Below are 144179 nucleotides of genomic sequence, written 5' to 3'. Positions count from 1 at the left end.
GCAATGAGGTAGCTGTATGACTAAGATAAGAGACACAAGTGTGCAGCACAAACACCTGGCCCATCTAGGAGTGGTACTGCAGCAGTAGACAGGATGGCAGATTTAAAAAAAAAATTGGCCCCAAACGGCACATCATGCAAAGAAGAAAAACAGGTGCTATGAGGTAGCTGTATGACTAAGCTAAGCGACACAAGTATGCGGCACAAACATCTGGCCCACCTAGGAGTGGTACTGCAGGGGCAGACAGAATGGCAGATTTAAAAAATAGGCCCCAAACAGCACATCATGCAAAGAAGTAAAAGAGGTGCAGTGAGGTAGCTATATGACTAAGATAAGAGACAAGTGTGCAGCACAAACACCCGGCCCATCTAGGAGTGGTACTGCGGTGGCAGACAGGATGGCAAATTTAAAAAATAGGACCCAAACAGCACATCATGCAAAGAAGAAAAAGAAGTGCAATGAGGTAGCTGTATGACTAACCTAAGCAACACAAGTGTGCGGCACAAACACCTGGCCTATCTAGGAGTGGTACTGCAGTGGCAGACAGGATGGCACTTAAAAAACTAGGCCCCAAACAGCACATCATGCAAAGAAGTTAAAGAGGTGCAACGAGGTAGCTGTATGACTAAGCTAAACAACACAAGTGTGCAGCACAAACACCTGGCCTATCTAGGAGTGGTACTGCAGTGGCAGGCAAGATGGCAGATTTAAAAAATAGGCCCCAAACAGCACATCATGCAAAGAAGTAAAAAAGGTGCAATGAGGTTGTTGTATGACTAACCTAAGAAACACAAGTGTGCGGCACAAACACCAGGCACATGTAGGAGTGGCACTGCAGTTGCAGACAGGATGGCACTTAAAAAACTAGGACCCAAACAGCACATCATGCAAAGAAGAAAAAGAGGTGCAATAAGGTAGCTGTATGACTAAGCTAAGTGACACAAGTATGCAGCACAAACACCTGGCCCATCTAGGGGTGGTACTACATTGGCATTCAGGATGGCAGATTTAAAAAATAGGCCCCAAACAGCACATCATGCAAAGAAGTAAAAAAGATGCAATGAGGTAGCTGTATGACTAACCTAAGAAACACAAGTGTGCGGCACAAACACCAGGCACATGTAGGAGTGGCACTGCAGTTGCAGACAGGACGGCACTTAAAAAACTAGGCACCAAACAGCACATCATGCAAAGAAGAAAAAGAGGTGCAATGAGGTAGCTGTATGACTAAGCTAAGCAACACAAGTGTGCAGCACAAACACCTTGTCCATCTAGAAGTGGCACTGCAGTTGCAGACAGGATGGCACTTAAAAAAACTAGGCCCCAAACAGCACATCATGCAAAGAAGAAAAACAGGTGCTATGAGGTAGCTGTATGACTAAGCTAAGCGACACAAGTATGCAGCACAAACACCTGTCCCACCTAGGAGTGGTACTGCAGAGGCAGACAGGATGGCAGATTTAAAAAATAGGCCCCAAACAGCACATCTGGCAAAGAAGAAAAATAGGTGCAATGAGGTAGCTGTATGACTAAGCTGAGCGACACAAGTATGCAGCACAAACACCTGGCCCATCTAGGAGTGGTACTGCATTGGCAGACAGGATGGCAGATTTAAAAAATAGGCCCCAAACAGCACATCATGCAAAGAAGTAAAAAATGTGCAATGAGGTAGCTGTATGACTAACCTAAGCAACACAAGTATGCGACACAAACAACAGGTCCATGTAGGAGTGGCACTGCTGTTGCAGACAGGATGGCACTTAAAAAAACTAGGCCCCAAACAGCACATCATGCAAAGAAGAAAAAGAGGTGCAATGAGGTAGCTGTATGACTGAGCTAAGAAACACAAGTGTGCAGCACAAACACCTGGCCCATCTAGGTGTGGCACTGCAGTTGCAGACCTGATGGCACTTAAAAAAACTAGGCCCCAAACAGCACATTATGCAAAGATGTAAAATAGGTGCAATGAGTTAGCTGTATGACTAAGATAAGAGACACAAGTGTGCAGCACAAACACCTGGCCCATCTAGGAGTGGTACTGTAGTGGCCGGCAGGATGGCAGATTTGAAAAAAAAAAAAACAGGCCCCAAACAGCACATCATGCAGAGAAGAAAAAGGAGGTGCAATGAGTTAGCTGTATGACTAAGATAAGAGACACAAGTGTGCAGCACAAACACCTGGCCCATCTAGGTGTGGCACTGCAGTTGCAGACCTGATGGCACTTAAAAAAACTAGGCCCCAAACAGCACATTATGCAAAGATGTAAAATAGGTGCAATGAGTTAGCTGTATGACTAAGCTAGGCAACACAAGTGTGCGGCACAAACACCTGGCCCACCTAGGAGTGGTACTGCAGAGGCAGACAGGATGGCAGATTTAAAAAAATAGGCCCCAAACAGCACATCATGCAAAGAAGTAAAAAGGTGCAATGAGGTGGCTGTATGACAAACCTAAGTGACACAAGTGTGCGGCACAAACACCAGGCCCACGTAGGAGTGGCACTGCTGTTGCAGAGAGGATGGCACTTAAAAAAACTAGGCCCCAAACAGCACATCATGCAAAGAAGTAAAATAGGTGCAATGAGGTAGCTGTATGACTAAGCTAAACAACACAAGTGTGCAGCACAAACACCTGGCCTATCTAGGAGTGGCACTGCTGTTGCAGATAGGATGGCACTTAAAAAAAAACTAGGCCCAAAACAGCACATCATGCAAAGAAGTAAAAGAGGTGCAATGAGGTAGCTGTATGACTAAGCTAAGAGACACAAGTGTGCAGCACAAACAGCTGGCCCATCTATGAGTGGTACTGCAGAGGCAGACAGGATGGCAGATTTAAAAATAGGCCCCAAACAGCACATCATGCAAAGAAGTAAAAGAGGTGCAATGAGGTAGCTGTATGACTAAGATAAGCAACACAAGTGTGCAGCACAAACACCTGGCCCATGTAGGAGTGGCACTGCAGTTGCAGACAGGACAGCACTTAAAAAACTAGGCCCCAAAAAGCACATCATGCAAAGAAGAAAAAGAGGTGCAATGAGGTAGCTGTATGACTAAGCTAAGAGACACAAGTGTGCAGCACAAACACCTGGCCTATCTAGGAGTGGTACTGCAGTGGCAGGCAGGATGGCAGATTTAAAAAATAGGCCCCAAACAGCACATCATGCAAAGTAGAAAAAGAGGTCCATAGAGGTAGCTGTATGACTAAGCTAAGCAACACAAGTATGCGGCACAAACACCTGGCCCATCTAGGAGTGATACTGCAGTGGCAGACAGGATGGCAGATTTGAAAAAAATAGGCCGCAAACAGCACATCATGCAAAGAAGTAAAAAATGTGCAATAACGTAGCTGTATGACTAACCTAAGAAACACAAGTGTGTGGCACAAACACCAGGCCAATGTAGTAGTGGCACTGCAGTTGCAAACAGGATGGCACTTAAAAAAACTAGGCCCCAACAGCACTTCATGAAAAGAAGTAAAAGAGGTGCAATGAGGTAGCTGTATGACTAAGCTAAGCAACACAAGTGTGCAGCACAAACACCTGATCCATCTAGACGTGATACTGCAGTGGCAGACAGGATGGCAGATTAAAAAAATAGGCCCCAAACAGCACATCATGCAAAGAAGTAAAAAGGTGCAATGAGGTGGCTGTATGACTAACCTAAGCGACACAAGTGTGCGGCACAAACACCAGGCCCACGTAGGAGTGGCACTGCTGTTGCAGAGAGGATGGCACTTAAAAAAACTAGGCCCCAAACAGCACAACATGCAAAGAAGTAAAAGAGGTGCAATGAGGTAGCTGTATGACTAAGCTAAACAACACAAGTGTGCAGCACAAACACCTGGCCTATCTAGGAGTGGTACTGCGGTGGCAGGCAGGATGGCAGATTTAAAAAATAGGCACCAAACAGCACATCATTCAAAGAAGAAAAAGAGGTGCAATGAGGTAGCTGTACGACTAAGCTAAGCGACAAGTTTGCGGCACAAACACCTGGCCCATCTAGGAGTGGTACTGCATTGGCAGACAGGATGGCAGATTTAAAAAATAGGCCGCAAACAGCACATCATGCAAAGAAGTAAAAAAGGTGCAATGAGGTAGCTGTATGACTAACCTAAGAAAGACAAGTGTGCGGCACAAACACCAGGCACATGTAGGAGTGGCACTGCAGTTGCAGACAGGATGGCACTTAAAAAAATAGGCCCCAAACAGCACATCATGCAAATAAGAAAAAGAGGTGCAATGAGGTAGCTGTATGACTAAGTTAAGAGACAAGTGTTCAGCACAAACACCTGGCCCATCTAGATGTGGCACTGCAGTTGCAAACAGGATGGCACTTAAAAACACTAGGCCCCAAACAGCACTTCATGCAAAGAAGTAAAAGAGGTGCAATGAGGTAGCTGTATGACTAAGATAAGCAACACAAGTGTGCAGCACAAACACCTGGCCTATCTAGGAGTGGTACTGCAGTGGCAGGCAGGATGGCAGATTTAAAAAATAGGCCCCAAACAGCACATCATGCAAAGTAGAAAAAGAGGTCCAATGAGGTAGCTGTATGACTAAGCTAAGCAACACAAGTATGCGGCACAAACACCTGGCCCATCTAGGAGTGATACTGCAGTGGCAGACAGGATGGCAGATTTGAAAAAAATAGGCCGCAAACAGCACATCATGCAAAGTAAAAAATGTGCAATGAGGTAGCTGTATGACTAACCTAAGAAACACAAGTGTGTGGCACAAACACCAGGCCCATGTAGTAGTGGCACTGCAGTTGCAAACAGGATGGCACTTAAAAAAACTAGGCCCCAACAGCACTTCATGAAAAGAAGTAAAAGAGGTGCAATGAGGTAGCTGTATGACTAAGCTAAGCAACACAAGTGTGCAGCACAAACACCTGATCCATCTAGGCGTGATACTGCAGTGGCAGACAGGATGGCAGATTAAAAAAATAGGCCCCAAACAGCACATCATGTAAAGAAGTAAAAAGGTGCAATGAGGTGGCTGTATGACTAACCTAAGCGACACAAGTGTGCGGCACAAACACCAGGCCCACGTAGGAGTGGCACTGCTGTTGCAGACAGGATGGCATTTAAAAAAACTAGGCCCCAAACAGCACATCATGCAAAGAAGTAAAAGAGGTGCAATGAGGTAGCTGTATGACTAAGCTGAGCGACACAAGTATGCAGCACAAACACCTGGCCCATCTAGGAGTGGTACTGCATTGGCAGACAGGATGGCAGATTTAAAAAATAGGCCCCAAACAGCACATCATGCAAAGAAGTAAAAAATGTGCAATGAGGTAGCTGTATGACTAACCTAAGCAACACAAGTATGCGACACAAACAACAGGTCCATGTAGGAGTGGCACTGCTGTTGCAGACAGGATGGCACTTAAAAAAACTAGGCCCCAAACAGCACATCATGCAAAGAAGAAAAAGAGGTGCAATGAGGTAGCTGTATGACTGAGCTAAGAAACACAAGTGTGCAGCACAAACACCTGGCCCATCTAGGTGTGGCACTGCAGTTGCAGACCTGATGGCACTTAAAAAAACTAGGCCCCAAACAGCACATTATGCAAAGATGTAAAATAGGTGCAATGAGTTAGCTGTATGACTAAGATAAGAGACACAAGTGTGCAGCACAAACACCTGGCCCATCTAGGAGTGGTACTGTAGTGGCCGGCAGGATGGCAGATTTGAAAAAAAAAAAAACAGGCCCCAAACAGCACATCATGCAGAGAAGAAAAAGGAGGTGCAATGAGTTAGCTGTATGACTAAGATAAGAGACACAAGTGTGCAGCACAAACACCTGGCCCATCTAGGTGTGGCACTGCAGTTGCAGACCTGATGGCACTTAAAAAAACTAGGCCCCAAACAGCACATTATGCAAAGATGTAAAATAGGTGCAATGAGTTAGCTGTATGACTAAGCTAGGCAACACAAGTGTGCGGCACAAACACCTGGCCCACCTAGGAGTGGTACTGCAGAGGCAGACAGGATGGCAGATTTAAAAAAATAGGCCCCAAACAGCACATCATGCAAAGAAGTAAAAAGGTGCAATGAGGTGGCTGTATGACAAACCTAAGTGACACAAGTGTGCGGCACAAACACCAGGCCCACGTAGGAGTGGCACTGCTGTTGCAGAGAGGATGGCACTTAAAAAAACTAGGCCCCAAACAGCACATCATGCAAAGAAGTAAAATAGGTGCAATGAGGTAGCTGTATGACTAAGCTAAACAACACAAGTGTGCAGCACAAACACCTGGCCTATCTAGGAGTGGCACTGCTGTTGCAAATAGGATGGCACTTAAAAAAAACTAGGCCCAAAACAGCACATCATGCAAAGAAGTAAAAGAGGTGCAATGAGGTAGCTGTATGACTAAGCTAAGAGACACAAGTGTGCAGCACAAACAGCTGGCCCATCTATGAGTGGTACTGCAGAGGCAGACAGGATGGCAGATTTAAAAATAGGCCCCAAACAGCACATCATGCAAAGAAGTAAAAGAGGTGCAATGAGGTAGCTGTATGACTAAGATAAGCAACACAAGTGTGCAGCACAAACACCTGGCCCATGTAGGAGTGGCACTGCAGTTGCAGACAGGACAGCACTTAAAAAACTAGGCCCCAAAAAGCACATCATGCAAAGAAGAAAAAGAGGTGCAATGAGGTAGCTGTATGACTAAGCTAAGAGACACAAGTGTGCAGCACAAACACCTGGCCTATCTAGGAGTGGTACTGCAGTGGCAGGCAGGATGGCAGATTTAAAAAATAGGCCCCAAACAGCACATCATGCAAAGTAGAAAAAGAGGTCCATAGAGGTAGCTGTATGACTAAGCTAAGCAACACAAGTATGCGGCACAAACACCTGGCCCATCTAGGAGTGATACTGCAGTGGCAGACAGGATGGCAGATTTGAAAAAAATAGGCCGCAAACAGCACATCATGCAAAGAAGTAAAAAATGTGCAATAACGTAGCTGTATGACTAACCTAAGAAACACAAGTGTGTGGCACAAACACCAGGCCAATGTAGTAGTGGCACTGCAGTTGCAAACAGGATGGCACTTAAAAAAACTAGGCCCCAACAGCACTTCATGAAAAGAAGTAAAAGAGGTGCAATGAGGTAGCTGTATGACTAAGCTAAGCAACACAAGTGTGCAGCACAAACACCTGATCCATCTAGACGTGATACTGCAGTGGCAGACAGGATGGCAGATTAAAAAAATAGGCCCCAAACAGCACATCATGCAAAGAAGTAAAAAGGTGCAATGAGGTGGCTGTATGACTAACCTAAGCGACACAAGTGTGCGGCACAAACACCAGGCCCACGTAGGAGTGGCACTGCTGTTGCAGAGAGGATGGCACTTAAAAAAACTAGGCCCCAAACAGCACAACATGCAAAGAAGTAAAAGAGGTGCAATGAGGTAGCTGTATGACTAAGCTAAACAACACAAGTGTGCAGCACAAACACCTGGCCTATCTAGGAGTGGTACTGCGGTGGCAGGCAGGATGGCAGATTTAAAAAATAGGCACCAAACAGCACATCATTCAAAGAAGAAAAAGAGGTGCAATGAGGTAGCTGTACGACTAAGCTAAGCGACAAGTTTGCGGCACAAACACCTGGCCCATCTAGGAGTGGTACTGCATTGGCAGACAGGATGGCAGATTTAAAAAATAGGCCGCAAACAGCACATCATGCAAAGAAGTAAAAAAGGTGCAATGAGGTAGCTGTATGACTAACCTAAGAAAGACAAGTGTGCGGCACAAACACCAGGCACATGTAGGAGTGGCACTGCAGTTGCAGACAGGATGGCACTTAAAAAAATAGGCCCCAAACAGCACATCATGCAAATAAGAAAAAGAGGTGCAATGAGGTAGCTGTATGACTAAGTTAAGAGACAAGTGTTCAGCACAAACACCTGGCCCATCTAGATGTGGCACTGCAGTTGCAAACAGGATGGCACTTAAAAACACTAGGCCCCAAACAGCACTTCATGCAAAGAAGTAAAAGAGGTGCAATGAGGTAGCTGTATGACTAAGATAAGCAACACAAGTGTGCAGCACAAACACCTGGCCTATCTAGGAGTGGTACTGCAGTGGCAGGCAGGATGGCAGATTTAAAAAATAGGCCCCAAACAGCACATCATGCAAAGTAGAAAAAGAGGTCCAATGAGGTAGCTGTATGACTAAGCTAAGCAACACAAGTATGCGGCACAAACACCTGGCCCATCTAGGAGTGATACTGCAGTGGCAGACAGGATGGCAGATTTGAAAAAAATAGGCCGCAAACAGCACATCATGCAAAGTAAAAAATGTGCAATGAGGTAGCTGTATGACTAACCTAAGAAACACAAGTGTGTGGCACAAACACCAGGCCCATGTAGTAGTGGCACTGCAGTTGCAAACAGGATGGCACTTAAAAAAACTAGGCCCCAACAGCACTTCATGAAAAGAAGTAAAAGAGGTGCAATGAGGTAGCTGTATGACTAAGCTAAGCAACACAAGTGTGCAGCACAAACACCTGATCCATCTAGGCGTGATACTGCAGTGGCAGACAGGATGGCAGATTAAAAAAATAGGCCCCAAACAGCACATCATGTAAAGAAGTAAAAAGGTGCAATGAGGTGGCTGTATGACTAACCTAAGCGACACAAGTGTGCGGCACAAACACCAGGCCCACGTAGGAGTGGCACTGCTGTTGCAGACAGGATGGCATTTAAAAAAACTAGGCCCCAAACAGCACATCATGCAAAGAAGTAAAAGAGGTGCAATGAGGTAGCTGTATGACTAAGCTAAACAACACAAGTGTGCAGCACAAACACCTGGCCTATCTAGGAGTGGTTCTGCAGTGGCAGGCAGGATGGCAAATTTAAAAAAATAGGCACCAAACCGCACATCATTCAAAGAAGAAAAAGAGGTGCAATGAGGTAGCTGTACGACTAAGCTAAGCGACAAGTTTGCGGCACAAACACCAGGCCCACCTAGGAGTGGTACTGCAGAGGCAGACAGGATGGCAGATTTAAAAAATAGGCCGCAAACAGCACATCATGCAAAGAAGTAAAAAAGGTGCAATGAGGTAGCTGTATGACTAACCTAAGAAACACAAGTGTGTGGCACAAACACCAGGCCCATGTAGTAGTGGCACTGCAGTTGCAAACAGGATGGCACTTAAAAAAACTAGGCCCCAAACAGCACTTCATGCAAAGAAGTAAAATAGGTGCAATGAGGTAGCTGTATGACTAAGCTAAGCAACACAAGTGTGCAGCACAAACACCTGGCCCATGTAGGAGTGGCACTGCAGTTGCAGACAGGACAGCACTTAAAAAACTAGGCCCCAAAAAGCACATCATGCAAAGAAGAAAAAGAGGTGCAATGAGGTAGCTGTATGACTAAGCTAAGCAACAAAAGTGTGCGGCACAAACACCAGGCCCATCTAGGAGTGGCACTGCTGTTGCAGATAGGATGGCACTTAAAAAAAACTAGGCCCCAAATAGCACATCATGCAAAGTAGTAAAAGAGGTGCAATGAGGTAGCTGTATGACTAAGCTAAGAGACACAAGTGTGCAGCACAAACACCTGGCCTATCTAGGAGTGGTACTGCAGTGGCAGGCAGGATGGCAGATTTTAAAAATAGGCTCCAAACAGCACATCATGCAAAGTAGAAAAAGAGGTCCAGTGAGGTAGCTGTATGACTAAGCTAAGCGACACAAGTATGCGGCACAAACACCTGGCCCATCTAGGAGTGGTACTGCAGTGGCAGACAGGATGGCAGATTTGAAAAAAATAGGCCGCAAACAGCACATCATGCAAAGAAGTAAAAAAGGTGCAATGAGGTAGCTGTATGACTAACCTAAGAAACACAAGTGTGTGGCACAAACACCAGGCCCATGTAGTAATGGCACTGCAGTTGCAAACAGGATGGCACTTAAAAAAACTAGGCCCCAAAAAGCACATCATGCAAAGAAGAAAAAGAGGTGCAATGAGGTAGCTGTATGACTAAGCTAAGAGACACAAGTGTGCGTCAAACACCTGGCCCATCTAGGAGTGGCACTGCAGTTGCAGACAGGATGGCACTTAAAAAAACTAGGCCCCAAACGGCACATCATGCAAAGAAGAAAAACAGGTGCTATGAGGTAGCTGTATGACTAAGCTAAGCGACACAAGTCTGCGGCACAAACACCAGGCCCACCTAGGAGTGGTACTGCAGAGGCAGACAGAATGGCAGATTTAAAAAATAGGCCCCAAACAGCACATCATGCAAAGAAGTAAAAGAGGTGCAGTGAGGTAGCTATATGACTAAGATAAGAGACAAGTGTGCAGCACAAACACCCGGCCCATCTAGGAGTGGTACTGCAGTGGCAGGCAGGATGGCAGATTTAAAAAAATAGGCCCCAAACAGCACATCATGCAAAGAAGAAAAAGAGGTGCAATGAGGTAGCTGTATGACTAAGCTAAGCGACACAAGTGTGCAGCACAAACACCTGGCCCATCTAGGAGTGGTACTGCAGTGGCAGACAGGATGGCAGATTAGAAAAGATAGGCCCCAAACAGCACATCATGCAAAGAAGAAAAAAAAGTTGCAATGAGGTAGCTGTATGACTAACCTAAGAAACACAAGTGTGCGTCACAAACACCAGGCACATGTAGGAGTGGCACTGCAGTTGCACACAGGATGGCACTTAAAAAAATAGGCCCCAAACAGCACATCATGCAAAGAAGAAAAAGAGGTGCAATGGGGTAGCTGTATGACTAAGTTAAGAGACAAGTGTTCAGCACACACACCTGGCCCATCTAGGAGTGGCACTGCAGTTGCAGACAGGATGGCACTTAAAAAAAACTAGTCCCCAAACAGCACTTCATGCAAAGAAGTAAAAGAGGTGCAATGAGGTAGCTGTATGACTAAGATAAGCAACACAAGTGTGCAGCACAAACACCTGGCCTATCTAGGAGTGGTACTGCAGTGGCAGGCAGGATGGCAGATTTAAAAAAATAGGCCCCAAACAGCACATCATGCAAAGTAGAAAAAGAGGTGCAATGAGGTAGCTGTATGACTAAGCTAAGCAACACAAGTATGCGGCACAAACACCTGGCCCTTCTAGGAGTGATACTGCAGTGGCAGACAGGATGGCAGATTTGAAAAAAATAGGCCGAAAACAGCACATCATGCAAAGAAGTAAAAAATGTGCAATGAGGTAGCTGTATGACTAACCTAAGAAACACAAGTGTGTGGCACAAACACCAGGCCCATGTAGTAGTGGCACTGCAGTTGCAAACAGGATGGGACTTAAAAAAACTAGGCCCCAACAGCACTTCATGAAAAGAAGTAAAAGAGGTGCAATGAGGTAGCTGTATGACTAAGCTAAGCAACACAAGTGTGCAGCACAAACACCTGGCCCATGTAGGAGTGGCACTGCAGTTGCAGACAGGATGGCACTTAAAAAAACTAGGCCCCAAACTGCACATTATGCAAAGACGTAAAAGAGATGCAATGAGGTAGCTGTATGACTAAGATAAGAGACACAAGTGTGCATCACAAACACCTGGCCCATCTAGGAGTGGTACTGCAGCAGTAGACAGGATGGCAGATTTAAAAAAAAATTGGCCCCAAACGGCACATCATGCAAAGAAGAAAAACAGGTGCTATGAGGTAGCTGTATGACTAAGCTAAGCGACACAAGTATGCGGCACAAACATCTGGCCCACCTAGGAGTGGTACTGCAGGGGCAGACAGAATGGCAGATTTAAAAAATAGGCCCCAAACAGCACATCATGCAAAGAAGTAAAAGAGGTGCAGTGAGGTAGCTATATGACTAAGATAAGAGACAAGTGTGCAGCACAAACACCCGGCCCATCTAGGAGTGGTACTGCGGTGGCAGACAGGATGGCAAATTTAAAAAATAGGACCCAAACAGCACATCATGCAAAGAAGAAAAAGAAGTGCAATGAGGTAGCTGTATGACTAACCTAAGCAACACAAGTGTGCGGCACAAACACCTGGCCTATCTAGGAGTGGTACTGCAGTGGCAGACAGGATGGCACTTAAAAAACTAGGCCCCAAACAGCACATCATGCAAAGAAGTTAAAGAGGTGCAATGAGGTAGCTGTATGACTAAGCTAAACAACACAAGTGTGCAGCACAAACACCTGGCCTATCTAGGAGTGGTACTGCAGTGGCAGGCAGGATGGCAGATTTAAAAAATAGGCACCAAACAGCACATCATTCAAAGAAGAAAAAGAGGTGCAATGAGGTAGCTGTATGACCAAGCTAAGCGACAAGTTTGCGGCACAAACACCTGGCCCATCTAGGAGTGGTACTGCATTGGCAGACAGGATGGCAGATTTAAAAAATAGGCCGCAAACAGCACATCATGCAAAGAAGTAAAAAAGGTGCAATGAGGTAGCTGTATGACTAACCTAAGAAACACAAGTGTGTGGCACAAACACCAGGCCCATGTAGTAATGGCACTGCAGTTGCAAACAGGATGGCACTTAAAAAAACTAGGCCCCAAAAAGCACATCATGCAAAGAAGAAAAAGAGGTGCAATGAGGTAGCTGTATGACTAAGCTAAGAGACACAAGTGTGCGTCAAACACCTGGCCCATCTAGGAGTGGCACTGCAGTTGCAGACAGGATGGCACTTAAAAAAACTAGGCCCCAAACAGCACATCATGCAAAGAAGTAAAAGAGGTGCAATGAGGTAGCTGTATGACTAAGATAAGAGACACAAGTGTGCAGCACAAACACCTGGACCATCTAGGAGTGGTACTGCAGTAGTAGACAGGATGGCAGATTTAAAAAAAAAATTGGCCCCAAACGGCACATCATGCAAAGAAGAAAAACAGGTGCTATGAGGTAGCTGTATGACTAAGCTAAGCGACACAAGTCTGCGGCACAAACACCTGGCCCACCTAGGAGTGGTACTGCAGAGGCAGACAGAATGGCAGATTTAAAAAATAGGCCCCAAACAGCACATCATGCAAAGAAGTAAAAGAGGTGCAGTGAGGTAGCTATATGACTAAGATAAGAGACAAGTGTGCAGCACTAACACCCAGCCCATCTAGGAGTGGTACTGCAGTGGCAGGCAGGATGGCGGATTTAAAAAAAATAGGCCCCAAACAGCACATCATGCAAAGAAGAAAAAGAGGTGCAATGAGGTAGCTGTATGACTAAGCTAAGCGACACAAGTGTGCAGCACAAACACCTGGCCCATCTAGGAGTGGTACTGCAGTGGCAGACAGGATGGCAGATTAGAAAAGATAGGCCCCAAACAGCACATCATGCAAAGAAGAAAAAAAAGTTGCAATGAGGTAGCTGTATGACTAACCTAAGAAACACAAGTGTGCGTCACAAACACCAGGCACATGTAGGAGTGGCACTGCAGTTGCAGACAGGATGGCACTTAAAAAAATAGGCCCCAAACAGCACATCATGCAAAGAAGAAAAAGAGGTGCAATGGGGTAGCTGTATGACTAAGTTAAGAGACAAGTGTTCAGCACAAACACCTGGCCCATCTAGGAGTGGCACTGCAGTTGCAGACAGGATGGCACTTAAAAAAACTAGTCCCCAAACAGCACATCATGCAAAGAAGTAATAGAGGTGCAATAAGGTAACTGTATGACTAAGCTTAGCGACACAATTGTGCAGCACAAACACCTGGCCCATCTTGGAGTGGTACTGCAGAGGCAGACAGGATGGCAGATTTAAAAAATAGGCACCAAGCAGCACATTATGCAAAGAAGGAAAGGAGGTGCAATGAGGTAGCTGTATGACTAAGCTAAGCGACAAGTTTGTGGCACAAACACCTGGCCCATCTAGGAGTGGTACTGCATTGGCAGACAGGATGGCAGATTTAAAAAATAGGCCGCAAACAGCACATCATGCAAAGAAGTAAAAAAGGTGCAATGGGGTAGCTGTATGACTAACCTAAGAAACACAAGTGTGTGGCACAAACACCAGGCCCATGTAGTAGTGGCACTGCAGTTGCAAACAGGATGGCACTTAAAAAAACTAGGCCCCAAACAGCACTTCATGCAAAGAAGTAAAAGAGGTGCAATGAGGTAGCTGTATGACTAAGATAAGCAACACAAGTGTGCAGCACAAACACCTGGCCTATCTAGGAGTGGTACTGCAGTGGCAGGCAGGATGGCAGATTTAAAAAAATAGGCCCCAAACAGCACATCATGCAAAGTAGAAAAAGAGGTGCAATGAGGTAGCTGTATGACTAAGCTAAGCAACACAAGTGTGCAGCACAAACACATGGCCCATGTAGGAGTGGCACTGCAGTTGCAGACAGGATGGCACTTAAAAAAACTAGGCCCCAAACTGCACATTATGCAAAGACGTAAAAGAGGTGCAATGAGGTAGCTGTATGACTAAGATAAGAGACACAAGTGTGCAGCACAAACACCTGGCCTATCTAGGAGTGGTACTGCAGTGGCAGGCAGGATGGCAGATTTAAGAAATAGGCCCCAAACAGCACATCATGCAAAGAAGAAAAAGAGGTCCATAGAGGTAGCTGTATGACTAAGCTAAGCGACACAAGTATGCGGCACAAACATCTGGCCCACCTAGGAGTGGTACTGCAGGGGCAGACAGAATGGCAGATTTAAAAAATAGGCCCCAAACAGCACATCATGCAAAGAAGTAAAAGAGGTGCAGTGAGGTAGCTATATGACTAAGATAAGAGACAAGTGTGCAGCACAAACACCCGGCCCATCTAGGAGTGGTACTGCGGTGGCAGACAGGATGGCAAATTTAAAAAATAGGACCCAAACAGCACATCATGCAAAGAAGAAAAAGAAGTGCAATGAGGTAGCTGTATGACTAAGCTAAGCAACACAAGTGTGCGGCACAAACACCTGGCCTATCTAGGAGTGGTACTGCAGTGGCAGACAGGATGGCACTTAAAAAACTAGGCCCCAAACAGCACATCATGCAAAGAAGTTAAAGAGGTGCAACGAGGTAGCTGTATGACTAAGCTAAACAACACAAGTGTGCAGCACAAACACCTGGCCTATCTAGGAGTGGTACTGCAGTGGCAGGCAAGATGGAAAATTTAAAAAATAGGACCCAAACAGCACATCATGCAAAGAAGAAAAAGAAGTGCAATGAGGTAGCTGTATGACTAACCTAAGCAACACAAGTGTGCGGCACAAACACCTGGCCTATCTAGGAGTGATACTGCAGTGGCAGACAGGATGGCACTTAAAAAACTAGGCCCCAAACAGCACATCATGCAAAGAAGTTAAAGAGGTGCAATGAGGTAGCTGTATGACTAAGCTAAACAACACAAGTGTGCAGCACAAACACCTGGCCTATCTAGGAGTGGTACTGCAGTGGCAGGCAGGATGGCAGATTTAAAAAATAGGCACCAAACAGCACATCATTCAAAGAAGAAAAAGAGGTGCAATGAGGTAGCTGTATGACTAAGCTAAGCGACAAGTTTGCGGCACAAACACCCGGCCCATCTAGGAGTGGTACTGCATTGGCAGACAGGATGGCAGATTTAAAAAAATAGGCCGCAAACAGCACATCATGCAAAGAAGTAAAAAAGGTGCAATGAGGTAGCTGTATGACTAAGCTAAGCAACAAAAGTGTGCGGCACAAACACCAGGCCCATCTAGGAGTGGCACTGCTGTTGCAGATAGGATGGCACTTAAAAAAAACTAGGCCCAAAACAGCACATCATGCAAAGAAGTAAAAGAGGTGCAATGAGGTAGCTGTATGACTAAGCTAAGAGACACAAGTGTGCAGCACAAACACCTGGCCTATCTAGGAGTGGTACTGCAGTGGCAGGCAGGATGGCATATTTAAAAAATAGGCCCCAAACAGCACATCATGCAAAGTTGAAAAAGAGGTGCAATGAGGTAGCTGTATGACTAAGCTAAGAGACACAAGTGTGCGGCACAAACACCTGGCCCATCTAGGAGTGGTACTGCAGTGGCAGACAGGATGGCAGATTTGAAAAAAATAGGCCGCAAACAGCACATCATGCAAAGAAGTAAAAAAGGTGCAATGAGGTAGCTGTATGACTAAGCTAAGAGACAGAAGTGTGCAGCACAAACACCTGGCCTATCTAGGAGTGGTACTGCAGTGGCAGGCAGGATGGCAGATTTAAAAAATAGGCCCCAAACAGCACATCATGCAAAGTTGAAAAAGAGGTGCAATGAGGTAGCTGTATGACTAAGCTAAGAGACACAAGTGTGCAGCACAAACAGCTGGCCCATCTATGAGTGGTACTGCAGAGGCAGACAGGATGGCAGATTTAAAAATAGGCCCCAAACAGCACATCATGCAAAGTAGAAAAAGAGGTGCAATAAGGTAGCTGTATGACTAAGCTAAGCGACACAAGTATGCGGCACAAACACCTGGCCCATCTAGGAGTGGTACTGCAATGGCAGACAGGATGGCAGATTTGAAAAAAATAGGCCGCAAACAGCACATCATGCAAAGAAGTAAAAGAGGTGCAATGAGGTAGCTGTATGACTAAGATAAGCAACACAAGTGTGCAGCACAAACACCTGGCCCATGTAGGAGTGGCACTGCAGTTGCAGACAGGACAGCACTTAAAAAACTAGGCCCCAAAAAGCACATCATGCAAAGAAGAAAAAGAGGTGCAATGAGGTAGCTGTATGACTAAGCTAAGAGACACAAGTGTGCAGCACAAACACCTGGCCTATCTAGGAGTGGTACTGCAGTGGCAGGCAGGATGGCAGATTTGAAAAAAATAGGCCGCAAACAGCACATCATGCAAAGAAGTAAAAAATGTGCAATAAGGTAGCTGTATGACTAACCTAAGAAACACAAGTGTGTGGCACAAACACCAGGCCAATGTAGTAGTGGCACTGCAGTTGCAAACAGGATGGCACTTAAAAAAACTAGGCCCCAACAGCACTTCATGAAAAGAAGTAAAAGAGGTGCAATGAGGTAGCTGTATGACTAAGCTAAGCAACACAAGTGTGCAGTACAAACACCTGATCCATCTAGACGTGATACTGCAGTGGCAGACAGGATGGCAGATTAAAAAAATAGGCCCCAAACAGCACATCATGCAAAGAAGTAAAAGAGGTGCAATGAGGTAGCTGTATGACTAAGCTAAACAACACAAGTGTGCAGCACAAACACCTGGCCTATCTAGGAGTGGTACTGCAGTGGCAGGCAGGGTGGCAGATTTAAAAAAATAGGCACCAAACCGCACATCATTCAAAGTAGAAAAAGAGGTGCAATGAGGTAGCTGTTCGACTAAGCTAAGCGACAAGTTTGCGGCACAAACACCTGGCCCATCTAGGAGTGGTACTGCATTGGCAGACAGGATGGCAGATTTAAAAAATAGGCCGCAAACAGCACATCATGCAAAGAAGTAAAAAAGGTGCAATGAGGTAGCTGTATGACTAACCTAAGAAACACAAGTGTGCGGCACAAACACCAGGCACATGTAGGAGTGGCACTGCAGTTGCAGACAGGATGGCACTTAAAAAAATAGGCCCCAAACAGCACATCATGCAAATAAGAAAAAGAGGTGCAATGAGGTAGCTGTATGACTAAGTTAAGAGACAAGTGTTCAGCACAAACACCTGGCCCATCTAGATGTGGCACTGCAGTTGCAGACAGGATGGCACTTAAAAAAACTAGTCCCCAAAAAGCACATTATGCAAAGAAGTAATAGAGGTGCAATGAGGTAACTGTATGACTAAGCTTAGCGACACAATTGTGCAGCACAAACACCTGGCCCATCTTGGAGTGATACTGCAGAGGCAGACAGGATGGCACTTAAAAAAACTAGTCCCCAAACAGCACATCATGCAAAGAAGTAAAAGAGGTGCAATGAGGTAGCTGTATGACTAAGATAAGAGACACAAGTGTGCAGCACAAACACCTGGACCATCTAGGAGTGGAACTGCAGTAGTAGACAGGATGGCAGATTTAAAAAAAAAATTGGCCCCAAACGGCACATCATGCAAAGAAGAAAAACAGGTGCTATGAGGTAGCTGTATGACTAAGCTAAGCGACACAAGTCTGCGGCACAAACACCTGGCCCACCTAGGAGTGGTACTGCAGAGGCAGACAGAATGGCAGATTTAAAAAATAGGCCCCAAACAGCACATCATGCAAAGAAGTAAAAGAGGTGCAGTGAGGTAGGTATATGACTAAGATAAAAGACAAGTGTGCAGCACAAACACCCGGCCCATCTAGGAGTGGTACTGCAGTGGCAGGCAGGATGGCAGATTTAAAAAAATAGGCCCCAAACAGCACATCATGCAAAGAAGAAAAAGAGGTGCAATGAGGTAGCTGTATGACTAAGCTAAGCTAAGCGACACAAGTGTGCAGCACAAACACCTGGCCCATCTAGGAGTGGTACAACAGTGGCAGACAGGATGGCAGATTAGAAAAGATAGGCCCCAAACAGCACATCATGCAAAGAAGAAAAAAAAGTTGCAATGAGGTAGCTGTATGACTAACCTAAGAAACACAAGTGTGCGTCACAAACACCAGGCAAATGTAGGAGTGGCACTGCAGTTGCAGACAGGATGGAACTTAAAAAAACTAGTCCCCAAACAGCACATCATGCAAAGAAGTAATAGAGGTGCAATGAGGTAACTGTATGACTAAGCTTAGCGACACAATTGTGCAGCACAAACACCTGGCCCATCTTGGAGTGGTACTGCATTGGCAGACAGGATGGCAGATTTAAAAAATAGGCCGCAAACAGCACATCATGCAAAGAAGTAAAAAAGGTGCAATGGGGTAGCTGTATGACTAACCTAAGAAACACAAGTGTGTGGCACAAACACCAGGCCCATGTAGTAGTGGCACTGCAGTTGCAAACAGGATGGCACTTAAAAAATCTAGGCCCCAAACAGCACTTCATGCAAAGAAGTAAAAGAGGTGCAATGAGGTAGCTGTATGACTAAGATAAGCAACACAAGTGTGCAGCACAAACACCTGGCCTATCTAGGAGTGGTACTGCAGTGGCAGGCAGGATGGCAGATTTTAAAAAATAGGCCCCAAACAGCACATCATGCAAAGTAGAAAAAGAGGTGCAATGAGGTAGCTGTATGACTAAGCTAAGCAACACAAGTATGCGGCACAAACACCTGGCCCTTCTAGGAGTGATACTGCAGTGGCAGACAGGATGGCAGATTTGAAAAAAATAGGCCGAAAACAGCACATCATGCAAAGAAGTAAAAAATGTGCAATGAGGTAGCTGTATGACTAACCTAAGAAACACAAGTGTGTGGCACAAACACCAGGCCCATGTAGTAGTGGCACAGCAGTTGCAAACAGGATGGCACTTAAAAAAACTAGGCCCCAACAGCACTTCATGAAAAGAAGTAAAAGAGGTGCAATGAGGTAGCTGTATGACTAAGCTAAGCAACACAAGTGTGCAGCACAAACACCTGGCCCATGTAGGAGTGGCACTGCAGTTGCAGACAGGATGGCACTTAAAAAAACTAGGCCCCAAACTGCACATTATGCAAAGACGTAAAAGAGGTGCAATGAGGTAGCTGTATGACTAAGATAAGAGACACAAGTGTGCAGCACAAACACCTGGCCCATCTAGGAGTGGTACTGCAGCAGTAGACAGGATGGCAGATTTAAAAAAAAATTGGCCCCAAACGGCACATCATGCAAAGAAGAAAAACAGGTGCTATGAGGTAGCTGTATGACTAAGCTAAGCGACACAAGTATGCGGCAAAAACATCTGGCCCACCTAGGAGTGGTACTGCAGGGGCAGACAGGATGGAAAATTTAAAAAATAGGACCCAAACAGCACATCATGCAAAGAAGAAAAAGAAGTGCAATGAGGTAGCTGTATGACTAACCTAAGCAACACAAGTGTGCGGCACAAACACCTGGCCTATCTAGGAGTGGTACTACAGTGGCAGACAGGATGGCACTTAAAAAAACTAGGCCCCAAACAGCACATCATGCAAAGAAGTTAAAGAGGTGCAATGAGGTAGCTGTATGACTAAGCTAAACAACACAAGTGTGCAGCACAAACACCTGGCCTATCTAGGAGTGGTACTGCAGTGGCAAACAAGATGGCAGATTTAAAAAATAGGCCCCAAACAGCACATCATGCAAAGAAGTAAAAAAGGTGCAATGAGGTAGCTGTATGACTAACCTAAGAAACACAAGTGTGCGGCACAAACACCAGGCACATGTAGGAGTGGCACTGCAGTTGCAGACAGGATGGCACTTAAAAAACTAGGACCCAAACAGCACATCATGCAAAGAAGAAAAAGAGGTGCAATAAGGTAGCTGTATGACTAAGCTAAGTGACACAAGTATGCAGCACAAACACCTGGCCCATCTAGGGGTGGTACTACATTGGCATTCAGGATGGCAGATTTAAAAAATAGGCCCCAAACAGCACATCATGCAAAGAAGTAAAAAAGGTGCAATGAGGTAGCTGTATGACTAACCTAAGAAACACAAGTGTGCGGCACAAACACCAGGCACATGTAGGAGTGGCACTGCAGTTGCAGACAGGATGGCACTTCAAAAACTAGGCCCCAAACAGCACATCATTCAAAGAAGAAAAAGAGGTGCAATGAGGTGGCTCTTATGACTAAGCTAAGAGACACAAGTGTGCAGCACAAACACCTGGCCCATCTAGGAGTGGTACTGCAGTGGCATACAGGATGGCAGATTTAAAAACTAGGCCCCAAACAGCATATCATGCAAAGAAATAAAAGAGGTGCAATGAGGTAGATGTATGACTGAGCTAAGCAACACAAGTGTGCAGCACAAACACCTGGCCCATGTAGGAGTGGCACTGCAGTTGCAGACAGGACGGCACTTAAAAAACTAGGCCCCAAAAAGTACATCATGCAAAGAAGAAAAACAGGTGCTATGAGGTAGCTGTATGACTAAGCTAAGCGACACAAGTATGCGGCACAAACACCTGTCCCACCTAGGAGTGGTACTGCAGAGGCAGACAGGATGGCAGATTTAAAAAATAGGCCCCAAACAGCACATCTGGCAAAGAAGAAAAATAGGTGCAATGAGGTAGCTGTATGACTAAGCTGAGCGACACAAGTATGCAGCACAAACACCTGGCCCATCTAGGAGTGGTACTGCATTGGCAGACAGGATGGCAGATTTAAAAAATAGGCCCCAAACAGCACATCATGCAAAGAAGTAAAAAATGTGCAATGAGGTAGCTGTATGACTAACCTAAGCAACACAAGTATGCGACACAAACAACAGGTCCATGTAGGAGTGGCACTGCTGTTGCAGACAGGATGGCACTTAAAAAAACTAGGCCCCAAACAGCACATCATGCAAAGAAGAAAAAGAGGTGCAATGAGGTAGCTGTATGACTGAGCTAAGAAACACAAGTGTGCAGCACAAACACCTGGCCCATCTAGGTGTGGCACTGCAGTTGCAGACCTGACGGCACTTAAAAAAACTAGGCCCCAAACAGCACATTATGCAAAGATGTAAAATAGGTGCAATGAGTTAGCTGTATGACTAAGATAAGAGACACAAGTGTGCAGCACAAACACCTGGCCCATCTAGGAGTGGTACTGTAGTGGCCGGCAGGATGGCAGATTTGAAAAAAAAAACAGGCCCCAAACAGCACATCATGCAGAGAAGAAAAAGGAGGTGCAATGAGTTAGCTGTATGACTAAGATTAGAGACACAAGTGTGCAGCACAAACACCTGGCCCATCTAGGTGTGGCACTGCAGTTGCAGACCTGATGGCACTTAAAAAAACTAGGCCCCAAACAGCACATTATGCAAAGATGTAAAATAGGTGCAATGAGTTAGCTGTATGACTAAGCTAGGCAACACAAGTGTGCGGCACAAACACCTGGCCCACCTAGGAGTGGTACTGCAGAGGCAGACAGGATGGCAGATTTAAAAAATAGGCCCCAAACAGCACATCATGCAAAGAAGTAAAAAGGTGCAATGAGGTGGCTGTATGACAAACCTAAGCGACACAAGTGTGCGGCACAAACACCAGGCCCACGTAGGAGTGGCACTGCTGTTGCAGAGAGGATGGCACTTAAAAAAACTAGGCCCCAAAAAGCACATCATGCAAAGAAGTAAAATAGGTGCAATGAGGTAGCTGTATGACTAAGCTAAGCGACAAGTTTGCGGCACAAACACCCGGCCCATCTAGGAGTGGTACTGCATTGGCAGACAGGATGGCAGATTTAAAAAATAGGCCGCAAACAGCACATCATGCAAAGAAGTAAAAAAGGTGCAATGAGGTAGCTGTATGACTAAGCTAAGAGACAGAAGTGTGCAGCACAAACACCTGGCCTATCTAGGAGTGGTACTGCAGTGGCAGGCAGGATGGCAGATTTAAAAAATAGGCCCCAAACAGTACATCATGCAAAGTTGAAAAAGAGGTGCAATGAGGTAGCTGTATGACTAAGGAAAGAGACACAAGTGTGCAGCACAAACAGCTGGCCCATCTATGAGTGGTACTGCAGAGGCAGACAGGATGGCAGATTTAAGAATAGGCCCCAAACAGCACATCATGCAAAGTAGAAAAAGAGGTGCAATGAGGTAGCTGTATGACTAAGCTAAGCGACACAAGTATGCGGCACAAACACCTGGCCCATCTAGGAGTGGTACTGCAATGGCAGACAGGATGGCAGATTTGAAAAAAATAGGCCGCAAACAGCACATCATGCAAAGAAGTAAAAAAGGTGCAATGAGGTAGCTGTATGACTAACCTAAGAAACACAAGTGTGCAGCACAAACACCAGGCCCATGTAGTAGTGGCACTGCAGTTGCAAACAGGATGGCACTTAAAAAAACTAGGCCCCAACAGCACTTCATGCAAAGAAGTAAAAGAGGTGCAATGAGGTAGCTGTATGACTAAGCTAAGAGACACAACTGTGCAGCACAAACACCTGGCCCATGTAGGAGTGGCACTGCAGTTGCAGACAGGATGGCACTTAAAAAAACTAGGCCCCAAACTGCACATTATGCAAAGACATAAAAGAGGTGCAATGAGGTAGCTGTATGACTAAGATAAGAGACACAAGTGTGCAGCACAAACACCTGGCCCATCTAGGAGTGGTACTGTCGCAGTAGACAGGATGGCAGATTTAAAAAATAGGCCCTAAACAGCACATCATGCAAAGTAAAAAATGTGCAATGAGGTAGCTGTATGACTAACCTAAGCAACACAAGTGTGCGACACAAACAACAGGCCCATGTAAGAGTGGCACTGCTGTTGCAGACAGGATGGCACTTAAAAAAAACTAGGCCCCAACAGCACTTCATGCAAAGAAGTAAAAGAGGTGCAATGAGGTAGATGAATGACTGAGCTAAGCAACACAAGTGTGCAGCACAAACACCTGGCCCATGTAGGAGTGGCACTGCAGTTGCAGACAGGACGGCACTTAAAAAACTAGGCCCCAAAAAGCACATCATGCAAAGAAGAAAAAGAGGTGCAATGAGGTAGCTGTATGACTAAGCTAAGCAACACAAGTGTGCAGCACAAACACCTGTCCCACCTAGGAGTGGTACTGGAGAGGCAGACAGGATGGCAGATTTAAAAAAATAGGCCCCAAACAGCACATCATGCAAAGAAGAAAAATACGTGCAATGAGGTAGCTGTATGACTAAGCTGAGCGACACAAGTATGCAGCACAAACACCTGGCCCATCTAGGAGTGGTACTGCATTGGCAGACAGGATGGCAGATTTAAAAAATAGGCCCTAAACAGCACATCATGCAAAGAAGTAAAAAATGTGCAATGAGGTAGCTGTATGACTAACCTAAGCAAAACAAGTGTGCGACACAAACAACAGGCCCATGTAAGAGTGGCACTGCTGTTGCAGACAGGATGGCACTTAAAAAAACTAGGCCCCAAACAGCACATTATGCAAAGATGTAAAATAGGTGCAATGAGTTAGCTGTATGACTAAGATAAGAGACACAAGTGTGCAGAACAAACACCTGGCCCATCTAGGAGTGGTACTGCAGTGGCAGGCAGGATGGCAGATTTGAAAAAAAAGGCCCCAAACAGCATATCATGCAGAGAAGAAAAAGGAGGTGCAATGAGGTAGCTGTTTGACTAAGCTATGCAACACAAGTGTGTGGCATAAACACCTGGCCCACCTAGGAGTGGTACTGCAGAGGCAGACAGGATGGCATATTTAAAAAATAGGCCCCAAACAGCACATCATGCAAATAAGTAAAAGAGGTGCAGTAAGGTAGCTGTATGACTAAGCTAAGAGACACAAGTGTGCAGAACAAACAGCTGGCCCATCTATGAGTGGTACTGCAGAGGCAGACAGGATGGCAGATTTAAAAAATAGGCCCCAAGCAGCACATCATGCAAAGATGAAAAATAGGTGCAATGAGGTAGCTGTATGACTAAGTTAAGCAACAAAGTGTGCGGCACAAACACCAGGCCCATCTAGGAGTGGCACTGCTGTTGCAGATAGGATGGCACTTAAAAAAAACTAGGCCCAAAACAGCACATCATGCAAAGAAGTAAAAGAGGTGCAATGAGGTAGCTGTATGACAAAGCTAAGAGACACAAGTGTGCAGCACAAACACCTGGCCTATCTAGGAGTGGTACTGCAGTGGCAGGCAGGATGGCAGATTTAAAAAAATAGGCCCCAAACAGCACATCATGCAAAGTAGAAAAAGAGGTCCAATGAGGTAGCTGTATGACTAAGCTGAGAGACACAAGTGTGCAGCACAAACACCTGGCCTATCTAGGAGTGGTACTGCAGTGGCAGGCAGGATGGCAGATTTAAAAAATAGGCCCCAAACAGCACATCATGCAAAGTAGAAAAAGAGGTGCAATGAGGTAGCTGTATGACTAAGCTAAGAGACACAAGTGTGCAGCACAAACAGCTGGCCCATCTATGAGTGGTACTGCAGAGGCAGACAGGATGGCAGATTTAAAAATAGGCCCCAAACAGCACATCATGCAAAGTAGAAAAAGAGGTGCAATGAGGTAGCTGAATGACTAAGCTAAGCGACACAAGTATGCGGCACAAACACCTGGCCCATCTAGAAGTGGTACTGCAGTGGCAGACAGGATGGCAGATTTGAAAAAAATAGGCCGCAAACAGCACATCATGCAAAGAAGTAAAAAAGGTGCAATGAGGTAGCTGTATGACTAAGCTAAGAGACACAAGTGTGCAGCACAAACACCTGGCCCATGTAGGAGTGGCACTGCAGTTGCAGACAGGATGGCACTTAAAAAAACTAGGCCCCAAACTGCACATTATGCAAAGACGTAAAAGAGGTGCAATGAGGTAGCTGTATGACTAAGATAAGAGACACAAGTGTGCAGCACAAACACCTGGCCCATTTAGGAGTGGTACTGCAGCAGTAGACAGGATGGCAGATTTTAAAAAAAATTGGCCCCAAACGGCACATTATGCAAAGAAGAAAAATAGGTGCAATAAGGTAGCTGTATGACTAAGCTGAGCAACACAAGTATGCAGCACAAACACCTGGCCCATCTAGGAGTGGTACTGCATTGGCAGACAGGATGGCAGATTTAAAAAATAGGCCCTAAACAGCACATCATGCAAATAAGTAAAAAATGTGCAATGAGGTAGCTGTATGACTAACCTAAGCAACACAAGTGTGCGACACAAACAACAGGCCCGTGTAAGAGTGGCACTGCTGTTGCAGACAGGATGGCACTTAAAAAAACTAGGCCCCAAACAGCACATTATGCAAAGATGTAAAATAGGTGCAATGAGTTAGCTGTATGACTAAGATAAGAGACACAAGTGTGCAGCACAAACACCTGGCCCTTCTAGTAGTGGTACTGCAGTGGCAGGCAGGATGGCAGATTTGAAAAAAAAGGCCCCAAACAGCATATCATGCAGAGAAGAAAAAGGAGGTGCAATGAGGTAGCTGTTTGACTAAGCTATGCAACACAAGTGTGCGGCACAAACACCTGGCCCACCTAGGAATGGTGCTGCAGAGGCAGACAGGATGGCAGATTTAAAAAATAGGCCCCAAACAGCACATCATGCAAAGAAGTAAAAAGGTGCAATGAGGTGGCTGTATGACAAACCTAAGCGACACAAGTGTGCGGCACAAACACCAGGCCCACGTAGGAGTGGCACTGCTGTTGCAGAGAGGATGGCACTTAAAAAAACTAGACCTCAAACAGCACATCATGCAAAGAAGTAAAATAGGTGCAATGAGTTAGCTGTATTACTAAGATAAGATACACAAGTGTGCAGCACAAACACCTGGCCCATCTAGGAGTGGTACTGCAGTGGCAGGCAGGATGGCAGATTTGAAAAAAAACAGGCCCCAAACAGCACATCATGCAGAGAAGAAAAAGGAGGTGCAATGAGGTAGCTGTTTGACTAAGCTAGGCAACACAAGTGTGCGGCACAAACACCTGGCCCACCTAGGAGTGGTACTGCAGTGGCAGGCAGGATGGCAGATTTGAAAAAAACAGGCCCCAAACAGCACATCATGCAGAGAAGAAAAAGGAGGTGCAATGAGGTAGCTGTTTGACTAAGCTAGGCAACACAAGTGTGCAGCACAAACACCTGATCCATATAGACGTGATACTGCAGTGGCAGACAGGATGGCAGATTAAAAAATAGGCCCCAAACAGCACATCATGCAAAGAAGTAAAAAGGTGCAATGAGGTGGCTGTATGACTAACCTAAGCGACACAAGTGTGCGGCACAAACACCAGGCCCACGTAGGAGTGGCACTGCTGTTGCAGAGAGGATGGCACTTAAAAAAACTAGGCCCCCAAACAGCACATCATGCAAAGAAGTAATAGAGGTGCAATGAGGTAACTGTATGACTAAGCTTAGCGACACAATTGTGCAGCACAAACACCTGGCCCATCTTGGAGTGGTACTGCAGAGGCAGACAGGATGGCAGATTTAAAAAATAGGCACCAAGCAGCACATCATGCAAAGAAGGAAAGGAGGTGCAATGAGGTAGCTGTATGACTAAGCTAAGCGACAAGTTTGTGGCACAAACACCTGGCCCATCTAGGAGTGGTACTGCATTGGCAGACAGGATGGCAGATTTAAAAAATAGGCCGCAAACAGCACATCATGCAAAGAAGTAAAAAAGGTGCAATGGGGTAGCTGTATGACTAACCTAAGAAACACAAGTGTGTGGCACAAACACCAGGCCCATGTAGGAGTGGCACTGCAGTTGCAAACAGGATGGCACTTAAAAAAACTAGGCCCCAAAAAGCACATCATGCAAAGAAGAAAAAGAGGTGCAATGAGGTAGCTGTATGACTAAGCTAAGAGACACAAGTGTGCAGCACAAACACCTGGCCTATCTAGGAGTGGTACTGCAGTGGCAGGCAGGATGGCAGATTTAAAAAAATAGGCCCCAAACAGCACATCATGCAAAGTAGAAAAAGAGTTCCAATGAGGTAGCTGTATGACTAAGCTAAGCAACACAAGTATGCGGCACAAACACCTGGCCCATCTAGGAGTGATACTGCAGTGGCAGACAGGATGGCAGATTTGAAAAAAATAGGCCGCAAACAGCACATCATGCAAAGAAGTAAAAAATGTGCAATGAGGTAGCTGTATGACTAACCTAAGAAACACAAGTGTGTGGCACAAACACCAGGCCCATGTAGTAGTGGCACTGCAGTTGCAAACAGGATGGCACTTAAAAAAACTAGGCCCCAACAGCACTTCATGAAAAGAAGTAAAAGAGGTGCAATGAGGTAGCTGTATGACTAAGCTAAGCAACACAAGTGTGCAGCACAAACACCTGATCCATCTAGGCGTGATACTGCAGTGGCAGACAGGATGGCAGATTAAAAAAATAGGCCCCAAACAGCACATCATGTAAAGAAGTAAAAAGGTGCAATGAGGTGGCTGTATGACTAACCTAAGCGACACAAGTGTGCGGCACAAACACCAGGCCCACGTAGGAGTGGCACTGCTGTTGCAGACAGGATGGCATTTAAAAAAACTAGGCCCATGACAGCACATCATGCAAAGAAGTAAAAGAGGTGCAATGAGGTAGCTGTATGACTAAGCTAAACAACACTAGTGTGCAGCACAAACACCTGGCCTATCTAGGAGTAGTACTGCAGTGGCAGGCAGGATGGCAGATTTAAAAAATAGGCACCAAACAGCACATCATTCAAAGAAGAAAAAGAGGTGCAATGAGGTAGCTGTACGACTAAGCTAAGCGACAAGTTTGCGGCACAAACACCTGGCCCATCTAGGAGTGGTACTGCATTGGCAGACAGGATGGTAGATTTAAAAAATAGGCCGCAAACAGCACATCATGCAAAGAAGTAAAAAAGGTGCAATGAGGTAGCTGTATGACTAACCTAAGAAACACAAGTGTGTGGCACAAACACCAGGCCCATGTAGTAGTGGCACTGCAGTTGCAGACAGGACAGCACTTAAAAAACTAGGCCCCAAAAAGCACATCATGCAAAGAAGAAAAAGAGGTGCAATGAGGTAGCTGTATGACTAAGCTAAGCAACAAAAGTGTGCGGCACAAACACCAGGCCCATCTAGGAGTGGCACTGCTGTTGCAGATAGGATGGCACTTAAAAAAAACTAGGCCCCAAATAGCACATCATGCAAAGAAGTAAAAGAGGTGCAATGAGGTAGCTGTATGACTAAGATAAGAGACACAAGTGTGCAGCACAAACACCTGGCCTATCTAGGAGTGGTACTGCAGTGGCAGGCAGGATGGCAGATTTAAAAAATAGGCCCCAAACAGCACATCATGCAAAGAAGTAAAAGAGGTGCAGTGAGGTAGGTATATGACTAACCTAAGAAACACAAGTGTGCGGCACAAACACAAGGCCCATGTAGGAGTGGCACTGCAGTTGCAAACAGGATGGCACTTAAAAAAACTAGGCCCCAAAAAGCACATCATGCAAAGAAGAAAAAGAGGTGCAATGAGGTAGCTGTATGACTAAGCTAAGAGACACAAGTGTGCGTCAAACACCTGGCCCATCTAGGAGTGGCACTGCAGTTGCAGACAGGATGGCACTTAAAAAAACTAGGCCCCAAACAGCACATTATGCAAAGATGTAAATTAGGTGCAATGAGTTAGCTGTATGACTAAGATAAGAGACACAAGTGTGCAGCACAAACACCTGGACCATCTAGGAGTGGTACTGCAGTGGCAGACAGGATGGCAGATTAGAAAAGATAGGCCCCAAACAGCACATCATGCAAAGAAGAAAAAAAGTTGCAATGAGGTAGCTGTATGACTAACCTAAGAAACACAAGTGTGCGTCACAAACACCAGGCACATGTAGGAGTGGCACTGCAGTTGCAAACAGGATGGCACTTAAAAAAACTAGGCCCCAAACAGCACATCATGCAAAGAAGAAAAAGAGGTGCAATGAGGTAGCTGTATGACTAAGTTAAGAGACAAGTGTTCAGCACAAACACCTGGCCCATCTAGGAGTGGCACTGCAGTTGCAGACAGGATGGCACTTAAAAAAACTAGTCCCCAAACAGCACATCATGCAAAGAAGTAATAGAGGTGCAATGAGGTAACTGTATGACTAAGCTTAGCGACACAATTGTGCAGCACAAACACCTGGCCCATCTTGGAGTGGTACTGCAGAGGCAGACAGGATGGCAGATTTAAAAAATAGGCACCAAGCAGCACATTATGCAAAGAAGGAAAGGAGGTGCAATGAGGTAGCTGTATGACTAAGCTAAGCGACAAGTTTGTGGCACAAACACCTGGCCCATCTAGGAGTGGTACTGCATTGGCAGACAGGATGGCAGATTTAAAAAATAGGCCGCAAACAGCACATCATGCAAAGTAGAAAAAGAGGTGCAATGAGGTAGCTGTATGACTAAGCTAAGAGACACAAGTGTGCAGCACAAACAGCTGACCCATCTATGAGTGGTACTGCAGAGGCAGACAGGATGGCAGATTTAAAAATAGGCCCCAAACAGCACATCATGCAAAGTAGAAAAAGAGGTGCAATGAGGTAGCTGTATGACTAAGCTAAGCGACACAAGTCTGCGGCACAAACACCTGGCCCACCTAGGAGTGGTACTGCAGAGGCAGACAGAATGGCAGATTTAAAAAATAGGCACCAAACAGCACATCATGCAAAGAAGTAAAAGAGGTGCAGTGAGGTAGCTATATGACTAAGATAAGAGACAAGTGTGCAGCACAAACACCCGGCCCATCTAGGAGTGGTACTGCAGTGGCAGGCAGGATGGCAGATTTAAAAAAAATAGGCCCCAAACAGCACATCATGCAAAGAAGAAAAAGAGGTGCAATGAGGTAGCTGTATGACTAAGCTAAGCGACACAAGTCTGCGGCACAAACACCTGGCCCACCTAGGAGTGGTACTGCAGAGGCAGACAGAATGGCAGATTTAAAAAATAGGCCCCAAACAGCACATCATGCAAAGAAGTAAAAGAGGTGCAGTGAAGTAGCTATATGACTAAGATAAGAGACAAGTGTGCAGCACAAACACCTGGCCCATCTAGGAGTGGTACTGCAGTGGCAGGCAGGATGGCAGATTTGAAAAAAAAGGCCCCAAACAGCATATCATGCAGAGAAGAAAAAGGAGGTGCAATGAGGTAGCTGTTTGACTAAGCTATGCAACACAAGTGTGCGGCATAAACACCTGGCCCACCTAGGAGTGGTACTGCAGAGGCAGACAGGATGGCAGATTTAAAAAATAGGCCCCAAACAGCACATCATACAAATAAGTAAAAGAGGTGCAGTAAGGTAGCTGTATGACTAAGCTAAGAGACACAAGTGTACAGCACAAACAGCTGGCCCATCTATGAGTGGTACTGCAGAGGCAGACAGGATGGCAGATTTAAAAAATAGGCCCCAAGCAGCACATCATGCAAAGATGAAAAATAGGTGCAATGAAGTAGCTGTATGACTAAGTTAAGCAACAAAGTGTGCGGCACAAACACCAGGCCCATCTAGGAGTGGCACTGCTGTTGCAGATAGGATGGCACTTAAAAAACTAGGCCCAAAACAGCACATCATGCAAAGAAGTAAAAGAGGTGCAATGAGGTAGCTGTATGACTAAGCTAAGAGACACAAGTGTGCAGCACAAACACCTGGCCTATCTAGGAGTGGTACTGCAGTGGCAGGCAGGATGGCAGATTTAAAAAATAGGCCCCAAACAGCACATCATGCAAAGTAGAAAAAGAGGTCCAATGAGGTAGCTGTATGACTAAGCTGAGAGACACAAGTGTGCAGCACAAACACCTGGCCTATCTAGGAGTGGTACTGCAGTGGCAGGCAGGATGGTAGATTTAAAAAATAGGCCCCAAACAGCACATCATGCAAAGTAGAAAAAGAGGTGCAATGAGGTAGCTGTATGACTAAGCTAAGAGACACAAGTGTGCAGCACAAATAGCTGGCCCATCTATGAGTGGTACTGCAGTGGCAGACAGGATGGCAGATTTAAAAATAGGCCCCAAACGGCACATTATGCAAAGAAGAAAAATAGGTGCAATGAGGTAGCTGTATGACTAAGCTGAGCAACACAAGTATGCAGCACAAACACCTGGCCCATCTAGGAGTGGTACTGCATTGGCAGACAGGATGGCAGATTTAAAAAATAGGCCCTAAACAGCACATCATGCAAAGAAGTAAAAAATGTGCAATGAGGTAGCTGTATGACTAACCTAAGCAAAACAAGTGTGCGACACAAACAACAGGCCCGTGTAAGAGTGGCACTGCTGTTGCAGACAGGATGGCACTTAAAAAAACTAGGCCCCAAACAGCACATTATGCAAAGATGTAAAATAGGTGCAATGAGTTAGCTGTATGACTAAGATAAGAGACACAAGTGTGCAGCACAAACACCTGGCCCATCTAGGAGTGGTACTGCAGTGGCAGGCAGGATGGCAGATTTGAAAAAAAAAACAGGCCCCAAACAGCACATCATGCAGAGAAGAAAAAGGAGGTGCAATGAGGTAGCTGTTTGACTAAGCTAGGCAACACAAGTGTGCGGCACAAATACCTGGCCCACCTAGGAGTGGTACTGCAGTGGCAGGCAGGATGGCAGATTTAAAAAAAACAGGCCCCAAACAGCACATCATGCAGAGAAGAAAAAGGAGGTGCAATGAGGTAGCTGTTTGACTAAGCTAGGCAACACAAGTGTGCAGCACAAACACCTGATCCATATAGACGTGATACTGCAGTGGCAGACAGGATGGCAGATTAAAAAATAGGCCCCAAACAGCACATCATGCAAAGAAGTAAAAAGGTGCAATGAGGTGGCTGTATGACTAACCTAAGCGACACAAGTGTGCGGCACAAACACCAGGCCCACGTAGGAGTGGCACTGCTGTTGCAGAGAGGATGGCACTTAAAAAAAACTAGGCCCCCAAACAGCACATCATGCAAAGAAGTAATAGAGGTGCAATGAGGTAACTGTATGACTAAGCTTAGCGACACAATTGTGCAGCACAAACACCTGGCCCATCTTGGAGTGGTACTGCAGAGGCAGACAGGATGGCAGATTTAAAAAACAGGCACCAAGCAGCACATCATGCAAAGAAGGAAAGGAGGTGCAATGAGGTAGCTGTATGACTAAGCTAAGCGACAAGTGTGTGGCACAAACACCAGGCCCATGTAGGAGTGGCACTGCATTGGCAGACAGGATGGCAGATTTAAAAAACTAGGCCCCAAAAAGCACATCATGCAAAGAAGAAAAAGAGGTGCAATGAGGTAGCTGTATGACTAAGCTAAGAGACACAAGTGTGCAGCACAAACACCTGGCCTATCTAGGAGTGGTACTGCAGTGGCAGGCAGGATGGCAGATTTAAAAAAATAGGCCCCAAACAGCACATCATGCAAAGTAGAAAAAGAGGTCCAATGAGGTAGCTGTATGACTAAGCTAAGCAACACAAGTATGCGGCACAAACACCTGGCCCATCTAGGAGTGATACTGCAGTGGCAGACAGGATGGCAGATTTGAAAAAAAATAGGCCGCAAACAGCACATCATGCAAAGAAGTAAAAAAGGTGCAATGAGGTAGCTGTATGACTAACCTAAGAAACACAAGTGTGTGGCACAAACACCAGGCCCATGTAGTAGTGGCACTGCTGTTGCAGACAGGATGGCATTTAAAAAAACTAGGCCCATGACAGCACATCATGCAAAGAAGTAAAAGAGGTGCAATGAGGTAGCTGTATGACTAAGCTAAACAACACTAGTGTGCAGCACAAACACCTGGCCTATCTAGGAGTAGTACTGCAGTGGCAGGCAGGATGGCAGATTTAAAAAATAGGCACCAAACAGCACATCATTCAAAGAAGAAAAAGAGGTGCAATGAGGTAGCTGTACGACTAAGCTAAGCGACAAGTTTGCGGCACAAACACCTGGCCCATCTATGAGTGGTACTGCATTGGCAGACAGGATGGTAGATTTAAAAAATAGGCTGCAAACAGCACATCATGCAAAGAAGTAAAAAAGGTGCAATGAGGTAGCTGTATGACTAACCTAAGAAACACAAGTGTGTGGCACAAACACCAGGCCCATGTAGTAGTGGCACTGCAGTTGCAGACAGGACAGCACTTAAAAAACTAGGCCCCAAAAAGCACATCATGCAAAGAAGAAAAAGAGGTGCAATGAGGTAGCTGTATGACTAAGCTAAGCAACAAAAGTGTGCGGCACAAACACCAGGCCCATCTAGGAGTGGCACTGCTGTTGCAGATAGGATGGCACTTAAAAAAAACTAGGCCCCAAATAGCACATCATGCAAAGAAGTAAAAGAGGTGCAATGAGGTAGCTGTATGACTAAGATAAGAGACACAAGTGTGCAGCACAAACACCTGGCCTATCTAGGAGTGGTACTGCAGTGGCAGGCAGGATGGCAGATTTAAAAAAAAGGCCCCAAACAGCACATCATGCAAAGTAGAAAAAGAGGTCCAATGAGGTAGCTGTATGACTAACCTAAGAAACACAAGTGTGTGGCACAAACACCAGGCCCATGTAGTAGTGGCACTGCAGTTGCAAACAGGATGGCACTTATAAAAACTAGGCCCCAAAAAGCACATCATGCAAAGAAGAAAAAGAGGTGCAATGAGGTAGCTGTATGACTAAGCTAAGAGACACAAGTGTGCGTCAAACACCTGGCCCATCTAGGAGTGGCACTGCAGTTGCAGACAGGATGGCAGATTTAAAAAAAAAATTGGCCCAAAATGGCACATCATGCAAAGAAGAAAAACAGGTGCTATGAGGTAGCTGTATGACTAAGCTAAGCGACACAAGTCTGCGGCACAAACACCTGGCCCACCTAGGAGTGGTACTGCAGAGGCAGACAGAATGGCAGATTTAAAAAATAGGCCCCAAACAGCACATCATGCAAAGAAGTAAAAGAGGTGCAGTGAGGTAGCTATATGACTAAGATAAGAGACAAGTGTGCAGCACAAACACCCGGCCCATCTAGGAGTGGTACTGCAGTGGCAGGCAGGATGGCAGATTTAAAAAAATAGGCCCCAAACAGCACATCATGCAAAGAAGAAAAAGAGGTGCAATGAGGTAGCTGTATGACAAAGCTAAGCGACACAAGTGTGCAGCACAAACACCTGGCCCATCTAGGAGTGGTACTGCAGTGGCAGACAGGATGGCAGATTAGAAAAGATAGGCCCCAAACAGCACATCATGCAAAGAAGAAAAAAAGTTGCAATGAGGTAGCTGTATGACTAACCTAAGAAACACAAGTGTGCGTCACAAACACCAGGCACATGTAGGAGTGGCACTGCAGTTGCAGACAGGATGGCACTTAAAAAAATAGGCCCCAAACAGCACATCATGCAAAGAAGAAAAAGAGGTGCAATGAGGTAGCTGTATGACTAAGTTAAGAGACAAGTGTTCAGCACAAACACCTGGCCCATCTAGGAGTGGCACTGCAGTTGCAGACAGGATGGCACTTAAAAAAACTAGTCCCCAAACAGCACATCATGCAAAGAAGTAATAGAGGTGCAATGAGGTAACTGTATGACTAAGCTTAGCGACACAATTGTGCAGCACAAACACCTGGCCCATCTTGGAGTGGTACTGCAGAGGCAGACAGGATGGCAGATTTAAAAAATAGGCACCAAGCAGCACATTATGCAAAGAAGGAAAGGAGGTGCAATGAGGTAGCTGTATGACTAACCTAAGAAACACAAGTGTGTGGCACAAACACCAGGCCCATGTAGTAGTGGCACTGCAGTTGCAAACAGGATGGCACTTAAAAAAACTAGGCCCCAACAGCACTTCATGAAAAGAAGTAAAAGAGGTGCAATGAGGTAGCTGTATGACTAAGCTAAGCAACACAAGTGTGCAGCACAAACACCTGGCCCATGTAGGAGTGGCACTGCAGTTGCAGACAGGATGGCACTTAAAAAAACTAGGCCCCAAACTGCACACTATGCAAAGATGTAAAAGAGGTGCAATGAGGTAGCTGTATGACTAAGATTAGAGACACAAGTGTGCAGCACAAACACCTGGCCCATCTAGGAGTGGTACTGCAGCAGTAGACAGGATGGCAGATTTAGAAAAAAATTGGCCCCAAACGGCACATCATGCAAAGAAGAAAAACAGGTGCTATGAGGTAGCTGTATGACTAAGCTAAGCGACAAGTATGCGGCACAAACATCTGGCCCACCTAGGAGTGGTACTGCAGGGGCAGACAGAATGGCAGATTTAAAAAATAGGCCCCAAACAGCACATCATGCAAAGAAGTAAAAGAGGTGCAGTGAGGTAGCTATATGACTAAGTAAAGCGACACAAGTGTGCAGCACAAACACCTGGCCTATCTAGGAGTGGTACTGCAGTGGCAGACAGGATGGCACTTAAAAAACTAGGCCCCAAACAGCACATCATGCAAAGAAGTTAAAGAGGTGCAACGAGGTAGCTGTATGACTAAGCTAAACAACACAAGTGTGCAGCACAAACACCTGGCCTATCTAGGAGTGATACTGCAGTGGCAGGCAAGATGGCAGATTTAAAAAATAGGCCCCAAACAGCACATCATGCAAAGAAGTAAAAAAGGTGCAATAAGGTAGCTGTATGACTAAGCTAAGTGACACAAGTATGCAGCACAAACACCTGGCCCATCTAGGGGTGGTACTACATTGGCATTCAGGATGGCAGATTTAAAAAATAGGCCCCAAACAGCACATCATGCAAAGAAGTAAAAAAGGTGCAATGAGGTAGCTGTATGACTAACCTAAGAAACACAAGTGTGCGGCACAAACACCAGGCACATGTAGGAGTGGCACTGCAGTTGCAAACAGGATGGCACTTAAAAAACTAGGCCCCAAACAGCACATCATTCAAAGAAGAAAAAGAGGTGCAATGAGGTGGCTCTTATGACTAAGCTAAGAGACACAAGTGTGCAGCACAAACACCTGGCCCATCTAGGAGTGGTATTGCAGTGGCATACAGGATGGCATATTTAAAAACTAGGCCCCAAACAGCATATCATGCAAAGAAATAAAAGAGGTGCAATGAGGTAGATGTATGACTGAGCTAAGCAACACAAGTGTGCAGCACAAACACCTGGCCCATGTAGGAGTGGCACTGCAGTTGCAGACAGGACGGCACTTAAAAAACTAGGCCCAAAAAGCACATCATGCAAAGAAATAAAATAGGTGCAATGAGGTAGCTGTATGACTAAGCTGAGCGACACAAGTATGCAGCACAAACACCTGGCCCATCTAGGAGTGGTACTGCATTGGCAGACAGGATGGCAGATTTAAAAAATAGGCCCCAAACAGCACATCATGCAAAGAAGTAAAAAATGTGCAATGAGGTAGCTGTATGACTAACCTAAGCAACACAAGTATGCGACACAAACAACAGGTCCATGTAGGAGTGGCACTGCTGTTGCAGACAGGATGGCACTTAAAAAAACTAGGCCCCAAACAGCACATCATGCAAAGAAGTAAAATAGGTGCAATGAGGTAGCTGTATGACTAAGCTAAACAACACAAGTATGCAGCACAAACACCTGGCCTATCTAGGAGTGGTACTGCAGTGGCAGGCAGGATGGCAGATTTAAAAAATAGGCACCAAACAGCACATCATTCAAAGAAGAAAAAGAGGTGCAATGAGGTAGCTGTATGACTAAGCTGAGCGACAAGTTAGCGGCACAAACACCCGGCCCATCTAGGAGTGGTACTGCATTGGCAGGCAGGATGGCATATTTAAAAACTAGGCCCCAAACAGCATATCATGCAAAGAAATAAAAGAGGTGCAATGAGGTAGATGTATGACTGAGCTAAGCAACACAAGTGTGCAGCACAAACACCTGGCCTATCTAGGAGTGGTACTGCAGTGGCAGGCAGGATGGCAGATTTACAAAAATAGGCCCCAAACAGCACATCATGCAAAGTAGAAAAAGAGGTCCAATGAGGTAGCTGTATGACTAAGCTAAGCGACACAAGTATGCGGCACAAACACCTGGCCCATCTAGGAGTGGTACTGCAGTGGCAGACAGGATGGCAGATTTGAAAAAAATAGGCCGCAAACAGCACATCATGCAAAGAAGTAAAAAAGGTGCAATGAGGTAGCTGTATGACTAAGCTAAGAGACAGAAGTGTGCAGCACAAACACCTGGCCTATCTAGGAGTGGTACTGCAGTGGCAGGCAGGATGGCAGATTTAAAAAAATAGGCCCCAAACAGCACATCATGCAAAGTAGAAAAAGAGGTGCAATGAGGTAGCTGTATGACTAACCTAAGAAGCACAAGTGTGCGGCACAAACACCAGGCCCATGTAGTAGTGGCACTGCAGTTGCAAACAGGATGGCACTTAAAAAAACTAGGCCCCAACAGCACTTCATGCAAAGAAGTAAAAGAGGTGCAATGAGGTAGATGAATGACTGAGCTAAGCAACACAAGTGTGCAGCACAAACACCTGGCCCATGTAGGAGTGGCACTGCAGTTGCAGACAGGACGGCACTTAAAAAACTAGGCCCCAAAAAGCACATCATGCAAAGAAGAAAAAGAGGTGCAATGAGGTAGCTGTATGACTAAGCTAAGCAACACAAGTGTGCAGCACAAACACCTGTCCCACCTAGGAGTGGTACTGCAGAGGCAGACAGGATGGCAGATTTAAAAAATAGGCCCCAAACAGCACATCATGCAAAGATGAAAAATAGGTGCAATGAGGTAGCTGTATGACTAAGCTGAGCGACACAAGTATGCAGCACAAACACCTGGCCCATCTAGGAGTGGTGCTGCATTGGCAGACAGGATGGCAGATTTAAAAAAATAGGCCCTAAACAGCACATCATGCAAAGAAGTAAAAAATGTGCAATGAGGTAGCTGTATGACTAAGCTAAACAACACTAGTGTGCAGCACAAACACCTGGCCTATCTAGGAGTAGTACTGCAGTGGCAGGCAGGATGGCAGATTTAAAAAATAGGCACCAAACAGCACATCATTCAAAGAAGAAAAAGAGGTGCAATGAGGTAGCTGTACGACTAAGCTAAGCGACAAGTTTGCGGCACAAACACCTGGCCCATCTAGGAGTGGTACTGCATTGGCAGACAGGATGGTAGATTTAAAAAATAGGCCGCAAACAGCACATCATGCAAAGAAGTAAAAAAGGTGCAATGAGGTAGCTGTATGACTAACCTAAGAAACACAAGTGTGTGGCACAAACACCAGGCCCATGTAGTAGTGGCACTGCAGTTGCAAACAGGATGGCACTTAAAAAAAACTAGGCCCCAAACAGCACTTCATGCAAAGAAGTAAAAGAGGTGCAATGAGGTAGCTGTATGACTAAGCTAAGCAACACAAGTGTGCAGCACAAACACCAGGCCCATCTAGGAGTGGCACTGCTGTTGCAGATAGGATGGCACTTAAAAAAACTAGGCCCCAAATAGCACATCATGCAAAGAAGTAAAAGAGGTGCAATGAGGTAGCTGTATGACTAAGATAAGAGACACAAGTGTGCAGCACAAACACCTGGCCTATCTAGGAGTGGTACTGCAGTGGCAGGCAGGATGGCAGATTTAAAAAATAGGCCCCAAACAGCACATCATGCAAAGTAGAAAAAGAGGTCCAATGAGGTAGCTGTATGACTAACCTAAGAAACACAAGTGTGTGGCACAAACACCAGGCCCATGTAGTAGTGGCACTGCAGTTGCAAACAGGATGGCACTTAAAAAAACTAGGCCCCAAAAAGCACATCATGCAAAGAAGTAAAAGAGGTGCAATGAGGTAGCTGTATGACTAAGCTAAGAGACACAAGTGTGCAGCACAAACACCTGGACCATCTAGGAGTGGTACTGCAGTAGTAGACATGATGGCAGATTTAAAAAAAAAATTGGCCCCAAACGGCACATCATGCAAAGAAGAAAAACAGGTGCTATGAGGTAGCTGTATGACTAAGTTAAGCGACACAAGTCTGCGGCACAAACACCTGGCCCACCTAGGAGTGGTACTGCAGAGGCAGACAGAATGGCAGATTTAAAAAACTAGGCCCCAAACAGCACATCATGCAAAGAAGTAAAAGAGGTGCAGTGAGGTAGCTATATGACTAAGATAAGAGACAAGTGTGCAGCACAAACACCCGGCCCATCTAGGAGTGGTACTGCAGTGGCAGGCAGGATGGCAGATTTAAAAAAAATAGGCCCCAAACAGCACATCATGCAAAGAAGAAAAAGAGGTGCAATGAGGTAGCTGTATGACTAACCTAAGAAACACAAGTGTGCGTCACAAACACCAGGCACATGTAGGAGTGGCACTGCAGTTGCAGACAGGATGGCACTTAAAAAAATAGGCCCCAAACAGCACATCATGCAAAGAAGAAAAAGAGGTGCAATGAGGTAGCTGTATGACTAAGTTAAGAGACAAGTGTTCAGCACAAACACCTGGCCCATCTAGGAGTGGCACTGCAGTTGCAGACAGGATGGCACTTAAAAAAACTAGTCCCCAAACAGCACATCATGCAAAGAAGTAATAGAGGTGCAATGAGGTAACTGTATGACTAAGCTTAGCGACACAATTGTGCAGCACAAACACCTGGCCCATCTTGGAGTGGTACTGCAGAGGCAGACAGGATGGCAGATTTAAAAAATAGGCACCAAGCAGCACATTATGCAAAGAAGGAAAGGAGGTGCAATGAGGTAGCTGTATGACTAAGCTAAGCGACAAGTTTGTGGCACAAACACCTGGCCCATCTAGGAGTGGTACTGCATTGGCAGACAGGATGGCAGATTTAAAAAATAGGCCGCAAACAGCACATCATGCAAAGAAGTAAAAAAGGTGCAATGGGGTAGCTGTATGACTAACCTAAGAAACACAAGTGTGTGGCACAAACACCAGGCCCATGTAGTAGTGGCACTGCAGTTGCAAACAGGATGGCACTTAAAAAAACTAGGCCCCAAACATCACTTCATGCAAAGAAGTAAAAGAGGTGCAATGAGGTAGCTGTATGACTAAGATAAGCAACACAAGTGTGCAGCACAAACACCTCGCCTATCTAGGAGTGGTACTGCAGTGGCAGGCAGGATGGCAGATTTAAAAAAATAGGCCCCAAACAGCACATCATGCAAAGTAGAAAAAGAGGTGCAATGAGGTAGCTGTATGACTAAGCTAAGCAACACAAGTGTGCAGCACAAACACCTGGCCCATGTAGGAGTGGCACTGCAGTTGCAAACAGGATGGCACTTAAAAAAACTAGGCCCCAAACATCACTTCATGCAAAGAAGTAAAATAGGTGCAATGAGGTAGCTGTATGACTAAGATTAGAGACACAAGTGTGCAGCACAAACACCTGGCCCATCTAGGAGTGGTACTGCAGTGGCAGGCAGGATGGCAGATTTAAAAAAAAATAGGCCCCAAACTGCACACTATGCAAAGACGTAAAAGAGGTGCAATGAGGTAGCTGTATGACTAAGATAAGCAACACAAGTGTGCAGCACAAACACCTGGCCTATCTAGGAGTGGTACTGCAGTGGCAGGCAGGATGGCAGATTTAAAAAAAATAGGCCCCAAACAGCACATCATGCAAAGTAGAAAAAGAGGTGCAATGAGGTAGCTGTATGACTAAGCTAAGCAACACAAGTATGCGGCACAAACACCTGGCCCTTCTAGGAGTGATACTGCAGTGGCAGACAGGATGGCAGATTTAAAAAAAATAGGCCGAAAACAGCACATCATGCAAAGAAGTAAAAAATGTGCAATGAGGTAGCTGTATGACTAACCTAAGAAACACAAGTGTGTGGCACAAACACCAGGCCCATGTAGTAGTGGCACTGCAGTTGCAAACAGGATGGCACTTACAAAAACTAGGCCCCAAACTGCACACTATGCAAAGATGTAAAAGAGGTGCAATGAGGTAGCTGTATGACTAAGATTAGAGACACAAGTGTGCAGCACAAACACCTGGCCCATCTAGGAGTGGTACTGCAGCAGTAGACAGGATGGCAGATTTAGAAAAAAATTGTCCCCAAACGGCACATCATGCAAAGAAGAAAAACAGGTGCTATGAGGTAGCTGTATGACTAAGCTAAGCGACACAAGTATGCGGCACAAACATCTGGCCCACCTAGGAGTGGTACTGCAGGGGCAGACAGAATGGCAGATTTAAAAAATAGGCCCCAAACAGCACATCATGCAAAGAAGTAAAAGAGGTGCAGTGAGGTAGCTATATGACTAAGATAAGAGACAAGTGTGCAGCACAAACACCCGGCCCATCTAGGAGTGGTACTGCAGTGGCAGGCAGGATGGCAGATTTAAAAAATAGGCCCCAAACAGCACATCATGCAAAGAAGTAAAAGAGAAGCAATGAGGTAGCTGTATGACTAAGTAAAGCGACACAAGTGTGCAGCACAAACACCTGGCCCATCGAGGAGTGGTACTGCGGTGGCAGACAGGATGGCAAATTTAAAAAATAGGACCCAAACAGCACATCATGCAAAGAAGAAAAAGAAGTGCAATGAGGTAGCTGTATGACTAACCTAAGCAACACTAGTGTGCGGCACAAACACCTGGCCTATCTAGGAGTGGTACTGCAGTGGCAGACAGGATGGCACTTAAAAAACTAGGCCCCAAACAGCACATCATGCAAAGAAGTTAAAGAGGTGCAACGAGGTAGCTGTATGACTAAGCTAAACCACACAAGTGTGCAGCACAAACACCTGGCCTATCTAGGAGTGGTACTGCAGTGGCAGGCAAGATGGCAGATTTAAAAAATAGGCCCCAAACAGCACATCATGCAAAGAAGTAAAAAAAGGTGCAATGAGGTAGCTGTATGACTAACCTAAGAAACACAAGTGTGCGGCACAAACACCAGGCACATGTAGGAGTGGCACTGCAGTTGCAGACAGGATGGCACTTAAAAAACTAGGACCCAAACAGCACATCATGCAAAGATGAAAAATAGGTGCAATGAGGTAGCTGTATGACTAAGCTAAGAGACACAAGTGTGCAGCACAAACACCTGGCCCATCTAGGAGTGGTACTGCAGTGGCATACAGGATGGCAGATTTAAAAACTAGGCCCCAAACAGCATATCATGCAAAGAAATAAAAGAGGTGCAATGAGGTAGATGTATGACTGAGCTAAGCAACACAAGTGTGCAGCACAAACACCTTGTCCATCTAGAAGTTGCACTGCAGTTGCAGACAGGATGGCACTTAAAAAGAACTAGGCCCCAAACAGCACATCATGCAAAGAAGAAAAACAGGTGCTATGAGGTAGCTGTATGACTAAGCTAAGCGACACAAGTATGCGGCACAAACACCTGTCCCACCTAGGAGTGGTACTGCAGAGGCAGACAGGATGGCAGATTTAAAAAATAGGCCCCAAACAGCACATCTGGCAAAGAAGAAAAATAGGTGCAATGAGGTAGCTGTATGACTAAGCTGAGCGACACAAGTATGCAGCACAAACACCTGGCCCATCTAGGAGTGGTACTGCATTGGCAGACAGGATGGCAGATTTAAAAAATAGGCCCCAAACAGCACATCATGCAAAGAAGTAAAAAATGTGCAATGAGGTAGCTGTATGACTAACCTAAGCAACACAAGTATGCGACACAAACAGGTCCATGTAGGAGTGGCACTGCTGTTGCAGACAGGATGGCACTTAAAAAAACTAGGCCCCAAACAGCACATCATGCAAAAAAGAAAAAGAGGTGTAATGAGGTAGCTGTATGACTAAGCTAAGAGACACAAGTGTGCAGCACAAACACCTGGCCTATCTAGGAGTGGTACTGCAGTGGCAGGCAGGATGGCAGATTTAAAAAATAGGCCCCAAACAGCACATCATGCAAAGTAGAAAAAGAGGTCCAATGAGGTAGCTGTATGACTAAGCTAAGCGACACAAGTATGCGGCACAAACACCTGGCCCATCTAAGAGTGGTACTGCAGTGGCAGACAGGATGGCAGATTTGAAAAAAATAGGCCGCAAACAGCACATCATGCAAAGAAGTAAAAAAGTGCAATGAGGTAGCTGTATGACTAAGCTAAGAGACAGAAGTGTGCAGCACAAACACCTGGCCTATCTAGGAGTGGTACTGCAGTGGCAGGCAGGATGGCAGATTTAAAAAATAGGCCCCAAACAGCACATCATGCAAAGTTGAAAAAGAGATGCAATGAGGTAGCTGTATGACTAAGCTAAGCGACACAAGTATGCGGCACAAACAGCTGGCCCATCTAGGAGTGGTACTGCAATGGCAGACAGGATGGCAGATTTGAAAAAAATAGGCCGCAAACAGCACATCATGCAAAGAAATAAAAAAGGTGCAATGAGGTAGCTGTATGACTAACCTAAGAAACACAAGTGTGCGGCACAAACACCAGGCCCATGTAGTAGTGGCACTGCAGTTGCAAACAGGATGGCACTTAAAAAAACTAGGCCCCAACAGCACTTCATGCAAAGAAGTAAAAGAGGTGCAATGAGGTAGATGAATGACTGAGCTAAGCAACACAAGTGTGCAGCACAAACACCTGGCCCATGTAGGAGTGGCACTGCAGTTGCAGACAGGACGGCACTTAAAAAACTAGGCCCCAAAAAGCACATCATGCAAAGAAGAAAAAGAGGTGCAATGAGGTAGCTGTATGACTAAGCTAAGCAACACAAGTGTGCAGCACAAACACCTGTCCCACCTAGGAGTGGTACTGCAGAGGCAGACAGGATGGCAGATTTAAAAAATAGGCCCCAAACAGCACATCATGCAAAGATGAAAAATAGGTGCAATGAGGTAGCTGTATGACTAAGCTGAGCGACACAAGTATGCAGCACAAACACCTGGCCCATCTAGGAGTGGTACTGCATTGGCAGACAGGATGGCAGATTTAAAAAATAGGCCCTAAACAGCACATCATGCAAAGAAGTAAAAAATGTGCAATGAGGTAGCTGTATGACTAACCTAAGCAAAACAAGTGTGCGACACAAACAACAGGCCCATGTAAGAGTGGCACTGCTGTTGCAGACAGGATGGCACTTAAAAAAACTAGGCCCCAAACAGCACATTATGCAAAGATGTAAAATAGGTGCAATGAGTTAGCTGTATGACTAAGATAAGAGACACAAGTGTGCAGCACAAACACCTGGCCCATCTAGGAGTGGTACTGCAGTGGCAGGCAGGATGGCAGATTTGAAAAAAAAGGCCCCAAACAGCATATCATGCAGAGAAGAAAAAGGAGGTGCAATGAGGTAGCTGTTTGACTAAGCTATGCAACACAAGTGTGCGGCACAAACACCTGGCCCACCTAGGAGTGGTACTGCAGAGGCAGACAGGATGACAGATTTAAAAAATAGGCCCCAAACAGCACATCATGCAAAGATGAAAAATAGGTGCAATGAGGTAGCTGTATGACTAAGCTAAGAGACACAAGTGTGCAGCACAAACAGCTGGCCCATCTATGAGTGGTACTGCAGAGGCAAACAGGATGGCAGATTTAAAAAATAGGCCCCAAGCAGCACATCATGCAAAGACGAAAAAGAGGTGCAATGAGGTAGCTGTATGACTAAGCTAAGCAACAAAGTGTGCGGCACAAACACCAGGCCCATCTAGGAGTGGCACTGCTGTTGCAGATAGGATGGCACTTAAAAAAAACTAGGCCCAAAACAGCACATCATGCAAAGAAGTAAAAGAGGTGCAATGAGGTAGCTGTATGACTAAGCTAAGAGACACAAGTGTGCAGCACAAACACCTGGCCTATCTAGGATTGGTACTGCAGTGGCAGGCAGGATGGCAGATTTAAAAAATAGGCCCCAAACAGCACATCATGCAAAGTAGAAAAAGAGGTCCAATGAGGTAGCTGTATGACTAAGCTAAGAGACACAAGTGTGCAGCACAAACACCTGGCCTATCTAGGAGTGGTACTGCAGTGGCAGGCAGGATGGCAGATTTAAAAAATAGGCCCCAAACAGCACATCATGCAAAGTAGAAAAAGAGGTGCAATGAGGTAGCTGAATGACTAAGCTAAGCGACACAAGTATGCGGCACAAACACCTGGCCCATCTAGAAGTGGTACTGCAGTGGCAGACAGGATGGCAGATTTGAAAAAAATAGGCCGCAAACAGCACATCATGCAAAGAAGTAAAAAAGGTGCAATGAGGTAGCTGTATGACTAAGCTAAGAGACACAAGTGTGCAGCACAAACACCTGGCCCATGTAGGAGTGGCACTGCAGTTGCAGACAGGTAAAATATTTACCATCAGACAAAAAGAAAGTGAAGTGGCAGCAGACTATTTCCACAAAGCAATAGCAGAAATGGCTAATTACACTGGGATTGAGAATATAAAAAACTAGGTGAATCACAGGGAGGTGGCTGTCTCTGTGTTAATGGATGGACTCAGTGAGGCATTGAAAGTCAGGGTACAGACTTCTCTGCCAATTGGAGAGGGGTAACTTTAGATGCCCTTAGGGAATCTGCAGTGGAACATGACAAAAACATTCTTAGATGGAAGGAGGCATAGAGGGAGAGGTTGATGGTGGTGAGTATACAAGCACTCGAAGGGATGACCAACCAAGCGAAACCCCTGACATTTGAAGAAAACAGGAGAAGTCAATGAAATGTTATATTTGCCAGATTGAGGGACATTTTGCTAAACAGTGTAGGAACACAGGGACACATAGTAAGTATCGACACCCTAGACAAGAACACGAGCCACGTTATCAGACACATAGATGGGATCAAGGAACATATAGGAGGGATTATGAGCCACACAGGGGGAAAACACAAAGGTACCCACTAAAAGAAGGACTGGCAGGCCTCCGAAACTTCACAGCTAGCTTCCCCACACATAATAGCTCCCAATGCTATGCGGGGAGGCCAACATCCACAATAAGGGTCAGGTCACACCTGTAGTCTGCAGCCAGTAAGATTTATCACTAGCCTTAGTGACGAACCTGAGGTCATGGAAAATTTAGCTGGCAGGGGGTGGCCAGATCTGTATTAACCTCTTCAAAAGGAATAATGACCACGGACAAAACTATTTCGGCAATGGGAGTAATGGGAAAAGTGCAGCAGTATCCTTTGACTAGACCTGCAGAGGTTACTATAGGGCCCTTGCATACCAAACATTCATTGTTGGCTTCAGGGACCCCGACAAACCTACTTGGCAGAGACTTATTATGTAAGATGCGGTGTGTTATATATTGTACCCCTGAGGGTGTGTTTTTAGATATACCTGAAAGCCATGCACAGGAAGTACAAGATATGTTAGACACCCCTTAAAGGCTAATGTTGCACTCTACCATGTCACGATCCGGGTATCTGGACGCCATTTCTTACCCATCAGATGCCTCCTAAGGCTGGCTCAGCGCTCCAGGACCGGATCCCATCTGTTATCCTAATGTTCACATTCCTGCATCCTCTCCTGTCTCTCTGAGACGCTGTCACAGTAACGCCTTATTACATCTGGCATGGCGTCTCCCGCGGCCTCCGCCGCCGTCCCTGAGCTTCTGCATGCAGAGTGTCAGAGTGGCGATTACGTCAGCCGCGGCCTCCGCTGTGTCCGCGTGGTTGGTTGTGCACTTGTCAGCCTGGCGTCTCCTGTCTCCAGTGGCCGGCGCCGCCATTACTGTTTTCATTACCACATGGATTACAAACCAAACTTCCCTCCAAGTGTCTGCATGGGCGCAGCCATCTTGGATTCTGTCAGCTGATCATTTCCTCCAATCTGTTGTCAGTATTGTTAATCTGCATAATTGCCTAGCCAATCCCTTCCTTGCTGCAGGTATAAATACACTGTGCCTGAGCAAGGAAGGCGTCAGTGCTTTGGTTGTCAAACCTAGTTCCTGTTTGTCTCCTGTGATTGTCTTCCAGGTTCCAGCTCCTGTCTCAAGACTTCCACCATAGAGACCCGCACCAGCATTCCACCTGCGGTGTAGCCTGACTCTCCGATCCATTTTGGATTCATCTGTTTCCAGCTACAACTTTACCTGCTTCCAGCAGAGTACAGCTTCTCTTAAAGGGCCGGTGTCCTTTCTACAGTTTACCACTCTCCACCGGTATTATAATTTCACCGCTCTCAAACTCCTAACTTCAGCTCATATTTCATCGCTCCCAAGTTCATTTATTATTTAACTGGTTCCAGCCAGTATCCACTCCATGCCAACAACAGTCTGGTTCCAGCCAGTATCCACAGCAGCCGTTTTATCTTCAGCAGCCCAGCTTTTCCTGGAACACCAGCTGGTACAATCCTGGGTTATCTCCATTGCTACAGTCGGGCCTGGTAAGGACATTCCATCTAGAGGATTATAAGAACTATCTCACACTACCAGTGCCCTGTGGCTCCTGCCACCCTGTAGTTCCCAGGAACTGTATTTATTCTTTGCTGACTTTTATGTTTCTTTTACTGCTACTGTGATGCATGGAGTTTGTCATAAATAAACATCATTGACTTTTATTCAAGTTGTCGTGGTCACGCCTTCGGGCGGTTCTTCTTCATGTTACTTACATGTCCAGGGGTCTGATACAACCTCCCAGGTTCCGGTACATCTCAGCCCCTACAACTGAGGCTGCCTCCCGTCAGCTCAGGCCCTCAGTTGTGACAGTAAGCACTGACCTAATGAATCCAGCCGGAGACCAGGATCAAGCGGCCAGGCCGATGCAAGAACTGGCAGCCCGACTAGAACATCAGGAGGCTGCACAGGGCCACATCATCCGCTGTCTCCAGGATTTCTCTACTCGGCTGGATGGGATTCAGACAACTCTCCGTGGATCAGGCGCGTCTGGTGCGTCAACCACAGTGACTCCAGCTATAACCCCACCCACCTTACCCATTTCTGCTCCACGTCTTCATCTTCCAACGCCAGCAAAATTTGACGGATCTCCAAGATTCTGCAGGGGATTTCTCAACCAGTGTGAGATTCAGTTTGAGCTACAACCTGGCAATTTTCCCAGTGACCGTACAAAAATTGCCTACATTATTTCTCTTCTCAGTGGCTCAGCCCTTGATTGGGCATCACCGTTATGGGAGAGGTCCGACACCCTGCTATCTTCCTACACTGCCTTCGTGTCAACATTCAGGCGCATCTTCGACGAGCCAGGCCGGGTAACCTCAGCTTCATCCGAGATTCTCCGTTTACGCCAGGGGTCACGTACTGTAGGACAATATCTGATACAGTTCCAGATCCTGGCATCCGAACTGGCATGGAACGACGAGGCCCTGTATGCTGCATTCTGGCATGGCTTATCTGAGCGTATTAAAGATGAGTTAGCTACCAGAGACTTACCCTCTAAGTTAGATGAGCTAATCTCACTCTGCACGAAAGTTGATTTACGTTTCAGAGAGAGAGCAACTGAGCGTGGAAGATCATCTGCTCCAAAATCTTCTGCTCCTCCTCCTCGCCAACTGTCACCAACTAAAGATGAGCCCATGCAAATTGGCCGTTCCCGTTTAACTCCTGCTGAGCGCCGAAGTTGTCTCTCCGAGTCTCTCTGTCTTTATTGTGCAGCTCCGTCTCACACCATTAATGCCTGTCCCAAACGTCCGGGAAACTCCAAATCCTAGCTCGCCAAGGAGAGGGCCGGCTAGGAGTAATGATCTCCTCTCCATCTCCTCAAGATTGTAATCTCCCAGTCTCGCTTCAAGTTGCTCAACGTTATCGGAACGTCATTGCCCTCCTTGATTCCGGAGCAGCTGGGAACTTTATTACCGAAGCCTATGTTAAACGGTGGTCCCTACCCACCGAGAGACTTCCTTCGTCCATTTCTTTAACTGCCGTGGATGGCAGCAAAATTTTTGATGCAGTTATTTCTTTAAGGACTCTACCAGTTCGTCTGAGAGTGGGAGTTCTTCATTCCGAACTTATTTCTTTTTTAGTGATTCCAAGAGCCACACATCCTGTGGTCCTGGGCCTTCCATGGCTCCGTCTTCACAATCCTACAATTGATTGGACGACTACGCAAATCCTGGCATGGGGTTCCTCCTGTGCTGAGACATGTTTGTTTAAAGTATTGCCTGTCTGTTCTTCCTCCCCCAGGTCGTCTGATGTTCCACCTCCTCCATATCAAGATTTCACGGATGTGTTCAGTAAAGCTTCTGCTGATATCCTTCCTCCTCATAGAGAATGGGACTGCCCGATTGATCTCGTTCCAGGGAAGGTTCCACCTCGAGGCCGAACTTATCCGTTGTCTCTGCCTGAGACGCATTCTATGGAGGAATACATTAAAGAGAACCTAGCAAAGGGGTTCATTCGACCTTCTTCTTCCCCAGCCGGCGCAGGCTTCTTTTTTGTAAAAAAGAAAGATGGTGGTCTGCGGCCGTGCATCGACTACAGAGGTTTGAACGACATTACCATCAAGAACCGTTATCCTTTACCCCTGATTACTGAGCTCTTTGACAGAGTTAGCGGAGCTACCATCTTTACAAAGCTGGACTTGAGAGGTGCATACAATCTCATCCGGATCCGTGAGGGTGACGAGTGGAAGACCGCCTTTAACACCCGTGACGGACATTATGAGTACCTCGTCATGCCCTTCGGATTGAGCAATGCTCCAGCTGTCTTCCAGCATTTTGTCAATGAGATCTTCAGAGACATTCTATACCGTCATGTCGTGGTCTATCTAGACGATATCCTCATTTTTGCCAACGATTTAGAGGAACATCGTTTTTGGGTTAAAAAGGTTCTGTCCCGTCTCCGTGTCAATCATCTCTATTGCAAATTAGAGAAATGTGTCTTTGAAGTCAAGTCCATTCCGTTTCTAGGGTACATTGTGTCCGGTTCCGGACTAGAGATGGATCCTGAGAAACTACAAGCAATCCAAAATTGGCCGATACCCTTAACCCTCAAAGGGGTCCAGAGGTTCTTGGGGTTCGTCAACTATTACCGAAAGTTTATACGAGACTTTTCCACCATTGTGGCGCCTATTACTGCTTTCACTAAGAAGGGTGCTAACCCGTCCAAGTGGTCTGAAGAAGCCATGCAAGCATTTCATCTTTTAAAACAAAGGTTCATCTCTGCGCCTGTTCTGAAACAGCCTGACATCGACTCTCCTTTCATCTTAGAGGTGGATGCCTCCTCCGTTGGAGTAGGAGCGGTGTTATCTCAGAGGGCTAAAGATGGCCATTTACACCCTTGCAGTTTCTTCTCCCGGAAGTTCTCCCCAGCTGAGCGCAACTATGCCATTGGCGACCAGGAGTTGCTAGCCATCAAGCTCGCTCTAGAAGAGTGGAGGTATCTGTTGGAGGGAGCTTCTCATTCAATCACCATACTTACAGACCACAAGAACCTTTTATATCTGAAAGGCGCACAATGTCTCAACCCTCGTCAGGCCAGATGGGCACTTTTCTTTTCCAGGTTCGACTTTAAACTCCAGTTCTGTCCGGGCTCTCAGAATCGCAAGGCCGATGCCCTTTCCCGCTCATGGGAGCAAGAAAATGAGTCAGAGTCTTCAGACAAGCATCCTATTATAAATCCGTTGGCATTCTCCACGGTAGGGATGGACTCTACGCCCCCATCAGGGAAAAGTTTTGTGAAACCGGTGCTAAGGAAGAAGCTCATGCATTGGGCCCATGCTTCCCGTTTTGCCGGACATACAGGTATCCGAAAAACCCTGGAGTTTATCTCTAGGTCCTATTGGTGGCCAACTCTGAAAAAGGACGTCTTGGAGTTTATTGCATCTTGCCCAAAGTGTGCTCAACATAAGGTATCCCGCCAGTCGCCTGCGGGGCAACTGGTTCCACTATCTGTTCCCCGTCGACCTTGGACCCATTTGTCGATGGATTTTATTACAGATTTACCCATGTGCAACAAGTTCAATACCATCTGGGTGGTAGTTGACCGGTTCACCAAGATGGCACACTTCATTCCTCTCACCGGTCTTCCGTCAGCTTCCAAGTTGGCTCAAGTATTCATACAAGAGATCTTCCGACTCCACGGTCTTCCTGAAGAAATCTCAGATCGAGGAGTTCAATTCACAGCCAAATTCTGGCGAAGTTTATGTCAAGTCCTCCAAGTCAAGCTAAAGTTTTCCACGGCTTACCATCCTCAGACCAATGGTCAAACCGAGAGGGTGAATCAGGACTTGGAGGCCTTCCTCCGCATCTATGTGTCCTCCTCTCAAGATGACTGGGTTCAATTACTTCCCTGGGCCGAGTTCTGTCATAACAACCAGTATCATTCTTCATCTGCTTCAACACCATTCTTCACTAACTTTGGATTCCACCCTAAAGTCCCTGAGTTCCAACCGCTTCCAGCAACTTCTGTTCCCGCAGTGGATATCACCTTGCATCAGTTTGCCAATATCTGGAAGAGCGTACGATCAGCTCTGCTCAAGGCATCGTTCAGGTACAAGAAGTTTGCGGATAAGAAGCGTCGAGCAGTTCCTGCTCTCAAGGTGGGTGATCGGGTATGGTTATCCACGAAGAATTTGAGGTTAAGAGTTCCCAGTATGAAGTTTGCACCTCGCTATATCGGTCCTTTCAAGATTGAACAAGTCATCAATTCTGTTGCTTACAGACTCCAGTTGCCTCCCTTCTTAAAAATACCCAGGACATTCCATGTTTCCCTGTTGAAACCGCTGATCTTGAATCGGTTTCATTCCTCACTTCCTCCAACTCCGAAAGTCCAAACTCAACGAGGCGTTGAGTATGAAGTGGCCAAGATCCTGGACTCACGTCACCGTTACGGTCAACTACAGTATCTTATTGACTGGAAGGGTTACGGCCCTGAGGAACGTTCATGGACCAATGCTTCTGATGTCCATGCTCCTGCCTTGGTCCGGAGATTCCATTCCAAGTTTCCTCAAAAGCCAAAGAAGTGTCCTGGGGCCACTCCTAAAGGGGGGGGTGCTGTCACGATCCGGGTATCTGGACGCCATTTCTTACCCATCAGATGCCTCCTAAGGCTGGCTCAGCGCTCCAGGACCGGATCCCATCTGTTATCCTAATGTTCACATTCCTGCATCCTCTCCTGTCTCTCTGAGACGCTGTCACAGTAACGCCTTATTACATCTGGCATGGCGTCTCCCGCGGCCTCCGCCGCCGTCCCTGAGCTTCTGCATGCAGAGTGTCAGAGTGGCGATTACGTCAGCCGCGGCCTCCGCTGTGTCCGCGTGGTTGGATGTGCACTTGTCAGCCTGGCGTCTCCTGTCTCCAGTGGCCGGCGCCGCCATTACTGTTTTCATTACCACATGGATTACAAACCAAACTTCCCTCCAAGTGTCTGCATGGGCGCAGCCATCTTGGATTCTGTCAGCTGATCATTTCCTCCAATCTGTTGTCAGTATTGTTAATCTGCATAATTGCCTAGCCAATCCCTTCCTTGCTGCAGGTATAAATACACTGTGCCTGAGCAAGGAAGGCGTCAGTGCTTTGGTTGTCAAACCTAGTTCGTGTTTGTCTCTCTCCTGTGATTGTCTTCCAGGTTCCAGCTCCTGTCTCAAGACTTCCACCATAGAGACCCGCACCAGCATTCCACCTGCGGTGTAGCCTGACTCTCCGATCCATTTTGGATTCATCTGTTTCCAGCTACAACTTTACCTGCTTCCAGCAGAGTACAGCTTCTCTTAAAGGGCCGGTGTCCTTTCTACAGTTTACCACTCTCCACCGGTATTATAATTTCACCGCTCTCAAACTCCTAACTTCAGCTCATATTTCATCGCTCCCAAGTTCATTTATTATTTAACTGGTTCCAGCCAGTATCCACTCCGTGCCAACAACAGTCTGGTTCCAGCCAGTATCCACAGCAGCCGTTTTATCTTCAGCAGCCCAGCTTTTCCTGGAACACCAGCTGGTACAATCCTGGGTTATCTCCATTGCTACAGTCGGGCCTGGTAAGGACATTCCATCTAGAGGATTATAAGAACTATCTCACACTACCAGTGCCCTGTGGCTCCTGCCACCCTGTAGTTCCCAGGAACTGTATTTATTCTTTGCTGACTTTTATGTTTCTTTTACTGCTACTGTGATGCATGGAGTTTGTCATAAATAAACATCATTGACTTTTATTCAAGTTGTCGTGGTCACGCCTTCGGGCGGTTCTTCTTCATGTTACTTACATGTCCAGGGGTCTGATACAACCTCCCAGGTTCCGGTACATCTCAGCCCCTACAACTGAGGCTGCCTCCCGTCAGCTCAGGCCCTCAGTTGTGACATACCATTCTAGACACATGTCCATCGCAGGTAGAGAAATGATAATCGCAAATACTGGGTTCCCTATGGACTAAAGATGGATAGGTCACTGGATTGATAGCAAATGTAGCCACAGTAGTTGTGCAAGTAAAAGATGGCAGGATAGCTCCAAAAATCCCCCAGTACCCTCTGAAGCCAGAGGTGGAATTAGGGTATACCCTGTCAAAGAACGGCTGCTACAGCAGTGCATCCAGGTCAGGACGTAGAATCCCATCTTCCCTGTGAAAGAGTTGGAGAAGCGGCTACAGGCTAGAGCAGGATTTAAGGGGGATAAACAAAAGAGCCAATTCCCCATAGTGCCCAATCCAGCTGTCATTCTCAATTGACCTCTGCTCAGCTTTCTTTTCTGTTCCTCTTCAACCCGACAGCCAGTACCTCTTTGTTTTAGCTTACAGGTGAGTACAGTACACCTGTACCCGTCTCCTCCGAGGTTTAATTGACAGCCCAAGTATTTTCTCCCAGGCCCTACATGACTGTTTACAATCCTTTCAGCCTGAGAATGAGTCGGTGCTGGTACAATATGTTGATGACTTGTTATGCACTGATTCATTTGAGTCATCCCGGGCAAACACTAAACAGCTTCTGTTTCACCTTTCCCAGACAGGACACAAGGTTTCTAAGGATAAATTACAGTTGTGCCGGACAGGGGTCAGATATTTGGGACACTGCTTGACACAAGGACTAAGACACCTGACTACAGACAGGATCCAGGCCATCCGTGACATAACTCTGCCGCAGACTCAGCAACATATTCGCACATTCCTAGGAATGTGTGGATATTGTCGGAATTGGATTCCGGGTTTCTCTATTTTGGCACTACCACTACAAGAAATGGTCTCTTCAAATAAACCAGAACGGGTTTCTCATACTGAGGAGTTCAAACTGGTGTTTGAGAGACTGAAAGAGTGCTTGTCAAAAGCATCAGCATTGGGGATGCCATATTATGAGAAACCTTTGGAATTATATGGAACCGAAAGTGCTGAGAGCGCGGCAGGGGTCCTAACACAAAAATATGGTGATGCCAGCAGACTGGTAGCCTACTACAGTGCACAGTTGGACACTGTAGCACGGTCTCTCCACACTTGCCTATGAAGTGTTGCTGCAATAGCTTTGTTGGTAAGAGTGAAGACATAGTGCTAGGGCATGACCTGACAATCCATACACCTCATGCAGTGTCAGCCTTGCTAAACTCCGCCCAAACCAGACATGTCTCATCCACTCGGTTTACAAAATGGGAACGGTCACTGAAAGCCCCGTAAACATCACCATAAAAAGGTGTAGCACACTAAATCCTGCAACTTATTTGCCAAGTGTGCTTTGCCATGCACAAAGGGTGGAGGATGAGAATGATGGTGAAGGAGGATTTAGTACAGACACTAATACGCATGACTGTATGGAATACTTGAACCAGACTTTCACTGCAAGACCTGACATCACTGACAACCAATTAGAAGACGTAGACCTTCCCTTTTACACGGACGGTAGTTGTCACAGGCAGATGGACTCGGGAGACCTGTGCACCGGATACGCAGTTGTAGATGACAAAGGTATTATAGAACCTGAACCCCTTGGTCCACCTCACTCAGCACTAGTCGCTGAGCTGGTAGCACTGACCACAGCATGTGAGTTGGCAAAGGGTAAGTCAGCTAATATATACACGGACTCTAGATATGCTTTCGGAGTAGTGTATGATTTTGGGGCCCTGTGGCGCATCAAAAATTTCATGATGGCAGCTGGCACACCTGTGGCGCATGCGTCACACATCAAAAGACTGCTGATAGCCATACAGGAACCTGACAGAGTGGCTGTTATCAAGTGTAAAGCACACACTTACAACCAAGACCAAATTTCACTTGGTAACATCCGGGCAGACGAAGCTGCTAAATCGTCAGAGAGCACCACTACACAAAGTACCACCACACAACTGATGACATTCAATACAGTAAATACACAACAGTTAATTGAAATGAAAGATGTGTTCCCTACAGGAGAAGGCGGTCTGGAAGGCGAAGGGATATGTTCAGGAGTCCTCAGGACTCTGGAGAAATGGACAAGGTAAGCCAGTGGCCCCAAGGGCGTATCTCCCAAGCCTAGCTGAAGCGGCACATGATCTGACTCATCTGGGCAAGGAAGGTATGTGCAAATTGGTAAGAGCTTACTGGAGTGCACCAGGGTTCTCTTCTCAGGCAAGCAAGAAAGCAATGACATGTCTTACTTGCTTGAGGAAGAATATTGGTAAGGCAATACCAATGGAGCCATCCCATATCCCTCCTACAGACGGACCTTTCCAGGTAATACAAATCGATTTTATACAGCTACCATCCTGTAGGAATTTGAAGTATGTATTGGTGTGCACTGATGTTTTCTCAAACTGGGTAGAGACATTTCCTGCCGCCACAAATACTGCTGTGTTTACCGCAAAGAAAATTGTGCAGGAATTTGTGTGTAGATATGGTATTCTTAAAATTATTGAGAGTGATAGGGGTACCCATTTTACAGGTGAAGTGCAAACTTATGGGTATTAATAGCAAACTTCATACTCCCTACTGACCACAGGCCAGTGCGAAGGTGGAGAGAATGAACAGCACTATTAAAAACAAGCTGAGCAAAGTGATGGCTGAAACTGGACTGTTGTGGCCGGAGGCGCTGCCACTAGTGTTGTAGCATCAGAACCACTCCCAGGTCACCGCTTAACCTATCACCCTTTGAAATTCTTTTTGGATGACAGCCCCACGTAATAATAGATCCCCAGGATGATTTGAAATGCAATAACGAGATGACTGTGCAATACTTGGTTAGGATGATTCAGCAATTGAGAAACCAGCAAAGGAATTTGAAACTGGCGATTCCTGACCTACCAAACAGTAACGGTCATGAAATTGAACCTGGGGACTATGTGATGATTCAACATTTTCTACGTTCAGGTTGCCTAATAGACAGGTGAGTAGGACCGTATCAAGTTTTTTTGACCAGTACAACATCACTGAAGGTTGCCGAAAAAGACACTTGGGTCCACTCATCCCACTGCAAGATGGTCGCTAACCCGGAGAAAGCTCGGGAGAAAGAGAAATATGAAGAAAACCTGATATCACTGGAGAATCTGTTCTGGGAAAGCTGAAAGGCAGAACTGTTGAACTGTACCAGAGTGTGGTGAAAAACAAAATCAAGGACTGTTACCTTATTTTTTTCCTCTCCAACACCCCCCTTCTCTTAATTTTTTTTCTTCTTCCCTTCCTCTCCTCGAAAATGGATCTTCATCAAAAGACTGTTATCCCTATTCCGGATTTTGATTGTGACTCTATTTTTGATCAGGACAATGTGTTTTTGTAAGGGCCCCCGAGAAGTTGAGCAAGGATCTGGAATGGGTTCTGATGAAGGAGATGAATTTGTAGGCTCCCAGGATCAGTGCATCACTTTGGTCAAAGCTGGTATAAGAAAGAGATCTGGTAGTCATGGAGTTCGGAGACAATGTGAGGGGTTGTTGTCTGATGAATACTGCATAAGTAAGTACTGTGACCCCATAGTCGAAGATGAGTGCATCCAGATGTATTTCAAACAATAATATTGATATTGATGGACATCCCTAGAGTGACTATCACTCACTAGTGGGTACGGTCTTAAACCAAATAGAATGCTGGGTGTGCTCACAAGTAACTCAAGGACAGAGTAAATCGGGAGTAGTGCCATACCCATTAACAGTAAATGAAGTACTCGACTTGCATGGGGGGAGATCGGTGGACATAAAATACAATATATCTAGACACCCTAGCCTAAAGCTCCACCAGTATCACATAGACAGATCCCTACTTTTTTTCAACTAAACCAATTTCCGGAAACCAGGAAATTGGGAAGTGACATGGAATAATCAGACAATAACCTTCTCACACAGAGCTGACGAGGAGCCCATCAACTCTGAACTTGTACGTGGGATAGCCACAAGTGGGAGGTACTTCCGATACAAGTACACACGTGGGACCAAAACCTTGTGGGCTGTGCCCATGCCCTGGTGGTCTAGTGGGGTCCCTGTACTGCCACAGTGTCCACGCCAGCGGAGGAGGTAAGGTTTCCCCTCAACGGTACCCGCTGTAAATCGTGATCCCATGCAGCTGGTAGGCGGGCCACGCGGAATCGCGATTTATAGCAGGTCCCGTTGAGGGGACCCCTTTCCTCCTCCCTGTAGTGCGACCATGCAATCCGGGAGAACAGCGGCCGTGTGTGTGACTAACATTAGAAGAAAACCGGAGCCTCCGCTGTAGGTAACCAGCAACCAGGACGCGGGAGTGTACAGTGCTGCTGGAGGAGGTGATGGAGCCCTTGAAGTCTTAAATTTTCTTTAAAAGCCCCCCTGTTAAGTGCCTGCTTACTGCATGGCACCAACTACAAAACTGAGCTCCTGTGCGCGGAGGCAGGGCTATAGAGGAGGCGGCGCTGGGCATTCTAGGAACAGTCAAAGCTTTGAGCCTGTTGGTGCAGCGGATCAAGATCCTACTCTACATCCCAATGTCATTCCCTGTGGAGCCCAGTGTAACCCACAACAGAATAGCGTAGCATGCCACCGTGCCCGCTGCGTGATGAGCATAGCGAGCCCACAAGGGTGCTCTTTTGCACTCGCCCCGCTGCCAGAATTCCAGCGCCCGGCATCCACGTAAGGAATTCTGACCGCCAGGATGACGGGCGCCAGTATATAGATACCAACCGAACAAAAATGAACAACTGCTATCCCTAGAAGAGACTATGGGCCTAATTCAGACGTGGTCACTGCAACGGCAGCAATCACAGGCTGAAACCCTATGTTGTGTGCGCACACACAGCAGCCACACTCACTGGTGTGATCGCTTCTGCCTGATTGACAAGCAGAGGCAGTCGTGGGGTTGGAGGGGGCATCCAAATGGCATTGGGGCGGGGGGGGGAGAAGAGAGGCGCGGTTCAGATAACACAGGCATATCCGGACCGTTGCTGGGGCAGGTCACGGTGGCTGCGTGATGTCACATGCAGCAGATGCAACCAAAAACATGCTAGACTGCGTAGGCAGAGAGCTACTCGCCAGGTGCGAAAGAATCACTGCTGTGCAATGCTTTTGCACCTCTGCAAGGAGGGGGGGGGGGGTAGTAGGACCTGGCATGCGGGGCGGACTGCTGGGTGTCCCTCCACATGTCAGAGATTTTAATCGTTGATGTGCTTTTTTTCCCTCCTTACACACACCTTTTTCCTCATTTACACATTATCTCCATTCTATCTCTCAGAAGGGCAACATAAATATGGCTGTCACTAAGCCATAGCATGAAATGCTGAAAGCTGTGTCTAAGTGGGAAGGAGGGGGTGATACTACAGTGAAAAATAAGATTTTACTCACCGGTAAATCTATTTCTCGTAGTCCGTAGTGGATGCTGGGGACTCCGTAAGGACCATGGGGAATAGCGGCTCCGCAGGAGACTGGGCACAACTAAGAAAGCTTTAGTAATACCTGGTGTGCACTGGCTCCTCCCTCTATGACCCTCCTCCAGACATCAATTAGGATACTGTGCCCGGAAGAGCTGACACAATAAGGAAAGGATTTGGAATCCCGGGTAAGACTCATACCAGCCACACCAATCACACCGTATAACTCGTGATACTATACCCAGTTAACAGTATGAAATATAACTGAGCCTCTCAACAGATGGCTCAACAATAACCCTTTAGTTAAACAATAACTATATACAAGTATTGCAGACAATCCGCACTTGGGATGGGCGCCCAGCATCCACTACGGACTACGAGAAATAGATTTACCGGTGAGTAAAATCTTATTTTCTCTAACGTCCTAAGTGGATGCTGGGGACTCCGTAAGGACCATGGGGATTATACCAAAGCTCCCAAACGGGCGGGAGAGTGCGGATGACTGCAGCACCGAATGAGCGAACTCTAGGTCCTCCTCAGCCAGGGTATCAAACTTGTTGTAAAGCCGAGACCCCTCGGGCAGCCGCCCAAGAAGAGCCCACCTTCCTCGTGGAATGGGCTTTCACTGATCTAGGATGCGGCAATCCAGCCGCAGAATGTGCAAGCTGAATCGTACTACAGATCCAGCGAGCAATAGTCTGCTTTGAAGCAGGAGCACCCAGCTTGTTGGGTGCATACAGGATAAATAGCGAGTCAGTTTTCCTGACACTAGCTGTCCTGGAAACATAAATTTTCAGGGCTCTGACTACGTCCAGCAACTTGGAATCCTCCAAGTCTTTAGTAGCCGCAGGCACCACAATAGGTTGGTTCAAATGAAAAGCTGATACCACCTTAGGAAAAAATTGGGGACGAGTCCTCAATTCCGCCCTATCCATATGGAAAATCAGATAAGGGCTTTTACATGACAAAGCCGCCAATTTTGACACACGCCTGGCCGAAGCCAAGGCCAACAGCATGACCACTTTCCACATGAGATATTTTAGTGACTTTAGGAAATCCAACACCACGTTGAGATCCCAAGGTGCCACTGGAGGCACAAAAGGGGGCTGAATATGCAGCACTCCCTTAACAAATGTCTCAACTTCAGGTAGTGAAGCCAGTTCTTTCTGGAAGAAAATCGATAGAGCCGAAATCTGGACCTTAATGGAACACAATTTTAGGCCCATAGTCACCCCTTACTGTAGGAAGTGCAGAAAACGGCCCAGCTGAAATTCCTCCGTTGGGGCCTTCCTGGCCTCACACCACGCAACATATTTCCCCAATATGCGGTGATAATGGTTTGCGGTCACTTCTTTCCTAGCTTTCATAAGCGTAGGGATAACTTCCTCCGGAATGCCCTTCTCCTTCAGGATCCGGCGTTCAACCGCCATGCCGTCAAACGCAGCCGCGGTGAGTCTTGGAACAGACAGGGCCCCTGCTGCAGCAGGTCCTGTCTGAGCGGCAGAGGCCATGGGCCCTCTGAGATCATTTCTTGATGTTCTGGGTACCAAGCTCTTCTTGGCCAATCCGGAACAATGAGTATAGTTCTTACTCCTCTTCTTCTTATTATCCTCAGTACCTTGGGTATGAGAGGAAGAGGAGGGAACACATAAACCGACTGGTACACCCACGGTGTCACTAGAGCATCCACAGCTATTGCCTGAGGGTCTCTCGACCTGGCGCAATATCTTTCTAGCCTTTTGTTGAGGCGGGACGCCATCATGTCCACCTGTGGCCGTTCCCAACGGTTTACAATCAGCTGGAAGACTTCTGGATGAAGTCCCCACTCTCCCGGGTGGAGGTCGTGACTGCTGAGGAAGTCTGCTTCCCAGTTGTCCACTCCCGGAATGAACACTGCTGACAGTGCTAACACGTGATTTTCCGCCCATCGGATAATCCTTGTGGCTTCTGCCATCGCCATCCTGCTTCTTGTGCCGCCCTGTCGGTTTACATGGGCGACCGCCGTGATGTTGTCTGACTGGATCAGTACCGGCTGGCTTTGAAGCAGGGGTCTTGCCTGACTTAGGGCATTGTAAATGGCCCTTAGTTCCAGAACATTTATGTGTAGGGACATCTCCTGGCTTGACCATAGTCCTTGGAAATTTCTTCCCTGTGTGACTGCTCCCCAGCCTAGAAGGCTGGCATCCGTGGTCACCAGGACCCAGTCCTGTATGCCGAATCTGCAGCCCTCCAGAAGATGAGCACTCTGCAGCCACCACAGTAGACACCCTGGTCCTTGCAGACAGGGTTATCATCCGATGCATCTGAAGATGCGATCCGGACCGCTTGTCCAACAGATCCCACTGAAATATCCTTGCATGGAATCTCCCGAATGGAATTGCCTCGTAAGAAGCTACCATCTTTCCTAGGACTCGCGTGCAGTGGTGCACCGACACCTGTTTTGGTTTTAGGAGGTCTCTGACTAGAGATGACAACTCCTTGGCCTTCTCCTCCGGGAGAAACACCTTCTTCCGTTCTGTGTCCAGAACCATCCCCAGGAACAATAGACGCGTTGCAGGAACCAGCTGCAACTTTGGAATTTTCAGGATCCAGCCGTGCTGTTGTAGCACTTCCGGAGCTAGTGCTACTCCGACCAACAACTGTTCCCTGGACCTCGCCTTTATAAGGAGATCGTCCAAGTACGGGATAATTATAACTCTCTCTTTCCGAAGGAGTATCATCATCTCGGCCAATACTTTGGTAAATACCCTCGGTGCCGTGGACAGACCAAACGGCAACGTCTGGAATTGGTAATGACAGTCCTGTACCACAAATCTGAGGTACACCTGGTGAGGAGGGTAAATGGGGACATGGAGGTAAGCATCCTTGATGTCCAGTGATACCATGTAATCCCCTTCCTCCAGGCTTGAAATAACCGCCCTGAGCGATTTCATCTTGAACTTGAATCTTTTTATATACGTGTTCAAGGATTTCAAATTTAAAATGGGTCTCACCGAACCGTCCGGTTTCGGTACCACAAACATTGTGGAATAGTAACCCCTTCCTTGTTTAAGGAGGGGAACCTTGACTATCCCCTGCTGCGAATACAGCTTGTGAATTGCCTCTAGCACTGCCTCCCTGTCCAAGGGAGTCGCTGGCAAGGCAGATTTGAGGAAACGGCGAGAGGGAGACGTCTCGAATTCCAGCTTGTACCCCTGAGATACCACTTGTAGAATCCAGGGATCCACCCGTGAGCAAGCCCACTGATCGCTGAAGTACCTGAGACGGGCCCCCACCGCACCTGGCTCCGCCTGTGGAGCCCCAGCGTCATGCGGTGGACCTAGAGAAAGCGGGGGAGGACTTCTGTTCCTGGGAACTGGCTGTATGGTGCAGCTTTTTCCCACTACCTCTGCCTCTGGGCAGAAAGGACGCGCCTCTAACCCGCTTGCCTTTCTGCGGTCGAAAGGACTGTACCTGATAATACGGTGCTTTCTTTGGCTGTGAGGGAACATGGGGTAAGAACGCTGATTTCCCAGTTGTCGCTGTGGAAACTAGGTCCGAGAGACCATCCCCAAACAACTCCTCACCCTTGTAAGGCACAACTTCCATGTGCCTTTTAGAATCTGCATCCCCTGTCCACTGCCGAGTCCATAAACCCCTCCTGGCAGAAATGGACATTGCATTAATTCTAGATGCCAGCCGGCAAATACCCCTCTGTGCATCTCTCATGTATAAGACCGCGTCTTTTATATGCTCTATGGTTAGCAATATAGTGTCCCTGTCTAAGGTATCAATATTTTCTGACAGGGAATCTGACCACGCAGCTGCAGCACTGCACATCCATGCTGAAGCAATAGCTGGTCTCAGTATAATGCCTGAGTGTGTATAAACAGACTTCAGGACAGCCTCCTGCTTCCTATCAGCAGGTTCCTTTAGGGCGGCCGTGTCCGGAGACGGTAGTGCCACCTTCTTTGACAGACGTGTGAGCGCCTTATCCACCCTAGGGGATGTCTCCCACCGTAACCTGTCCTCTGGCGGGAAAGGGTACGCCATTAGTAACTTTTTAGAAATTACCAGTTTCTTATCGGGGGAAGCCCACGCTTCTTCACACACCTCATTTAATTCATCAGATGGGGGAAAAACCACTGGTAGTTTTTTCTCCCCAAACATAATACCCTTTTTTGTGGTACCTGGGGTAATATCAGAAATGTGCAACACATTTTTCATAGCCGCAATCATATAACGGTTGGCTCTACTGGAATGTACGCTAGTCTCATCGTCGTCGACACTGGAGTCCGTATCCGTGTCGACATCTGTGTCTGCCATCTGAGGTAGCGGGCGTTTTAGAGCCCCTGATGGCTTTTGAGACGCCTGGGCAGGCACGCGCTGAGAAGCCGGCTGTCCCACATCCGCTATGTCGTCAAAGCTTTTATGTAAGGAGTCGACACTATCACGTAATTCCTTCCACATGTCCATCCATTCTGGTGTCGGCCCCACAGGGGGTGACATCACATTTATCGGCACCTGCTCCGCCTCCACATAAGCCTCCTCATCAAACATGTCGACACAGCCGTACCGACACACCGCGCACACACACAGGGAATGCTCTGACTGAGGACAGGACCCCACAAAGCCCTTTGGGGAGACAGAGAGAGAGTATGCCAGCACACACCAGAGCGCTATATAAAACAGGGATACACACTACACAGTGATTTTTCCCCTATAGCTGCTTATATAACACAGATTGCGCCTAAAATCAGTGCCCCCCCTCTCTTTTTTACCTATGTAGTCTGGAACTGCAGGGGAGAGCCTGGGGAGCGATCCTTCCAGCGGAGCTGTGAGGGAAAATGGCGCCAGTGTGCTGAGGGAGATAGCCCCGCCCCTTTTTCGGCAGACTTCTCACGCTTTTTTTATACAGTTATGGCAGGGAATTTTACACATATATAGTCTTAAAGACTATATTATGTGTTAATTTGCCAAGTAAGGTACTCATATTGCAGCCCAGGGCGCCCTCCCCCAGCGCCCTGCACCCATCAGTGACCAAAGTATGTGGTGTGCATGGGGAGCAATGGCGCACAGCTGCAGTGCTGTGCGCTACCTTAATGAAGACCGAAGTCTTCTGCCGCCGATTTCCAGGAACATCTTCTTGCTTCTGGCTCTGCTAGGGGGACGGCGGCGCGGCTCCGGGACCAGACGACCGAGGCTGGGCCTGTGTTCGATCCCTCTGGAGCTAATGGTGTCCAGTAGCCTAGAAGCCCAAGCTAGCTGCAAGCAGGTAGGTTCGCTTCTCTCCCCTAGGTCCCTCGTAGCAGTGAGTCTGTTGCCAGCAGATCTCACTGAAAATAAAAAATAAGAATTTACTTACCGATAATTCTATTTCTCGTAGTCCGTAGTGGATGCTGGGAACTCCGTAAGGACCATGGGAAATAGCGGCTCCGCAGGAGACTGGGCACAAAAAGTAAAAGCTTTAGACTAGCTGGTGTGCACTGGCTCCTCCCCCTATGACCCTCCTCCAAGCCTCAGTTAAGATACTGTGCCCGGACGAGCGTACATAATAAGGAAGGATCTTGAATCCCGGGTAAGACTCATACCAGCCACACCAATCACACCGTACAACTCGTGATCTGAACCCAGTTAACAGTATGATAACCGTAGGAGCCTCTGAAAAGATGGCTCACAACAATAAACAACCCAATTTTTTTGTAACAATAACTATATACAAGTATTGCAGACAATCCGCACTTGGGATGGGCGCCCAGCATCCACTACGGACTACGAGAAATAGAATTATCGGTAAGTAAATTCTTATTTTCTCTGACGTCCTAGTGGATGCTGGGAACTCCGTAAGGACCATGGGGATTATACCAAAGCTCCCAAACGGGCGGGAGAGTGCGGATGACTCTGCAGCACCGAATGAGAGAACTCCAGGTCCTCCTCAGCCAGGGTATCAAATTTGTAGAATTTAGCAAACGTGTTTGCCCCTGACCAAGTAGCTGCTCGGCAAAGTTGTAAAGCCGAGACCCCTCGGGCAGCCGCCCAAGATGAGCCCACCTTCCTTGTGGAATGGGCTTTTACAGATTTTGGCTGTGGCAGGCCTGCCACAGAATGTGCAAGTTGAATTGTACTACAAATCTAACGAGCAATCGTCTGCTTAGAAGCAGGAGCACCCAGCTTGTTGGGTGCATACAGTATAAACAGCGAGTCAGATTTTCTGACTCCAGCCGTCCTGGAAACATATATTTTCAGGGCCCTGACTATGTCCAGCAACTTGGAGTCCTCCAAGTCCCTAGTAGCCACAGGTACCACAATAGGTTGATTCATGTGAAACGCTGAAACCACCTTAGGGAGAAATTGAGGACGAGTCCTCAATTCCGCCCTATCCGAATGAAATATCAGGTAAGGACTTTTATAGGATAAAGCCGCCAATTCTGATACGCGCCTGGCTGAAGCCAGGGCCAACAGCATTACCACTTTCCATGTGAGATATTTCAAATCCACTGTGGCAAGTGGTTCAAACCAATGTGATTTTAGGAACCCTAAAACTACATTGAGATCCCAAGGTGCCACTGGAGGCACAAAAGGAGGCTGTATATGCAGTACCCCTTTGACAAACGTCTGAACTTCAGGCACTGAAGCCAGTTCTTTCTGGAAGAAGATCGACAGGGCCGAAATTTGAACCTTAATGGATCCTAATTTTAGGCCCATAGACAATCCTGCTTGCAGGAAATGTAGGAAACGACCCAGTTGAAATTCCTCCGTAGGGGCCTTCTTGGCCTCACACCACGCAACATATTTTCGCCAAATGGGATGATAATGTTTTGCAGTTACATCCTTCCTGGCCTTGATCAGGGTAGGGATGACTTCATCTGGAACACCCACGGAGTTACCAGAGCGTCCACCGCTATTGCCTGAGGGTCCCTTGACTTGGCGCAATATCTGTCCAGTTTCTTGTTGAGACGGGACGCCATCATGTCCACCTTTGGTTTTTCCCAACGGTTTACAATCACTTGGAAGACTTCTGGATGAAGTCCCCACTCCCCCGGGTGGAGGTCGTGTCTGCTGAGGAAGTCTGCTTCCCAGTTGTCCACTCCCGGAATGAACACTGCTGACAGTGCTATCACATGATTTTCCGCCCAGCGGAGAATCCTTGCAGCTTCTGCCATTGCCCTCCTGCTTCTTGTGCCGCCCTGTCTGTTTACGTGGGCGACAGCCGTGATGTTGTCCGACTGGATCAATACCGGTTGACCCTGAAGCAGAGGCCTTGCTTGACTTAGGGCATTGTAAATGGCCCTTAGCTCTAGGATATTTATGTGAAGAGACGTTTCCATGCTTGACCGACCACAAGCCCTGGAAATTTCTTCCCTGTGTGACTGCTCCCCAGCCTCTCAGGCTGGCATCCGTGGTTACCAGCATCCAATCCTGAATGCCGAATCTGCGGCCCTCTAGAAGATGAGCCTTCTGTAACCACCACAGGAGAGATACCCTTGTCCTTGGAGATAGGGTTATCCGCTGATGCATCTGAAGATGCGATCCGGACCATTTGTCCAGCAGATCCCACTGAAAAGTTCTTGCATGGAATCTTCCGAATGGAATCGCTTCGTAAGAAGCCACCATTTTTCCCAGGACTCTCGTGCACTGATGCACTGACACTTGTCCTGGTTTTAGGAGGTTCCTGACTAGCTCGGATAACTCCCTGGCCGTCTCCTCCGGGAGAAACACCTTTTTCTGGACTGTGTCCAGAATCATCCCTAGGAACAGTAGACGTGTCGTCGGAATCAGCTGTGATTTTGGGATATTTAGAATCCACCCGTGCTGACGTAGCACTACCTGAGATAGTGCTACTCCGACCTCTAACTGTTCCCTGGACCTTGCCCTTATCAGGAGATCGTCCAAGTAAGGGATAATTAATACGCCTTTTCTTCGAAGAAGAATCATCATTTCGGCCATTACCTTGGTAAAGACCCGTGGTGCCGTGGACAATCCAAACGGCAGCGTCTGAAACTGATAATGACAGTTTTGTATCACAAACCTGAGGTACCCTTGGTGAGAAGGGTAGATTGGGACATGGAGATAAGCATCCCTGATGTCTAGAGATACCATATAGTCCCCTTCTTCCAGGTTCGCTATCACTGCTCTGAGTGACTCCATCTTGAATTTGAACCTTTTTATGTAAGTGTTCAAAGATTTTAGATTTAAAATTGGTCTCACCGAGCCGTCCGGCTTCGGTAACACAAACAGCGTGGAATAATACCCCTTTCCCTGTTGTAGGAGGGGTACCTTGATTATCACCTGCTGGGAATACAGCTTGTGAATAGCTTCCAATACTGCCTCCCTGACGGAGGGAGACGTTGGTAGAGCAGACTTCAGGTTTGAAAAGACGGTGTCTTTTTCTGATGAGAGGTGACCTGGGGTAAAAAGGTGGATTTTCCAGCCGTTGCTGTGGCCACCAGGTCCGATAGACCGACCCCAAATAACTCCTCCCCTTTATACGGCAATACTTCCATATGTCGTTTGGAATCCGCATCACCTGACCACTGTCGCGTCCATAACGTTCTTCTGGCAGAAATGGACATCGCACTTACTCTAGATGCCAGGGTGCAAATATCCCTCTGTGCATCTCGCATATATAGTAATGCATCCTTTAAATGCTCTATAGTTAATAATATACTGTCCCTATCCAGGGTATCAATATTTTCAGTCAGGGAATCCGACCAAGCCACTCCAGCGCTGCACATCCAGGCTGAGGCGATCGCTGGTCGCAGTATAACACCGGTATGTGTGTATATACCTTTTAAGATATTTTCCAGCCTTCTATCAGCTGGTTCCTTGAGAGCGGCCGTATCAGGAGACGGTAACGCCACTTGTTTTGATAAGCGTGTGAGCGCCTTATCTACCCTAGGGGGTGTTTCCCAACGTGCCCTAACCTCTGGCGGGAAAGGGTATAGTGCCACTAATTTATTAGAAATCAGCAGTTTTTTATCGGGGGAAACCCACGCTTTATCACACACCTCATTTAATTCATCTGACTCAGGAAAAACCACTGGTAGTTTTTTCACACCCCACATAATACCCTTTTTTGTGGTACTTGTAGTGTCAGAAATGTTCAATGCCTCCTTCATTGCCGTGATCATGTAACGTGTGGCCCTACTGGGCATTACGTTTGTCTCGTCACCGTCGACACTGGATTCAGTATCCGTGTCAGGGTCTGTGTCGACCATCTGAGGTAACGGGCGTTTTAGCGCCCCTGACGGTGTCTGAGACGCCTGAACAGGCACTAATTGATTTGTCGGCTGTCTCATGTCGTCAACAGTTTTTTGCAAAGTGCTGACATTGTCACGTAATTCTTTAATTACTACCATCCAGTCAGGTGTCGACTCCCTAGGGGGTGACATCACTAACACAGGCAATTGCTCTGCTTCCACATCATTTTCCTCCTCATACATGTCGACACAATCGTACCGACACCCAGCACACACACAGGGAATGCTCTGATAGAGGACAGGACCCCACTAGCCCTTTGGGGAGACAGAGGGAGAGTTTGCCAGCACACACCAGAGCGCTATATATATACAGGGATAACCTTATATAAGTGTTACTCCCTGTTATAGCTGCTGTATTTATATATTAGCTGCCAATAGTGCCCCCCTCTCTGTTTTACCCTGTTTCTGTAGTGCAGGACTGCAGGGGAGAGTCAGGGAGCCGTCCTTCCAGCGGAGCTGTGAAAGAAAATGGCGCTTGTGTGCTGAGGAGAAAGGCTCCGCCCCCTTCACGGCGGCCTTTTCTCCCGCTTTTTTCAGGAAACTGGCAGGGGATAAATGCATCCATATAGCCCAGGAGCTATATGTGATGCATTTTTTTTTTAGCCATATAAGGTTTTTATATCGTTTTTATTGCGTCTCAGGGCGCTCCCCCCCAGCGCCCTGCACCCTCAGTGACCGGAGTGTGAAGTGTGCTGAGAGCAATGGCGCACAGCTGCAGTGCTGTGCGCTACCTTATTTGAAGACAGGAACGTCTTCTGCCGCCGCTTTCTCCGGACCTCTTCGCTCTTCTGGCTCTGTAAGGGGGCCGGCGGCGCGGCTCCGGGACCCATCCAGGCTGAACCTGTGATCGTCCCTCTGGAGCTAATGTCCAGTAGCCAAGAAGCCCAATCCACTCTGCAGTCAGGTGAGTTCGCTTCTTCTCCCCTTAGTCCCACGATGCAGTGAGCCTGTTGCCAGCAGGACTCACTGAAAATAAAAAACCTATTTAAACTTTTACTTCTAAGCAGCTCAGGAGAGCCACCTAGCTTGCACCCTTCTCGTTCGGGCACAAAAATCTAACTGAGGCTTGGAGGAGGGTCATAGGGGGAGGAGCCAGTGCACACCAGCTAGTCTAAAGCTTTTACTTTTTGTGCCCAGTCTCCTGCGGAGCCGCTATTCCCCATGGTCCTTACGGAGTTCCCAGCATCCACTAGGACGTCAGAGAAAACCTAAATATTACTTTCTTTCTAAGAGCTCAGGAGAGCCCCTAGTGTGCATCCAGCTCGGCCGGGCACAAAATTCTAACTGAGGTCTGGAGGAGGGTCATAGAGGGAGGAGCCAGTGCACACCAGGTAGTCGTAAAGCTTTCTTAGTTGTGCCCAGTCTCCTGCGGAGCCGCTATTCCCCATGGTCCTTACGGAGTCCCCAGCATCCACTTAGGACGTTAGAGAAACATAGCTTATAGTGGCATTCCATTGCTCACAGAGATTTACATTAAAAAGACACCTTTTTTTTATAGAACTACTGGGACTGCCGCTTCAAATCAAGAAAATGCACATCTATAAAGGAAAACAGCCCACAAAATAAGCACAAACTTATATTTTATTAAGTTTAGAAAATGAAAAGTTGAACAATGGAATTAGCTATTTCATGGCTATGCTTCTTGGATAACCAGATTTCATTGCTCCCATCCTTTTCCACCAGGTTGCTGTGGTATCTTGTAACCCACAAGACCAGCCACCTCATCAAGTGAACGCTCTCCTTTGCCATGGTACTCCTCATGGAAGATGAGGTGATTCCTAACACTTTTAAGAAGGCATAGGTAAGTAGAGGCCTGGAAATGTAGCTCTTGTTGGGCCAAGCAGAACTTCTCACTGGTTACCTGTGAGGTTATAACAACAATATTAAATAAAGATTAATATAATTAAAATAATCTAGTGTTCACTCTAGGTGCAGGGTGCTGATCAGTAAGGAGGGCATTTACATTTTGGAGTACAACATTTTAGACATTATGTATTGCTACTATAGATGTAGTGCTAAATAATAGACAAAATGTTGCCCTTCAAAATTAAAATATGCCCTCTTCACTAATCAGCACCCTGCATCTAGAGTGAACACTATAATCTTCAACATTAAAGCTTCAGGCAATATGTGGAAGTATCAATCATGTTCTGACAAACATTTGTTAATTACTTGTATTGAAAGTACTGTACACTGTATGAATGGATCTCAGGTTGCTAGTATGATCAGCTAATGAATTGTATTTTACTATTGCTATATTGATTCACAAATGTATCTGCAAATCACTTTTTATCCCATTAAAAGGATATGTTTGCCCTTACATATAATGAGTTGGTTAAAGACACAGGAGTGTTCACAAGAAATCAGATAAAACATAACCTTTATTAATATACATTAAGAAAACATATTATAAAAAAAGCCTAAATTGTGGTTACTAACAAGTAGAAGGTCTAATTCAACATGGAACGCTGCTGCAGCTTTATAATTCACAAACTGCTGTTGGGATCCCGGTCTTCAGGAGACCAACGTCTGAATCTTAACAGCCGGTGAAATACTGAATCACGGAATCCCGACAAACGTTCCCTATTCCCACTCAGTTGGTGTGTCCACACAACCAGCTAAGTGGGAATAGGACTTGTAGAGAGTGAAGCAAGGCGAGCGGGCTCCTTGCCTTGCTTACGGCAGACGGGATGGGGCTGTCGTAATAGTGACAACCAGCATCCTGCCTGCTGGGCTATCATATCTATCTATCTATCTATCTATCTATCTATCTATCTATCTATCTATCTATCTATCTATCTATCTATCTATCTATCAGATCCAAACGCCCCGGCACTCTGTTTACCAATCCAGGTATAGCTGTGCCCCAGTGCCCTCCTAAGGGGATTGCACTAGGGAGGTCAATCCCGGGCAATTTTTTCAATCCCGGGTATCAGGATTCCCGGGATTGGCTTTTCCCTGTGTGGCTGACCCCTTCGCCTCCACACATAACTTACCATACACTGGGAGCGGGAGACATCAGCTTCTCTCCCCCGGCGGCTCCCAGCAGCGTGTGACGGCACAGCGTGACCTCTCACTGCACGTCAAGCTGCGCTGGAGGGCTGGGAGGAGGAAGCCGGGCAGCGTCCGAGCGTCCTGAGGACGTTCAACGATGATCTCTCAATCCCCAAGATTGGAGCTTCCAATCCCAGCCGTTTTTGGGCCTAAATCCCGGGACCCCGCCAATCCCGGGATTGGCCTTCCTAGATTGCACCCCTAAATATGCAAGAATTTGGAGAGAGGCGACACTCAGGAGACTGGAAGCAGTTTAAAAGTCACCACAAAGCGTATTTTGTTGTGTCTACGTTTCGAGGTTCATGACCCCTTCCTCAAGAAATATATATATATCCGAAACGTTGGTGAACCTTTGCATACCATATGGAATTGTGAGATATTTTTGTATTTTCTACTTTTGAAGTCTGGAGAGTGCTGTCATTCCCACACATTGTGGAAAATACTGCACTATATATAACAACATTTTAATTTATGTTTGTCTGATAATCTGCTTCAAACACCACAGGTACACACATTGGCCCTCATTCCGAGTTGCTTTTAGCAGCATTGCACACGCTAAGCCGCCGCCTACTGGGAGTGAATCTTAGCTTATCAAAATTGCGAACGAAAGATTCGCAATATTGCGAAAAGACTTCTCTGTGCAGTTTCTGAGTAGCTCGAGACTTACTCTTCCAGTGCGATCAGTTCAGTGCTTGTCGTTCCTGGTTTGACGTCACGAACACACCCAGCGTTCGCCAAGACACTCCTCCGTTTCTCCAGCCACTCCCGCGTTTTTCCCAGAAACGGTAGCGTTTTTTCACACACTCCCATAAAACGGCCAGTTTCCGCCCAGAAACACCCACTTCCTGTCAATCACACTCCGATCTCCAGTACGAAGAAAAAACCTCGTAATGCCGTGAGTAAAATACCAATTCATAGCAAATTTACTTGGCGCAGTGCGAACATTGCGCATGCGCAGTTAGCGGAAAATCGCTGTGATGCGTAGAAAAATTCGATTTTACTCACCGGTAAATCTATTTCTCGTAGTCCGTAGTGGATGCTGGGAACTCCGTAAGGACCATGGGGCATAGACGGGCTCCGCAGGAGACTGGGCACTCTAAAAGAAAGATTAGGTACTATTTGGTGTGCACTGGCTCCTCCCTCTATGCCCCTCCTCCAGACCTCAGTTAGGATACTGTGCCCGGAAGAGCTGACACAATAAGGAAGGATTTTGAATCCCGGGTAAGACTCATACCAGCCACACCAATCACACTGTATAACTCGTGATACTATACCCAGTTAACAGTATGAAATATAACTGAGCCTCTCAACAGATGGCTCAACAATAACCCTTTAGTTAGGCAATGACTATATACAAGTATTGCAGACAATCCGCACTTGGGATGGGCGCCCAGCATCCACTACGGACTACGAGAAATAGATTTACCGGTGAGTAAAAATAAGAATTTACTTACCGATAATTCTATTTCTCATAGTCCGTAGTGGATGCTGGGACTCCGTAAGGACCATGGGGAATAGCGGCTCCGCAGGAGACTGGGCACAAAAGTAAAAGCTTGAACTAGCTGGTGTGCACTGGCTCCTCCCCCTATGACCCTCCTCCAAGCCTCAGTTAGGATACTGTGCCCGGACGAGCGTACATAATAAGGAAGGATATTGAATCCCGGGTAAGACTCATACCAGCCACACCAATCACACCGTACAACCTGTGATCTGAACCCAGTTAACAGTATGATAAACGAAGGAGCCTCTGAAAAGATGGCTCACAACAATAATAATAACCCGAATTTTGTAACAATAACTATATACAAGTATTGCAGACAATCCGCACTTGGGATGGGCGCCCAGCATCCACTACGGACTATGAGAAATAGAATTATCGGTAAGTAAATTCTTATTTTCTCTAACGTCCTAAGTGGATGCTGGGACTCCGTAAGGACCATGGGGATTATACCAAAGCTCCCAAACGGGCGGGAGAGTGCGGATGACTCTGCAGCACCGAATGAGAGAACTCCAGGTCCTCCTCAGCCAGGGTATCAAATTTGTAGAATTTAGCAAACGTGTTTGCCCCTGACCAAGTAGCTGCTCGGCAAAGTTGTAAAGCCGAGACCCCTCGGGCAGCCGCCCAAGATGAGCCCACCTTCCTTGTGGAATGGGCTTTTACAGATTTTGGCTGTGGCAGGCCTGCCACAGAATGTGCAAGCTGAATTGTACTACAAATCCAACGAGCAATCGTCTGCTTAGAAGCAGGAGCACCCAGCTTGTTGGGTGCATACAGGATAAACAGCGAGTCAGATTTCCTGACTCCAGCCGTCCTGGAAATATATATTTTCAGGGCCCTGACTATGTCCAGTAACTTGGAGTCCTCCAAGTCCCTAGTAGCCGCAGGCACCACAATAGGCTGGTTCACGTGAAACGCTGAAACCACCTTTGGGAGAAATTGAGGACGAGTCCTCAATTCTGCCCTATCCGTGTGAAAAATCAGGTAAGGGCTTTTATAAGATAAAGCCGCCAATTCTGAGACACGCCTGGCTGAAGCCAGGGCTAACAGCATTACCACCTTCCATGTGAGATATTTTAATTCCACAGTGGTGAGTGGTTCAAACCAATGTGATTTTAGGAACCCCAAAACCACATTGAGATCCCAAGGTGCCACCGGGGGCACAAAAGGAGGCTGTATATGCAGTACCCCTTTGACAAACGTCTGGACTTCAGGCACTGAAGCCAGTTCTTTTTGGAAGAAAATCGACAGGGCCGAAATTTGAACCTTAATGGACCCTAATTTTAGGCCCATAGACAGTCCTGTTTGCAGGAAATGTAGGAAGCGACCCAGTTGAAATTCCTCTGTAGGGGCCTCTTTGGCCTCACACCACGCAACATATTTTCGCCAAATGCGGTGATAATGTTTTGCAGTTACATCCTTCCTGGCCTTTATCGGGGTAGGGATGACTTCTTCTGGAATGCCTTTTTCCTTCAGGATCCGGCGTTCAACCGCCATGCCGTCAAACGCAGCCGCGGTAAGTCTTGGAACAGACAAGGTCCCTGCTGGAGCAGGTCCTTTCTTAGAGGTAGAGGCCACGGGTCCTCCGTGAGCATCTCTTGAAGTTCCGGGTACCAAGTCCTTCTTGGCCAATCCGGAACCACGAGTATAGTTCTTACTCCTCTCCTTTTTATGATTCTCAGTACTTTTGGTATGAGAGGCAGAGGAGGGAACACATACACTGACTGGTACACCCATGGTGTTACCAGAGCGTCCACCGCTATTGCCTGAGGGTCCCTTGACCTGGCGCAATATCTGTCTAGTTTTTTGTTGAGACGGGACGCCATCATGTCCACCTTTGGTTTTTCCCAACGGTTTACCATCTCTTGGAAGACTTCTGGATGAAGTCCCCACTCCCCCGGGTGAAGGTCGTGTCTGCTGAGGAAGTCCGCTTCCCAGTTGTCCACTCCCGGAATGAACACTGCTGACAGTGCTATCACATGATTCTCCGCCCAGCGAAGAATCCTTGCAGCTTCTGCCATCGCCCTCCTGCTTCTCGTGCCGCCCTGTCTGTTTACGTGGGCGACTGACGTGATGTTGTCCGATTGGATCAATACCGCCCGACCCTGAAGCAGGGGTTTTGCTTGACTTAGGGCATTGTAAATGGCCCTTAGTTCCAGAATGTTTATATGAAGAGATGTTTCCATGCTTGACCACAAGCCTTGGAAATTTTGTCCCTGTGTGACTGCTCCCCAGCCTCTCAGGCTGGCATCTGTGGTCACCAGGATCCAATCCTGAATGCCGAATCTGCGGCCCTCTAGTAGATGAGCACTCTGCAGCCACCACAGAAGAGACACCCTTGTCCTTGGCGACAGGGTTATCCGCTGATGCATCTGAAGATGCGATCCGGACCATTTGTCCAGAAGATCCCACTGAAACGTTCTTGCATGGAATCTTCCGAATGGAATCGCTTCGTAAGAAGCCACCATTTTTCCCAGGACCCTCGTGCACTGATGCACTGACACCTGGCCTGGTTTTAGGAGATTCCTGACTAGCTCGGATAACTCCCTGGCCTTCTCCTCTGGGAGAAACACCTTTTTCTGGACTGTGTCTAGAATCATTCCTAGGAACAGGAGACGTGTCGTTGGAATCAGCTGCGATTTTGGAATATTTAGAATCCACCCGTGCTGACGTAACACTAACTGAGATAGTGCTACTCCGACTTCTAACTGTTCCCTGGACCTTGCCCTTATCAGGAGATCGTCCAAGTAAGGGATAATTAAAACGCCTTTTCTTCGAAGAAGAATCATCATTTCGGCCATTACCTTGGTAAAGACCCGAGGTGCCGTGGACAACCCAAACGGCAGCGTCTGAAACTGATAATGACAGTTTTGTACTACCAACCTGAGGTACCCTTGGTGAGAAGGGTAGATTGGGACGTGGAGATAAGCATCTTTGATGTCCAGAGACACCATATAGTCCCCTTCTTCCAGGTTTGCTATCACTGCTCTGAGTGACTCCATCTTGAATTTGAACCTCTTTATGTAAGTGTTCAAGGATTTTAGATTTAAAATTGGTCTCACCGAGCCGTCCGGCTTCGGTACCACAAACAGCGTGGAATAATACCCCTTTCCCTGTTGTAGGAGAGGTACCTTGATTATCACCTGCTGGGAATACAGCTTGTGAATGGCTTCCAAAACTGCCTCCCTGTCGGAGGGAGACTTTGGCAGAGCAGACTTCAGGAACCGGCGAGGGGGAGACGTCTCGAATTCCAGTTTGTACCCCTGTGATACTACCTGCAGAATCCAGGGGTCCACTTGCGAGTGTCACAACTGAGGGCCTGAGCTGACGGAAGGCAGCCTCAGTTGTAGGGGCTGAGATGTACCGGAACCTGGGAGGTTGTATCAGACCCCTGGACATGTAAGTAACATGAAGAGAAACCGCCCGAAGGCGTGACCACGAAAACTTGAGTAAAAGTCAATGATATTTATTTATGACAAACTCCATGCATCACAGTAGCAGTAAAAAGTAACATAAAAATCAGCAGAGAAATAATAATACAGTTCCTGGGTACTACAGGGTGGCAGGGGCCACAGGGCTCTGGTGGTATGAGACAGTTCTTATTATCTGCAAGTTGGAAAGTCCTTACCAGGCTCAACTGTAGCAATGAGGAAAGCCCAGGGTCGTACCAGCTGGTGTTCCAGGGAAAGCTGGACTGCTGTAGATAAAATGCTGCTGTGGGTACTGGTTAGAACCAGACAGGTGTTGGCACGGAGTGGATACTGGCTGGAACCAGTTAAATAATAAATAAAGCTTGAGAGCGATGCAATGTAGATGAAATGTAGAATTTGAGAGCGGAGAAATAATAATACCGGTGGAGAGTGGTAAACTGCAGAAAGGACACCGGCCCTTTAAGAGAAGCTGTACACTGCTGGAAGCTGAGCTGGAAGCAGGTGATGTTGTAGCTGGAAACAGGTGAGTCCAGAATGGATCGGAGAGTCAGGCTACACCGCAGATGGAATGCTGGTGCGGGTCTCTATAGCAGAAGTCTGGAGACAGGAGCTGGAACCTGAAAGACATTCACAGAAGAGAGACAAACTGGAACTAGGTTTGACAACCAAAGCACTGACGCCTTCCTTGCTCAGGCACAACCTATTTATACCTGCAGCAAGGAAGGCATTGGCTAGGCAATTATGCAAATTAATAATACTGACAACGGATTGGTAGGAATGATCAGCTGACAGAATCCAAGATGGCTGCGCCCATGCAGACACTTGGAGGGAAGTTTGGATTGTAATCCATGTGGTCTGGAAAACAGTAATGGCGGCGCCGGCCACCGGAGACAGGAGACGCCAGGCTGACAGATGCACATCCGACCACGCGGACACAGCGGAGGCCGCGGCTGACGTAATCGCCACTCTGAATGCAGAAGCTCAGGGACGGCGGCGGAGGCCGCGGGAGACGCCATGCCAGATGTATAAGGCGTTACTGTGACTGCGTCCAGAGAGACAGGAGAGGATGCGGGAATGTGCACATCAGGATAACAGATGGGATCCGGTCCTGGAGCGCTGAGCCAGCCTTAGGAGGCATCTGATAGGTAAGAAATGGCGTCCAGATACCCGGATCGTAACAGCGAGTGAGCCCACTGCGCGTTGAAATTTTTGAGACGGGCCCCCACCGTGTCCGAGTCCGCTTGTAAAGCCCCAGCGTCATGCTGAAGACTTGGCAGAAGCAGAGGAGGGCTTCTGCTCCTGGGAAGAGGCTGCCTGGTGCAGTCTTTTTCCTCTTCCTCTGCCCCGGGGCAGAAATGAGTGGCCTTTTGCCCGCTTGTACTTATGGGAACGAAAGGACTGAGTTTGAAAAGACGGTGTCTTTTCTGCTGAGAGGTGACCTGGGGTAAAAAGGTGGACTTTCCGGTCGTTGCCGTGGCCACTAGGTCCGATAGACCGGCCCCAAATAACTCCTCCCCTTTATACGGCAATACTTCCATATGTCGTTTGGAATCCGCATCCCCTGACCACTGTCGCGCCCATAACGCTCTTCTGGCAGAAATGGACATAGCACTCACTCTTGATGCCAGGGTGCAAATATCCCTCTGTGCATCACGCATATATAGTAATGCATCCTTCAAATGCTCTATAGTTAGTAATATACTGTCCCTATCCAGGGTATCAATATTTTCAGTCAGGGAATCCGACCACGCCACTCCAGCACTGCACATCCAGGCTGAGGCGATTGCTGGTCGCAGTATAACACCAGTATGTGTGTATATACCCTTCAGGATATCTTCCAGCCTTCTATCCGCTGGTTCTTTGAGGGCGGCCGTATCAGGAGACGGTAACGCTACTTGTTTAGATAAACGTGTGAGCGCTTTATCTACTCTAGGGGGTGTTTCCCAACGCGCCCTAACCTCTGGCGGGAAAGGGTATAGTGCCAATAATTTATTAGAAATTAGCACTTTTTTATCGGGGGAAACCCACGCTTTATCACACACCTCATTTAATTCATCTGACTCAGGAACAGCTACTGGTAGTTTTTTCACTCCCCACATAATACCCTTCTTTGTGGTACTTGTAGTGTCAGAAATGTTCAATGCCTCCTTCATTGCCGTGATCATGTAACGTGTGGCCCTACTGGACATTACGTTTGTCTCCTCACCGTCGACACTGGACTCAGTATCCGTGTCTGGGTCTGTGTCGACCCACTGAGGTAACGGGCGTTTTATCGCCCCTGACGGTGTCTGAGACGCCTGGACAGGCACTAATTGATTTGTCGGCTGTCTCATGTCGTCAACAGTTTTTTGTAAAGTGCTGACATTGTCACGTAGTTCTTTAAATACAACCATCCAGTCAGGTGTCGACTCCCTAGGGGGTGACATCACTAACACAGGCAATTGCTCTGCTTCCACATCATTTTCCTCCTCATACATGTCAACACAATCGTACCGACACCCAGCACACACACAGGGAATGCTCTGATAGAGGACAGGACCCCACTAGCCCTTTGGGGAGACAGAGGGAGAGTTTGCCAGCACACACCAGAGCGCTATATATATATATATATATATATATATATATATATATATATAGGGATAACCTTATATAAGTGTTACTGCCTTTTATAGCTGCGGTTTATAATTTAGCTGCCAATAGTGCCCCCCCTCTCTCGTTTTTACCCTGATTCTGTAGGGACTGCAGGGGAGAGTCAGGGAGCCGTCCTTCCAGCGGAACGGTGAGGGAAAATGGCGCTTGTGTGCTGAGGAGATAGGCTCCGCCCCTTCACGACGGCCTTATCTCCCGCTTTTTTCTGGAAAACTGGCAGGGGTTAAATACATCCATATAGCCCAGGAGCTATATGTGATGTATTTCTTTTGCCATCCTAAGGTATTTCTGTTTTTATTGCGTCTCAGGGCGCTCCCCCCCAGCGCCCTGCACCCTCAGTGACCGGAGTGTGAAGTGTGCTGAGAGCAATGGCGCACAGCTGCAGTGCTGTGCGCTACCTTAGTTGAAGACAGGAACGTCTTCTGCCGCCGATTTCACCGGACCTTTTCGTTCTTCTGGCTCTGTAAGGGGGCCGGCGGCGCGGCTCCGGGACCCATCCAGGCTGAACCTGTGATCGTCCCTCTGGAGCTAATGTCCAGTAGCCTAAGAAACCCAATCCACTCTGCACGCAGGTGAGTTCGTTTCTTCTCCCCTTAGTCCCACGATGCAGTGAGCCTGTTGCCAGCAGGACTCACTGAAAATAAAAAACCTAAAATAAACTTTTACTCTAAGCAGCTCAGGAGAGCCACCTAGCATGCACCCTTCTCGTTCGGGCACAAAAATCTAACTGAGGCTTGGAGGAGGGTCATAGGGGGAGGAGCCAGTGCACACCAGCTAGTTCAAGCTTTTACTTTTGTGCCCAGTCTCCTGCGGAGCCGCTATTCCCCATGGTCCTTACGGAGTCCCAGCATCCACTTAGGACGTTAGAGAAATCTTATTTTCTCTGACGTCCTAGTGGATGCTGGGAACTCCGTAAGGACCATGGGGATTATACCAAAGCTCCCAAACGGGCGGGAGAGTGCGGATGACTCTGCAGCACCGAATGAGAGAACTCAAGGTCCTCCTCAGCCAGGGTATCAAATTTGTAGAATTTAGCAAACGTGTTTGCCCCTGACCAAGTTGCAGCTCGGCAAAGTTGTAAAGCCGAGACCCCTCGGTCAGCCGCCCAAGATGAGCCCACTTTCCTCGTGGAATGGGCTGTTACTGATTTAGGATGCGGCAATCCAGCCGCAGAATGCTCCAGCTGAATTGTGCTACAAATTCAGCGAGCAATAGTCTGCTTAGAAGCAGGAGCACATATTTTGTTGGGTGCCTACAGGATAAAAAAACGAGTCAGTTTTCCTGACTCCCCGTCCTGGAAATATAAATTTTTAAGGCCCTGACTACGTCCAGTAACTTGGAATCTTCCAAGTCCCTAGTAGCCGCAGGCACTACAATAGGTTGGTTCAAGTGAAAAGCTGATACCACCTTAGGGAGAAACTGGGGACGAGTCCTCAATTCTGCCCTATCCATATGGAAAATCAGATAAGGGCTTTTACATGACAAAGCCGCCAATTCTGACACACACCTGGCCGAAACCAAGGCCAATAACATGACCACTTTCCACGTGAGATATTTCAAATCCACAGTTTTAAGTGGCTCAAACCAATGTGATTTTAAGAAACTCAACACCACGTTGAGATCCCAAGGTGCCACAGAAGGCACAAAAAAGGGGCTGAATATGTAGCACTCCCTTTACAAATGTCTGAACTCCAGGCAGTGAAGCCAGTTCTTTCTGGAAGAAAATCGACAGAGCCGAAATCTGGACCTTAATGGAACCCAATTTTAGGCCCATAGTCACTCCTGACTGTAGGAAGTGCAGAAAACGACCCAGCTGAAATTCCTCTGTTGGGGCCTTCCTGGCCTCACACCACGCAACATATTTTCGCCAAATACGGTGATAATGGTTTGCAGTTACTTCTTTCCTGGCTTTTATCAGCGTAGGAATGACTTCCTCCGGAATGCCCTTTTGCTTTAGGATCCGGAATTCAACCGCCATGCCGTCCAACGCAGCCGCGGTAAGTCTTGGAACAGACAGGGCCCCTGCTGTAGCAGATCCAGTCCGAGCGGTAGAGGCCATGGGTCCTCTGATATTATTTCTTGAAGTTCTGGGTACCAAGCTCTTCTTGGCCCATCCGGAACCACAAGTATCGTTCTTACTCCTCGTATTCTTATTATTCTCAGTACCTTTGGTATGAGAGGCAGAGGAGGGAATACATAAACCGACTGGTACACCCACAGTGTCACTAGAGCGTCCACAGCTATTGCCTGAGGGTCCCTTGACCTGGCGCAATATCTAGTTTTTTGTTTAGGCGGGACGCCATCATGTCCACCTGTGGCCTTTCACAACGGTTTACCAACAGTTGGAAGACTTCTGGATGAAGTCCCCACTCTCCCGGGTGTCGGTCGTGTCTGCTGAGGAAGTCTGCTTCCCAGTTGTCCACTTTCGGAATGAACACTGCTGACAGTGCTAAGACGTGATTTTCCGCCCATCGGAGAATCCTTGTGGCTTCTGCCATCGCCATCCTGCTTCTTGTGCCGCCCTGTCGGTTTACATGGGCGACTGCCGTGATGTTGTCTGATTGGATCAGTACCGGCTGGTTTTGAAGCAGAGGCCTTGCCAGACTTAGGGCATTGTAAATGGCCCTCAGTTCCAGAATATTTATGTGTAGGGACGACTCCTGACTTGACCAAAGTCCTTGGAAATTTCTTCCCTGTGTGACTGCCCCCCAGCCTCGAAGGCTGGCATCCGTGGTTACCAGGACCCAGTCCTGTATGCCGAATCTGCGGCCCTCTTGAAGATGAGCACTCTGCAGCCACCACAGTACAGATGCCCTGGTCCTTGGAGACAGGGTTATCAGCCGATGCATCTGAATATGCGATTCCGACCACTTGTCCAAGAGGTCCCACTGAAAGGTTCTTGCATGGAACCTGCCGAATGGAATTTTGCTTCGTAAGAAGCTACCATTTTTCCCAGGACTCGTGTGCAGTGATGCACCGATACCTGTTTTGGTTTCAGGAGGTCTCTGACTAGAGATGACAGCTCCTTGGCTTTCTCCTGCGGGAGAAACACTTTTTTCTGTTCTGTGTCCAGAACCATCCCCAGGAACAGCAGGCGTGTGGTAGGAACCAGCTGTGACTTTGGAATGTATAGAATCCACCCGTGCTGTTGTAGCACTTCCCGAGATAGTGCTACTCCGACCAACAACTGCTCCATGGACCTCGCCTTTATAAGGAGATCGTCCAAGTACGGGATAATTAAAAACTCCCTTTTTTCGAAGGAGTATCATCATTTCTGCAATTACCTTGGTAAAGACCCTCGGTGCCGTGGACAGTCCAAACGGCAGTGTTTGGAATTGGTAATGGCAATCCTGTACCACAAATCTGAGGTACTCCTGGTGAGGATGGTAAATGGGGACATGTAGGTAAGCATCCTTGATGTCCAGGGATACCATGTAATCCCCCTCCTCCAGGCTTGCAATAACCGCCCTGAGCGATTCCATCTTGAACTTGAATTTTTTTATGTATGTGTTCAAGGACTTCAAATTTAAAATGGGTCTCACCGAACCGTCCGGTTTCGGTACCACAAACATTGTGGAATAGTAACCCCGTCCTTGTTGAAGTAGGGGCACCTTGACTATCACCTGCTGGGAATACAGCTTGTGAATTGCCCCTAGCACCGCCTCCCTGCCTGAGGGAGTTGTCGGCAAGGCAGATTTGAGGAAACGGCGGGGGGGAAGACGCCTCAAATTCCAGCCTGTACCCCTGAGATACTACTTGAAGGATCCAGGGATCCACCTGTGAGCGAGCCCACTGATCGCTGAAATTTTTGCGGCGGCCCCCCACCGTACCTGGTTACGCCTGTGGAGCCCCCGCGTCATGCGGTGGACTCAGAGGAAGCGGGGGAAGAATTTTGATTCTGGGAACTGGCTGACTGGTGCAGCTTTTTCCCTCTTCCCTCGTCTCTGTGCAGAAAGGAAGCGCCTTTGACCAGCTTGCTTTTCTGAAGCCGAAAGGACTGTACCTGATAATACAGTGCTTTCTTAGGCTGTGAGGAAACCTGAGGTAAAAATTTTTCTTCCCAGCTGTTGCTGTGGATACGAGGTCCCAGAGACCATCCCCAAACAATTCCTCACCCTTATAAGGCTCTATGTGCCTTTTAAAGTCAGCATCACCTGTCCAGTGTCGGGTCTCTAATACCCTCCAGACAGAATGGCCATTGCATTAATTCTGGATGCCAGCCGGCAAAATATCCCTCTGTGCATCCCTCATATATAAGACGACGACTTATGTTCGCAAAATAGTATCCCTGTTTGACAGGGTTACAGACCACGCTGCAGCAGCACTATCTGCAGGTCTCAGTCTAGTACCTGAGTGTGTAAATACAGACTTCAGGATAGCCTCCTGCTTTTTATCAGCAGGTACCTTCAAAGTGGCCGTATCCTAAGACGGCAGTGCCACCTTTTTTGACAAACGTGTGAGCGCCTTATCCACCCTAGGGGATATCTCCCAGCGTAACTTATCCTCTGGCGGGAAAATGTACGCCATCAGTAACTTTTTAGAAATTACCAGTTTCTTATCGGGGGAACCCACGCTTTTTCACACTTAATTCACTCATTTGATGGGGGAACAAAACACTGCCTGCTTTTTCTCCCCAAACATAAAACCCTTTTTTAGTGGTACTTGGGTTAATGTCAGAAATGTGTAACACATTTTTTATTGCCGGGATCATGTAACGGATGTTCCTAGTGGATTGTGTATATGTCTCAACCTCGTCGACACTGGAGTCAGACTCCGTGTCGACATCTGTGTCTGCCATCTGAGGGAGCGGGCGTTTTTGAGCCCCTGATGGCCTTTGAGACGCCTGGGCAGGCGCGGGCTGAGAAGCCGGCTGTCCCATAGCTGTTACGTTATCCAGCCTTTTATGTAAGGAGTTGACACTGTCGGTTAATACCTTCCACCTATCCATCCACTCTGGTGTCGGCCCCCAGGGGGCGACATCCCATTTATCGGCATCTGCTCCGCCTCCACATAAGCCTCCTCATCAAACATGTCGACACAGCCGTACCGACACACCGCACACACACAGGGAATGCTCTGACTGAGGACAGGACCCCACACAGCCCTTTGGGGAGACAGAGAGAGAGTATGCCAGCACACACCAGAGCGCTATATAATGTAGGGATAAACACTATCACTGAGTGAATTTTCCCCAATAGCTGCTTGTATAAACAATATTGCGCCTAAATTTAGTGCCCCCCCCTCTCTTTTTAACCCTTTGAGCCTGAAAACTACAGGGGAGAGCCTGGGGAGCTGTCTTCCAGCTACACTGTGAAGAGAAAATGGTGCCAGTGTGCCGAGGGAGATAGCTCCGCCCCTTTTTCGCGGACTTTTCTCCCGCTTTTTTATGGATTCTGGCAGGGGTAATTATCACATATATAGGCTCTGGGGCTATATATTGTGATTATTTTGCCAGCCAAGGTGTTTTTATTGCTGCTTAGGGCGCCCCCCCCCCAGCGCCCTGCACCCTCAGTGACCGGAGTGTGAAGTGTAAAAGACCAAAAACAAACAGATTTAACTGTAAAAAAGCGCCTCAATATGATAAATAAACGTATATATCAGAAGCCCTCTGAATTACTGCGCAGCCTGCAACTATATGTGTGATAGTGGGGAGAAATAGACTGAAAAAGAGAACTGGCTGCGCTGAATTTCAGAAGGATTCAAATAACAAAGGAGAGAGCCAATGTATCAATATAAAAAGACAGCAAGTTTATTTAAAACATAATGTGTTAATTAATAAAAATAATAATAATAAACAGACATGTTGCATTAATGATAACACAGTCCGGTGTCTCACAGTGTCAGCAGTATGTTGGACTTTTACAGAACTGCCTCTGTAGATGTGGTGACTTTTTCAAAGGTGATTTCCTGCCTCCAGATTCCGCAGTATTTAACTGTGGTGGGTCCAGAGAAAACAGCTGTCTGCACTCTAAATAGTGCCCTTACAATGTGTGGGCACTATTGAAAAAGTCACGTGGAGCGTGACGAAACGCGTTAGGACCCGCCTCTTGAACACCTGTTCAGGTGTTTCATATGTACTACCATCCCAGCACCTCTGACGATCTTATTCCGGGCGGCTTTGAGATCTCAAAATAGCCGCTGCCGTCTCATACCGCTACAGCCAGCTGATTCCTGAGCGGTGCTCGCTCTCCTCTCCGTGACACTGCTGTTGTGTGTGGGTAACGCAGGATTCCTGTCCGGGGACGCCCGGTAGACGGACCAACCCACTGGAGAGGTAATTGTTCATTATTTACGGACTCACTGGCCCCCCTATGTGATCCCTTATTGGAATCAGTTATATCACATTTCTTCATGCATCAATACTGAGCATTATGAACGGCACCTAATATCTGGCATGGATTTTGGACTTTAACACACCACATCTACAGAGGCAGTTCTGTAAAAGTCCAACATACTGCTGACACTGTGAGACACCGGACTGTGTTATCATTAATGCAACATGTCTGTTTATTATTATTATTTTTATTAATTAACACATTATGTTTTAAATAAACTTGCTGTCTTTTTATATTGATACATTGGCTCTCTCCTTTGTTATTTGAATCCTTCTGAAATTCAGCGCAGCCAGTTCTCTTTTTCGGAGTGTGAAGTGTGTATGAGGAGCAATGGCGCACAGCTGCAGTGCTGTGCGCTACCTTGGTGAAGACTGAAGTCTTCTGCCGCCGATTTTCCGGACCATCTTCATGCTTCTGGCTCTGTAAGGGGGACGGCGGCGCGGCTCCGGGAACGAACACCAAGGACGGGTCCTGCGGTCGATCCCTCTGGAGCTAATGGTGTCCAGTAGCCTAAGAAGCCCAAGCTAGCTGCAAGCAGGTAGGTTCGCTTCTTCTCCCCTTAGTCCCTCGTTGCAGTGAGCCTGTTGCCAGCAGGTCTCACTGTAAAATAAAAAACCTAACATATACTTTCTTTCTAGGAGCTCAGGAGAGCCCCTAGTGTGCATCCAGCTCGGCCGGGCACAGAAATCTAACTGAGGTCTGGAGGAGGGGCATAGAGGGAGGAGCCAGTGCACACCAGATAGTACCTAATCTTTCTTTTAGAGTGCCCAGTCTCCTGCGGAGCCCGTCTATTCCCCATGGTCCTTACGGAGTTCCCAGCATCCACTAGGATGTCAGAGAAATTACCGAGCGAACAACTCGGAATGACCACCATTGTTCATCCTTTGCTGTATACACACTAGAATGATTTGATCATTCACAAAGGTCGTTATCGCTTATATCTATGGAAAAAAATATTCTAGTGTGTATGGGCCTTAAGTGCTGCAACCCAATTGATATTAAAAGACACGGTAGCACTAGAAAATAATTAAGGAAGGTGTTACCATGGATGATTGAAATACTGCCACAAGTCAATAGTGATCAAATGATTTGTGATAACTGTAGCAAACAAATTAAATGGAATTTTTTAACTGCTGAGGAAGGACCAAGTACATCAATTGATGAGGAAAGTGAAAGCTTTGCAGTCATTAAATGAAAGTTTAAGCAGGATGGAGAGCAACACCTATCAAGAGGTAAATAATGAAAGAAGAAAACTTGCAAAAAGAAATATGTAAAAATTGCAGAATTGTAAAAAAGGATATATTCCAGCTGAGGAACTTGTGACTGATAATTGTCAGGATTCCGGCCACTAGTATGCCGAGCGCCAAGAATCCCCTTGCGGGTTCAGTGGCTCGCCACAGGTTCTATTCCTACTCTAAGGGCCGGCTTAAAATGTTCCCCCGCCTGCCACCTGCGCCCACCAGAAGTATTCTAATGTTGCTGCTGATGGACACGAAAAGTTAATTTCAGCTCGCTACCCCCTGAAATACACGTAAAGAGAGGTCTTTTCAGGATCGCACCCATTACTTTAGTCAGGTATAGGTGCCTTGCGCGCCTAAACCCAAGTGCAATGGGCGCGATAACAGGGGTCATTTGAATATCGTCCCTCGATCACCCATCACTTTAGACGTGAGATTAGGGATGTTATAAGATTTGAATTCCCCCATATGGGTGTCAAGGCCACCCACGAGTGGGAATACTCCTGTTTGGCCGGTATTCCAGCTGCCGGCATTGTCAGCTGTCAGGATTCTGGCGTTGGTATCCCGAACGGCGGAATCCTAACTGCCGGCAACTTAAATGTACAGTGCATCCAGAAAGTATTCACAGCGCTTCACTTGTTCCACATTTTGTTATGTTACCACCTTACTCCAAAATGGAATAGATTTATTTTTTCCTTCAATATTCTACACACAATACCCCATAACAACAACGTGAAAAGTTTGTTATTTTTGCAAATTTATTAAAAGTAAAAAAAACTAAGGAATCACATGCACATAAGTATTCACAGCCTTTGCTCAATACTATGTTGATGGTTTTTATTAAATATTAAAACTTTTTTAAATTAAATTAACTTCACAGACAGCGCTCCTTTTTTCCTACATAACTTTGTTGATGCACCTTTGGCAGCAATTACAGCCTCAAGTCCTTTTGAATATAATGCCACAAGCTTGGAACACCTATCTTTGGCCAGTTTTGCCCATTCCCCTTTGCAGCACCTGTCAAGCTCCATCAGGTTGGATGGGAAGCATTGGTTCACAGCCATTTTCAGATCTCTCCAGAGATGTTCAATCGGATTCAAGTCTGGGCTCTGGCTAGGCCAATCAAGGACATTCACAGAGTTGTCCTGAAGCCACTCCTTTGACATCTTGGCTGTGTGCTTAGGGTCGTTGTCACGCTGAAAGATGAACAGTCGCCCCAGTCAGAGGTCAAGAGCGCTCTGGAGCATGTTTTCATCCAGGATATCGCTGTACATTGCTGCATTTATCTTTCCCTCTATCCTGACTAGTCTCACAGTTCCTGCCACTGATATACATCCCTTCAGCATGTTGCTGCCACCATCATGCTTCACTGTAGGGATGGTATTGGCCTGGTGATGAGCAGTGCCTGGTTTCGTCCAAACATGACGCCTGGCATTCACGCCAAAGAATTCAATCTTTGACTCATCAGACCAGAGAATTTTGTTTCTCATGGTCTGAGAGTCCTTCAGGTGCATTTTGGCAAACTCTAGGCCGGCTGCCATGTGCTTTTTACTAAGGAGTGGCTTCCGTCTGGCCACTCTACCATACAGGCTGGATTAGTGGATTGCTGCAGAGATGGTTGTCCTTCTGGAAGGTTCCCCTCTCTCCACAGAGGAATGCTGAGTGACCATCGGGTTCTTGGTCACCTCCCTCACTAGGGTCCTTCTCTCCCGATCGCTCAGTTTAGACGGCCGGCCACCTCTAGGAAGAGTCCTGGTGGTTCCGAACTTCATCCATTTACGGATGATGGAGGCCACTGTGCTCATTGGGACCTTCAAAGCAACAGATAATTTTCTGTACCCTTCACCAGATTTGTGCCTCGAGACAATCCGGTCTCGGAGGTCTACAGACAATTCCTTTGACTTCATGCTTGGTTTGAGCTCAGACATGCACTGTCAAGTGTGGGACCTTATACTGTATAGACAGGTGTATGCCTTTCCAAATCATGTCCAACTAACTGAATTTACCATAGGTGGACTCCAATTAAGCTGTAGGAACATCACAAGGATGATCAGTGGAAACAAGATACACCTGAGCTCAATTTTGAGCTTCATGGCAAAGGCTGTGAATACTTATGTACATGTGATTTCTTAGTTAATTTTTTATAAATTTGCAAAAATCTAATTTTTTTCCCCATGTTGTCATTATGGGGTATTGTGTATAGAATTTTGAGGGAAAAAAATAATTTATTCCATTTTGGAATAAGGCTATAACATAACAAGGAAAAAGTGAAGCGCTGTGAATATTATCCGGATGCACTGTATACCTTTTTGACTGTTTTGCAGCACAGATGGTGTAAAAGTTACCATTACTGCCTCACAGCACTGAGGTCATAGGTTTGATTTCCACCATGGCCGTAACTGTGTGGGGTTTGTATATTCTCCCTGTGTTTGCATGCATTTCCGCCCACAATCCTAATCTATACTTAGTGTTCATGCTAGGCAGTTTTAGCAGGGCGCCGCGCCCTGCCTGATTTTTTAGGGGCAAAACCCGCCCGCTTCCTGCCCTCACAGCGTGTAAAGATGCCGTGCGAGAGCGCTTGGAGGAAGCCCAGCACCTCTGTAGGTGCTGGGCATGACCCCAACAGTGACACCGCCAGCTGCCCACGCCTCCTTTTTTTTAGCCGCAATCCCATTTTCGGTGCGCGCGCTAGTGCCCCTCTCGATCTGGCACCCTGCCTTGCCCGGATTCTAGAGGGAACACTAATACTGGTAGTGTAACTGGCTTCCAAGAAAAACTAACCATGGCGTGAATGTGTCTGCAGGCACATGTGATATAGGGAAAACAGCTTATAAGCTCCACTGGCACAGGGACTGATGTGAATGGACACAATATCTTTAAAGCGCTGCAGAATACGTGTATGCTATATAAAAAGGAGATTTATGGTAGACTTACCATTGTTAAATCTTTCTACGAGGTACACTGGTTTCCACAGGGAATAACATCAGGGTGTAGAGTTGGATCTTGATCCAAGGCACCAACAGGCTAAAGCTTTGACTGTTCCCAGGATGCACTGCACCGCCTCCTCTATAGCCCTGCCTACAGGCACTAGAGCTCAGTTTTGTTAACCAGTCCAATGCAGTAGCAGGTAAAAGAGACAGTAGATGCTAGTCACATAGAGCCATAGGGACTAGCGGCTAATGCCATACAAACCCAAAGAAGCTAAGTGCATCAGGATGGGCGTCCTGTGGAAACCAGTGTACCTCGCAGAAAGAGATTTAACAATGGTAAGTCTACCATAAATCTCCTGTTCTGCAGCGGGGTACACTGGTATTCCACAGGGAATAACATCAGGAATGTTCTAAAGCAGTTCCTCATGGGAACAGATGCACAGTAGCGGGCACAAGAACCCGGCGTCCAAAGGATGCATCCTGGGAGGCGGAAATATCAAAAGGCATAGAACCTAATGAACATGTTCACCGAGGACCACGTAGCAGCCTTATACAATTGTTCTGCGGGCGCGCCACAGTGGGCCGCCTAAGAAGGTCAAACAGACCGAGTAGAATGGGCCTTGATAGCATCAGGAACTGGAAGTCCAGCCTGCGCATAAGCTTGTGCAATCACCATTCTAATCCATCTGGCCAAGGTCTGCTTATTCGCAGGCCAGCCACGTTTGTGACAACCAAAAAGTACAAAAAGGGAATCTAATATCCTGATAGAGGCAGTCCTCTCCACATAAATACGGAGAGCCCGTTACACATCCAAAGATCGCTCTTTGGAGGACAAACCAGAAGAGATGAAGGCCGGAACTACAATCTCTTGGTTAAGGTGAAAAGATGATACCATCTTTAGGCAAATAACCTGGGCGAGTTCTAAGAACTGCCCGGTCACGGTGAACAATCAGAAAGGTTGGACAACAGGACAAAGCGCCTAAGTCCGACATCCTCCTCTAGCAATAGCCAACAGAAAAATGACCTTAAGCGTAAGGCATTTAAAGGTCCACAGACTAAAGAGGTGCAAATGGAGACTCTTGCAGGGCATTCAGGACAACAGACAAATCCCATGGAGCCACAGGAGGGACATATACGGAGGCTGAAAATCAATACAACCCCCCGAGTGATAGAATGAACGTCAGGAAGAGATGTAAGTTTCCTCTGAAATCACACCAACAAGGCAGAAATATGAATCTTGAGGGAGGCTAGACGAAGGCCTAAGTCTAAGCCTTGTTGTAAAAAAGCCAAAAGTCTGGAGGTTCTGAAAGTATGTGCATCATAGTTCTTACAAGCACACCAGGTGAAGTAAGAATTCCAGACCCTGTTATAAATCCGAGCTGAAGCCAGCTTACGGGCTTTTAACACAGTTTGAATGACCGCCTCAGAGAATCCTTTGGCTCTCAGGAGTGATGCTTCAAGAGCCACGCTGTCAAAGCCAGTCTGGCCAGGTCCGGGTAGACACAAGGGGCCTGAACGAGGAGGTCTGGGCATTGAGGAAATAGAAGGACGCTCAACTGAGAGACCCTGCAGGTCTGAGAACCAATACCGTCTGGGCCACGCTGGAGCGACTAGAAGAAGTATTCCTCCTTCTTGCTTGAACTTCCGCAGTACCCTGGGCAGAAGTGATACCAGAGGGAACACGTATGACAGCTGGAAGTTCCATGGGATTGCCAGTGCATCCACGAACGCTGCTTGAGGATCCCTTGTCCCGATTTTGTGGGCTCTCCCAGACTTCCCCTGACGGCAGAGGAAAGCCATGACCTTGTTGAAAATCCGATGTAAAGTGGCCAGTCCAAAAGGCAGATCCTGGAATTGAAAATGAAGGTTGCCAATAGCAAACCACAGATATTACTGATGCAAAATGGCAATAGGTATGTGCAGGTAAGCATACTGTATGTGCAGGGATACCATATAGCCCTTGGGTTCCATGGCCAGCACAATAGAGAGCAGGGTTTCCATACGGAATTTGGACACTCTCACAAACTTGATTTGAGGTTGAGGATAGGCCGGAAAGACCAATTTGGTTTTGTAACTAGAAACAGGGTCGAATAGTAACCCCTGCCTCTCTGGGACAGAGGTACCGGCACTACCACTCCTATTTCCAGGAGGGATTGTACAACCAGGTGTAGAGCTTGCGCTTTCAACGGATCCAAGGGGATAACCGTTCAGCAGAACTGGTAAGGGGGACGTCTCTTGAAAGAGATTGCGTACCCACGAGACAACTTGCCGTGCCCAGGCGTCCGAAGTGGTCTTTAACAAGGCCTGGGCGAACAGCAGAAGTTGGCCTCCCACCCTGGGGTCCCCCAGGCGGAGTCCCGCACCGACATGCAGCAGGCTTGTCTTGTCTGGAAGCAGGCTGACGGGCGGCCCAGGATTGTTTAGATTTGTGCTTAGTGGATTGGGTACACTTGACCTTTTACTTTCAATGGAGGTCGAAAGGAACGAAAAGTGGTACTCTTAGCCTTCGGAGCCGAAAGATTAGTACTTGGGAGAAACACAGTCTTGGCAATCGCTAAGTCAGTCACAATCTTGTTCAGATCCTCCCCAAAGAGGATGTCTCCCTTAAAAGGGAGCACCTCAAAGGTCTTTCAGGAGTCCAGGTCCACATTCCAGGACCATAACCACAGAATCCGGTGACCTAGGATAGACGTAGTAGACACCTTGGCCACCATTACGCCCGCATCAGAGGCCGCCTCCTGAATATAGTGGGAGGCTGTGGTAATATACGACAGATATTGTCTGGAAGTCAGACAAATCCTGAGGTAGCTCATGCACAATTGTAACAAAAAATAATGAAAAGTGTAACTTATCCTGCGCTTGGTCTTTGTTTCAGAATGGCAACACTCAGACACCCATTATTCAGTATGTGTTTTTTTAGAACATGCAAAGAAAATTTAGGGAGATGGATATAGTGAAGCACAATTTAATACAAATCAATTCATAAACAGTACATATAATATAAAATTCATAGGTTGGTATGATAATTTATAGCAGCATAATAAATTGCACAGTCTTCAATGGGGAAAGAACAGATGGGTAATTACCAATCTTTCAGAACTGTGAAACAGTTCATATCCAGCTTGCGGGTTTTATATTTAAAGAGGATCCCGGAAATCCTCTATCTCCACGCTTGGCTGGAACAGGATGGCAAAATCCCCAGTGTGTTGTCCCGTTTTGCTGTGCGCTCACCGACGCGTTTCTACCCCAAAACAGGGGTCTTTTTCAAGGTGTGTTGGTAGTTGTAATGCTGCTCCCGTTCCGGAATTTAAATAAACATTCCGCCAATGGGAACGTCACCCCCTCAGCTGGACCCTATACAGCTAAATCCTACCAAGTCCCGTGGTTCCTTGCGGGTGGTGTCGTCCTCTTACTGGTCCGCTGACCTCAGTCGCGTAGCAACGTCCTGCATCTATCCATTGTCATGGAGATGGTCCGGCTATCCTAGTACTTCCGGGTAGCGGGGGTGTCCATTCTCTCTTCTAATCAATCCACCGAGTTTATACACACGGACAGATTGTTCCAAGTCCCTCGATCATGTCTCTATGTGGTTTTATAAAAACATCATTTTTAATAATCTGTAGTTAAAAAACGGCTAATAGATGACATCCCCGGAAGTGATGTTGCGCTAAGTGGAAAGTGATAAATGGTATTCATAACGAAATCAGCAAGAAATAATACAAACATTAAGAGGTTAAAACATTAAAATTGGACATATTGGACAGAGCACCTTTGTCCCTACTATAAAAACCACTTAATCTCGAAATCACTATTCAGACCTCCAGGTTTTAATGTCCGTAGCTCATAAATGGTTTTCATTTCTGATTGTGCTGAGTGGCAATGTCACTGCGTCTCCAATCTCCCTTAATGTGTTTAATTCCACAAAATTGTTTGATGGCAGTGACATTGCTACAATGGGTAGTTCTGAAGTGCTCGGAAAGGGCATGAGTTGTGAGGCCATATTTTATATTCCGGAGATGTTCTCCTATTCTAACTTTTAGGGAGCGTGAGGTTCTCCTTATGTACCAGAGCCCACAAGCACATTCTATACCAGGGGTGGGGAACCTTTTTTCTACCAAGGGCCATTTGGATATTTATAAAATCCTTCGGGGGCCATACACAAGTTATCAACTTAAAAATTAGCCTGCCCCAAGTCAGTAGTTATGCCCCCAGTCATTTGTTATGCCCCATTAGATATGCCCACTGTCAGTTGTTTTGGCCCATTAGCTATGCCCTGTCAATTGTTTTGCCCCATTAAATATGCCCCCTGTAGTTATGCCCCATTAAATATGCCCCCTATTAGTGCTGCTTACACACACACACATTAAAAGAAAGAAAAAAAAACCACAATGCTCACCAGCCCTGCTCCTGCTTCCGGACCGCTGCCCTCCCTCTCCTCGAAACTATGGGAGATGTCATGAGGTTTCTCCCATAGCGCCGCACAGACACACATGTACACTGCCTCAGCCAGAAGCTGGAGCTCAGGCGTGAGCTCCTGCCTCTGGCTGCTGCTGAGGAGATGGGCGCCTGCTGGTGGTAAAATCTCAGTGGGAACTCGGCATCTCCTCTCGTTTAGGTGAGCCTGGCCGAGCCGGATCAAGTGGTTTTGAGGGCCTTATACGGCCCTCGGGCCTGAGGTTCCCCACCCCTGTTCTATACCATAAACTACATTCCTGCTGTTACATGTTATGAAGTCTGTGATTGTGGACTTGGTACCATTAATTATGACCTCAGTAATTTTGCTTCCCACTTTCCACTTAGATGACATCCCCGGAAGTGACGTCGCGCTATTAGCCGTTTTTTAACTACAGATTATTAAAAGGATGTTTTTATAAAACCACATAGAGACATGATCGAGGGACTTGGAACAATCTGTCCGTGTGTATAAACTCGTGGATTGATTAGGAGAGAGAATGGACACCGCCGCTACCCGGAAGTACTAGGATAGCCGGACCATCTCCATGACAAAGGATAGACGCAGGACGTTGCTACGCGACTGAGGTCAGCGGACCAGTAAGAGGACGTCACCACCCGCAAGGGACCACGGGACTTAGTAGGATTTAGCTGTATAGGGTCCAGCTGAGGGGGTGATGTTCCCATTGGCGGAATGTCTATTTAAATTCCGGAACGGGAGCAGCATTACAACTACCAACACACCTTGAAAAAGACCCCTGTTTTGGGGTAGAAACTAGTGATGAGCACCGGAAATTTTTCGGGTTTTGTGTTTTGGTTTTGGGTTCGGTTCCACGGCCGTGTTTTGGGTTCGAACGCGTTTTGGCAAAACCTCACCGAATTTTTTTTGTCGGATTCGGGTGTGTTTTGGATTCGTTTTTTTTTTCAAAAAACCCTAAAAAACAGCTTAAATCATATAATTTGGGGGTCATTTTGATCCCAAAGTATTATTAACCTCAATAACCATTATTTCCACTCATTTTCAGTCTATTCTGAACACCTCACAATATTATTTTTAGTCCTAAAATTTGCACCGAGGTCGCTAGATGACTAAGCTCAGCGACCCAAGTGGCCGACACAAACACCTGGCCCATCTAGGAGTGGCACTGCAGTGTCACACAGGATGTCCCTTCCAAAAAACACCCCCCAAACAGCACATGACGCAAAGAAAAATGAAAGAAAAAAGAGGTGCAAGATGGAATTGTCCTTGGGCCCTCCCACCCACATGTTGTATAAACAGGACATGCACACTTTAACCAACCCATCATTTCAGTGACAGGGTCTGCCACACGACTGTGACTGAAATGACGGGTTGGTTTGGACCCCCACCAAAAAAGAAGCAATTAATCTCTCCTTGCACAAACTGGCTCTACAAAGGCAAGATGTCCACCTCATCATCATCCTCCGATATATCACAGTGTACATCCCCCTCCTCACAGATTATCAATTCGTCCCCACTGGAATCCACCATCTCAGCTCCCTGTGTACTTTGTGGAGGCAATTGCTGCTGGTCATTGTCTCCACGGAGGAATTGATTATAATTCATTTTAATGAACATCATCTTCTCCACATTTTCTGGATGTAACCTCGTACGCCGATTGCTGACAAGGTGAGCGGCGGCACTAAACACTCTTTCGGAGTACACACTTGTGGGAGGGCAACTTAGGTAGAATAAAGCCAGTTTGTGCAAGGGCCTCCAAATTGCCTCTTTTTCCTGCCAGTATAAGTACGGACTGTCTGACGTGCCTACTTGGATGCGGTCACTCATATAATCCTCCACCATTCTTTCAATGGGGAGAGAATCATATGCAGTGACAGTAGACGACATGTCCGTAATCGTTGTCAGGTCCTTCAGTCCGGACCAGATGTCAGCATCAGCAGTCGCTCCAGACTGCCCTGCATCACCGCCAGCGGCTGGGCTCGGAATTCTGAGCCTTTTCCTCGCACCCCCAGTTGCGGGAGAATGTGAAGGAGGAGATGTTGACAGGTCGCGTTCCGCTTGACTTGACAATTTTGTCACCAGCAGTTCTTTGAACCCCAGCAGACTTGTGTCTGCCGGAAAGAGAGATCCAAGGTAGGTTTTAAATCTAGGATCGAGCACGGTGGCCAAAATGTAGTGCTCTGATTTCAACAGATTGACCACCCGTGAATCCTTGTTAAGCGAATTAAGGGCTCCATCCACAAGTCCCACATGCCTAGCGGAATCGCTCTGTGTTAGCTCCTCCTTCAATGTCTCCAGCTTCTTCTGCAAAAGCCTGATGAGGGGAATGACCTGACTCAGGCTGGCAGTGTCTGAACTGACTTCACGTGCGGCAAGTTCAAAAGGTTGCAGAACCTTGCACAACGTTGAAATCATTCTCCACTGCGCTTGAGACAGGTGCATTCCACCTCCTATATCGTGCTCAGTTGTATAGGCTTGAATGGCCTTTTGCTGCTCCTCCAACCTCTGAAGCATATAGAGGGTTGAATTCCACCTCGTTACCACTTCTTGCTTCAGATGATGGCAGGACAGGTTCAGGCGTTTTTGGTGGTGCTCCAGTCTTCTGTACGTGGTGCCTGTACGCCGAAAGTGTCCCGCAATTCTTCTGCCCACCGACAGCATCTCTTGCACGCCCCTCTCGTTTTTTAAATAATTCTGCACCACCAAATTCAAGGTATGTGCAAAACATGGGACGTGCTGGAATTTGCCCAGATTTAATGCACACACAATATTGCTGGCGTTGTCCGATGCCACAAATCCACAGGAGAGTCCAATTGGGGTAAGCCATTCTGCGATGATCTTCCTCAGTAGCCGTAAGAGGTTTTTAGCTGTGTGCGTATTCTGGAAAGCGGTGATACAAAGCGTAGCCTGCCTAGGAAAGAGTTGGCGTTTGCGAGATGCTGCTACTGGTGCTGCCGCTGCTGTTCTTGCGGCGGGAGTCCATACATCTACCCAGTGGGCTGTCACAGTCATATAGTCCTGAGCCTGCCCTGCTCCACATGTCCGTGGTTAAGTGGACATTGGGTACAACTGCATTTTTTAGGACACTGGTGAGTCTTTCTGAGGTCTGTGTACATTTTCGGTATCGCCTGCCTAGAGAAATGGAACCTAGATGGTATTTGGTACCGGGGACACAGTACCTCCAACAAGTCTCTAGTTGGCTCTGCAGTAATGATGGATACCGGAACCACGTTTCTCACCGCCCAGGATGCCAAGGCCTCAGTTATCCGCTTTGCAGCAGGATGACTGCTGTGATATTTCATCTTCCTCGCAAAGGACTGTTGGACAGTCAATTGCATGGTGGAAGTAGTAAAAGTGGTCTTACGAGTACGACTTCCCCTCTGGGATGACCATCGACTCCCAGCAGCAACAACAGCAGCGCCAGCAGCAGTAGGCGTTACACGCAAGGATGCATCGGAGGAATCCCAGGCAGGAGAGGACTCGTCAGAATTGCCAGTGACATGGCCTGCAGGACTATTGGCATTCCTGGGGAAGGAGGAAATTGACACTGAGGGAGTTGGTGGGGTGGTTTGCGTGAGCTTGGTTACAAGAGGAAGGGATTTACTGGTCAGTGGACTGCTTCCGCTGTCGCCCAAAGTTTTTGAACTTGTCACTGACTTATGATGAATGCGCTGCAGGTGACGTATAAGGGAGGATGTTCCGAGGTGGTTAACGTCCTTACCCCTACTTATTACAGCTTGACAAAGGCAACACACGGGTTGACAAATGTTGTCCGCATTTCTGTTGAAATACTTCCACACCGAAGAGCTGATTTTTTTGGTATTTTCACCAGGCATGTCAATGGCCCTATTCCTCCCACGGACAACAGGTGTCTCCCCGGGTGCCTGACTTAAACAAACCACCTCACCATCAGAATCCTCCTGGTCAATTTCCTCCCCAGCGCCAGCAACACCCATATCCTCCTCATCCTGGTGTACTTCAACACTGATATCTTCAATCTGACTATCAGGAACTGGACTGCGGGTGCTCCTTCCAGCACTTGCAGGGGGCGTGCAAATGGTGGAAGGCGCATGCTCTTCACGTCCAGTGTTGGGAAGGTCAGGCATCGCAAACGACACAATTGGACTCTCCTTGTGGATTTGTGATTTCGAAGAACGCACAGTTCTTTGCTGTGCTTTTGCCAGCTTGAGTCTTTTCATTTTTCTAGCGAGAGGCTGAGTGCTTCCATCCTCATGTGAAGCTGAACCACTAGCCATGAACATAGGCCAGGGCCTCAGCCGTTCCTTGCCACTCCGTGTGGTAAATGGCATATTGGCAAGTTTACGCTTCTCCTCCGACAATTTTATTTTAGATTTTTGAGTCCTTTTTTTACTGATATTTGGTGTTTTGGATTTTACATGCTCTGTACTATGACATTGGGCATCGGCCTTGGCAGACGACGTTGCTGGCATTTCATCGTCTCGGCCATGACTAGTGGCAGCAGCTTCAGCACGAGGTGGAAGTCGATCTTGATCTTTCCCTATTTTTGGAACCTCAACATTTTTGTTCTCCATATTTTAATAGGCACAACTAAAAGGCACCTCAGGTAAACAATAGAGATGGATGGATACTAGTATACTTATGGATGGACGAGCGACTGCCGACATAGAGGTAGCTACAGCCGTGGACTACCGTACTGCGTCTGCTGCTAATATAGACTGGATGATAATGATATAAAAAATATATATATATATATCACTACTGCAGCCGGACAGGTATATATTATATAATGACGGACCTGCTGGACACTGTCAGCAGCACTGCAGACTCCTAAAGTAAGCTACTAGTAGTATCAAGAAGATAGAAAAAAAAAAAAAACACCACAGGTAGGTGGTATACAATTATGGATGGACGAGCGACTGCCGACACAGAGGTAGCTACAGCCGTGGACTACCGTACTGCGTCTGCTGCTAATATAGACTGGATGATAATGATATAAAAAAAAAATATATATATATATATCACTACTGCAGCCGGACAGGTATATATTATATAATTAATGACGGACCTGCTGGACACTGTCAGCAGAATGCGTTTATAGAATAAAAACACCACACGACGAGTGTTTAACTTTTTCAGGCAGACAATCACAATATACTGGTGGTCAGACAGTGGTCACTGGTCAGTCACACTGGCAGTGGCACTCTGGCAGCAAAAGTGTGCACTGTTAAATAATATGTACTCCTGCTACTGCTCCCCAGTCTCCCCCACAATTAAGCTGTGTGAGCACTGAGCACTCAGCACAGTCAGATATACATAGATGATGCAGCACACTGAGGCTGAGCACAGATATGGTATACTGTTACTGTGTCACTGTGTATCGTTTATTTTTCAGGCAGAGAACGGATTATATTAAATAATAATATAATAAAACTGCACTGGTGTTCACTGGTCAGTCACTAGTAAACTCTGCACTCTCTGAGTACTCCTAAGCTCCAGTAAATCAAGTGTCTCACTCTCTCTCTTCTAATCTAAATGGAGAGGACGCCAGCCATGTCCTCTCCCTATGAATCTCAATGCACGTGTGAAAATGGCGGCGACGCGCGGCTCCTTATATAGAATCCGAGTTTCGCGATAGAATACGAGCCTCGCGAGAATCCGACAGCGGGATGATGACGTTCGGGCGCGCTCGGGTTAGCCGAGCAAGGCGGGAAGATACGAGTCTGCCTCGGATCCGTGTAAAAAGGCTGAAGTTCGGGGGGTTCGGATTCCGAGGAACCGAACCCGCTCATCACTAGTAGAAACGCGTCGGTGAGCGCACAGCAAAACGGGACAACACACTGGGGATTTTGCCATCCTGTTCCAGCCAAGCGTGGAGATAGAGGATTTCCGGGATCCTCTTTAAATATAAAACCCGCAAGCTGGATATGAACTGTTTCACAGTTCTGAAAGATTGGTAATTACCCATCTGTTCTTTCCCCATTGAAGACTGTGCAATTTATTATGCTGCTATAAATTATCATACCAACCTATGAATTTTATATTATATGTACTGTTTATGAATTGATTTGTATTAAATTGTGCTTCACTATTATCCATCTCCCTAAATTTTCTTTGCATGTTCTAAAAAAACACATACTGAATAATGGGTGTCTGAGTGTTGCCATTCTGAAACAAAGACCAAGCGCAGGATAAGTTACACTTTTCATTATTTTTTGTGACTATTGCACTTTTGGTGAAGGGTAAGGGATCCTTCGGGAAAGTGTACCCCTTCCAGCTGCTATATTGCGCACGAGCACTTTCCTTATTACCTACTTTTAGCTCATGCACAATTGCCTGAACCCAAGCTTCAATTCCTTTTGCAGCCCAAGAGGCTGCCATAGTAGGTCTATGTACAGCACCGGTTAGAGTGTAAAAATACTTCAGGCATCCCTCCACACGCTTATCCGTCAGTTCCATCAGTGAGGTGACAGGCAGAGTAGATGACACCACGAGACGGGCGACATAAGAGTCCACCGGCGGTGGAGTTTCCCACTTGTTACTCAACTCCGCAGGGATAGGAGAACGAGCTAGCATCTTTTTAGACAGGGAAAATTTCTTTCCTGGAGATAACCAGGATTCCTGACGTATGTCAATTAAAAGGTCAGAAAGTGGTAAAAGTAAGATTGTAAACCTACCGGTAAATCTTTTTCTCCTAGTCCGTAGAGGATGCTGGGGACTCTGTAAGGACCATGGGGAATAGATGGGCTCCGCAGGAGACATGGGCACTAAAAAGAACTTTAGATATGGGTGTGCACTGGCTCCTCCCTATATGCCCCTCCTCCAGACCTCAGTTAGAGAAACTGTGCCCAGAGGAAAGGATTTTTGTTAATCCAAGGGCAAGATTCATACCAGCCCACACCATCCACACCGTATAACATGGAATATACGAACCAGTTAACAGCATGAAAGAAAACAGCATCAGCCCTAGACTGATCAAAACTGTAACATAACCCTTATGTACGCAAAAAATAAGAATTTACTCACCGGTAATTCTATTTCTCGTAGTCCGTAGTGGATGCTGGGTACTCCGTAAGGACCATGGGGAATAGACGGGCTCCGCAGGAGACTGGGCACTCTAAAAGAAAGATTAGGTACTATCTGGTGTGCACTGGCTCCTCCCTCTATGCCCCTCCTCCAGACCTCAGTTAGGGAAACTGTGCCCGGAAGAGCTGACACTACAAGGAAAGAATTTGGAATCCAGGGTAAGACTCATACCAGCCACACCAATCACACCGTAAAACTCATGATAACTATACACAGTTAACAGTATGAATAACAACTGAGCCTCACTGAACAGATGGCTCATAACAATAACCCTTTAGTTAAGCAATAACTATATACATGTATTGCAGAAAGTCCGCACTTGGGACGGGCTCCCAGCATCCACTACGGACTACGAGAAATAGAATTACCGGTGAGTAAATTCTTATTTTCTCTGACGTCCTAGTGGATGCTGGGTACTCCGTAAGGACCATGGGGATTATACCAATGCTCCCAAACGGGCTGGAGAGTGCGGATGACTCTGCAGCACCGAATGAGCAAACTCAAGGTCCTCCTCAGCCAGTGTATCAAATTTGTAGAATTTTGCAAAAGTGTTAGACCCTGACCAAGTAGCAGCTCGGCAAAGTTGTAAGGTCGAGACCCCTCGGGCAGCCGCCCAAGAAGAGCCCACCTTCCTCGTGGAATGGGCTTTCACCGATTTAGGCTGCGGCAGTCCAGCCGCAGAATGCGCAAGCTGAATTGTGCTACAGATCCAGCGAGCAATAGTCTGCTTTGAAGCAGGAGCACCCAGCTTGTTGGGTGCATGCAGGATAAATAGCGAGTCAGTCTTTCTGACTCTAGCCGTCCTGGAAACGTAGATTTTCAGGGCCCGGAGTACGTCCAGCAACTTGGAATCCTCCAAGTCCCTAGTAGCCACAGGCACCACAATAGGTTGGTTCAAATGAAACGCAGATACCACCATTGGGAGAAATTGGGGACGAGTCCTCAATTCTGCCCTATCCATATGGAAAATCAGATAAGGGCTTTTACATGACAAAGCCGCCAATTCTGACACCCGCCTAGCCGAAGCCAAGGCCAACAGCATGACCACCTTCCACGTGAGATACTTTAACTCCATGGTTTTAAGTGGCTCAAACCAATGGGATTTTAGGAAATCCAACACTACGTTGAGATCCCAAGGTGCCACTGGGGGCACAAAAGGGGGCTGAATATGCAGCACTCCCTTAACAAACGTCTGAACCTCAGGCAGTGAAGCCAGTTCTTTCTGAAAGAAAATAGACAAATCCGAAATCTGGACTTTTATGGAACCCAATTTTAGGCCCAAAGTCATTCCTGACTGGAGGAAGTGCAGAAATCGACCCAGCTGAAATTCCTCTGGTGGGGCCTTCCTGGCCTCACACCACGCAACATACTTTCGCAAAATGCGGTGATAATGTTTTGCCGTCACATCCTTCCTAGCTTTAATCAGCGTAGGAATTACTTCATCTGGAATGCCCTTTTCCGTTAGGATCCGGCGTTCAACCGCCATGCCGTCAAACGCAGCCGCGGTAAGTCTTGGAACAGACAGGGCCCCTGCTGCAGCAGGCCCTGTCGTAGAGGCAGAGGCCATGGGTCCTCTGAGATCATTTCTTGTAGTTCCGGGTACCAAGTTCTTCTTGGCCAATCCGGAACGATGAGTATAGTTCTTACTCCACTCCTTCTTATTATCCTCAGTACCTTGGGTATGAGAGGAAGAGGAGGGAACACATAAACCGACTGGTATACCCACGGTGTCACTAGTGCGTCCACAGCTATTGCCTGAGGGTCCCTTGACCTGGCGCAATATCTTTTTAGCTTTTTGTTGAGGCGGGACGCTATCATGTCCACCTGTGGCCTTTCCCAACGATTTACAATCAGCTTGAAGACTTCTGGATGAAGTCCCCACTCTCCCGGGTGGAGATCGTGTCTGCTGAGGAAGTCTGCTTCCCAGTTGTCCACTCCCGGAATGAACACTGCTGACAGTGCTAGTACATGATTCTCTGCCCATCGAAGAATCCTTGTGGCTTCTGCCATCGCCATCCTGCTTCTTGTGCCGCCCTGGCGGTTTACATGGGCGACCGCTGTGATGTTGTCTGACTGAATCAGCACTGGTTGGTTTTGAAGCAGAGGTTCCGCTTGACTTAGGGCGTTGTAAATGGCCCTTAGTTCCAGTATATTTATGTGCAGTGAAGTCTCCTGACTTGACCACTGACCTTGGAAATTTCTTCCCTGCGTGACTGCCCCCCATCCTCGGAGGCTTGCATCCGTGGTCACCAGGATCCAGTCCTGTATGCCGAATCTGCGGCCCTCGAGAAGATGAGCACTCTGCAGCCACCACAGGAGAGACACCCTGGCCCTCGGGGACAGGGTGATCAGCCGATGCATCTGAAGATGCGATCCGGACCACTTGTCTAACAGATCCCACTGAAAGATCCTTGCATGGAACCTGCCGAAGGGAATCGCTTCGTAAGAAGCCACCATCTTCCCCAGGACTCGCGTGCAGTGGACACCTGGTTTGGTTTCAGGAGGTCCCTGACCAGAGCGGACAATTCCTGGGCCTTCTCCTCCGGGAGAAGCACCTTCTTCTGTTCTGTGTCCAGAACCATGCCCTAGAACAGCAGACGTGTCGTAGGAATCAGCGGCGACTTTGGAATATTCAGAATCCAGCCGTGCTGTTGCAACACTTCCTGAGAGAGTGCTACACTGAGCAACAACTGCTCTCTGGACCTCGCCTTTATAAGGAGATCGCCCAAGTATGGGATAATTATAACTCCCTGCCTCCGAAGGAGTATCATCAATTCTGCCATCACCTCGGTGCCGTGGACAGACCAAACGGCAACATCTGGAATTGGTAATGACAGTCCTGTACCACGAACCTGAGGTACTCCTGGTGAGGTGGGTAAATGGGGACATGCAGGTAAGCATCTTTGATATCCAGCGATACCATAAAATCCCCCTCTTCCAGGTTTGCAATAACCGCCCTGAGCGATTCGATTTTGAACTTGAACTTCCTTATGTAAGTGTTCAAGGATTTTAAATTCAGAATGGGCCTCACCGAACCGTCCGGTTTCGGTACCACAAACATAGTTGAATAGTAACCCCTTCCCTGTTGAAGGAGGGGAACCTTGATTATCACCTGCTGGAGGTACAGCTTGTGAATAGCCGCCAGTATTACCTCCCTTTCCTTGGGAGTAGTTGGCAAGGCCGATTTGAGGTAACGGCGAGGGGGAGTCGCCTCGAACTCCAGCTTGTATCCCTGAGATACCACTTGTAGGACCCAGGGATCCACCCGTGAGCTGGTCGCTGAAGTTCCGGAGACGCGCCCCCACCGCACCTGGCTCCGCCTGTGGAGCCCCAGTGTCATGCAGTGAATTTAGTGGAAGCAGGGGAGGATATTTGTTACTGGGAACTGGCTGTCTGATGCAGCTTCTTTCCTTTTCCCCTGCCTCTGGGCAGAAAGGATGCGCCTCTGACACGCTTGCCTTTCTGCGGCCGAAAGGACTGTACTTGATAATACGGTGCTTTCTTAGGCTGTGAGGGAACGAGAGGTAAAAAAGTCGGACTTCCCAGCTGTCGCTGTGGATACAAGGTCCGAGAGACCGTCCCCAAACAATTCCTCACCCTTATAAGGCAAAACCTCCATGTGCCTTTTAGAGTCGGCATCACCTGTCCACTGCCGAGTCCATAATAGTCTCCTGGCAGAAATGGACATCGCATTTATTCTGGATGCCAGTCGGCAAATGAACCTCTGTGCATCCCTCATATATAGGACTACATCCTTAATATGCTCTATAGATAGCAAAATAGTATCCCTGTCGAGGGTATCAATGTTGTCCGACAGGGTATCAGACCATGCTGCTGCAGCACTACACATCCATGCCGAAGCAATTGCAGGTCTCAGTATAGTACCTGAGTGTGTATATACAGACTTCAGGATAGCCTCCTGCTTTCTATCTGCAGGCTCCTTTAAGGCGGCCGTATCCTGAGAGGGCAGTGCCACCTTTTTAGATAAACGTGTGAGCGCCTTGTCCACCCTAGGGGATGTTTACCAACGTAACCTATCCGTTGGCGGGAAAGGGTACGCCATCAGTAACCTCTTAGAAATCACCAGTTTCTTATCAGGGGAACACCACGCTTCTTCACACAGTTCATTCAACTCATCAGATGAGGGAAAAGTCACTGGCTGCTTTTTCTCCCCAAACATAATACCCTTTTTTGTGGTAACCGGGTTTATGTCAGCAATGTGTAAAACATCTTTCATAGCCGTAATCATACATCGGATGGCCCTTGTGGACTGTACATTTATCTCATCCTCGTCGACACTGGAGTCAGACTCTGTGTCGACATCTGTGTCTGCCATCTGAGTCAGCGGGCGTTTTTGAGCCCCTGATGGCCTCAGACGCCTGGGCAAGTGCGGGATGAGATGCCGACTGTCCCATGGCTGTCACGTCGTCAAACATTTTATGTAAGGAGTTGACACTGTCGGTTAAAACCTTCCACATATCCATCCACTCCGGTGTCGGCCCCGCAGGGGGCGACATCACACTTATCGGCTCCTGCTCCGCCTCCACGTAACCCTCCTCATCAAACATGTCGACACAGCCGTACCGACACACCGCACACACACAGGGAATGCTCTGACTGAGGACAGGACCCCACAAAGTCCTTTGGGGAGACAGAGAGAGAGTATGCCAGCACACACCACAGCGCTATATAATCAGGGATTTACACTAACAAAAGCGATTTTCCCTATAGCTGCTTTTATATACAGTTTGCGCCTAAATTTAGTGCCCCCCCCCTCTCTTTTTTACCCTTGAAGCCTGGAAACTGCAGGGGAGAGCCTGGGGAGCTGCCTTCCAACGGAGCTGTGAAGAGAAAATGGCGCCGGTGTGCTGAGGAAGATAGCCCCGCCCCCTTCTCGGCGGACTTCTCCCGCTTTTTTATCTGTATAATGGCGGGGGATTATGCACATATACAGCTTAAAAGCTGTATTATGTGTCAATTAGCCATGTAAGGTACTCTAATTGCTGCCCAGGGAGCCACCCCCAGCGCCCTGCACCCATCAGTGACCGGAGTGTGTGGTGTGCATAGGGAGCAATGGCGCACAGCTGCAGTGCTGTGCGCTACCTTAATGAAGACCGGAGTCTTCAGCCGCCGATTTTCAGGATTCTCTTCTGTCTTCTGCTCTGCAAGGGGGGCGACGGCGCGGCTCCGGGACCGGACGATCGAGGTCGGGCCCTGTGTTCGATCCCTCTGGAGCTAATGGTGTCCAGTAGCCTTAGAAGCCCAAGCTAGCTGCAAGCAGGTAGGTTCGCTTCTCTCCCCTCAGTCCCTCGTAGCAGTGAGTCTGTTGCCAGCAGATCTCAATGAAAATAAAAAACCTAACAAAGACTTTCTTTTCTAGAAGCTCAGGAGAGCCCCTAGTGTGCAACCAGCTCGGGCCGGGCACAGATTCTAACTGAGGTCTGGAGGAGGGGCATAGAGGGAGGAGCCAGTGCACACCAGATAGTACCTAATCTTTCTTTTAGAGTGCCCAGTCTCCTGCGGAGCCCGTCTATTCCCCATGGTCCTTACGGAGTACCCAGCATTCACTAGGACGTCAGAGAAACTATATACAAGTCTTGCAGATGTAGTCCGCACTGGGACGGGCGCCCAGCATCCTCTACGGACTAGGAGAAAAAGATTTACCAGTAGGTTTAAAATCTTATTTTCTCTTACGTCCTAGAGGATGCTGGGGACTCCGTAAGGACCATGGGGATTATACCAAAGCACCAAAACGGGCGGGAGAGTGCGGATGACTCTGCAGCACTGATTGAGCAAACATGAGCTCATCATCAGCCAGGGTATCAAACTTGTAGAACTTTGCAAAGGTGTTTGAACCCGACCAAGTAGCAGCTCGGCACAGCTGTAATGCCGAGACACCTCGGGCAGCCGCCCAAGATGAGCCTACCTTCCTAGTGGAATGGCCTTTACAGAATTTGGTAACGGCAATCCAGCCGTAGAATGAGCCTGCTGAATCGTGTTACAGAACCAGTGAGCAATAGTCTGCTTAGAAGCAGGAGTGCCAACCTTGTCGGCTGCATACAGGACAAACAGTGCCTCTGTTTTCCTAACCCGAGCCGTTCTGGCCACATACATTTTCAATGCCCTGACCACATCAAGGGACTCAGAATCCTCCAAGTCCCGCGTAGCCACAGGCACCACAATAGGTTGGTTCATATGAAAAGATGAAACCACCTTGGGCAAAAATTGAGGACGAGTCCGCAACTCCGCTCTATCCACATGGAAAATCAGATAGGGGCTTTTGTGAGATAAAGCCACCAACTCAGACACTCGCCTTGCCGATGCCAAGGCCAACAACATGACCACTTTCCAAGTGAGATGCTTTAATTCCGTTTTAAGAGGCTCAAACCAGTGAGACTTAAGGAACCGCAACACCACGTTAAGGTCCCAGGGTGCCACTGGAGGTACAAAAGGAGGCTGGATATGCAGCACTCCCTTCACAAAAGTCTGTACTTCTGGGAGAGAAGCCAATTACTTCTGAAAGAAAATGGATAGGGCCGAAATCTGAACCTTAATGGAAGCTAATTTCAGGCCCAAATTCACTCCAGTCTGTAGGAATTGAAGGAAACAGCCCAGATAGAATTCTTCGGAAGGAGCATTCCTGGACTCACACCAAGATACATACTTCCGCCATATACGGTGATAATGTTTTGTGGTCACGTCCTTCCTAGCCTTTATCAGAGTAGGAATGCCCTCATCCGGAATGCCCTTTTCAGCTAGGATCCGGCGTTCAACCGCCATACCATCAAACGCAGCCGCGGTAAGTCTTGGAACAGACAGGGCCCCTGTTGTAACAGGTCCTTTCTGAGAGGTAGAGGCCACGGATCTTCTGTGAGCATTTCCTGCAGATCCGGATATCAGGCCCTTCGAGGCCAATCTGGAACAATGAGAATTGTCTGTACTCCTCTTCGTCTTATGATTCTCAATATCTTGGAGATGAGAGGAAGAGGAGGAAACACATAGACCGACTGGAACACCCATGGTGTCACCAGGGCGTCCACTGCTACCGCCAGAGGGTCCCTTGATCTGGCGCAATACCTCGGTAGTTTCTTGTTGAGGCGTGACGCCATCATGTCTATCTGAGGCAGTCCCCACTGACTTGCAATCTCTGCAAAGACTTCCTGATGAAGTCCCCACTCTCCTGGATGTAGATTGTGTCTGCTGAGGAAGTCCGCTTCCCAGTTGTCCACTCCCGGAATGAAGACTGCTGTCAGAGCGCTTACATGAACTTCCGCTTAGCAAAGAATCCTGGTGGCTTCCGCCATTGCCACTCTGCTCTTTGTTCCACCTTGACGGTTTACATGAGCCACTGCGGTGATGTTGTCTGACTGAAACAGAACCGGTAGGTCGCAAAGCAAATTATCCGCTTGACGAAGGCCGTTGTATATGGCCCTTAATTCCAGTACGTTGATGTGTAGACAAGCCTACTGGCCTGACCAAATACCTTGGAAGTTTCTTCGCTGTGTGACTGCTCCCCAACCTCGGAGGCTCACGTCCGTGGTTACCAGAACCCAGTCCTGAATGCCGAACCTGCGACCCTCTAGAAGGTGAGCACTCTGCAGCCACCACAGGAGAGACACCGTGGCCCTGGGGGACAGGCTGATCATCTGATGAATCTGTAGATGTGACCCGGACCACTTATCCAGAAGGTCCCACTGAAAAGTCCTCGCATGGAACCTGCCGAATGGAATGGCCTCGTAAGACGCCACCATCTTTCCCAGAACTCGACTGCAGTGATGTACCGACACCCTTTTGTGGCTTCAAGATATTGAGAATCCAGCCGTGCTGCTGCAACACCCTCCAGCCGTGCTGCTGCAACTGCTCTCTTGATCTCACTTTTATTAGGAGATCGTCCAAGTACGGGATAATTGTGACACCCTGCTTGCGCAGGAGCACCATCATTTCCGCCATTACCTTGGTGAAAATCCTTGGAGCCGTGGAAAGCCCAAACGGCAACGTCTGAAATTGGTAATGACAATCCTGTACAGCAAATCTGAGGTACGCCTGATGTGGTGGATGAATGGGGACATGAAGGTATGCATCCTTTATGTCCAGAGACACCATAAAATCCCCCCTTCCAGACTTGCGATGACCGCTCTCAGCGATTCCATCTTGAACTTGAACCTTTTCAGGTATATGTTCAGGGATTTTAAATTCAATATGGGTCTGACCGAAACGTCCGGTTTCGGGACTACAAACATGGTCGAATAATAACCCCTTCCTTGTTGAAGGAGGGGAACCTTGACCACCACCTGTTGAAGATACAATTTGTGAATTGCAGTTAACACTATTTCCCTCTCGTGGGGGGAAGATGGCAGGGCCGATTTGAGGTATTGGTGAGGGGGCATCTCCTCGAATTCCAGCTTGTATCCCTGAGACACAATGTCTATTGCTCAGGGATCCAACTGGGAGTGAACCAACTTGTGGCTGAAATTTCGAAGACGTGACCCCACCGGGCCTAGATCCGCTTGTGGAGCCCCAGCGTCATGCGGTGGATTTTGTAGAGGCTGGGGAGGACTTCTGTTCCTGGGAACTAGCTGTGTTGTGCAGCTTCCTTCCTCTGCCCCTGCCTCTGGCAAGAAAGGACGCACCTCGGACTTTCTTGTTTTTCTGTAATCGAAAGGACTGCATTTGATAATACGGTGCTCTCTTAGGCTGTGAGGAAACATATGGCAAAAAATTTGACTTTCCAGCAGTAGCTGTGGAGACCAGGTCCGAGAGACCCTCTCCAAACAATTCCTCACCCTTGTGAGGTAAAACTTCCATATGCCTTTTTGAGTCGGCATCACCTGTCCATTGCCGAGTCCACAGGACCCTTCTGGCAGCAATTGACATAGGGGTATATTTACTAAGCTCCCGATTTTGACCGAGATGCCATTTTTTCTTCAAAGTGTCATCTCGGTAATTTACTAAACTCAAATCACGGCAGTGATGAGGGCATTCGTATTTTTTTGGAAGTCCTGAAAAAAAAATACAAATGAATACACCATCGGTCAAATACGCCAGCAAATTAGTAGAACTCGGTCATTTACTAAAAAGTGCAAATCTCAAAATAGCCAAACACTGCCGTGAAAAATTACAATTCGTAAAAAAGTGCTAAAAAAAAACCAGACCAGCTTTTTTGAGCCGTGATTGGATAGGCATGCACGGATCCATGAGATCCGTGCATGTATATCAGTGGGAAGGGGTGGGAAAGTGTTAATTTTTCCCAAAAAAATTGCGTGGGGTCCCCCCTCCTAAGCATAACCAGCCTCGGGCTCTTTGAGCCGACCCTGGTTGCAGAAATATGGGGAAAAAATGGACAGGGGTTCCCCCATATTTAAACAACCAGCACCGGGCTCTGCGCCTGGTCCTGGTTCCAAAAATACTGGGGACAAAAAGCATAGGGGTCCCCCGTATTTTTGAAACCAGCACCGGGCTCCACTAGCTGGACAGATAATGCCCCAGCCGGGGGTCACTTTTATACAGTGCCCTGCGGCCGTGGCATCAAATATCCAACTAGTCACCCCTGGCCGGGGTACCCTGGGGGAGTGGGGACCCCTTCGATCAAGGGGTCCCCCCCCAGCCACCCAAGGGCCAGGGGTGAAGCCCGAGGCTGTCCCCCCCCATCCAATGGGCTGCGGATGGGGGGCTGATAGCATTTGTTCAAAGTGATGAATATTGTTTTTAGTAGCAGTACTACAAGGCCCAGCAAGCCTCCCCCGCAAGCTGGTACTTGGAGAACCACAAGTACCAGCATGCGGCGGAAAAACGGGCCCGCTGGTACCTGTAGTACTACTACTAAAAAAATACCCAAATAAAGACATCACACACACACCTTGAAAGTATCACTTTAATACATCCATCCACACCTCCATATACACATACTTACCTTATGTTCCCACGCAGGTCGGTTCTCTTCTCCAGTAGAATCCATGGTGTACCTTTTGAAAAAATTATACTCACATAATCCATGGTTGAAGGCTCCTCGGTAAATCCATTTGTAATCCACGTACTTGAAAAAATAAAAAAACGGATACCCGACCTCGCACTGAAAGGGGACCCATGTTTTCACATGGGACCCCTTTCCCCGAATGCCTGGAACCCCCTCTGACTTAAGTCCAAGAAGGTTCCATCAGCCAATCAGGGAGCGCCACGTTGTGGCACCCTCCTGATTGGCTGTGTGCTCCTGTACTGACTGACAGGCGGCACACGGCAGTGTTACAATGTAGCGCCTATGCGCTCCATTGTAACCAATGGTGGGAACTTTTTGTCAGCGGTTGACCGAGAGTAACCTCACCGCTGAGCAAAAAGGTCCTGTCTGAGCGGCAGAGGCCATGGGTCCTCTGAGATCAGTTCTTGAAGTTCCGGGTACCAAGCTCTTATTGGCCAATCCAGAACAATGAGTATAGTTCTTACTCCTCTTTTTCTTATTATCCTCAGTACCTTGGGTATGAGAGGAAGAGGAGGGAACACATAAACAGACTGATACACCCACGGTGTCACTAGAGCGTCCACAGCTATTGCCTGAGGGTCTCTCGACCTGGCGCAATATCTTTCTAGCTTTTTGTTTAGGCGGGACGCCATCATGTCCACCAACGGTTTACAATCAGCTGGAAGACTTCTGGATGAAGTCCCCACTCTCCCGGGTGGAGGCCGTGCCTGCTGAGGAAGTCTGCTTCCCAGTTGTCCACTCCCGGAATGAACACTGCTGACAGTGCTAACACGTGATTTTCCGCCCATCGGAGAATCCTTGTGGCTTCTGCCATCGCCATCCTGCTTCTTGTGCCGCCCTGTCGGTTTACATGGGCGACTGCCGTGATGTTGTCTGACTGAATCAGTACCGGCTGGTTTTTAAGCAGGGGTCTTGCCTGACTTAGGGCATTGTAAATGGCCCTCAGTTCCAGAATATTTATGTGTAGAGAAGTCTCCTGGCTTGACCATAGTTCCTGGAAGTTTCTTACCTGTGTGACTGACCCCCAGCCTCGAAGGCTGGCATCCGTGGTTACCAGGACCCAGTCTTTTATGCCGAATCTGCGGCCCTCTTGAAGATGAGCACTCTGCAGCCACCACAGCAGAGACACCCTGGTCCTTGGAGACCGGGTTATCAGCCGATGCATCTGAAGATGCGATCCGGTCCACTTGTCCAACAGATCCCACTGAAAAGTCCTTGCATGGAACCTGCCGAATGGAATTGCTTCGTAGGAAGCTACCATTTTTCCCAGGACTCGCGTGCAGTGATGCACCGACACCTGTTTTGGTTTTAGGAGTCCTCTGACTAGAGATGACAGCTCCTTGACTTTCTCCTACGGGAGAAACACTTTTTTCTGTTCTGTGTCCAGAACCTAACCCAGGAACAGTAGATGTGTCGTAGGGACCAGCTGTGACTTTGGAATATTTAGAATCCAACCGTGCTGTTGTAGCACCTCCCGAGATAGTGCTACCCCGACCAACAACTGCTCCCTGGACCTCGCCTTTATCAGGAGATCGTCCAAGTACGGGATAATTAAAACTCACTTTTTTCGAAGGAGTATCATCATTTCGGCCAATACCTTGGTAAATACCCTCGGTGCCGTGGACAGACCAAACGGCAACGTCTGGAATTGGTAATAACAATCCTGTACCACAAATCTGAGGTACTCCTGGTGAGGATGGTAAATGGGGACATGCAGGTAAGCATCCTTGATGTCCAGTGATACCATGTAATCCCCCTCGTCCAGGCTTGAAATAACCGCCCTGAGCGATTCCATCTTGAACTTGAATTTTTTTATATAAGTGTTCAAGGATTTCAAATTTAAAATGGGTCTCACCGAACCGTCCGGTTTTGGTACCACAAACATTGTGTAATAGTAACCCTGACCTTGTTGAAGGAGGGGCACCTTGACTATCACCTGCTGGGAATACAGCTTGTGAATTGCCTCTAGCACAGCCTCCCTGTCTGAGGGAGTTGTTGGCAAGGCAGATTTGAGGAAACGGCGAGGGGGAGACATCTCGAATTCCAGCTTGTACCCCTGGGATACCACTTGAAGAATCCACGGATCCACCCGTGAGCAAGCCCACTGATTGCTGAAGTTCTTGAGACGGGCCGCCACCGTACCTGGCTCCGCCTGTGGAGCCCCAGCGTCATGCGGTGGACAAAGAGGAAGCGGGGGAGGACTTTTGTTCCTGGGAACTGACTGTATGTTGCAGCTAACTAACCCGCTTGCCTTTCTGCGGTCGAAAGGACTGTACCTGATAATACGGTGCTTTCTTTGGCTGTGAGGGAACATGGGGTAAAAATGTTGACTTCCCAGCTGTTGCTGTGGAAACTAGGTCAGATAGACCATCCCCAAACAACTCCTCACCTTTGTAAGGCAAAACTTCCATGTGCCTTTTAGAATCTGCATCCCCTGTCCACTGCCGAGTCCATAATCCTCTCCTGGCAGAAATGGACATTGCATTTATTCTAGATGCCGGCAAATATCCCTCTGTGCATCTCTCATGTATAAGACTGCGTCTTTAATATGCTCTATGGTTAGCAATATAGTGTCCCTGTCTAGGGTATCAATATTTTCCGACAGGGAATCTGACCACGCAGCTGCAGCACTGCACATCCATGCTGAAGCAATAGCTGGTCTCAGTATAATGCCTGAGTGTGTATATACAGACTTCAGGATAGCCTCCTGCTTCCTATCAGCAGGTTCCTTTAGGGCGGCCGTGTCCGGAGATGGTAGTGCCACCTTCTTTGACAGACGTGTGAGCCCTTTATCCACCCTAGGGGATGTCTCCCAACGTAACCTGTCCTCTGGCGGGAAAGGGTACGCCATTAGTAACTTTTTAGAAATTACCAGTTTCTTATTGGGGGAAGCCCACGCTTCTTCACACACTTCATTTAATTCATCAGATGGGGGAAAAAACCACTGGTAGTTTTTTCTCCCCAAACATAATACCCTTTTTTGTGGTACCTGGGGTATTATCAGAAATGTGCAACACATTTTTCATTGCCGTAATCATGTAACGGGTGACTCTATTGGAATGTACACTAGTCTCATCGTCATCGACACTGGAGTCAGTATCCGTGTCGACATCTGTGTCTGCCATCTGAGGTAGCGGGCGTTTTAGAGCCCCTGATGGCTTTTGAGACGCCTGGGCAGGCACGAGCTGAGAAGCCGGCTGTCCCACATCTGCTATGTCGTCAAACCTTTTATGTAAGGATTTGACACTGTCACGTAATTCCTTCCACATGTCCATCCATTCAGGTGTCGGCCCCGCAGAGGGTGACATCACATTTATCAGCACCTGCTCCGCCTCCACATAAGCCTCCTCATCAAACATGTCGACACAGCCGTACCGACACACTGCACACACACAGGGAATGCTCTGACTGAGGACAGGACCCCACAAAGTCCTTTGGGGAGACAGAGAGAGAGTATGCCAGCACACACCAGAGCGCTATATAATGCAGGGATTCACACTACACACAGTGATTTTTCCCCTATAGCTGCTATAAATACACAGTTTGCGCCTAAATTTAGTGCCCCCCTCTCTTTTTTTACCCTATTGAGCCTGGAAACTGCAGGGGAGAGCCTGGGGAGCGTCCTTCCAGCGGAGCTGTGAGAGGAAATGGCGCCAGTGTGCTGAGGGAGATAGCCCCACCCCCTTCTCGGCGGACTTATCCCTCTTTTTTAAGGATATTTTTGGCAGGGGATTTTACACATATATAGTCCTACTGACTATATTATGTGTTTTTTTTACCAATATAAGGTACTCTTATTGCAGCCCAGGGCGCCCCCCCCCAGCGCCCTGCACCCATCAGTGACCGGAGTGTGTGGTGTGCATGGGGAGCAATGGCGCACAGCTGCAGTGCTGTGCGCTACCTTAATGAAGACCGGAGTCTTCAGCCGCCGATTTTCTGGACGTTCTTCTTGCTTCTGGCTCTGCAAGGGGGACGGCGGCGCGGCTCCGGGACCGGACGACCGAGGCTGGGCCTGTGTTCGATCCCTCTGGAGCTAATGGTGTCCAGTAGCCTAGAAGCCCAAGCTAGCTGCAAGCAGGTAGGTTCGCTTCTCTCCCCTAAGTCCCTCGTAGCAGTGAGTCTGTTGCCACCAGATCTCACTGAAAATAAAAAACCTAAATATATACTTTCTTTTCTAAGAGCTCAGGAGAGCCCCTAGTGTGCAACCAGCTCGGCCGGGCACAGAATTCTAACTGAGGTCTGGAGGAGGGGCATAGAGGGAGGAGCCAGTGCACACCAGGTAGTCCTAAATCTTTCTTAGATGTGCCCAGTCTCCTGCGGAGCCGCTATTCCCCATGGTCCTTACGGAGTTCCCAGCATCCACTAGGACGTCAGAGAACTTGCTATAATCATGTAACGGATGGCTTTAGCCATTTTAGGCTGTAACTTTGCATCATCGCCATCGACACTGGAGTCAGAATCCGTGTCGATATATGTGTCAACAATTTGGAATAGTGGGCGCTTCTGAGACCCTGACGGCCTCTGCGACATAGGATCAGGCATGGGTTGAGAGCCTGACTGTCCCAAGGCTTCAGCTTTATCCAACCTTTTATGCAAGGAATTAACGTTATCATTTAAAACTGTCCACATATCCATCCAATTGGGTGTCGGCGCCGTCAGCGGCGACCCCACATTCATTTGTTCCCGCTCTGTTTCCACATAGCCTTCCTCGTCAAACATGCCGACACAAGCGTACCGACACACCACACACACAGGGGATGCTCTATTTGAAGACAGTTCCCCCACAAGGCCTTTTGGAGAGACAGAGAGAGAGTATGCCAGCACACACCCCAGCGCTATATGACCCAGGAATCACACAGTAACTTAGTGTTAACCCAGTAGCTGCTGTATATACTGTTTTTGCGCCAAATTTATGTGCCCCCCCCCCCCCCTCTCTTTTTACCCTCTTCTACCGTGATTCTGCAGGGGAGAGCCTGGGGAGCTTCCTCTCAGCGGAGCTGTGGAGAGAAAATGGCACTGGTTAGTGCTGAGGAAGAAGCCCCGCCCCCTCAGCGGCGGGCTTCTATCCCGCGTTTGTGTGTAAAATAATGGCAGGGGCTCATGGATATATACAGTGCCCAACTGTATATATGCTGCTTTTTGCCAAGAGGTTCTTAATTGCTGCCCAGGGCATCCCCCCCTGCGCCCTACAGTGACCGGAGTGTGTGTGTTAGTGTGGGAGCAAAGTTGCACAGCTACAGTGCTGTGCGCTACCTCATATGAAGACTGGAGTCCTCTGCCGCCGATGTCTTCTTGCTTCAGACACCGGCTTCTGACTTCTGGCTCTGCGAGGGGGACGGTGGCGCGGCTCCGGGATCGGACGACCAAGGGTGTGATCCTGTGTACGATTCCTCTGGAGCTAATGGTGTCCAGTAGCCTAAGAAGCAGAACCTATCTTCGGTGAGTAGGGCTGCTTCTCTCCCCTCAGTCCCACGAAGCAGAGAGCCTGTTGCCAGCAGATCTCTCTGAAAATAAAAAAACCTAACAAAATACTTTCTTTTTAGCAAGCTCAGGAGAGCTCACTAAGTAGCACCCAGCTCGTCCGGGCACAGATTCAAACGGAGGTCTGAAGGAGGGACATAGAGGGAGGAGCCAGAGCACACCAGTATCCAAATTCTTTCTTGGAGTGCCCTGTCTCCTGCGGAGCCCGTCTATTCCCCATGGTCCTTACGGAGTCCCCAGCACCCACTAGGACGTTAGAGAAATCCTATTTTCTCTTACGTCCTAGAGGATGCTGGGGTCCACATTAGTACCATGGGGATGTACCAAAGCACCCAGTACGGGAGGGAGAGTGCAAATCGTAATCGCAGGACTCCGGGAAGCTGCCGAGAGGGTCAGGGGAAAATCGGATCAGACTTTCAGTTCAGACAAGTCTCACTAGTGGATGGGGGCCTTGAGAGTACGACTGAGAGTTAGAGCCTATAGCACGGCCAGGCATAGCAAGCAGCAAAGCCGTACACCCATTAGCCATTACGTAGTCATAGCACCTGGTAAAGCTCTGCTCCTACATGTTACCCCGTCTGTTAGCAGAACAGCCACATACACACGGTGAAATGTAGGAATGGCCATCGACCATTGATGATTCAAAATCATTGATGGTCCGTGACCGATGTTGCATACTTTTACCATCGACGGTTTCCCTCCACGATGGCTAGGCCTAAATATTATATATATATATATATATATATATATATATATATATATATATATATATATATATATTATTTTTCCCTTCTTCAAGATGCCGGGACACTAGCCCCGCCCCTGACACCCGTCAAGCCCCGCACCTGGGCTGTGATTTGCCCGCAAGTCTTTCACAGAAATAAGAGGGATGGCCACCAATGAGAGAAACCATAGATGGTCTCCCATACCATAGTTAGTGACCATCGATGGCCACTCTGAGTTTTGCCATCGATGGCAACCATCAATGGCAAACACACCGATGGCCATCCCTAATCACATGTTGTTCTTCTCGCTGCTGCTTCTGGTGGTCTGTGTTGCAAAGCATTATGGGGATTGTAGTTTTTTAGGTGTTTTTTTTGCTTTTATTTTTTTTTATTTTAACACTACTTGTGCTTTTTGCTCATTGTACAGTACTGTGCATTTATATATATGGATGCGCATGCCTAGTTCTGTGTATGTATGTATGTATGTATGTATGTATGTATGTATGTGTATATATATATATATATATATATGTGTGTATGTATGTATGTATGTATGTATGTATGTATGTATGTATGTATGTATGTATATATATATATATATATATATATATATATATATATATATATGCCGTTTCGAATATCTGAATAAAGTGTCATAGTGCTGACCACTGCACACACCGCAGTGTCGATTTCCAAAGTGTCTAGTGCCTAATGAGCCTGTCACAGAAGTACAATTTATAGTGTGTAAAGTGCTTACCTGGAAACCATCTCTCCCGTCCGGTCCCACGTGGACGCGACTGACATCATCCCTAGGCGCCACCTGCAGACGCTACCAGGAAATAACGCCAGGGGAAGAATATGTCCGCAACACCCTCCGTGTGTAACACATGTAGGAGCCGGACAGCTACTCTCCCACACGGAGGATGATTCCCCCGAGAGTGCAAACACGTGACACAGGTCGCCCAGTCCCGCGCGTCACAGTGAACGCGCAGCAAGCGACAACCAGTGGGGGGCGCTCAATCAGTCCAGAACGAAACTATCTGGAAATGAAAGAACACCATCCCAATGACCGTGAATGGAGAAACGGTTCCCAGGGACAGATGAAAAAATATATCAGTAAATAAATAAAAAAATCAATCACTGTGTAAATCCTTGACACATGGAGCATATTGATGGTCAATCATAACCATATTAAATAGCCTTAGGTAAGTACCGGTTCTAACAATTAATATAACAATGACCCCCCAGTAAACTAATAAGATCTCACTAAATAAAAGATCGAACCATAGCTCACAATATGTCACTAATAGACACACAGCAAATATGTGAAGACATAATCTACCAATTAAACTAAACAATAATAACTAAAACATCTCTGGCAATGGATCAAGATACGACATCATGAAAAAGGTCAAGGTTCGCATGTGTTTATGTATAGTACACAAAAAACTAGAAAAACTAAAAAAAGAAAAATAAAAAAAAAATCTTATAAAAATGGCACGAAAGAAAACTCCTCATTGAGACCAACAGGCGTGAGGGTGTCCAAACGACAGATCCACCTGCATTCTTGTTGTAGTAACAACTTATGGCGATCACCAACTTAAGTTAAGTTAAGTTAAGTTAACAGGCACAGCCGCACTTTATATAGGCACGTTTATCATTATATCACATACAGTCACTATGTGTTATTTGTGTTGCACTTTTTATATTGCAAACCCTGGCGCGCAAGCGCATTGGAAAGCGGCCAGGTTGCCTAGGCGACCGAGCCGGAGACCAAGCGTGATGTCCTGGCAATGGGAATTCGGCAGAGGGCAGGCGACGCGAGTAACGCGTCCCTCGGGAGTCGCCGGAAACCCCACGGCTCTCAGAGCGGCAGACAGCGCGGGCGATGCTCCTCCCTACACGTGGTGGTCACTGGCTTTAAAGGTAAGAGGGAAGTTTTGTAGTTATCCACACCTTGACAAAGGGGCTGCCGGCCCCGAAACGTTAGACATGTGATTTTGTTTGAATACACTTCTTGATTTTACCACAATACAAGCCCTGGAGTGACACCGTTTTTTGTTCAGTATACCTTATCCATTGCGGAAGGCACCCAGGCCTGTTACCTGTAGGACCAGTAGTGCCGGGCATTACAGCATGCTATATATTTTTTTTTTTTTTTGCAGGAAGGGCACATGCTAGGAATGTATATATATATGTGTAGTTGCACTGCACTGCAGTCTTGACATCTTATGGGCCCTACACATTCGTTGATCAGCCGCCGAGCTGCCCGACGGCGGATACGGTCAACGAGCGACCCAGCAGCGGGGGGGGGGGGCAGTGAAGTTTATTCCTTCCCCACGTCACCCGGCTCCATAGCAGTGCAGGCAAATGTGGACGAGATCGTCCATATTGGCCTGCATGCACAAGCGATGGGGAACCAGCGATGAACGAGCGCAGGGCCGCACATCGTTCATCGCTGGTGCCTCCACACTGAAAGATATTTCGTTCATTAATGAACGGGATCGTTCATATCTTTCAGTACTCTCGCCCAGTGTGTAGGGTTATTAGTTACTTAGCACCTCACCACCACCGGCCAGCAGCTGAGATGGAGCAGACAAGACTAGCTGCCACCGACCACACACGCCCCTACATTAGGTAACGGGCAGGGCAAGATGCAAGTAGCCTTGTCTGCTGCCAGTATGAAGAGAGATTACTGTGGGAAAGGAGAGGCAGGCCTTTCTGACTGACAACTTGCATGTTCGCAGGCAGCTGCAATCACTCGACTCAACAGTGACTGACAACACACAGAGGGTACTGATTATTAATGTACATAACTTGCCCGGAACAAGAAGCTGCACTGCAGAGCAATGCAAATGCTATGGATAAAAAACATAGCCATTGGCCGCCATGCCAGTCATCGATGGCTGAAAACCACTTGACCTTCCGCGATCAATGGAAAAAACCATCAGAGCACTAGGTCCCAATCATGGATGCTTTGGAAAAATCGTAGTCGATAGCAGTCCATAGTTAACTATCCGGAAAACAAAAACAGTATCTTCCCTGGTAGCTCAGTTGTGTTTCTAGTCATAACAACCAGCACCAGACAGGCCAGTAGTGTAGCAACCTTATATGCGCCTGTCCCTAAATCCTGGCGCTAATGGCTTGTGTAAAACACAGAGACAAGTAAAATTATCAAAAATTAAAACAAAAAAATAAGAAATTTACTCATCGGTAATTCTATTTCTCGTAGTCCGTAGTGGATGCTGGGAACTCCGTAAGGACTATGGGGAATAGACGGGCTCCGCAGGTACTATCTGGTGTGCACTGGCTCCTCCCTCTATGCCCCTCCTCCAGACCTCAGTTAGGGAAACTGTGCCCGGAAGAGCTGACACAACAAGGAAAGGATTTGGAATCCAGGGTAAGACTCATACCAGCCACACCAATCACACTGTACAACTTGTGATAACCATACCTAGTTAACAGTATGAACAACAACTGAGCCTCATTTAACGGATGGCTCATAACAATAACCCTTTAGTGAAGCAATAACTATATACATGTATTGCAGAGAGTCCGCACTTGGGACGGGCGCCCAGCATCCACTATGGACTACGAGAAATAGAATTACCGGTGAGTATATTCTTATTTTCTCTGACGTCCTAGTGGATGCTGGGAACTCCGTAAGGACCATGGGGATTATACCAAAGCTCCCAAACGGGCGGGAGAGTGCGGATGACTCTGCAGCACCGAATGAGAAAACTTAAGGTCCTCCTCAGCCACGGTATCAAACTTGTAGAATTTAGCAAATGTGTTTGAACCCGACCAAGTAGCAGCTCGGCAAAGCTGTAAAGCCGAGACCCCTCGGGCAGCCGCCCAAGAAGAGCCACAGAATGTGCTAGCTGAATCGTGCTACAGATCCAGCGAGCAATAGTTTGCTTTGAAGTAGGAGCACCCAGCTTGTTGGGTGCATGCAGGATAAATAGCGAGTCAGTTTTCCTGACTCCAGCCGTCCTGGAAACATACATTTCCAAAGCCCGGACTACGTCTAGCAACTTGGAATCCTCCAAGTCCCGAGTAGCCGCAGGCACCACAATAGGTTGGTTCAAATGAAACGCTGATACCACCTTTGGGAGAAACTGGGGACGAGTCCTCAATTCTGCCCTGTCCATATGGAAGATCAGATATGGGCTTTTACATGACAAAGCCGCCAATTCTGACACACGCCTAGCTGAAGCTAAGGCCAACAGCATGACCACCTTCCACGTGAGATACTTTAGCTCCACGGTCTTAAGTGGCTCAAACCAGTGTGATTTCAGGAAATCCAACACAACGTTAAGATCCCCAGGTGCCACTGGAGGCACAAAAGGGGGCTGAATATGCAGCACTCCCTTAACAAACGTCTGAACTTCAGGCAGTGAAGCCAGTTCTTTTTGAAAGAAAATAGATAGGGCCGAAATCTGGACCTTTATGGACCCCAATTTTAGGCCCATAGTTACCCCTGACTGTAGGAAGTGCAGAAATCGACCCAGCTGGAAATCCTCTGTTGGGGCCTTCCTGGCCTCACACCACGCAACATATTTCCGCCATATGCGGTGATAATGCTTTGCTGTCACATCCTTTCTAGCTTTTATCAGCGTAGGAATCACTTCATCTGGAATGCCCTTTTCCGTTAGGATCCGACGTTCAACCGCCATGCCGTCAAACGCAGCCGCTGTAAGTCTTGGAACAGACAGGGCCCCTGCTGTAACAGGTCCTGTCTGAGAGGCAGACGCCATGGGTCCTCTGAGATCATTTCTTGTAGTTCTGGGTACCAAGTTCTTCTTGGCCAATCCGGAACGATGAGTATAGTTCTTACTCCTCTCTTTCTTACTATCCTCAGTACCTTGGGTATGAGAGGAAGAGGAGGGAACACATAAACCGACTGGTACACCCACGGTGTCACTAGTGCGTACACAGCTATCGCCTGAGGGTCCCTTAACCTGGCGCAATATTTTTTTAGCTTTTTGTTGAGGCGGGACGCCATCATGTCCACCTGTGGCAGTTCCCAGCGATTTACAATCCGTGTGAAGACTTCTTGATGAAGTCCCCACTCTCCCGGGTGGAGGTCGCGCCTGCTTAGGAAGTCTGCTTCCCAGTTGTCCACTCCCGTAATGAACACTGCTGACAGTGCTAGCACGTGATTCTCCGCCCATCGAAGAATCCTTGTGGCTTCTGCCATTGCCATCCTGCTTCTTGTGCCGCCTTGGTGGTTTACATGGGCGACCGCCGTGATGTTGTCTGACTGAATCAGTACTGGTTGCTTTTGAAGCAGGGGCTCTGCTTGACTCAGGGCGTTGTAAATGGCCCTTAGTTCCAGTATATTTATGTGTAGTGAAGTCTCCAGACTTGACCACTGTCCCTGGAAGTTTCTTCCCTGAGTGACTGCCCCCCATCCTCGGAGGCTTGCATCCGCGGTCACCAGGACCCAGTCCTGTATGCCGAACCTGCGGCCCTCGAGAAGATGAGCACTCTGCAGCCACCACAGCAGAGACACCCTGGCCCTTGGGGACAGGGTGATCAACCGATGCATCTGAAGATGCGATCCGGACCATTTGTCCAACAGATCCCACTAAAAGATCCTTGCATGGAACCTGCAGAAGGGAATTGCTTCGTAAGAAGCCACCATCTTTCCCAGGACTTGCGTGCAGTGATGCACCGACACCTGTTTTGGTTTCAGGAGGTCCCTGACCAGAGATCACAATTCCTGGGCCTTCTCCACCGGCGGACCAACAACTGCTCTCTGGAACTCGCCTTTATGAGGAGATCGTCCAAGTACGGGATAATTATAACTCCCTTCTTCCGAAGGAGTATCATCATTTCGTCCATTACCTTGGTAAATATTCTCGGTGCCGTGGAGAGACCAAACGGCAACGTCTGGAATTGGTAATGACAGTCCTGTACCACAAACCTGAGGTATTCCTGGTGAGGTGGGTAAATGGGGACATGCAAGTACGCATCCTTGATGTCCAGCGACACCATAAAATCCCCATCTTCCAGGCTTGCAATAACCGCCCTGAGTGATTCCATTTTGAACTTGAACTTCTTTATATAAGTGTTCAAGGATTTTAAATTCAGAATGGGTCTCACCGAACCGTCCGGTTTCGGTACCACAAACATTGTGGAATAGTAACCCCTTCCCTGTTGAAGGAGGGGGACCTTGATTATCACCTGCTGGAGGTACAGCTTGTGAATTGCCGCCAGTACTACCTCCCTTTCCCTGGGAGCAGCTGGCAAGGCTGATTTGAGGAAACATCGAGGGGGAGTCGCCTCGAACTCCAGCTTGTATCCCTGAGATACAATTTGTACAGCCCAGAGATCCACTTGTGAGCGAACCCACAGGTTGCTGAAGTGTCGGAGACGCGCCCCCACCGCACCTGGCTCCGCCTGTGGAGCCCCAACGTCATGCGGTGGACTTAGTGGAAGCAGGGGAGGATTTTTGTTCCTGGGAACTGGCTGCCTGGTGCAGCTTCTTTCCTCTACCCTTGCCTCTGGCCAGAAAGGATGCGCCTCTGACCCGCTTGCCTTTCTGAGGCCGAAAGGACTGCACTTGATAATACGGTGCTTTCTTAGGCAGTGAGGGAACCTGAGGTAAAAAAGTCGACTTCCCAGCTGTTGTTGTGGATACGAGGTCCGAGAGACCGTCTCCAAACAATTCCTCACCCTTATAAGGCAAAACCTCCATGTGTTTTTTAGAATCAGCATCACCTGTCCACTGCCGAGTCCATAATACTCTCCTGGCAGAAATGGACATTGCATTAATTCTAGATGCCAGCAGGCAAATGTTCCTCTGGGCATCCCGCATATATAAGACGTCTTTTATATGCTCGAGGGTTAGCAAAACAGTATCCCTGTCGAGGGAATCAATGTTGTCTGACAGGGTATCAGTCCATGCTGCTGCAGCACTACACATCCAGGCTGAATCAATAGCAGGTCTCAGTAGAGTACCAGAGTGTGTATACACAGACTTCAGGATAGCTTCCTGCTTTCTATCCGCAGGCTACTTTAGGGCGGCCGTATCCTGAGACGGCAGTGCCACACTTTTAGATAAGCGTGTGAGCGCCTTGTCCACCCTTGGGGATGTTTCCCAACGTAACCTATCAGTTGGCGGGAAAGGGTACGCCATCAGTAACCTCTTAGAAATCACTAGTTTCTTATCAGGGGAACTCCACGCTTCTTCACACAATTCATTTAATTCATCAGATGGGGGAAAAGTCACTGGCTGCTTTTTCTCCCCAAACATAATACCCCTCTTGGTGGTAACCGGGTTAATGTCAGAAATGTGCAATATATCTTTCATTGCAGTAATCATGCATCGGATGGCCTTTGTAGACTGTACATTTGTCTCATCCTCATCTACACTGGAGTCAGACTCCGTGTCGACATCTGTGTCTACCATCTGAGCTAGCGGGCGTTTATGAGCCCCTGATGGCTTCTGAGTCACCTGGGCAGGCGCGGGCTGAGACCCCGGCTGTCCCAAGGCTGCTGCGTCATCGAACCTTTTATGTAAGGAGTTGACACTGTCGGTTAAGACCTTCCACATATCCATCCAATCAGGTGTCGGCCCCGTCGGGGGCGACAGCTCACTTATCTGCCCCTGCTCCGTCTCCACGTAACCCTCCTCATCAAACATGTCGACACAGCCGTACCGACACCACACACACACAGGGAATGCTCAGACTGAGGACAGGACCCCACAAAGTACTTTGGGGAGACAGAGAGAGAGTATGCCAGCACACACAACAGCGCTATATAACACAGGGATTTACACTATAAAAAGTGATTTACCCAATAGCTGCTTAAATATCTTATCTGTGCCTAAATTTATGTGCCCCCCCCCCCTCTCTTTTTTACCCTTCTTGTATCAGGATACTGCAGGGGAGAGCCTGGGGAGCTGCTTCCAGCGGAGCTGTGAAGGGAAAATGGCGCTGGTGTGCTGAGGAAGAAGGCCCCACCCCCTCAGCGGCGGGCTTCTGTCCCGCGTTTTATGTAACTTAATGGCGGGGTTTTTTTACACATATACAGTTGTCAGACTGTATTATGTGTATTTTAAGTGCCAAAAGGTATTATAATTGCTGCCCAGGGCGCCCCCCCCAGCGCCCTGCACCCTACAGTGACCGGAGTGTGTGGTGTGGTAGCAATGGCGCACAGCTGCTGTGCTGTGCGCTACCTTAATGAAGACAGGAGTCTTCGGCCGCCGATTTCATCGCTTCTCGTGTCTTCTGGCTCTGCAAGGGGGACGGCGGCGCGGCACCGGGAACGGACGATCGAGGTCAGGCCCTGTGTTCGAACCCTCTGGAGCTAATGGTGTCCAGTAGATTAAGAAGCACAAGCTAGCTGCAAGCAGGTAGGTTTGCTTCTCTCCCCTCAGTCCCACGTAGCAGTGAGTCTGTTGCCAGCAGATCTCACTGAAAATAAAAAACCTAACAAATACTTTCTTTTCTAGCAAGCTCAGGAGAGCCCACTAGGAGCACCCAGCTCTGGCCGGGCACAGATTCTAACTGAGGTCTGGAGGAGGGGCATAGAGGGAGGAGCCAGTGCACACCAGATAGTACCTAATCTTTCTTTTAGAGTGCCCAGTCTCCTGCGGAGCCCGTCTATTCCCCATGGTCCTTACGGAGTTCCCAGCATCCACTAGGACATCAGAGAAACATCCATTTTAATTTATACAATTGTGGATAGGTTTGAAATACTTTAATAAAATATCAAACAAGTGTCATTAAAAACGTCAGACAGCTTAAACTCCACATTAATAAATGCTTGTAGTAACTTATCCTTAATGTTCCAGGCTTTAGCTTCTTTACTTGCACTATCATAGGTTACTCAGTAGGGTGTTTTGAGTCACTGACTGGGCACTCCTAAATGGATTGCAGGTACTTGCAGTTCGCGAGAACTGAAAGTCCTCTATGCCAAACCACTTTCCAAGGACTTATCGGGTCTTGGCTCCTCCTCATAGGTCGCTTAGGCCACTTGGAATCTAGGGTTAGCGTCTACCGATTCACCATATCCGGAAAGCGGGAGTGGGCAGCGGGTACCACTAACCTACTAGGCAGTCTAGTTGCGGTAGCCGTAACTGTACTTCTAGTCAGAAAAGTTGTTGCAGCTGCCAGGTTGATAGATGGTATTAAGGTGACTGGGGAATGTAAAAGTTCATTACCTGATTATTCCTGAACTGTTGCCGAATGTAAGTAAAGGCTGCGATTGTCCTGTAACGATCTGTACCACTTAAATTACGTAACTCCCGCAGAAGACTACGAAATGTTTGGAGCGCACTACCAAGAGACGCCATCTTTCATTTAGCAGACGAATCGTCGCAGAATGAAACAGTCACACATTGGGTAGGCGTTTGCTTTTATTACATGTACAGTCGGCGGATTCACTCGGCGCTCCACTTCCTAACCTGGAGACTGACTTGAGGTAGGGATGGCCATCGACCATCGATGATTTAAAATAATCGATGGTCTTTGACCGATGGTAACTACTTTTACCATTGGTGGGGGAGAACCAGATGGTTTCTCGCCGTCGATGGTAAATAGCTATCAAATATATATATGTATCTAATGCATACTTGCCTACCTGACCCTCTCCATGAGGGAGAAAATGCTCTGTTCCTGGACTTTCCTGGTAATGTATGATTGCCATCACCTGTGGTGAAACACCTTTCTTATCAATTAACTAGCTCACCACAGGTGATGGCAATCATACATTACCAGGATAGTCCAGGAACAGAGCATTTTCTCCCTCATGGAGAGGGTCAGGTAGGCAAGCATGATCTAATGCCCTAGTGGATGCTGGGGACTCCGTAAGGACCATGGGGAATAGACGGGCTCCGCAGGAGACTGGGCACTTTGAGAAAGAATTTGGATTCTGGTGTGCTCTGGCTCCTCCCTCTATGCCCCTCCTAAAGACCTCAGTTTGAATCTCTGCCCGGACGAGCTGGGTGCTACTTAGTGAGCTCTCCTGAGCTTGCTAAAAAGAAAGTATTTTGTTAGTTTTTTTTTTTTTTTTTTCAGAGAGATCTGCTGACAACGGACTCTCTGCTACGTTGGACTGAGGGGAGAGAAGCAGCCCTACTCACTGAAGATAGGTCCTGCTTCTTAGGCTACTGGACACCATTAGCTCCAGAGGGATCGTACACAGAATCGCACCCTTGGTCGTCCGGTGACAGAAGCAAGAAGACTTCGAAATCGGCGGCAGAAGACTCCAGTCTTCATATGAGGTAACGCACAGCACTGCAGCTGTGCGCCATTGCTCCCACACTAAACCCACATACTCCGGTCACTGTAGGGTGCAGGGCGCGGGGGGGGCGCCCTGGGCAGCAATTAGAGACCTCTTGGCAAAAGTGGGCATATATACAGTTGGGCACTGTATATATGCATGGGCCCCCGCCATATTTTACACAGAAACGCGGGACAGAAGCCCGCCGCTGAGGGGGCGGGGCTTCTTCCTCAGCACTCGCCAGCGCCATGTTTTTTCTCCACAGCACCGCTGAGAGGAAGCTCCCCAGCCTCTCCCCTGCAGTTAGACGGTAGAAGAGGGTAAAAAGAGAGGGGGGGGGACTTTTGCCCGGGGCGCCGCCTTCCGGAGGGCGCCGTCGCCGTCCGGAGGGCGCCGCACCATGGCAAGATCCGCTGCTGCTGTGCCCCCTGCTGCCCGCTCTGTCCTCTGCCGCTGACCTGCTGCCGCTGCCCGCTGTGAAGGGAAACTGGACGCTACGCGTCTAGTTTCCCTTTGTGGAGAGGACCTTTACTGTAAAGATCTGCGGTGCGCGTTGACGTCATCGCGCACCGCACAGCAAAGGTCCTCTCCACGAAGGGAAGTAGACGCGTAGCGTCTAGTTTCCCTTCGTGGAGAGGACCTTTGCTATGCGGTGCGCGATGACGTAATCACACACCGCACATCATTTCAGCGGCGCTACTACTGCACAGGGGGCGTAACTGACCACGCCCCCTGTATGAAGCCACGCCCATATTGTCGCCCGGGGCGCAAAAAGCCCCTGAACCGGCCCTGGCCACCGGGTTACTAAAAGGAGTAGTAGGTGGTGTGTATAGTGTACCTACTTTCTCCTACGTCCTAGAGGATGCTGGGGACACTTCAAGAGCCATGGGGTATAGACGGGATCCGCAGGAGACATGGACACTTTAAGACTTTAAAAGGGGTGTGAACTGGCTCCTCCCTCTATGCCCCTCCTCCAGACTCCAGTTTAGAATCTGTGCCCAGTGAGATTAGATGCACACTGAGGAGCTCTCCTGAGTTTCTCTGAAAAAATACTTTTGTTAGGTTTATTATTTTCAGGGAGACCCGCTGGCAACAGGCTTCCTGCATCGTGGGACTGAGGGGAGAGCAGACCCACTTCTGTGAGTTTCAAGGCTCTGCTTCTTAGGCTACAGGACACCATTAGCTCCTGAGGGTCTGAACGCTAGGTACGCCTAGATGCTCGTTCCCGGAGCCCGCCGTCACCCCTCTTACAGAGCCAGAAGTCAGAAGACGGGTGAGTAGAAGAAGATCAGAAGACTTCAGTGACGGCTTTGAGGTAACGCACAGCGGCCGCTCTGCGCGGCATGCTCCCACGCACACACAGCGGCACTACAGGGTGCAGGGCGTGAGAGGGGGGGCACCCTGGGCAGCATAAAATTCTCATTTTGAGACTGGCTATGTTGTATTTAAGTGCCTAGGCACTAAATCCGGACTACACCAGTATAAATAATTTATAAAATAGCTGGGCTGAAGCGCGCCATTAATGGGGCATGGCTTAGCCCTCACAGCTCTCATCAGCGCCATTTTCTCTTCACAGAGCTGCAGAGATGCTGGTCCTTCCTCAACACTGCTGTATCAAGTAACGGTGAAAAACGGGATGGGGGGGCACACTTAATTTGGTGCCGCATTAATTATATAAAAGCGCTAACAGGTCTGAGGCAATATATAAAAAGTTTCGGAACCGGGATGGGCGCTGGGTTGTGAGCTGGCACACTTCCTCTGTGTTTCTCTGACAGGATTTTACTGTGGGTCTGTCCCCTATATGCCCAGTGTGTTTGTGGTGTCGGTACACGTGTGTCGGCATGTCTGAGGCTGAGTGCTCTTCCCAGGAGGAGACTAGATTAGGGAAAGAAACGACTGTGGGAGTAACCCTGTAGACACCGCCGACGCCTGATTGGGTAAATATTTTGAGTGCTTTGAATGCGAATGTGGCTCTATTAATAAGAGATTGTATAAGTCTGAGTCTCCGACCCAGGCATGGAAGAAATCCGTGGAGGATGTGTTGTCACAAGTTCAGACCCCCTCGGGGTCATAAAAGCGTTCTTTTACCCAGATAGCAGATACAGATACCGACACGGACTCTGACTCCAGTGTCGACTATAGTGATGCCAGATTAAAGCCAAAACTGGCTAAAAGCATTCAGTACATGATTGTAGCAATAAAAGACGTGTTACATATCACGGAGAACCCTGCTGTTCCTGATACAAGGGTCTGTATGTTTAAAGGAAAGAAACCTGATGTAACGTTCCCTCCCTCTCATGAACTGAACGCTCTTTTTAAAAAGGTTTGGGAAAATCCTGAAAAGAAGTTTCAGATTCCCAAGAGAATTCCGGTGGCATATCCGTTCCCCTCTGGTAGTCACCCCCCACTGTGGGCAAAGCTCTATCACGACTGTCCAAAAAGGTGGCACTTCCGTCCTGTGGATCGTAAGCAGGAAAATACATTGAAATCCATTTTTGTCACTACGGGTACGCTACTCAGTCCTGCAGTTACTTCGGCGTGGGTGAGTAGCGCTATTGAAAAGTGGGCAGATAACTTGTCATCTGAGTTAGATACCCTGGATAGGGATTCTTTTGACACTGGGTCATATCAGTGATGCTGCAGCCTACCTTAAGGAAGCTGCGAGGGACATTGGCCTTTTGGGGTCAAGGGCCAATGCTATGGTAGTCTCAGCTAGGAGAGCATTGTGGATTCATCAATGGAATGCTGATGCTGACTCTAAGAAGGCTATGGAGTCTCTGCCATATAAAGGTGGTGTCTTGTTTGGTGACGGCCTCGCTGACCTGGTATCTACGGCTACCCGCGGGTAAGTCATCCTTTTTACCTTATGTTCCTGCACAACAAAAGAAGACGCACCACTATCAGATGCAGACCTTTTGGCCCAATAAATTCAAAAGAGGACGAGGGTCTTTCTTCCTTGCTTCTAGAGGAAGAGGTTAGGGAAAAAGGTCACTGACGGGGGCAGGTTCCCAAGAGCAGAAGTCCTCTCCGGCTTCTACCAAATCCACCGCATGACACTGGGACTCCTCTGCAGGAGTCCGCACCAGTCTCTGACTCTTCAGTCATTTCTGGGTTCATTCGGCCCTAGACCCATGGGTATTAGAAATAGTGTCCCAAGGGTACAAGCTGGAATTTCAAGACGTGCCCCCTCGACGATTTTTCAAATCAGCCTTACCATTTTCTCTTCAGGACAGGGAGGTGGTATGTGGTGTTATACAAAAGCTATGTCAAAATCACGTCATTGTCACTGTACCCCCGTCACAACAGGGAGAAGGCTTTTATTCGAGCCTGTTCGTGGTCCCGAAGCCGGACGGCTCAGTCAGACCAATTCTGATCTTAAAATCCCTCAATTTCTATCTAAGAAAATTCAAATTCAAGATAGAGTCTCTCCGAGCAGTGATCTCCAGTCTGGAGGAAGGGGATTTTATGATGTCGGTCGACATAAAGGATACCTACTTACACGTCCCCATATATCCTCCACATCAGGCTTACCTGAGGTTTGCCGTTCAGGATTGTCATTACCAATTTCAGACGTTGCCGTTTGGTCTGTCCACGGCTCCGAGGATTTTCACCAAAGTTATGGCTGAAATGATGGTTCTCCTACGCAAGTAAGGAGTCACAATTACCCCGTACTTGGACGATCTCCTGATAAAAGCGAGGTCCAAGGAACAATTACTGCAGAGCATGACACTCTCCCTGACAATTCTGCAACAACATGGTTGGCTCCTAAACTTGCCAAAATCACAGTTGGTTCCGACGACAAGGCTGTCGTTCTTGGGTATGATTCTGGACACGGAATTACAGATAATTTTTCTTCCAGTGGAAAAGGCTCTGGAAATTCAGAACCTGGTCAAACAGATTCTGGAGCCAGCAAGATTGTCGATTCATTAATGCACTCGGTTGCTAGGGAAGATGGTGGCGGACTACGAGGCCATTCATTTTGGCAGATTCCATGCCAGAATGTTTCAGTGGGACCTGTTGAACAAATAGTCCGGATCCCATCTGCACATGCACCGACAGGTAATCCAAGACCAGAATCTCACTCCTGTTGTGGCTGCACAGCTCTCACCTCCTAGAGGGATGCAGATTCGGGATCCAGGACTGGATCCTGGTGACCACGGATGCGAGTCTCCGAGGCTGGGATGCAGTCACACAGGGGGAAAACTTCCAATGAAAATGGTCAAGCCAGGAAGCTTGTCTACACATAAACATTCTGGAATTAAGGGCCATTTACAATTACATTTACAAGCGGAACATCTTCTTCGCGATCTGCCCGTCTTGATTCAGTCGGACCACATAACAGCAGTGGCGTACGTAAACCGCCAGGGCAGAACGAAGAGCAGAGTGGCAATGGCAGAAGCCACAAAAGTTCTCAGCTGGGCGGAAAGGCATGTAAGCGCTTTGTCAGCGGTCTTCATTCCAGGTGTGGACAACTGGGAAGCAGACTTCCTCAGCAGACACGATCTCCATCCAGGAGAGTGGGGTCTTCATCAAGAGGTCTTTGCAGAAGTGACAAGTCGTTGGGGAATTCCTCAAATAGACATGATGGCGTCTCGCCTCAACAAGAAACTTCCAAGATATTGTTCCAGGTCGAGGGACCCTCAAGCAATAGCGGTGGACGCCCTAGTGACACCGTGGGTGTTTCAGTCGGTATATGTGTTCCCTCCGATTCCACTCATTCCGAAAGTGTTAAAGATCATAAGAAGAACAAGGGTTCATACAATCTTCATTGTTCCAGACTGGCCAAGGAGGGCCTGGTATCCAGATCTTCAGGAATTGCTCATAGGAGATCCCTGGTCTCTTCTTCTACGAGAGGATCTGTTACAGCAGGGGCCGTGCATGTACCAAGACTTACCGCGGCTTCGTTTGACGGCTTGGAGGTTGAACGCAGGATCCTAGCCTAAAAGGGTATTCCCGGTGAAGTAATTCCCACACTGCTTCAGGCTAGAAAAGAGGTAACGGCTAAACATTATCACCGTATTTGGAGAAAATATGTGTCTTGGTGTGAATCCAAGGAGGCTCCTACAGAAAAATTTCAGCTGGGCCGTTTTCTCCATTTTCTGCAAGCAGGTGTGGATGCGGGCCTAAAACTAGGCTCAATTAAAGTACAAATTTCGGCCTTATCAATTTTCTTTCAAAAAGAATTTCAGACTTCGTGAAAGGCATGCTGCACATCCAACCTCCCTATGTGCCCCCGGTGGCACCATGGGATCTTAACGTGGTGTTGCAGTTCCTGCTATCTCATTGGTTTGAACCTTTACATAAGGTGGAGTTGAAATTCGTCACTTGGAAAGTGATCATGCTGTTGGACTTGGCCTCTGCAAGGCGGGTGTCTGAATTGGCGGCTTTGTCTCACAAGAGCCCCTATTTGATCTTCCATGAAGATAGAGCGGAGTTGAGAACTCGTCAGCAATTTCTGCCAAAAGTGGTGTCATCGTTTCACATGAACCAACCTATTGTGGTGCCTGTGGCTACTGACGCCTTAGAGGAATCGAAGTCTCTAGATGTGGTCAGAGCTTTGAAAATGTATGTAGCTAGAACGGCTCAGATTAGGAAAACGGAGGCTCTGTTTGTCCTGTATGATCCCAACAAGATTGGGGCTCCTGCTTCCAAGCAGACTATTGCACGCTGGATCTGTAATACAATTCGGCAGGCTCATTCTACGGCTAGATTGCCGTTAACGAAATCGGTGAAGGCCCATTCTACCACAAAGGTGGGCTCATCCTGGGCGGCTGCCCGGGGGGTCTCGGCATTACAGCTTTGCCGAGCAGCTACTTGGTCAGGTTCAAACACTTTTGCAAAGTTTTACAAGTTTGATACCCTTGCTAAGGAAGACCTCTTGTTTGGTCAATTGGTGCTGCAGAGTCATCCGCACTCTCCCGCCCGTTCTTGAGCTTTGGTATAAACCCCATGGTTCTTGAAGTGTCCCCAGCATCCTCTAGGACGTAGTAGAAAATAGGATTTTAATACCTACCGGTAAATCCTTTTCTCTTAGTCCGTAGAGGATGCTGGGCACCCGTCCCAGTGCGTACTGTATCTGCAGTCATTGTTTATGGTTACACACGTGTTGTGTTGCGTTTGTAGGCAGCCTGTTGCTGTCATTATTCATGCCGTTGCATGTGTTGGGTTGAATGCCATGTTGTACGGCATGTTTGAGGTATGAGCTGGTATGTATCTCACCTTAGTTTAAATCAAAATAAAACCTTTTTCCTCTAAATGCCCGTCTCCCTGGGCACAGTTCCTATAACTGGAGTCTGGAGGAGGGGCATAGAGGGAGGAGCCAGTTCACACCCCTTTTAAAGTCTTAAAGTGCCAATGTCTCCTGCGGATCCCGTTTATACCCCATGGGTCTTGAAGTGTCCCCAGCATCCTCTACGGACTAAGAGAAAAGGATTTACCGGTAGGTATTAAAATCCTATTATCCCGCTGACCTAGCTCCTACCCCTGACGTCAGAGGTCCTTTAGCCCACTTGATTCTAGCATCTACCAAGACGACATCGACCACCGTCCTTTTATTTTGACCAAGAGAGTTCTAACGTTATTTTTGTAAAGGTTATTGGATCGGAATTGTACTTAACATATTGTATTATCCCTGCTGATTCATCTTCATGTGTTATTATTAATTATAAACTAAGTCTAAAGTCACCTCAAAAGGTGTAAAGTATGCAGGAATAAAGTAATACATGCTCTAAAATATTTTAATATTTCTTTACAGGCAACATCGGGACTGTAGTGGTGGATTAGGAATCCGGGTATCAAACAGTTAAAGATTTTCAAGCGTATCCAAGAATGCTCGGCTTCCCTCCTCTATAACATTGCCTCCAGGCACAGGCAATCAGTTTTCTCTGACGTCCTAGTGGATGCTGGGGACTCCGTAAGGACCATGGGGAATAGACGGCTCCGCAGGAGACTGGGCACAATTAAAGAAAGATTCAGGACTATCTGGTGTGCACTGGCTCCTCCCCCTATGACCCTCCTCCAGACCTCAGTTAGATTTTTGTGCCCGGCCGAGCTGGATGCACACTAGGAGGCTCTCCTGAGCTAGAAAGAAAGTATATTTTAGGTTTTTTATTTTACAGTGAGACCTGCTGGCAACAGGCTCACTGCAACGAGGGACTAAGGGGAGAAGAAGCGAACCTACCTAACTGGTGGTAGCTTGGGCTTCTTAGGCTACTGGACACCATTAGCTCCAGAGGGATCGCACTCAGGACCCGACCTCGTCGTCCAGTCCCGGAGCCGCGCCGCCGCCCCTCTTACAGAGCCAGAAGCAAGAAGTGTCCGGAAAATTGGCGGCTGAAGACTTCTGTCTTCTCCAAGGTAGCGCACAGCACTGCAGCTGTGCGCCATTGCTCCTCATGCACACCACACACTCCGGTCACTGATGGGTGCAGGGCGCTAAGGGGGGGGGGGGGGGCGCCCTGAGCAGCAATATTAACACCTTGGCTGGCAAAACTGACACCATATATAGTCCTAGAGGTTATATAGGTGTAAATTACCCCTGCCAGATTTACACAAACAGCGGGAGAAAGCCCGCCAAAAAAGGGGCGGAGCCATCTTCCTCAGCACACTGGCGCCATTTTCCCTCACAGCTCCGCTGGAAGGATCGCTCCCTGGCTCTCCCCTGCAGTCCTGCACTACAGAAAGGGTAAAAAAGAGAGGGGGGGCAATAAATTTAGGCGCAATATATATAATACAAGCAGCTATAGGGGAAAACACTCTGTATAGTGATATCCCTGTGTTATATAGCGCTCTGGTGTGTGCTGGCATACTCTCCCTCTGTCTCCCCAAAGGGCTTTGTGGGGTCCTGTCCTCTGTCAGAGCATTCCCTGTGTGTGTGCTGTGTGTCGGTACTGCTGTGTCGACATGTATGATGAGGATAATGATGTGGAGGCAGAGCAAATGCCTGTGAATGTGATGTCACCCCCTGCGGGGTCGACACCTGTGTGGATGGACTTATGGAAGGAATTACGTGACAGTGTCAGCTCCTTACATAAAAGGTTTGACGACATAGGACAGCCGGCTACTCAGCTTGTGCCTGTCCAAGCGTCTCAAATGTCATCAAGGGCTTTAAAACGCCCACTACTTCAGATGGCAGACACAGATGTTGACACGGATACCGACTCCAGTGTCGACGACGATGAGACTAGTGTACCTTCCAATAGGGCCACACGTTACATGATTGAGGCAATGAAAAATGTATTACACATTTCTGATAGTACCCCAGGTACCACAAAAAAGGGTATTATGTTTGGTGAGAAAAAACTACCAGTAGTTTTTCCTGCATCTGAGGAATTAAATGAGGTGTGTGAAGAAGCGTGGACTTCCCCCGATAAGAAATTTATAATTTCTAAACGGTTATTGGCAGCGTACCCTTTCCCGCCAGAGGATAGGTCACGTTGGGAAACACCCCCTAGGGTAGATAAAGCGCTTACACGTTTATCAAAAAAGGTGGCACTACCGTCTCCGGATACGGCCGCCCTAAAGGAACCTGCTAATAGAAAGCAGGAGACTACCCTTAAAGCTATATATACACACACGGGCATTATATTGCGACCAGCGATTGCATCGGCATGGATGTGCAGTGCTGCTGCTGCGTGGTCAGATTCCCTGTCGGATAATATTGATACTCTGGATAGGGACAATATTTTACTGACAATAGAGCATATAAAAGACGCTGTCATATACATGCGTGATGCACAGAGGGATATTTGCCGGCTGGCATCAAAAATAAGCGCAATGTCCATTGCCGCCAGAAGGGGGTTATGGACTCGGCAGTGGTCAGGTGATGCCGATTCAAAAAGGCACATGGAAGTTTTGCCTTATAAGGGGGTGGAACTGTTTGGGGATGGTCTTTCAGATCTCGTTTCCACAGCTACGGCTGGGAAATCGACATTTTTGCCACAGGCTACCCCACAGCAAAAGAAAGCACCGTATTATCAAGTACAGTCCTTTCGGCCCCATAAAAACAAGAGGGCTAGAGGCGCATCCTTTCTGCCGAGAGGCAAAGGTAGAGGGAAAAAACTGCAGCATACAGCCAGTTCCCAAGAGCAGAAGTCCTCCCCCGCGTCCGGTAAGTCCACAGCATGACGCTGGGGCTTCACAGGCGGACCCGGGTACGGTGGGGGCCCATCTCAGAAATTTCAGCGCACAGTGGGCTCTCTCACAGGTGGATCCCTGGATCCTTCAAGTAGTATCTCAGGGGTACAGGCTGGAATTCGAGACGTCTCCCCCCCGCCGTTTCCTAAAATCTGCCTTACCAGCAACTCCCTCTGCCAGTGAGGCAGTGTTGGTGGCTATCCAAAAACTGTATTCACAGCAAGTGATTGTCAAGGTACCCCTCCTTCAACAAGGAAAGGGTTACTATTCCACAATGTTTGTGGTACCGAAACCGGACGGTTCGGTGAGACCCATCTTAAATTTAAAATCCTTGAACACATATATCAAAAGATTCAAGTTCAAGATGGAATCGCTCAGGGCGGTTATTGCGAGCCTGGACGAGGGGGATTACATGGTCTCCCTGGACATCAAGGATGCCTACCTGCATGTCCCCATTTACCCTCCTCACCAGGAGTACCTCAGGTTTGTGGTACAGGACTGTCACTATCAGTTCCAGACGCTGCCGTTTGGGTTATCCACGGCACCGAGGGTCTTTACCAAGGTAATGGCCGAAATGATGATACTCCTTCGGAAGAAGGGGGTTTTAATTATCCCGTACTTGGACGATCTCCTGATAAAGGTGAGGTCCAAGGAACAGTTGTTAGTGGGGGTAGCACTTTCTCGGGAAGTGCTGCAGCAGCACGGCTGGATTCTCAATATCCCAAAGTCACAGCTGGTCCCGACGACACGTCTTCTGTTCCTGGGAATAATTCTGGACACAGACCAGAAAAAAAAAAAAAAAAGTGTTTCTTCCAGTGGAAACAGCCGAGGAGTTGTCATCTCTAGTCAGAATCCTCCTAAAACCAGGACAGGTGTCGTTACATCAATGCACGCAAGTCCTGGGAAAAATGGTAGCTTCGTACGAAGCAATTCCATTCGGAAGGTTCCACGAAAGGATTTTACAGTGGGACCTGTTGGACCAATGGTTCGGGTCGCATCTCCAGATGCAGCAGCGGATAACCCTGTCGGCAAGGACCAGGGTATCACTACTGTGGTGGCTGCAGAGGGCTCATCTCCTAGAGGGCCGCAGATTCGGAATACAGGACTGGGTCCTGGTGACCACGGATGCCAGCCTTCGGGGCTGGGGAGCAGTCACACAGGGAAGAAATTTCCAAGGGCTGTGGTCAAATCAGGAGATTTCACTACACATAAATATCCTGGAGCTAAGAGCCATTTACAATGCCCTATGCCAAGCAGGTCCCCTGCTTCAAAACAAACCGGTTTCTGATCCAATCAGACAACATCACGGCGGTCGCCCATGTAAACAGACAGGGCGGCACAAGAAGCAGGAGGGCAATGGCAGAAGCCACAAGAATTCTCCGGTGGGCGGAAAATCACGTGCTAGCACTGTCAGCAGTGTTCATTCCGGGTGTGGACAACTGGGAAGCAGACTTCCTCAGCAGACACGATCTTCACCCGGGAGAGTGGGGGCTTCATCCAGAAGTCTTCCAATTGATTGTAAACCGTTGGGAAAGACCACAGGTTGATATGATGGCGTCCCGCCTCAACAAAAAGCTAAAAAGATATTGCGCCAAGTCAAGGGACCCTCAGGCGATAGCTGTGGACGCTCTAGTGACACCGTGGGTGTACCAGTCGGTTTACGTGTTTCCCCCTCTGCCTCTTATTCCCAAGGTGCTGAGAATATTACGAAGGTGGAAGAGTGAGAACTATACTTGTGGTTCCGGATTGGCCAAGAAGAACTTGGTACCCGGAACTTCATGAGATGCTCTCAGAGGACCCATGGCCTCTACCGCTAAGGCGGGACCTGCTGCAGCAGGGGCCCTGCCTTTTCCAAGACTTACCGCAGCTGTGTTTGACGGCATGGCGGTTGAACGCCGGATCCTGAAGGAAAAAGGTATTCCGGAGGAAGTCATTCCTACCCTGATCAAGGCCAGGAAGGATGTGACTGCAACCCACTTAAAACCGTGGATTTGAAATATCTCACGTGGAAAGTGGTCATGTTGTTGGCCCTGGCTTCGGCCAGGCGTGTATCAGAATTGGCGGCTTTGTCATGTAAAAGCCCTTATCTGATTTTCCATATGGATAGGGCAGAGTTGAGGACTCGTCCTCAGTTTCTCCCGAAGGTGGTATCAGCGTTTCACTTGAACCAACCTATTGTGGTGCCTGCGGCTTCTAGGGACTTGGAGGATTCCAAGTTGCTGGACGTAGTCAGGGCCCTGAAAATTTATGTTTCCAGGACGGCTGGAGTCAGGAAAACTGATTCGCTGTTTATCCTGTATGCACCCAATAAGCTGGGTGCTCCTAGACCATTGCTCGCTGGATTTGTAACACTATTCAGCTTGCGCATTCTGCGGTAGGACTACCGCAGCCAAAATCAGTAAAAGCCCACTCCACAAGGAAGGTGGGCTCATCTTGGGCGGCTGCCCGAGGGGTCTCGGCACTTCAACTTTGCCGAGCGGCTACTTGGTCAGGGTCTAACACTTTTGCTAAATTTTACAAATTTGATACCCTGGCTGAGGAGGACCTTGAGTTTGCTCATTCGGTGCTGCAGAGTCATCCGCACTCTCCCGCCCGTTTTGGGAGCTTTGGTATAATCCCCATGGTCCTTACGGAGTCCCCAGCATCCACTAGGACGTCAGAGAAAATAAGAATTTACTCACCGGTAATTCTATTTCTCGTAGTCCGTAGTGGATGCTGGGCGCCCATCCCAAGTGCGGATTGTCTGCAATACTTGTAAATAGTTATTGTTCCACAAATCGGGTTGTTATTGCGAGCCATCTGTTCAGAGGCTCCGTTGTTATCATACTGTTATCCGGGGTTCATATCACGAGTTGTACAGTGTGATTGGTGTGGCTGGTATGAGTCTTACCCGGGATTCAAAATCCTTCCTTATTGTGTCAGCTCTATCTTAACTGAGGTCTGGAGGAGGGTCATAGGGGGAGGAGCCAATGCACACCAGATAGTCCTGAATCTTTCTTTAATTGTGCCCAGTCTCCTGCGGAGCCGTCTATTCCCCATGGTCCTTACGGAGTCCCCAGCATCCACTACGGACTACGAGAAAAAGAATTACCGGTGAGTAAATTCTTATTTCTCTGACGTCCTAAGTGGATGTTGGGGACTCCGTAAGGACCATGGGGAATAGCGGCTCCGCAGGAGACAGGGCACAAAAGTAAAAGCTTTAGGATCAGGTGGTGTGCACTGGCTCCTCCCCCTATGACCCTCCTCCAAGCCTCAGTTAGGTTTTTGTGCCCGGTCGAGAAGGGTGCAATCTAGGTGGCTCTCCTAAAGAGCTGCTTAGAGTAAAAGTTTTGTTAGGTTTTTTATTTTCAGTGAGTCCTGCTGGCAACAGGCTCACTGCAACGAGGGACTTAGGGGAGAAGAAGTGAACTCACCTGCGTGCAGGATGGATTGGCTTCTTAGGCTACTGGACACTAGCTCCAGAGGGACGATCACAGGTACAGCCTGGATGGGTCACCGGAGCCACGCCGCCGACCCCCTTGCAGATGCCGAAGAGAGAAGAGGTCCAGAAACCGGCGGCTGAAGACTTCTCAGTCTTCATGAGGTAGCGCACAGCACTGCAGCTGTGCGCCATTGCTCTCAGCACACTTCACACCAACGGTCACTGAGGGTGCAGGGCGCTGGGGGGGGCGCCCTGGGCAGCAATGAAAGTACCTATGCTGGCTAAAAATACATCACATATAGCCTCTGGGGCTATATGGATGTATTTAACCCCTGCCAGGTTTTCAGAAAAACGGGAGAAGAAGCCCGCCGAAAAGGGTGCGGGGCCTATTCTCCTCAGCACACAGCGCCATTTTCCTACACAGCTCCGCTGCTAGGAAGGCTCCCAGACTCTCCCCTGCACTTCACTACAGAAACATGGTTAAAACAGAGAGGGGGGGGCATTTTATGTGGCGATATTATTATATATTAAGATGCTATAAGGGAAAACACTTATATAAGGTTGTCCCTGTATAATTATAGCGTTTTGGTGTGTGCTGGCAAACTCTCCCTCTGTCTCCCCAAAGGGCTAGTGGGGTCCTGTCCTCTATCAGAGCATTCCCTGTGTGTGTGCTGTGTGTTGGTACGTGTGTGTCGACATGTATGAGGACGATGTTGGTGAGGAGGCGGAGCAATTGCCTGTAATGGTGATGTCACTCTCTAGGGAGTCGACACCGGAATGGATGGCTTATTTAGGAAATTACGTGATAATGTCAACACGCTGCAAGGTCGGTTGACGACATGAGACGGCCGGCAAACCAATTAGTACCTGTCCAGGCGTCTCAAACACCGTCAGGGGCTTTAAAACGCTCATTACCTCAGTCGGTCGACACAGACACGGACACTGACTCCAGTGTCGACGGTGAAGAAACAAACGTATTTTCCATTAGGGCCACACGTTACATGTTAAGGGCAATGAAGGAGGTGTTACATATTTCTGATACTACAAGTACCACAAAAAAGGGTATTATGTGGGGTGTGAAAAAACTACCTGTAGTTTTTCCTGAATCAGATAAATTAAATGAAGTGTGTGATGATGCGTGGGTTTCCCCCGATAGAAAATTATTGGCGTTATACCCTTTCCCGCCAGAAGTTGGGAAACACCCCCTAGGGTGGATAAGGCGCTCACACGCTTATCAAAACAAGTGGCGTTACCGTCTCCAGATACGGCCGCCCTCAAGGAGCCAGCTGATAGGAGGCTGGAAAATATCCTAAAAAGTATATACACACATACTGGTGTTATACTGCGACCAGCGATCGCCTCAGCCTGGATGTGCAGCGCTGGGGTGGCTTGGTCGGATTCCCTGACTGAAAATATTGATACCCTTGACAGGGACAGTATTTTATTGACTATAGAGCATTTAAAGGATGCATTTCTATATATGCGAGATGCACAGAGGGATATTTGCACTCTGGCATCAAGAGTAAGTGCGATGTCCATGTCTGCCAGAAGATGTTTATGGACACGACAGTGGTCAAGTGATGCAGATTCCAAACGGCACATGGAAGTATTGCCGTATAAAGGGGAGGAGTTATTTGGGGTCGGTCCATCGGACCTGGTGGCCACGGCAACAGCTGGAAAATCCACCTTTTTTACCCCAAGTCACATCTCAGCAGAAAAAGACACCGTCTTTTCAGCCTCAGTCCTTTCGTCCCCATAAGGGCAAGCGGGCAAAGGCCAGTCATATCTGCCCAGGGGTAGAGGAAAGGGAAGAAGACTGCAGCAGGCAGCCCCTTCCCAGGAACAGAAGCCCTCCACCGCTTCTGCCAAGTCCTCAGCATGACGCTGGGGCCGTACAAGCGGACTCAGGTGCGGTGGGGGGTCGTCTCAAGAGTTTCAGCACGCAGTGGGCTCACTTGCAAGTGGACCCCTGGATCCTACAAGTAGTATCCCAGGGGTACAGATTGGAAATTCGAGACGTCTCCCCCTCGCAGGTTCCTGAAGTCTGCTTTACCAACGTCTCCCTCCGACAGGGAGGCAGTATTGGAAACAATTCACAAGCTGTATTCCCAGCAGGTGATAATCAAAGTACCCCTCCTACAACAAGGAAAGGGGTATTATTCCACACTATTTGTGGTACTGAAGCCAGACGGCTCGGTGAGACCTATTCTAAATCTGAAATCTTTGAACACTTACATACAAAGGTTCAAATCAAGATGGAGTCACTCAGAGCAGTGATAGCGAACCAGGAAGAAGGGGACTATATGGTGTCCCTGGACATCAAGGATGCTTACCTCCATGTCCCAATTTGCCCTTCTCACCAAGGGTACCTCAGGTTCGTGGTACAGAACTGTCACTATCAGTTTCAGACGCTGCCGTTTGGATTGTCCACGGCACCCCGGGTCTTTACCAAGGTAATGGCCGAAATGATGATTCTTCTTCAAAGAAAAGGCGTCTTAATTATCCCTTACTTGGACGATCTCCTGATAAGGGCAAGGTCCAGAGAACAGTTGGAGGTCGGAGTAGCACTATCTCAAGTAGTTCTACGACAGCACGGGTGGATTCTAAATATTCCAAAATCGCAGCTGATTCCGACGACACGTCTGCTGTTCCTAGGGATGATTCTGGACACAGTCCAGAAAAAGGTGTTTCTCCCGGAGGAGAAAGCCAGGGAGTTATCCGAGCTAGTCAGAAACCTCCTAAAACCAGGCCAAGTGTCAGTGCATCAATGCACAAGAGTCCTGGGAAAAATGGTGGCTTCTTACGAAGCGATTCCATTCGGCAGATTTCACGCAAGAATTTTTCAGTGGGATCTGCTGGACGAATGGTCCGGATCGCATCTTCAGATGCATCAGCGGATAATCCTGTCTCCAAGGACAAGGGTGTCTCTTCTGTGGTGGCTGCAGAGTGCTCATCTACTAGAGGGCAGCAGATTCGGCATTCAGGACTGGGTCCTGGTGACCACGGATGCCAGCCTGAGAGGCTGGGGAGCAGTCACACAGGGAAGAAATTTCCAAGGAGTGTGGTCAAGTCTGGAGACTTCTCTCCACATAAATATACTGGAGCTAAGGGCAATTTACAATGCTCTGAGCCTAGGAAGACCTCTGCTTCAAAGTCAACCGGTGCTGATCCAGTCGGACAACATCACGGCAGTCGCCCACGTAAACAGACAGGGCGGCACAAGAAGCAGGAGGGAAATGGCAGCAAGGATTCTTCGCGGGGCGAAAAATCATGTGATAACACTGTCAGCGGTGTTCATTCCGGGAGTGGACAACTGGGAAGCAGACTTCCTCAGCAGGCACGACCTCCACCCGGGAGAGTGGGGACTTCATCTGGAAGTCTTCCACATGATTGTGAACCGTTGGGAAAGACCAAAGGTGGACATGATGGCGTCCCGTCTGAACAAAAAACTGGACAGGTATTGCGCCAGGTCAAGAGAACCTCAGGCAATAGCTGGGACGCTCTGGTAACACCGTGGGTGTACCAGTCGGTGTATGTGTTCCCTCCTCTGCCTCTCATACCCAAGGTACTGAGAATTATAAGACGGAGAGGAGTAAGAACTATACTCGTGGCTCCGGATTGGCCAAGAAGGACGTGGTACCCGGAACTTCAAGAGATACTAAGAAGGGACTTGCTTCAGCAAGGATCATGTCTGTTCCAAGACTTACAGCGGCTGCGTTTGACGGCATGGCGGTTGAACGCCGGATCCTAAGGGAAAAAGGCATTCCGGAAGAGGTCATCCCTACCCTGGTCAGAGCCAGGAAGGAGGTGACCGCACAACATTATCACCGCATTTGGCGAAAATATGTTGCATGGTGTGAGGCCAAGAAGGCCCCCACGGAGGAATTTCAACTCGGTCGATTCCTGCATTTCCTACAAACAGGAGTGTCTATGGGCCTCAAATTGGGGTCCATTAAGGTTCAAATTTCGGCCCTGTCGATTTTCTTCCAGAAAGAATTGGCTTCAGTTCCTGAAGTCCAGAAGTTTGTCAAGGGAGTACTGCATATACAACCCCCTTTTGTGCCTCCAGTGGCACTGTGGGATCTCAACGTAGTTCTGGGATTCCTCAAATCACATTGGTTTAAACCGCTCAAATCTGTGGATTTGAAATATCTCACATGGAAAGTGACCATGCTGTTGGCCCTGGCCTCGGCCAGGCGAGTGTCAGAATTGGCGGCTTTGTCTCACAAAAGCCCATATCTGATTGTCCATTCGGACAGGGCAGAGCTGCGGACTCGTCCCCAGTTTCTCCCTAAGGTGGTGTCAGCGTTTCAACTGAACCAGCTTATTGTGGTACCTGCGGCTACTAGGGACTTGGAGGACTCCAAGTTGCTAGATGTTGTCAGGGCCCTGAAAATATAGGTTTCCAGGACGGCTGAAGTCAGGAAAACTGACTTGCTGTTATCCTG

At 47.8% G+C, this 144179-nt stretch overlaps 1 protein-coding gene across 1 annotated transcript; it reads right to left on the bottom strand.

The window, feature by feature from the left end:
• Positions 1 to 69691: 69691 nt before the first annotated feature.
• Positions 69692 to 126298, bottom strand: FMC1 (formation of mitochondrial complex V assembly factor 1 homolog). Its single transcript, XM_063938782.1, has 2 exons — positions 126115 to 126298; positions 69692 to 69989 (listed from the first exon to the last, which is right to left on the bottom strand). Exons 1-2 carry the CDS (start codon positions 126244 to 126246, stop codon positions 69786 to 69788), a joined length of 336 nt encoding a protein of 111 aa, XP_063794852.1. The 5' UTR covers positions 126247 to 126298; the 3' UTR covers positions 69692 to 69785.
• Between the last annotated feature and the right edge of the window lie 17881 nt (positions 126299 to 144179).

The sequence above is a fragment of the Pseudophryne corroboree genome, chromosome 9 (assembly GCF_028390025.1).
Source record: "Pseudophryne corroboree isolate aPseCor3 chromosome 9, aPseCor3.hap2, whole genome shotgun sequence".
Lineage (NCBI taxonomy): Eukaryota > Metazoa > Chordata > Amphibia > Anura > Myobatrachidae > Pseudophryne > Pseudophryne corroboree.
The sequence above is the reverse complement of the archived record's forward strand: the minus strand, read 5'-3'. Positions and strand labels throughout refer to the sequence as shown.

Bases quoted from the DNA above. Each gene is read 5' to 3' on its own strand.
- FMC1 (XM_063938782.1), bottom strand. From the start codon at position 126,246: ATGGCGTCTCTTGGTAGTGCGCTCCAAACATTTCGTAGTCTTCTGCGG. The intron at 69,990-126,114 runs GTAATGAACTTT...ATAACCTCACAG, and splicing joins AACAGTTCAGGAATAATCAG to GTAACCAGTGAGAAGTTCTG.